Source organism: Manacus candei, unplaced genomic scaffold, assembly GCF_025592945.1.
Source record: "Manacus candei isolate 608988 ecotype Guabito, Panama unplaced genomic scaffold, ASM2559294v1 h1tg000103l, whole genome shotgun sequence".
NCBI classification, from domain to species: domain Eukaryota; kingdom Metazoa; phylum Chordata; class Aves; order Passeriformes; family Pipridae; genus Manacus; species Manacus candei.
This window is the reverse complement of record NW_026138151.1, coordinates 1,077,209-1,179,144: the sequence shown is the minus strand read 5'-3', so window position 1 is coordinate 1,179,144 and position 101,936 is coordinate 1,077,209. Positions and strand designations below refer to the sequence as shown.

General features: G+C 48.5%; 1 protein-coding gene across 1 annotated transcript; it reads right to left on the bottom strand.

Moving 5' to 3' along the window:
- Positions 1–2,208: 2,208 nt before the first annotated feature.
- On the bottom strand, positions 2,209–61,994 carry MMP17 (matrix metallopeptidase 17). The gene is made up of 10 exons (XM_051769196.1): positions 61,866–61,994; positions 24,635–24,767; positions 22,649–22,775; positions 15,721–16,004; positions 12,970–13,146; positions 12,735–12,834; positions 11,013–11,095; positions 7,089–7,241; positions 4,555–4,812; positions 2,209–3,210 (listed from the first exon to the last, which is right to left on the bottom strand). The coding sequence occupies exons 1-10, from the start codon at positions 61,992–61,994 to the stop codon at positions 2,882–2,884; spliced, it is 1,773 nt and encodes a 590-aa protein (XP_051625156.1). The 3' UTR covers positions 2,209–2,881.
- Positions 61,995–101,936: the final 39,942 nt, after the last annotated feature.

The following is a 101,936-nucleotide window of genomic DNA, read 5'->3' as shown; positions in this document are numbered from 1 at the left end:
GGCTTCAGGAAGCTGTGCCCACCTTCTGATATAGGTCATCATCCAGGGCAGCTCCACCTGAGCTGCTCCCCACCACCTGCTCTCCTGGCCCACAGCTGTGTGAGGGCATTTTTGGATTAAATTGGGGGTTGAGAAGAGGAATGTCACTCTTAATAAGGAAGAAAGTTCCATTTTACAAAAACCCTCTGGGGTAAGGGCTGAGATTCTTCCTCTCAGCTGTAAGGGTGCTATGGGAGGCAGGAACCTTTTTACAGCACACATGCCTGTCTTATGGTTTGAATCAGCTCTTCTCAATAGCTTTATTGTGTTTTTCAATTTTTTAAATCCCAGGTCATCTGAGATGACATGTCGTTAATTTTTTTAAAAATCCAGGCGTTACCATGGCTTTGTCATTTGAAAGCGGCTTCTTAGGTGCTGCCCACTTTATTCCTCCATCCTCCCTGAGGGCTGTCCAGCAGCAGCAGTGCCTCCCTCGATTCCTACTCCATTTCTGATTATCAAAATGCATGATTTGAAGGAGAGAAGGGTGCATTGAAAGCCTTTCCACAGGCTTTGTTTATAAATCACAATCCCCCACACTAAATAAACTTAATTTAACTTGAGGACCCATTAGTGACTGCATCACCTCAGCTGCAGAGCCACTGGTCCTTGTCACCACAGCAGGCTCCTTGGTTGGGCTGGAGAAGGCATGGGAGCAGTGTTAGCCACATCCCTGCCTCCTCTGATCCCTCATGTGCAGCTTCTGGATAGTTCTTTTGCAGAACAACAAACCCAGACAAACAAACAAAGCTAACAACCAAACAAAAACAACCAACCAAACAAACCCAAACAAAATCCCCCAAACAAATAAAAAACAAAGCCAACATCAACAACAACAAAAAACCACACACATACAAAGGAAAAAAAAGAGAGAATAAAAAAAGAGAGGGTGTGTTCCCTAGGATGCTGTGCCCCTACCTGGCTGCATCTCCAAGAGGAACCTGTAACATGCTGATATTTATGCAGTGTCACTCCACTTTAATCCTTAGGACTAAAGGACTAAAATCTGTGTCCTCATGACTTGAGAGGAAGAAAAGTGGTGTGAATTGAAGGAACTGCCCATCTCCCACAGCTCTAGCAGCCTGTGCTTGGCCCAGCAGGCAGAGGGTTGGGGGGGAGCTGCTCAGAGCAGAGCAGGACCAGTGCAGTGGGAACACCAGAGGCAGCTTTACTCAGCAGAGGGAGCTGCTATGCCTGAGGTTTTCTGGTTTGTATTTTTCTTAAAGGATATTTAATGGTTTAATGGGATGTTTCCACTGACTGATGACCCCTAAAATCACACTGTAGCACATCATCCTGAAAATAGCTGCACCTTGTGAATGCTTGGGACTATTTAAAAATGCAAATAGCAGAGAGGGAAACTCAAGGTGACCCCTTTTTTCTCTCAGGAGGCAACTGTGCACTTCTGCCTTTCCCACTGTGCCCCAGGGGGCTTTGTGTTACACCTGGCCCCATGGCAAAAGCCCTGGCTGGCACCAGGGGCTCTGGGCAGCCTTGGGTCCTACAGTGACACTGCCTGCTGCCAGATCTCCCCCAGGACCTGGCAGGACAGCCAGAGACATTTCTGCAGGAGCTTTCCAGAAGCAGGGCAGAGAAGAACAGTGTGTCCCAACACCTGCTGCCCATGACACTCCTTTAGCACTCCCTGACAAAAGCAGTCTGAAGGGCCCTGACCTCTCTGACATCTCTGTCACAGTTCTTAGCACAAGTTCTCGCTCACCATTTTCAAGGACTCTGATACTGAAATTATACAACAGAAAAATTGATTAGCAGTGAGGAAGAAACCCAAACAGGAACATCCCAATGCAGTGCTTGACCTTGCTTCTGCCGCTCCAAACTCCCGGCAGAGGCATCAAGAGGAGTTTGAGGCTGACTGTGCAGCATCCCTCCCCCCTCCAGCTCATCCTTTTCAGCACATCCAGGTATGGAAGAGTCACAAATGAATGCAACACATCTTGATCCCTCCCAAAACATAATCCAACCTGACAGAGGAATTCCAAGAGCAGGAGTTCGTGTGCACGAGTCAGCCTGGGGTGTAATTGCATCTCATTTAGCTGCACGCAGCAAGGTTGCTGCTCATCTAGAGGTGAGGCTGCTCAGAGCCTCAGCAGCCAGCACCTCACTGCAGGTGGCAGGCTTGGTCTGGCGCAGGACCGGGAGATCTCCGTGTAGGCAGCCAAGGTTTATTAGAGAAATTGTAAATTCCAACGAGTCGGATACAAAGAGAAGCGGCGCTGCCTTCTGGAAGGCAAAGGTGTTTCTGACCTGTAGACACTGATGGAGGTTACCCAGACACCAGTGACCACAGCAGGTTTGACAGTGAAACGATCACCTTGCCGTTAATCTTAGGGGAGCCACAGTTTTCCCTCTGCCCAGTACATCCAATGGGATGTGAACACCGTGTCAGCACACAACCACCACCTCCCGCCCGCAGCCTCGCCGCCCGTCCGCCGGGATGTCGCTGCTCAGCAGCACCTCTTCTGTCCCCACTCCATCCCAGCAGCTCTCCCCTCCCTCATCTGCTGTGTTTGAACATCCAGAGCAACACATATCTATGGAACATTTCTAAATTCAACGTTAGGCTGCTCTCATCTTTAACAGGATGGGGGAATAAGGAGGTGCAGAACTCAAAATCTGTTATTGAACCTTAAAACTAAAAAGGAAAAAAACCAGAACAAACAACCAACCAAAACCCACTGTTCATTTCTCATGGAGAATTCAAACCCTTCACTGGCATGTTCCTAGGAATGTGTTTGTTTTTTTTTTTTCTGCTTGCAACAGTGAGCATCATGGAATTGTATCCTGGAGCACCATGGTGTTGTCCCGCCGGTGGGGTGAGCTGTCATAGGGCTGCACAGAGCAGTGCTGCTGTCCACAGAGCTGTCAGCCCCAGGCTGGCTGTCAGTCTGAGCACGGGCAGGGCCCTCAGGGGCGGCGTGCCCGAGGTGCAGGAGCAGACCTCGTAGCCGTTCTCGGAGCGGCTCTCGTCGTGCTGCCCCGGCCTGGAGCGAGCCCCAGTCCTGCTGCTCCCGGCTGCCGGCGGGGCGTCGGCCTGCATGTCACTGCACACCAGCCAGTCCCTGGCGATGGACTGCGGGTAACCGGGCTGGGCCTCCAGCTCGCTGTCCAGCACCTTCCAGTACTCCTTGCCCCTGAAGAAGTAACTTGCCCCTGCAAAGAGACCAAAAGCCAAAGGCAAGGTGAGCGGCGATGGGCGCCCTCCCGCTGGAGCACTTGAGTCAGAATCACAGAATGTTCTGAGTTGGAGGGGACCCACAAGGGTCACTGAGTCCAGCTCTTAAGTAAATGGCCCATACAGGGATCAAACCCATGACTTTGGTGTTATTAGCACCGTGCTGAGCTAACTCAGGGTCACTTGGAGCAGCAGAGGAGCATTCCCACCCCAGCTGAGCCCCAGGGAGTGGAGGCACATGAGACACCACTGCTTGCTGCCAGTACTCCCTCTTGCTGCAGGAGGGATGCTCCAAAAGATGATGCTGTGCCTGGCTGGGATCTCTCACAGCAGACAGGAGCCACCAGACAGCTGGAGGTGGATGGTGAGATTTTGTCTCTTCTGTGGTGGGTCCTAGAGCAGATGCACCTCCTGGTGCTGTGGGTGTGTGGGGTCAAGGCCCTGTGAATCCCCAGCTGGACACACCATACACACCTCTCCATGGCCATCAGTGGACTGTCTCATAACAGGGCATGGTAAGGCTGGAGACCTCACCTACCTGTTAATGACCTGGGGTATGTGCTGCCATCCCTGGGCTCAGAAAAATAACCTGAGCCTGGCAGGTCCCTGGGAACCTTCAGCTCTCAAGTGCATTTTTTCTGTTCTGAACTGGGAGGCTGGGAACTCTCTAAGAAGGTCCCATGCTCAGGAGGACTCCTGCCTATGGGAATGGCTTATCACTCTCAATAGCTTTGAAAATTCAGCTTTTCCCCTCTGCCTGGTTTAATGACTGCTATTACACCGTTAGGTTGCCAGTAAATAAACCCTGGAAGTGCCACTTTGTGTTGAGTGAATGGCTGGTTGTAAACGTCTCCTGTGACAAAATTTTTGTGGTCTTTTCAGCGGGAAGAAACCACTGAGAAATCTCATCCCCAGAAAATAAGTTGTAACTCTAGGGAAAACATCCCTTTGAAAGTATTTTCTGTCTGCATCCTCATATAACCAGCTAAAAATCCAACAACAACAAAACCACTGAGGAGCAAATCAGCCCATACCAGGATAAAAATCACTGCAAAGCAGCGTCAACTGTGTTCTTTTAATAAAATGAAATTATTAGCCCCCCAGGATATTTTTGTTGCCTGTTTGAATTACAAAGTCTTTTAGTGAGCAGTGTGGGGAGCTCTGGCTGGAAGCACACCTCCCTCTTCATCTGCCAGACACTGGGAACTGCCATCCCATCAGGGGCTCAGCAATTATGTCGGCAGGAGGGTAGAAAGGGCTACAGCTCGATACAGCACTATTTTCTTTCTTGTGTTTTTTTTTGAACTGGCATGTGGACTCACCATCTGACCACCTCATGGCATCATCCAAAGGGCTTGGTATTCCCTTCCACAGGATGGTCTCTGAAGGGTACCCGGGATCCATCCTCCGCTCGTGGTCGTCGTAGCGCCAGTAGAGATTGTCCTTAAAGAAATAAGTCTTGTCATTGTGGGCCCAGGAGAAAGCGGCGTCGATTCCTCCCAGTGGCAGACCGAAGTCTGAAATGGGCCGTGGGTATCCCTCCTCCACGTTATTGTCCTTGAAGACCCAGTATCTGTCTCCTGTGGAAAGGAAAGAAGCACAGAGCAAAATCACATTTGTTTCATGGCCAAAACCAGCACTGCCTCACAGACGAGCTGATGTTTCATTATCTGTTGTGGTGACAAGCCTCAGGACTGAGCTCTTGGCATTTAAGGATGGCTATGGGAAGGCTTCAGCCCACTGGGGAACCTCTAGCTTTGAATAGTTGCTTTTTAGTGTCAGGCTTTCCATGGACATAGCCCTGCTCTGCTTCTGAAAGCATGATGGTCCCCGGACATGAACATGTCCAGAGAGTTACTACATTGTCACTTTTATGCATTTGGTGGAGGCATTTGGTTTTCTGCCCCCTGGATTTCTGCCTGATATCCAACTGCAAGAAACAAAGTTCCATGCACTTTTAGTGGGCAAAACAGGCACCTTCTGCCTGGTATTGAGCTCCTGAGAAGCCAAATGTAGTTCCCCTCTGGAAGAGAGCCAGACAGGCTGAAGGACCTGTGGGTTTTAAGGGATGTAATGAGGAGGTAAGAAGGCTGGACAAATCCCAGCTGAGCAGCTCACTGCTCTTCAAGTGTCTACACAGCCACCTCCTCAGCCCTACCCTGGGCAGTAAAGAACCATCACTATGATTTTTTTTTTCCCCAGTAAAAATGAAGCATGACGTGAGTGGGCCCGGGTCTGTGTCAGAACAAGGAAATGAACCCAGATGTCCTTCATAATCCTCTAACCACTGGGGAAGTCTTTTTTACAACATCTCTTTGGGAACCTGCTATGTCCTTTTAGGTATTACACAACCTATTTTAAGGATCAGACTTTTTCCTCCCTCGGTTTTCTAGAATATCTGAAGAGGCCCTTAAATGCATGCCCGTGTGTCAGCAGCAGGACCTTAGAGGCCAAGGTAATTTGTGTGCTTTGGTTTCTGTCCAGGGATCAATGAAACAGCGCCGGAGGGAGAGAATGAGACAGTGTTTTATAGCTGGATGGAAAATCCTGAGTTCATGGTAGGAGGTGGGCAGGACTAACACACGCAGAGAGTTCAGTGACCACGAACTGCTCTGCCTTGCAGGGGCAAGACACCAACTGTGGCACATCTGGAATTCCAGCCAGGAGGAGCCCCTGGACCTGAGCTGCTGTCTGTCTGTCCATCCCCAGCAGGCAGGGCAGGGAGGAAGGGAAGGAAGTGAGTGCTGCTGTGGTCTGCAGACCAGACTGGGAGTGTCTGGTGCCGGGCATAAGGGCTGCCATGCTCCAGTTGGCCCCATTCCCTCTGGGAAAGCAGAGTGGGGGAGGCTGCCTGAGGCAGCTGGACACACACACAGAGCCTTCCATGTGCTGCTCCGTGGGGAGATGCAGGGCTTGGCACATCTCTGCAGAGCTCAGCACGCCAGCAGTCCAAGAGGGCTTTGCCTGTGCTTGGAAAGACTTCTGCAAGCATAGGGGCTTGCACAGGGCATAAGCCATCCCTCCAGCCTGGCTGGAGGAACTGAAACAGAATTATTGCTTCCGGAAGGGCTTGGCTCAGCACTTCTGAAACTGAGAATTGCACCACATTGGGAGTAGAACAGTCCAGAGGCAAAAAGCAATTTCCAGCCAGGAAGCACAGAGGGCTGGGGTGTATTTAGCACTTCAAGTGCACAACCTTTCCGAAACAAGAGTCAGTGCCTGCAAAGAGCCTGGAGGACACTGAGGGCATGGGTGGCATCTAACCAGCATGAGTGGATGGTTGGGGGATTTAGATGTTTGTATAGGAACCAAGAGCTAGTCTGTTCCTCCAGCTCTTCTGAAAGAAACAAGTGAGATTTTTTGAACAAAAAGAGAGGATGACACCACTTATTTTAAGAACAAATGTAGTAACAGAAATATAATCAGCAAAACCAAGCTCTTCAGTTTCATTTTTGTCCCCTCTATGACTTCTCTTCTCAGCAACAAATACTAAAAAGAGAAAAGCCCGAAGGAGGGACACAGCATCTGTGGAGTGTGCGGGGGGGTGGTTTCTGCTTGTGTTTCATTCTTGAAAAGCTCAGATTTCAGTTACATTTGGCAGAACTTGATCTTCAATGACATTTCCCTCCTTTTCTGGGGAACGTGACTGCTACCTTTTGCCTGCCCTCCTTGCCAGCTGCTTTCTCCTGCCTTGCTCATGGACAGCAGATCTCAGACCTGCCCTGGGAGATGCTCAGTGGCTGGCACTGGTATCTCCTGCCTGCAGGAGAGGTCAAAACGCTGCCAAGGTACCCTGGCACCAGGCTCTACACCGAGGGGACACACATGCTCCCTCCTGCACTGTGTTTGCTCTCACCTTTGAAGAAGACGATCTTGTGGTCGCTGGTTCTCTCGTAGACCGCGTCCAGGCTGTCCAGGTTGAGCGGCAAACCCCGCCAGAAACGGTGGATCTGAGCCGGCTGGAGGGAGACCAAGTGCTTATTGCGAGTCAGTCTCCAGAAGTACTTGCCTGGAGGGACAGACTGGACATTACTGAACCACACCCAACCCACCGTCGCCGGGGGATGAGCGGCGGGCGGGCGGCAGCGGCAGGAAGCAAAGCGTGTGAGATGGGAGCTGGGAATTAGAGCTGTCCTGCTCTGCAGCAGCAGCTGTGACTGCTTTCTATTTCTGGCAGCCATTAGAAGAAACCCCCTTCTTTTTTGGATTAAAATAATCCTCTGGACATTGCACTGGAGTTGTTACACTCCTGGCCACGGTGTGAAGCTGTGCCACTGAGCCAGGGCAGGCAAGAGGAGACTTTCATCTCCTCCTCCTCATCTCCTCTCTGCACGGGACCTCCTGGGAGCAGGTGGGAGCAGGCAGCAGCTGAGGCTGCACCAGGTACCAACAACCTGTCTCCAAAAAAACATCCCTGTTCCTCCTGTCCCAGAGCAGCCTCAGCTTCCTGCACACAAATGCCCAGCTGCTTTTGTATTTGGAAATGTCTAGGATGTCATGATGAAAAATATAAGAGGGGTTTTTTAAATGAAGAAAGGCAGTAAGAAAATAGAGGGGGAGGAAACCATATGAATAAATCTGGAAGGGTTGAGGTTGGGAAGGAGGCACAATTAAGGACTTTGGTACCATATAGAGGTGCAGGATAAGCAGGGACTGCAGTCCTGCGGAGCTCCCGGGATGAATGTGCTGGTGGTGCCAACAAACACACTTCAGCACCTGCAGCAGCACTGACCCAGCTTGGAAAGAGTATTTCTGGAATATCTGGGGTATTTCTGGAATATTTTAGGTAATTTGGGTTCCTCTGTGGGAAGGATGACAAACCTTTTCCTGCTAGCAGAACCTTATGTGGGATTTCCTGAGGAGTCTTAATGCTTTTTAGGGGTAACTCAAAGAGCAACTCTGCACTGGCTTTGGGATTCTCAGCCTGAGTTTTTGCAGCACTCTCCATTCTGTGTTTTCCTTGGAGAGCTCCACGAAGTGATGTGAGCCAGAATAAGATGTCTAAGAGGCAACTCTCGACTTTGTCTCATATTTGTTATTGCCTGTTAGAAATTATTGCATGTTATTTACATCTGCTCTTGCGTGGATTCCCAAGGGGAGATAAGCAACAGAAACCAAAGAGGCATTTTCAGATTTGTATTCATGACACTCAGCCCTTTCTCCAGAGCTGGCAAATTGTGACACTGGCTTTTAAAATTTTATGGAAATTGGATCTTAGCCTAATAATGCAGGAGGCAAAACCCTAACACTTAAACATCTGCAGAGAGGGAGTTTTATTCTAATTATATAGATTTATATCATATTCTTGTTCTTCTACTCCAGTTTGCCTATTTGCTCTATCTGACTGAAACACACAAATGAATAATACATCCCAGTGTGGTAGGAATTGCCATAATTACAGATTCTTTTTAAGAACGTAAAAAAACCCAAGGATTCAAATTTGGTGGCCATTTTACATTGATTGAAACACATGGAATTAAATAAAGATGATCTCTGCATCTCTAATTAGCAAGGCACTAGATTTTCAGCCAGATTTTCACTTTTTTTTTTAGCAAGGAATAGAACTCAACACAATTCCTTCCTTAGCAGACCAGTATCTGAACGTTGAAGTGCCCTGGGCTCAGCAGGTGAGCAGCTGCAGCAAGCAAACCTTAAATCTACCCCCAAAGTCAGGCATAGCCTGAGCCGTTTGTTGCTTTGGTTGGGTTTTTGATAAGCTATCAGGAAAAAGGAAGGAAATAAAGCAGTTAAGTAGCAAGGAATTCTGAATGTGACGGCCTGGCCTGCTCCCCGAAGTGCTGCTGTTGCATGGATGATCATCAGCCAAAGCGAGTTCCACAGGGGAATTGCTGCCATTAGCATGCAGAAACAATTCAAAAAACAACCCCCCAACCTCGTGTTTGTTTAAAAAGCTCCATTTAAACCCCTCTCTGAGCTGGCAAACTAAGCACGATAAAAGCCAAGTGCTGTCCCAGTATGTGGATGGTGGGTTCAGGCAATTGCTTTCTTTAATCCCAGGTAATTCTGATCCCAGCTGTGCACCACGCTGTCCAGATTTTGGATGCCTCTGGCAAGACTGCTGCACAAACTGTGCAGACACACATGCAGGTCAACGGTGTTTAAAACTTCAGGAGTCTGTAGTGAGGCCCCTACATCAAAGCCAGCAGCGATTCTGAAGTGTGGAGGACCCACCATTGCCTTCAATATGACAATCCTGGGAGCTCTGAGGAGCTCCAGTCCTGCTGCTCTCCAGCCAGGGAACCAGCTGGACCAGCTCAGAACAAAATGTCCATCGATGGAGGGAGCTCAGCACTAGAGGTCATTAAAATCCTGCCCCAGAGGTGACATCCCCACTCCCTGGTGCCCAGGGTGGTCGGGGGCAGCGATGGGGGCTCTGAAGGAGGTGCTGGGCTCTGCAGGCAGATGTGCAGCTGGCATCCACCGACCCTGTGCTCTTTACATTTGCATTTCGGCCCAGAATAAATACATCCAAAATAGACACCGAGATGGATTTATCTCTGCTTCATCATTTTTTCCGCTCTGAAAGACAGACAGCCATTTATCCCGACACCAGTCCATGTCTCTGATTTTCCCTTCTTCACTGTGGCCTTTTGGAGCTGGCATCTGAACAAAGAACATTGTGGAACAGCCTCTGTACTGTGCTCCCCGCAGAGCACAGGCAGCACTGAGTTCTCTGGAGCCCCGTTACCGTGTGTGACCCAAGGCTCACACTGTGATACCCACATGGGTTACACAAGCCTGGACGCTGCTGCTCATCCCTGGGGCTTCTGCTTCCCTGCTGGATGGCTTTGGGGTGGCCAGGGATGGAAAGAAGTGCCCAGTGGGCATTTTTACATCTCGGAAAGATGAGAAAGAAACCCCACAGAGTCCAGCCTACACAGGCTCTGTACAGCTGAGGAGGCACCAATGGGATCCTTGTCAACAGCCGGGCACCCTGGGGACACCCTGACAGCAAGTGTTTGCTGGCACGGAACCAGATGGTTTGCAACTGCACACATGCTGTCTTTGAGTGATTCACAGCAAGCAGCATTAGGGAAGGAAGGAAGGTTGGAAGTATCCCAGAAAAACAGTGGAGTGTTGTTGCTGTTCCGCTCATCCCTGGTTCAGCCTCGATTTTGACTTTGATAGTGCAGATGTCAGATTTTAGTTCTTCACCTGGGCAGTCCAGTGGGATGGATGAGAGTACAATTCCTGGATTGTCACCAGTCCGGCTGCTTCAGAGGGAAGTGTTAAATCCCAGGATTGGCACATGGACACGCATCTGCTCTGTCTGGAGTTAGGACACACATCCCTCATGAGGACCACACCAGCTGCACACCGTGGGGACTTGGGCAGGTGGGTTTGCCTCCAGTGGTCTCTCCTCCCTAACCACCCACCAGAAGCCCCCTGCTTGTGCCACGGAACTGCTCTTGGCCAGAGATCCCACAGGTTCATTACGCTCTGGGTTAAACAACATCAATTTTAATAATTTTAAAATAAATTGTGTTTTAGTTTCACTGGCTTTTCCCTTCTTTTTCTTCTTTTTGGATAAAAGAAATGCTTGATTTTCTGCTCCATCTTTTGCTCCCCCATCCCTTCTCCTCCTCCTCCCTCTCAGTCCCCGGGTGTGAGAGGTGCCTCCCTGGGTCTGCAGCCCCAGGGACTGCAAACCCCAAGGCAGCTCATCCTCACTGCCCATCCCACACTGGCTGCACTTTGGTGCTGTCACAGCACTGCCACCACAGGGTGACACAGGCACAGAGCCCTGGTGAGTGCTCACCTTTGAAGAAGAAAGCCTCTCCCCGGATCTGGGCCACGGCATCGAAGTGTGTGTTGCATCTGTTGGGCACATCCCGCCGGAGCCTGTGGAAAGGTGCCCAGGTGAGCACAGCCTGGGTGGACAGTGAGGGGCTGTGTCCCCCCCATGCCTCCCATCCCACAGACTGTGTCACCCCTGCTCTGGAGCCCCTGGCAGAAGACTACAGGCTGTGCCTGCCTGACATTCCTGATGCTCAAACCCAGCCACGTGCCCGGGGATTTCCGAGGCGAGTTCAGGCAACCCTCAGCCTGAAGACAGCTCGTGGCACACACCCCTGGGCACCAGAGGCTGGGAGTCGAGCGAGGACACGCTCTGCATCTACCAGGCAGTGTAGCTGGTGAGGGCTGAGCTGGCCTCCCAGTCCCCCGTGGCACAGCGTGGCTGCCCCAGGGCAGCAGGACACGTGGATAGCAGCCAAGCAGCATCTCGCTCCAGCAGCTCAGGACGTGGCTGCTCCAAGGCTGAGCTCCAAAACGCCAGTGAGAGGTGACAGAGCTGCAAAGCAGAAAGCAGCTGAGCCAAAACAGAGGGACCTGGAGGAGCAATGGTGCCACGAGATACCTAGGGAAAGATACCTCTGAAAAACATTTGGTGAAAGGCACCCAGCAAGTGGCAGCTGAGATACTGAGCTGCTTTAACAAGGTGGGTGGGGAAGGCAGAGAATATGAAGGACAGAGAGCCACAAAGCCCATGTAGCAAATGATGATTGATGGAGGAACAAGGAGAGAATGCTGGGAACACACATGGAAAAGCTGCTGTGGGTGACAGGGAAGCATAAATCTAATCTGCTGATAGAAAAGTTGTGCAGGCTGCCAGCACCAGCTTCACTGCCCTCTTTGGCCACAAAATAACGGATGTGGAGGTGAACCCCACCCACCCTCCCAGCACATGGGGCAGGACCAAGGGGGTTGGCACAACAAGTTTTCTGCTCCTCCTGCAGCTGGTGTGAGACGATGGTCAGGAGTCAGCAGCAGGGAGAAAGGCTCTCACCTTTCTAGGTCAAAACACAGCCACAGAGAGCCCTGTGGACAAGCGCTGTTAGAAGCTACACAGGGAGAAAGATAATTAATGGCATTCAGCACATCCCAAAAAAAAAAAAAAAGAACCAGGAGTTGAAGGTGACCTGCTCCATCTCTGCCACTCTCACTTGGGGCACTCCTGGTATCTGGCAAAAATGTGTGTGACCATCACCTCCCATCTTCTTGTTCTGCGTTCCTTCTTCTCTTAACTGTCCTGCTGTCCTGGCAGTAAAGCAATTTGGTAACTCCAACGTTTATTAATGAGCTAGATCCAGAACTTAATGAGGATATGCTGGTTGCTTGATGACATCAGTGTAAGCAGTCCTTTACCAAGGCAAACCTGTGTTGGAGTCAGGCTATCGCTCCACTTGTTCCAATATTCACCCCCACAGGTACATCGGGGAGTTGCTCACCATGGAAAGATTTAGGTCAGTTATGCTTGGGCAATTCAGGATCCTGCTGAGGAAGTTTGATTAAAATTTCAGCAAGGATGAATTTACCTGAGGGTGATGGGGACAAATTTCCCTTAGTATGAGTAAAATTTTGAGACTCAGGGAATCATCCAGAGGTCCAGAGAGAAATACCAAAGCCAGAGTGATCAGGCTGACGAAGCAGAGCTTTGCTACCACACATCGTGTGCAGGAAAGGAACAAATCTGACTCACGGGACAGTGGAGCGGTTCTCTGGCAGCTCTGGCAGGATGGGATGGTCATCTGTTTTGCTCACTTCAGGCTTGGCTGTGGGGGACACGGATTCCCTGACTCCTGTGCGGAAAGACAAGAAGCGGTCGTGAGGAACACCATCCTCCCCACCAGCTCCACTCGCTCCAGAAACAGCTACTCCAGCGTGTCCTCCCACAGCAGACACGGGCTGTAGCTGGGTGAGGGACACAAACTTACCATAGAGTTGCCAGATTCTGACTTTGTCCTCGTAAGGCAGGTCATACTTCAGAGGGTCCCCCACTGGACCTTGGTAGTAGGGTCTCATGATAGACTCTATGGCAGAGATGTGGGTCAAGCCAATGGCATGGCCAAACTCATGGACAGCTACAGCAAACAGGTCCATCCCGTGGGCATCTGGAGATAAAGACCCAATTGAAATAGAAGTCACTGCATGACAATTGTATTTGGGGGATTTGAGTGCGCTGTGGGAAAAAGTGCAGGTATATGTTGGATGAATGGGAAAGAAAAGCTTTGGAGCAGGTGAAGTTTTTTTCCTCCAGCTGGAGACTGGAGTGTATCATACAAAAATAGAAAACAAGCCAGACATCAGCCCACACCAGCCTCTTATACCCAGATCACTGTTGGCACCTGAGGAAGAGCCGGACAAACGGCTGAGAGAGCACCCAGGTCACAACCATCTGCCCTCCCGGCTGACCAGCCACCAACCTGCTCGTGTGACTGCTGCCCTGACAGGGACAGGTGACCATGTCCAGCTCGTTTTTAGAGGATTTACCCATCTTCTCCTGTTCCACACTTTGTGCTGGCAGGGCTGCAACTCTGGCATCTGTTCCCTTGGGCAGACACTTTGATCCTCACACACCATACTGGGCATCAGAGAGACTTTGCTGGACATCGATACCTCCTCCTTGGATGACTTTTTCCCCTCTGTCTGGGCTATGTCCACTATATTCTTTTCCCCAAGATTCCTTATTTGCAATCCAAGCCCTAGTGCCTCACACCACACCCACAGACACACCCATCCCATCCTCTCCAGTGCCTCACACACTCAGGTCAGGGGTTAATGCCTGCTTCCAAACATACACCACTGCTGCCAAAGCAAAGGAGGAGATGCTCCCAGGAGCTGTATGGGACTGATCCTGCTCGGTGCCCTCCCACTGCCCTGCCCCAGACCAAGTCCCCAGACCACTGCTGGGCCAAGTGCCTGTGCAATTTCTGCCCTTCACTGCACAGCAATGCCCTGCAGAGCAGTACCAGAGGGCAGCAATGATTTGAAGAGTGGTTCTTACAAAGATCATGATTTCAAGTACTGTAATAAACAGGCAGTGGAGCTCAGGGGAGTGTCACGTTCCCTGAGTGTGGTTGGAGCTAAAGGAGATGTTGCTCAGAAGCAGCCATGGCTAATCCAGCACAGTCATTAGTGCTCCCCATCAGTCCTGGGGTCTTGGAGGGGGGATATTTTTTGCTGAATTTTGCCTTTTCCTTCATGACTATTATTTAGTGTCTGTGAAGAGCTGGGATTTTTATAACCTGTGCTGTTTTCCCCAGCACTAGGGGAGAAAAAGACATATGCTCTCTGACATTTTAATGCCAAACCGACAACCTTGGGGATATTTTCATATCACCTACCAAGTTGTTGCTTTTGAATCACTAGGGAGAACAAAATAAATAAAAGATGAAGCTCAGATAGCTCCAAGACTTTCAAAATAGAGGGCAGCTTTCTCGCCGTCGGGCTCATCCCCTCATCCCCCAGCGGTGCTTGGAGGGACACTCCCTGCAGGAATGCTGGCTCTGAGCTCACTCCTTCGCATGGATTTGTTTCACAATGAGTGTCCCAACCACCAGCTACACAAGGGGCACCATCCTGACCCCATCACTAACACATCTGCTGTGGCAAGCTGCTGACTGCAGCGCTTCCCCCTGCCCTGTGTGTCCACAGAGCACAGCTGCTGCTTTTTTCCCTTCCCCATAAGGGCCAATAAACCAAAGGCACAGCAGCGTGAACCAAGGAGCAGGTGTAATCCTGAAGGATCAGCCTGTCCAGACCTTTAGCCTTCACCTCAAGACCTCCTCCAGCACGTCTGGTGAACACTCCTGCCCGTGAACTCTCAGGGGGATGGATGGAGGTCAACTGGGGGGCAGGAGGAGAGAGGGGGGGAGGAAGAAGGTATTAGCTGCTTTCAGAGAAGACAATTAGGTCTAAACAAAGCCATTAAGCTGAGGCAGCAAGATCCCCCCGGGGAGGCTGGCAAAGGAGGTGGTGTGACAAGTAAATTAGCAGCTAGTGACTCTGTCAAAACGCGCCACAAAGGTTGGGGATCTGATCCCCACAGATGGCTTTGCAGCTTAGGAACACTTGCTTCTGAAAGTCCCTCTGCTTATTAAAACTCTGCTCTAACCAGAGGAGATGAAATAAAAAATAAAAAGGAATAAAACTGTAACTGGTAACCATCCTCATGTAAGGTAATGTACATGAGATGGCAGGAAAAACCCAGTGCTCACATCACAGGGGGCTTTTTACCTGCAGAACACAGAACCCTTTCCAAGCAGGTCACCTTACAACAATATACTTTAAAAAACAGAAAACTGGGATGTGTGGCAGCGAAGCCACCCAAAAGATATCAAAGTCAGAGAATTCAGTCACCATTCAAGAGCACCAAGCAGCCACACACCCAACCTGCAGCCTTCCAGGCCCAGGAGAGATGGGAACTGGGGGTGGGCAATGGGGAGCTCTGCAACTGCTGGCATGATGGGGAGAACCACGGAGATGCCATTGAGGCTTGCAGGAACATAAAATACCCTCAACTCTGCCTGGGGCGATTTTGCTAGCAGGGCTGAGAGGGGGATCAGAAGAAGGTGGTGGGATCCTGAAGCCTGGGGTCAAGGTGTAGCGGAGGCTAACCCACTCTAACCACCAGAGCAGAAGATGGAAACTGGGAGCCTGGCTGCAGCTCTCCCACCCTGACCTACCTGATGATCGGAAGGTCCAATACTCGTCGTCGTCGAAGTGAGTGTCTCCTGCAGTGTGGTGGTCTCCAGGGAAGAAAGCGTGTGCCACCGTCCCACCAGGCCCGTCGAAGGGATAGCCGTCGTTGTGGTCTGCCTTGGAGAAGTCTATCTGGATGTCAGCATTGTTTCCTGCCACCTCGTGGAAGTTCAGCGGGGTGATGTCGCTCCAGACCTTCAGGGCATAGTACATCAGGGCTCGGACCGTGTCGTGGCCCAGGTGGGATTCTTTGGGGAAGGTGCGAACTCTGAAATAACGAGGGCAAAGAAGAGGACAGGTCAGTAGCACCAAAGAGCTCCACGGGCCACAGGAATTGGCTGTGCAGCTGGCTGGTGCATCACAGAGCCTCAGCGAGGCCTTTGGAGCTCCTGGTGCTCCCCTGAAGTGCCCTAACACCCTTCATGGGTGTGTCCTTAAACCTCGGAATCACATCGGTTCCAGGGCTGTGAGGATTTCAGAGACTGAGTTTGGGTCTTCCAGAAATACCAAGCCAGTCTTGCCCACCAGAGTGTGAAATACAGCCAACATCTGAATCCTGATACCTCCCAACCCTGCTGTGCCAGGGGGCAGTCAGCCCCAGAGCCACACTTCGTGCACAAACTCTTGTTAATGCCCAGGACCCCAGGACTACAACCCTTGTCCAGCCTTGGAAATGCCAACATCATGACTCCCTTTCCAGAGCTTGCCCATTTTTTTTCCCCAAGCTCCCTTTCAGATCTATTGATAATTATTTTCTCACCACTTATTCGTCCACGTGCAACCCAAATATACAAATGCTGTTGACGTCTGAAGCCTTTGCTTCACACACAGGCCCATCAGTTTTCTTGCAAAAAAAACCCAGCAGGTCATTGCTCATTCTTATTGCACACACACAGAAATCCAGGACGGATTTGCTGCCTCCATATATTTCCCAGCATGTCTGCTGGAGTTATAAAATATACTTTGAAACCAGTGCACTGCCAGCAATCTCACAGACTGCAATCCATAACAAGGAGGAGGAGGAGGAAAGGATGCATTTTATGTAAATTCAGGATGCCTCAGGCCTATTGCCTGAAGGAGACGGGCGACCTGATGGAGCACTGCAGTTGAGAAGCTCTTGACTTGCTTCTTGGTAGAAAAAAGCATTGATGAGCAGGAGCTTGCAACACTTCTGCATTCATCCTGTCTCTCTGTATCAGCACTGCCTCCCGTGGTCCCCAGCTCAGCCTGGGAGAGAAGCCAGGTGGGACAACCTGTGTGCTGGAATCCGTCCTTCAGCTGCACAGTTCCACCCTCCCTCTTGGGCTGGAATGGAAAAAAGTCAATGTTTCCTGTGTAAGCCAACTTTGAAAAAGAATTCCTAATATTGTTGATTTAATAGAGGAGATGAAAAGACAAAGATGAAACAAGGCACGCTGGCTTCTAAAGGAATATGTTTAGATAATCTTTCATTGACAATTTTGACAAAAATATACACACTTTCCAAGCAAATGTACTGTTGACTGAGTAATTATTGACAGAAACCAATTCTGCTGGAAAATTTCTGGCCAGCTCTGCCCCAGTAATAACAGATACTTTATTTCTTGTGCACCAGCACACCAACCAAAGTGTTCATGAAATATTCATGGCTTGAGAGATTTTTAAAGGCTGAAGCAACAATTATGATCACCTTGCTTGCCCTCCCACATAATACAGCTGGGAGAGCATCTCTCAGCTCCACACCACTCCCCAGCACCAGTGTGCACTAATGACCTGACTACACTTCAAGAGGTAATTACAAGTGTCAGAATGGGATGTCACATTGCTCAAGCTCTTCCTACAGGTAGTGATTTGGGTGCCAGGAGACACCATGGATCAGAGATGGGGAGTAGGAATGACTTGCTGGCTGAGGTTGGGAGCTCTTCCTTTCACAAATATTTGCATATATCCCGTGCCCTCAGAGACAGGCAGCCCAAGCCTGGGCAAAACTAGTCAGGGTTAAATCTAGGACAGAACAAAAAGAGACTCATGGGAACAAGCAGAAATCTCGCTAACAGTTTCTCTGAAGAGCTTGGGAAGCTCGTCCTAGACATGGTGGGAATGGGATGGGTGAATCAGGCAAAACACATCACAGCCAAAGTCATTTATATGTTTGCCTTTGCTATCTCTAAACTCTTTGGGCAAAGAAAGACCTTATCAACTACTCTAAATGAGTTAACATACATGTAACATCAGATATCTAGGACTTTAAAGAAAACACATTTGTAAAGAAGACAGCACAGAGGTACAAACAGTATGAACATGGGATTAGAAAATAAAATTTTCAGGCAATTTATAATTTATAGAAGAGACTGGCTGGATGTAATCCTCTACAGTAGAGAAAGGTCACCTGGTTTCCAGATATTCTTTAACTGGGTGTCTTTGTCTTCGACAACACTCCTCTGGATTTAGGTAAAGCCTTCACTGCTTTAATTTCTGCTGAATAAGTCATTATATGTGTAAAACACACCATGTTTAGCCCAGGAATTATGACCTTTCTCCAAGATCACGGTGCCTAGGGCACAGACTCACATTCAGAGACACTATCTGCTCTTTCCTTCACAAGCCATGTGAGCTTTTCTTTCCTTCTTATTCCAGCTGTAGAATGAGGATAATAAATCAGACCTCTCTTGTAAAAGGATGGGGGATAAAAAGCCCTGTCTAAAGAGACAAACATTATTGATATTCATCCCAAGCCCTGACTCCAGAAACATTAGATTAAGGCAGAAACAGTATCAATACCTATTTTGCTTCTTATAAAAGGTCCTGCACCTCTGAGCTGACCCACATTTTATTAACATGCTGCAGGTGTAAGTGAAAAGTCCCCCATCCTTTATTCATTATCACCATCATTTTTCAGGAGAATCCCATCAGGGTTTTTCAATTCAGCATCTGATTTGATTGCTGGAGCTCTGCTAATTGTTTTCAATGAGATTAGAAAAAGACTATTATGCTGATAGGACTTTTGTCAGCGTTGCATTACCCAGTTCCACTGAAAAGGAGGCACATTTTTAACATCGTGCAGATTAATAACCTTCCTCCTACCTTGATTATTATTATTATTATTTGTAGTAAACGGTGCTTAGGTCCCCAGTGGAGAGCACCACTCCTTGGCTGCTAATACCTCCTGAGACTCCCCTTACAGAGCTCCAATTTTGGGCAAAACCCTGATGTGATTGGAGAGAAATCTCTCTGCTCCAGACAGCCCCTGCCAAGCAGCAGGAAGGTGACAAACAATGGGCTGCTCAGTCCCCCCCAACACTGCCTCGAGCCTCAGGGTCGGTCACATCCCTCTGCAAATCCCTCCTTTGCTTGTCCCACCCCAAAGGGACTCTGTGTCCAGAACTGTTCATAAGTAGAGACCAGAAAGGACTGATCTGCCTCCTCTTGCTATTTTGAGGGGCACCCACACCAATGTTTAATTCGATTTCTGGGGTCCTTTTTGGGTTTTGTCCTCCAAAAGTGGAAGAGTGATGGATGAGAAATCAATAGCTGGTTAATGAAAACACTCCTGCACCTTCCCAGCCCTGAAACCACAGACAAATACAATAAATGCTGAGAACTACCAAACACAGCAGGCTAAGGACTGCCTGATAAACCCACTCCGATTTTTTTTGGAGAGGGAGAGAAGAGGGGACAGTTGAAGGGGTGGGCACTTGCTGCCATGGCAAAGGTGCTTTTCCAGCTTCCCAGAGCCACCCATGGCACAGCAGCCCAAATCTGGTGCTACCCTGGCACTGCTGTAACACCCCATTGCCAGGGGAAAGCAGTGGGTGTGTTTGCACCCTCCCTCAGGCCTCTCCCAGCACTTTGCAAAAGCTGAACGTTTTTGAGTGATAGCCTTTCTCCTGGCCTGTAACATGCACAGAATGCCAGTCACCCCCCAGCCATCATGGCCCTGCACTGGCAAGGGATGCCAGCCTGGCAGCTGCCTCCTCTCTGCTCCAGCTGCTCAGGGCTTTTCCTATGAGGGCCCCAGTTGCCTGTGATGGAATGAGGATGCTATAACAACCCCAGAGCAGCTCCACACTGAGAGGTGACACTGTCCCCCTCAAGCATCTGTCATGCCCAGACACGGGGGACAAGGCAGTCTGTGACCAGCTGGGCTTGGGCTGGGAGGTCCCCGTGGTGGGATGCCACGGATTAAAGGATGAAAGCAGGAGGATCAGGTCCTCCCCTCAGCACTGGGGGTTGCACACCCTTACCCAGGCATCCCTGCCTGGCTGCCACCCCTCTGTGCCTCAGTAAATCCATCTCTGGGCTCAGGCAGTGACACATCTCCCCTTGGGTGGGCTCAGGAGCCTCACAGTGATGGTGGGCAGTGACTGACAGGCATCACTGCTCCTCTGCCAGCAGTGTCTGCTGCAGCTCTGGCACCCCATGGCCTGAGCATCACAGTTTCAAAGGCTGCAGCTCTGATGGAAGCGGCACAAGGGACTCATCCTTAACTAAAGGCGGATGAAAGTCACCTCAATTCGGCACTGGGCTGATACTTCAGCAAGAAAAAAACCCCAGGAAATTTAGAAGGCTTGGCTTCAACAGCTTCCCCTGCCCCAGGGAGCTCAAAGCATGCGGAGAGAAGGGGCACGGCCCTGCTGCTGCACTTCCCAGCGCCGCGGGGAGAGACGGAGGTGCCGGCTGCGAACTCCCCTTCTGCAGGGCACAGCCAGAAGCGATAGAGCAAAATCAGCAAAAGGAAAAGCCAGGCTGCAAACGCCGGGGGGTGGGTTGGAAGAGGCTGCGGGCGGCTCCGGCGCAGATGCCGGCAGAGGGCATCCACAGCACACCGGCTGCTGAGCGCCTCGGCAACCCGGGGAGGGACAGCGCCGGGAAAATAGAGGAAAAAAACAAAAACAACCCCGTGAAAAGAAGATTTACGCGCTGTAACATCCTGGAGACTTTCCGCGGGGATGAGGCGCAGAAAACAGGCTGTGTCTGACGCTCTGCTGGGATGCTCTGAGGCTGTACCCTGAGCAGCCTGAGCTCCCCGAGCCCTCCCAGTCCCACGGGCTGGCTGCACTCAAGGGTAAAAAGAAGAAACCTGAGCAATCTGCACGCCTATAACGTTTTTTTTTTGCCAAATGCTGCCTTCTCTGTCAGTGCAGGTGCCTGTCCTGTGACCCTCCTTTCATGTAGATTTGCTCACCCATTTATTCCAGCCTTGCAAATGTTCGGGTTTTTCTTCAACTTTTAAATCCGTGGCAGGGTAGAATTTAGTTTTGTTTTCCTCTTTCAAAATCTTCAATCAATGTGTAAAAGATAAGAGTGTAAAATTTTATGTCTCAGTTGGCTGATTTTCATGGCAGTTTCCAAAGAGCCAGTTTAATCTAAAGTGCTGGATGTAAATACTACATTGGAGTTTCTGTAATGCTTTAGTCTTCTGCTGGCTTATACAACCTACAGTTATAAAATACAGCCCTTTCTTGGACAAAAGCCAGGATTTTGGAAAGGACCAAAGAATAAAAAGCAGAAATTACTTTGTCAGGAGATGGATTTTTTTTTTTTTATGTCTTACATATAATATTGTCTCAGAACTAACCCCCTTTTTATGGCAATCTTTGCTGCAGCATCACAATTTCCAAGGGCATGGGAGGTGGGGGGTATCCCAGGGCTGCATCCACCACAACAGCCTGACCCCATTTCACCTCCATGCTTTGCTGCAGCCTGACACTGTGCATACTGTGCCAGCATGGCTGGAGTCCTGGTGGTACCTGCAGAACCCCTGCCCTGACCCTGCCTTGACCCTGCTGCCCAGCCACCACACCTGCCCTGCCATGGGATGACACTCAGGTTTGTCAGGAGCTGCTGGAATCAGGCTGTGCACAGGCCATGCTCCTGACCTGGCTCTGGCAGCTCACAGAACATCAGGGCAGGTTTTCTTGTTCCACCCAAAGGATTTTCCCCTCTCTGAAACGTGAAGTTCATTCCTCTTACCCAGACAGGGCTGGGTTTTTATAATGGGTCACTTCACTACATGAATCCATCCATGAGCCAAAACTCTTTCTTACTGAAGCTGAATTATGTTTATCTTTTCTCAAAATAAGGTCTCAAAGGGATCTGCTGGAACAAGGACCAAATCCCTGGTAATGCCACACTTTCAACACGTGTCAACAGCGACAGCCAAGATGAGATTTGTTACTGCAGTGGGAAGAGAACTCACTCTAGGGCTATGTCAGGATCAAAGAGAAGCTTATAATTAAAAGGGAGAACTCTCCATAGCATCCACATGTGTTTTCAGGACACTATGAGCATCCTATGGTGCTGACCTTTCTCAGAGGAAAAATCACTGCAGCACGTGGTCTTTGAGGGAGGAAAAATGAGTCCCAAGAAGGATAAATCCTGGTGGGACAGGGATCAGTTTGCTTGCCAACCCTGACCTGCAGCATTTCTGAAAGTTGGACCTGAGCTTCCATGTGTCACAGGCTCAGTGACCCACACGTGTCACTCCCTGACATGGAGGGAGAAATACTCCCTTGTGGCAAAGACTGGGAGAAAAAAAGCAAATCCATTACCCAGAAAATGCTCCCAACCCTTGTGCTCAGGTGAGGCAAGAGAAGAAGCTCCAGCCATGGCAGCTGCTTGAGAAAGCACAAAGTCCTGATGAACTCAAGAAAAGAGTTGCTCTAACAATCATTGCAACCCAGCAAAAAGCTTCCAGCTAATCCACCAGCCAAAACTGCACAATTCACAGTCACTGCCACGTGGGTCCAAGAAGTCAAGGCTGGGACTGTCAGGAGAAGAGTTCAGATAAATAGTCTGTGGGGTCCTGGCAGCACGCAGGGACACGTTTTAACCATCACCCTGAAACTCATCTTAAAGCCATATTTAGCACAGGTCTATGTGTGGAATTGGTCCTTTCCTGCAAGCTTCCAGCAGGGGTAGATGAATTCCTACCTCCAGGACAGGTTCCTTTTGCCCCACTTGGTGACAGCCTGGATGAATCGCTTCCTCCTGGTCTCTGCAGTGGCGAGGTCGGGCAGAGAGCAGCGAGGGGTCTTCATCAGCTCCAGTGTGGCTTCATCTAGGGTTGGGGAAAAAACGAGAAATCATGGGAAGAGGGGGCTAAGAAATCCCAGGGGAGGCAAAGAGATGGACAGTGAAGTGGTAAGAATGAAGCAGAGGAGCAGAATCCATGCCCAGCAGCTCGCTGGGGCACAGCACCAGCCCCAGCATCACTCGTGGTGACACCCCCAGGTCACTGAGCCCACTATGCCCCACCACTGGCAACAATTCCTGCTGGGAACCCATCTCTTCAAAGCACCCCTGAGCTGGTGCTGCCAGAGGGAAGGGGAGATGCCAGCCCCTGGCTGGGGGTCAGGCACCAGCTCTGCTGTTGGGGTCAGGGGGCAGTTTCACTGATTTCAGGAGAAAATGCAGCAGGTCACCTCTTGCCCTACACTTTAACAGCTCTCGAAAACTTAAGTAAAAAACCATCTGTGGCCAGTTTTGAAGATATTTTAAAATGTATATTTTAAATTATTCTCTTTTGTTCTCTCTTGCTGAATTTCCCATTATTCCTCTGACAAGGAGAAACATTCATATCTAAATAAACTTCTTCTCTGTTCAACTAGGAGCTCATTTGGAGAATGTTCTTATTCCTTCTTATTTATTTTTAAAAATGAATGAAAGCTTGAAGTGTCTATTCTCAAAAGCCAAAACACAGACATATTGTTTCATTCACCCCTTTTCCTGCTGACTTTACCTCTTAAACCCTGTGTTCATGAACAAACCCACATCTATGACCTGCCCAGGGCAGGCGCCCCCCAGCCTGTTTCCAACACCCCCTCCCAAAAATGCAAATGTAAGTCCATTCAAAAGGCCATCCTTGTTCCTGGGTCTCCTGCAGCTTGTGGTGAGGTGGAACAGAAACAATTGCACGTGCTCAATTAAGAGTGGAGAGAGCAAGTCCCAGTGATGGGATGCATCCGCTGCTCCGGGATGTTGGGATGGATGGAGACCTGCCTGCTAATTAGCAGCTTCTCCTTAATCCTGTCCTGAGCAGAGGAAGCAAGCTGCCCCCACGGCAGGAGGTCACAGCCGTGTGTCAGGGAGGGGAGGAGAGCAGAGAGGCTCCCTTCCCTGGGCTGGGATAATGCTGGCTTTCTCCTTCCCTCAATGAAGACATTGAAAGGAATGACCCCGGCCATTCGAGCTGCTCCAGCCTGGCCTTGGACTGCTCCCTCCCAGCCAGATGTGCCTGCCACAGGGAAGCCACTCATTGCCCTGCTCCTGCTGGGCACTGGAGCTGCTGGGGCAGGAGGTGGGCTCTTGGCTGGCTGGGGGTGACTGCGGAGCACCCACAGCCTCTGTGGCTGAATGAGATCCAAGGAGAGCCCCAGGGAGCCCTGGCAGTTCCACAGGCTCCCCCTGACTCCTGAGCAAGAACAAGCAGCACTGGGATGATGCAACACCATCTTCTTCCTCCTTTCCCTGCCTGTGCCTCAGCAGCAAAGAACCCAAAATATCTACATACACAAATTGGGAAGCTTAAATCAGGATTTTTGTTCAATTCAATTTGATGCTGCAAGTAAGGCTTTGAACAGGACACCTTTCTTTTTTTTTTTCTTTCTTTCTTTTTTTTTTTTTTTTTTGGAACACACCAAGAGCTATTTTAAGCACACTGGGAACCCCAAGGGTCTGTGGGTCTGTTGAAATAATTGCTTGCCTCAGGTTCTTGAAAGCACGAGGCAACAGAGCACCTGAGCCATGTAATTACTCTTAGAGCTGCAAACTGGGCCGTGTGTTACACCCGCGTGAGCTTTTCCTGGGGATGCTGCTGCTCCACGACACGGTGCCAAACCCCTTCTCCTCCACGGACCTGCAAGGAGCCATCCCTGCCTCCCTTTGCACTGAAGAGAGGAGGGATCATGAGCCACTGACCTAGGATCCCCGTTGCCTGGAGCCCCCCAAACCTCTGCATGGCAGTGATGGCCTTGGTGAGCATCTCCTGCGTCTGCAGCTTCCCCGTGACAGGGTCTGGAGGAGGCAGATACCCAAATTTTGTCAGCCAGTCCTGTGAAACAAGGAGAAGGGGGGGATGAGAAAAGGAAAAGAAGGAAATACAGACACAAGAAAAGATGCTCTGAAGGTCCTCTCTGTTCTGCTTGGAAATACTTTCACGTTTACATGTTTGTTCCCAGTTTCCCAGAACCGTGTGGTCTCTGCTAATAAACGGCTCTTAAGAGTCTTTTTCAACTTAAATGATTCTATGGAGATGGCTTGTTTTACTCCAACCTTCACAACACCAGGATTTTGTTTGGAAATAAACCCAACCATGAAGTCTCCAAGCCCTTCTGAGCCACACAGTTGTCCAAGACCCGAGCACTGACACAAAACTGAGCCTTCTTCTCCATCATTTCCACATTCTCTGCTTTAATCATCTCCCTGCCAGTTGCCCTAAAGTATTCAGAGCCAGGTATGGGTCTCATTACCACCAGAAAGCAGCGAGGACCAGTGGAACCCCTGCACATCCCTCTTTCCCAAAGCTTTGGCAAGCACAGCCATGTCCCAGTGATCCCCTGCCATGGGTGCCTCATTAAACCCAAACCCACTCTTTGATAGGAATTTGTCTCTCAAAGGACGATATACTTTTATGAAGATTCTTCTCTTCCTCTTTTCAGCCTAAAACTGATGCAAAAAAAAAAAAAAGCCATAAATCTCCTCCTTCCAACTGCTTTTTAAATGTCTCAAGAATTATCTTTCTAAATCCTTTCTTACCTTCCATCTCACTCCCTCCCCTCCCTCAGCAGAAGGATGAGCAAGGAATAATCATACTGCACACAGGGAATGCCATAAACACCTGCCCTCTATTTTCTTTATCTGTATCAAACATTGATCTGTCGAGACTCTTGAAGACTGCTATTGATCCAGACTTCCACCGCAGTCAATACGCCACAAATGCATTGTGGTCAGATTAGTGCCAGAAGTCAGTGCCTGCTTATTGCTACACTCTGCATGTCTCATAGCTTGGTGTCACCTGCAGTGGCCACCCTGAATGCCAAAGCATCCCCAGCCCCTCTCTGGCAAGCCCAGATGAACAGATTCGCACTTTGCAGAGCTTTAGGACAGATCTCCCCACGCTTGGTCTGACTCCCTGTCGGGGGAGCACAGTCTGCTGTGCCAGGTTTCTCACCAGAAATTCCCTTCCCTCCTCACCCTCCTTCACAGTTGCATTATTCTAAGGGGGATGGTGTGCCCAGGAAACAACCACTTATCTGGCCACTTCTTGTTGTTTGATGCAACTCCATCAGCCACCCCCTCCCTGGGAACATCTCAGCATCATCACAGTCTCCTCTTGCCATCGGGCTGAAGGCCAGCCCAGCGCCCTCTCCTCTTCTCCCTGCTGCTGTTTGTCCCTTTGCATAGCAAAAACCATTTGTGACAGAAATTAGAGATGCAATTCACCCTTGATTCTTCGTGAGAAATTGGCTGTGACACGGAGGTCGGCAGCCGGCCCATCAATCGCTGAGGATGGTGGAGTTTAATTTGGTTTCTTCCCTGGCCATGGAGACAGTGTCATTTATCCTCTAATGACAGTGGAGACACTGCCACACCAGAGATATGCACAACTGGGCTGTCCTCAGCCCCTCCTGGAGATGGAGGCGGCAGCAAAAGGCTGGGGAAAGCAACGGCACAGGGAACACCCAGCAAAGGCCCCGTGGGCCTTCTCTCCTTCTTAACCCAAAGGGACAGAGAAAGCACAAACACAGGTGGACCCCCCAGAGCAAATCAGGAGCTCTCTACAGAAAAGATGGAACGAACAGGCAGATATCACAGGTCCTTTGCCTGATCTACCTTGCAAGCACCGATTTCCCTGCATGTGATTTTTCATCTAGACCGTCATGTTTATCCTGCCTTGCTCAGGCTCTCCATAATTTTTATAAACCTCTGTGAAATTGCTCTCATTCATCTCTTGTCCAGTGTAGGGGTTCTGGCTGGTTTCCTCTCTCCCTGTAAGCAAAGCTGATCCATAACATTGAACTTTCGTGTTCCACCTTTGCTGTGGCAGAAAATCTCACGAGGGAAAATGCAGCTGACTTGGAGACGAGAAACACCAGCAGGAATTGTCAGACTAATTATCTGTGTGCCTTGTGCAAGCTTCTCAGATATTTTCTTGTTCTTAAAAATGCAAAAGCTAAACTTATAAACCTCCGTAAATGAAAAAATATGAAAACTTCTTCCACTGAGATAACTTCAACACGTTCCCGTCTTATTTCCACCTTTTCTCAACAAAACAAGCTTTTTTTTGCCAATTCTCATTAGCTTAAAATGTTTAAATGAAACAGTGATTTCAGCTGAATACTAAAATTCTGTGAACATATTTCTTGCCAGAGCTGGCACGATAAAAACTTTTCCTTAAAAGTGTGCTGCACTAAATGAATTGACCTAATCCCATGAGAAGATTCAGCTTCAACAACTCCCTATTTCAAAAAGCAAAAAAAATGCTTCGTCAGAGAATTCAGATTAAGCCAATGTCTGACCATCTTCCAGCTCCAAGAGGAGCTGGGAATGAGCATGGCTGCACTACATGAGTCATGCCATTGGTCTGGGGCTCACAGGATCCCAGCTCAGTTTTTGGGGGAATCACCTCTTTGTGGCTCCTCATCTCTAAAATGGATGTAATGGTATTTCCTGGGCTCCCACCTACTGGTTCTGTCTCCTTCCACTGGGAACTCTGTCGAGCAGTTCACACCCACCTCTGCTTTACTCTGATCGTGGGGGGCTGCTGGGCTGGATCCAGCCAACTCTTTTCACAGACACTGCCAAGAGTGGGCACACATGGTGGACTTCTGCAGGGCTGGAGTCAGCAAAGATGGGGCTGGGAGCTGGACAGACCAAGCCAAGTCCACACAATGAATCTTCTGATCCAGCTCCATTGTTCTGTATTCTGAACAATGCAGAATTAAAGGTTTCCCATTGGCTCGGGTCCAGGGAGGAAAAAAAAAAAAAAAGAAGAAATAAAAAAAGCAAAAAGGAAGAACTGCATGCCTGGCAGAGACATCCAAACCCACCCACTCCTCTGCCCCTCCTCTCCATCATGCTGGATAAACACAGCTGCCAGCCAGAGCTCTGAGCTGCAGCACATGCCCCTACAAACCACAGCTGGGATGTTTATGGACAAAACACTGTCCCTGCGTGGGGCTGGAGGTCTCCCCTGCCCCACTGTGGATGGTGGGACTTGTGCTGTGTCCTTGGGAGTGGGGACAAGCCATCACAACATGTTCAACTCGTGTGGCACCAGGAATGGGGACACCCTGGGTGCTGCCCCATGCCCCATCCCCTGCAGCCTCAGGGGACCAGCCATCCACAGACATCACAACTCAAGAGATGAAGAAAACCGGAACAGGAAAAAAAAATAAATCTCTACAATCTCCAAATGGTTTGATTTTGCCCTTCCCATCCCACCATGGGCAGTACTCAATAAAAGACTAAGAAAGTCTTAAAGCAACTGCTCCAAAGCACAATTTCCCTTTAAAAAAGGGACTGTGTTAGTGGAGACACAGTGTTGTTCCTCCACAGAGCTGCTCCGTGTGTGTGGTTGGAGACAGACTGCCCACTTGGCTGGCTAAAAATAGACTGTATTGTTCTTTTCCTCATCTGGGTTCCCATACATAATGGGGAAATGCCTGCTTCTTGCCTTCAAAAATGTTTAATGGAGTCCAAACCTGCAGATTTTTTTGCAGTTTTATTTTTTTCCTTTGGAGAAGCACAAAGTTAAGAAAGATGGTAATGCAGTCCTCTCTTCAACAAACAAGACCTGCTTCAGTTTTAGACTTTTTTTTTTACTCCTTAACCCACCTGAATGGAATACCAGGGAATAGCCAGAGACTGGGGCTTTCCATGGCCAAATGATGACCCAGAGAAAAACACTGGCTCCAGCAGCAGTGAGGCCTCTGGTATTACTTATTCAGAGACAATTTTCAGATTAAAATGGCAATTTCATTTCTTTCATCTCTCCACTTCCTTTGTATCAATACCCTTTTGTCCCAGAACCTACTTACCTGCTTCATTTTAAAATAGACATAGATACTGTCCCTCTTTTATGGAAGATTTATGAGCTCTGTAGGTTTGCTTTTACAAATATTAATATTATATAAGCTGATGGGCTTATTCGACTGCCACAGGCAGAGAAAAGACTCAGTCAGCAAGTTTTCTTCCTGATGATTTCTTTCTAAGGGTCGTAGGTTGGCGTTTACAAGAACACAAACTAGTTCAGGATAACAAGGAGAGGATAAACAGGATAAACAATAAAACAGAAATCAGGATAAGCAGAAAAATTCCACCCAAGCCAGCTCCACACTCCTGCCTGCTCTTGTAGCGCTAAAATGACCATGTTTCTAAAGCTTAAATCGAGTTGTTTTTCTTTTTCTCTTGATGTTGCATAAACACACGGGGGAAGAACAGCCTTAATGCTGCAGAGGCTGTAACGTTCCCTTTGCTCAGGGGTGGAGATCTTTACCCTCAGTGTACCCGAGACAGGACACTGAGCTTTGCACCAGCCTGCCAGACTCCCAGGCTGGCTCCACCCCATCCCGTCCTTGCCAAAGGAAGAAATTGGGTTTAAATTCCAGCTGCTGTTGGCAGGGGTGCAAGGGACACCCACAGTGCTCTCCCTGGGGATCTCAGTGGTGACACCCATGGGCAGCTCTCCCTGGTCTGTGCCACGGCCACCGGTGCTGCTCCAGACACCTCTTTGCAGCCAGTGACTAACACACCTCCAGAGACTCTTTGGATGTGCAACATGCACTGAGAGCATGTTGGTATGTCCTAATTCCCAAATTTTTAGGGCAGTCCAAGGCTTTGGCAGAAGCAGGTTTTCTTCCACTCAAAGGATCCCTTTCATTAATACTCCTTGAAAAGCTTTACCAAAGTGCACCTTTTCCTCATTAGTCAAGCAACAAGTAGGTTTCATTCATTTAAAAAGGGTCTTGTCACGGTTGAGAGGTTGAACCCTCACCCTGACCTGAACCTGGCCCTAGGTTTTCCAGCAGGAACACCCTGGTCCCTCCTCTCCCCACATCCCTGGCTGCAGGAGCACAAACCACCCCAGCACTCATCTCCACGGCTCATCTCCTTGCCTTCCATGCCAGATGACCATGGAAAAACAGGCTTTGTTTTGGTGGGGTCACCGAGGGGCAAGACAACTTTGAAAGCTCCCTTTCCTGCTGGAAGTCCCGTTACACCCCGGGCTCAGCCGCGCTTCACACACGCAGGGGAAGAAAATCCAAACACGCTATTCAACAAAATTAATGACCCAGATTACTAAAATAAAGCTACAACTCAAACATCCGGAACTAATTTCTAAATTACACTTCGCTTTATCTCTACAGCTACCATTAAATAGGGTGGAAGCTTTTAAAATAATAATAAAAAAAAAAAGGAAATCTAAAAAAAAAAAAAAATAAAAAAAAAAAATCACCAACACCACATGCCAGATTAAAGGAAATTGCTTTGGGCTGTTTGAGGGTTTTTCTTCCAAGTTATCGAAGGTTTACAGTATTACAATTTTTACAGTCATTTTCCTGAGATCAAAAGACCCCAGGAACTACACCCGTTAATTAGAGCAACCCATATGGTGCCGCAATCCTCGGAGGAGCACACTCTGCCACGGATCAGCCCCCAGGCCCCACAGAGCCAGCACCTCCCTTCCAAAGCTTGCCACGCACCCCTCTAACGAGCTATCGCACGCACGCAATCAGTTGATTAATTCATTAAGAGAAAAAACACCTGCAGTCTGGATTACAACCAGGATTTTGGGTGATGCCGCCGCTGAACCGGTTTCGTTGGCTCAGGCCAGAGGAGTTGCTTGAATGCAAACAGCTCTTTAATTGGAGCGAGCGCTGTGCACGGAACCCAGGGTGGAAGTTAATGCAGCTAATGATTTCCTCCCCCTACTCCTTGCTAAGTGTTCCATTAGGTTAACAGCAGTGGCTTTGGAAAAGGCTGCCACCTACAAGTTCTGAAGACAGCGGGTCACCTGGCAAGGGACAGATCAGACCATGGGATGACGCTGGATCTGGGATATCCAGGTCATTAAAGATCCAGTGGAGAGAGCACCTCTGCTCCAGCACAGCTCTTCCCAGCCAGCAACTGGATGCCAACTTGGCACATCCTGTCAGACATGGTCAGGTCTTGCATGTTGCCTCAAATGCTTGTTTGCACGACTCTGCTCACGTTACCACTCTCCTGGGTGCTGGGGGAGGATGTCCTCACGGGCAAGGTGGGTGCAAAGAGGCTGTGGTGATCTAAAGGCAAACTTCATCCACTCTGCAGTGGATGTTACACAAGGTGTAAGCATCTCTTTGGTTGGATGGATACCCAGAGCCTTCCCAGAAACACAGAGTTAATCAAGTGATGCTGCAGAAGCAGAAGGGAATTCTCTGCAGACCACAGAAACAGCCTTTTCAACCCCTTTGAACTGAAGATCAAAGAACCAATTCCCACCCATAGAAGGCAGCAGAGCAGCGCAGTGCAGCACAATGTTTACTACAGCTGCTTTAGGTTTCTTTTCAGAGGACGAAAAAGAGACAAAACATATAAACAAGATACAGTTTATTCTGCATTTTCAACATAAATGTGTATTTTTCTTGGTGGAGATTTAATACACCAGGGCTTTAGGGAGTCCTTCAATCGCTGGATGTTTTCCAGCATGTTCTGAAAACTTCCACTCTAAGGCAATGAACGATGCAAAAAAAAAAAAAAAAAAAAAAAGTGTGTAATTGAAGTTCCACATAACCATCAAAAAGCAGTCTCAACAGGAACAGTTTTTTGTTTTTAAATCAGTCCTAGTTTTGCACTATGCTGCCTATTGTGGTGAAGAATCCTTTGTCATCAACGAGTTATCTAGGAGGGAAAAGAAGAAATTCCTGGTGTCTGTTGAACTGTGATGGGAAGTTAGGTAAATGATTGAATCAGCATCCTTTTGCTACAGAAATAGCTCTAAACCATGTAACTCATCACTTAGCATGGTTTCTTAAAACAACTCTGCTCCTTCCACACAGGTGTAGTTGGAGGCTGCTGGTGGTGGGTGCAGGAGTCTCTCACCTGACAGCACCATGTCCTGGTGACAGGTTAAATTAAGTGTCACCAGATACAATTCTTACAGCATTTGTAAGCCCAGAACTCCTCTCCCCACGTACCCAGCTGCCATCCACACTGAGCCAGGGAAGAGGTTTCCCTGCTCAGCACAGCACAGTAAATCACAGTGAGATGTTGCCTCATCCCTGAAGTCACATCCTCTCTGCATGAAAGAAAACCAAAGCCAAGGCTTTGTGAATTCAGGGTTTTCTGGGCACAGGACACGGGACTACCTGTGTTTTCCTGGAGGATTCTGTGCAAGGCTCGTTGGAGTCCAAAGCTGCTGGGGGGTGCTGTGAGCAGAGCCAGCTGGACAGTGCTCCTCAGGAAACATCTGCTGGATGGACAGAGGGAACTGAACGTGCCTTGACCCTCCTCTCCCCACATTCCTCCACCATGTCCCATCCATACAGCAGGGAGGGCAGCTGCTGTGGCCCACGTCCAAGGGGATTCCAGCATCAGGAGGCTCCCTGAGCCCTCTCAAACACTGGGACAAGGACGCCTGCCCTGCACGCAGCAGGGAGGCTCTGTCAGCACACAGATGTTTGGACTTCTAATTAAAATCTCCAAGCCTCTCAAGCATCTGACACAGGGCTATTGACATCACCCAAGCAGACTGCACAGAGAACTTCCAAACACTCCTATCTTCCAGCTGGATTGGGACCAAGATGAGCAAGAAAATGATGAATTCTTTTCAAAAAAGTACAAAATGCTCTTTACCAAAGTGAGAATATACAGTGAGGTTCTCCAAGGGGGGGGGGGGACATGAGAGGTCCTGGTTTTGTTTAATGAGCCTGTCCAGCTCATCAGACCTGAACAGCACGTTGCTCACGGTACATGGGGAGTGTCAGTGACACACTGAGAGCACAGTGGTGCTAATCTGTAAGATATATTCTCTCCTGGTCCTACTCCTTCACTTTCAATCATCAAACAAACCACATCTGGCAGTGAACTGAACAGACTGCCATACATCAAAACAAATCCTTGCTAACTCCATTTACCAACTCCTTTGTTAGGACATGTCTTCTCCAGGATGGACCCCAGACTCGACTGGCCCATTCAGGTCTTTGTTCTCTCAGCCTCCATCTCAGGCTTCAGAGCTGAACCTCCAGCATGGCTTGACTGATTCCTCAATTACAGCAGCCAACAACATTTCACCCTGATGAACCAGCTCAGCTGCACATCTCTCTTCCACTCATGAGCTCTCAGATGAGTAGCTTCCTTCCTCCCCCTCAGAGCATCATGCTCCAACTAACCAGGCTTGGTTTCCAAGATAACCTCAGGACACAGGCTGCCTGTTTAAATATGCTTGCAGCGTGGCCCCATATCCCTTTCAAGAGACAGCAGAAATTCTCCAGTCCTCTGCAAAGTGGGAATTCAAATGCTGTTGTCACCATGCTCTGTGCCAGGACTGGTCCAAGGGCCACTAACAGCAGCTGCAGTCCCTGAAAATGTGCCTCAGCAGCTTTTAGATCAGGACTTAGCTGCATCTTCCCACTTAGTTCCTAGCAATGAAAATATTGTGATGTTAAGAAATCCATAAATCAGAAGCTGTGCTGGGGTGTGAAACAGAACATCCATTTGGGAGAGAATTAAGCCCTACTTATGTCTCCTGTCCCTAGATCTATGTGACTACAGGAACAACACATTTAATACCTGGTTGGCTTTGCTGCTTCTCCCAGTCTCTTTAAAGCAGTGGTATTACAATGAGCTTTTCTTGTTGACAGGCTCTTTCTATTAGCTCTACAAGTGTCTTGAACAGTTATTGATGCTCTGGGCAACTGGTGAACAGAAAAAAAAGGAGCCTTCTGTTCATGAGCAGGGCTATTAAACCAAAGGAAGCAATAATATCACAGTTTTCAGGCGACCAGCCTTCAGGTACAAACCCCAGGAAGTACTTCAGGAGCACCCCACAGGCTGGATGGGCTGGAAGAAATCACCCATGGAACAGTGGCAGATGGAAAAAAGAGCCCTGCATCACCACAGGGTGTTGGACAATTTGCAAAACATGACAAAAAGTATCTTTAATTATTAAAACAAACTAACCAAAATGAATAATTTAACCTGCTATGACTAGTCCAGGGCATTTTCCTGTGGCTACCAGATGACTCTGCTCTCAGTGAGAACCGGTGTTAATCATGACCCAGGACCAAAGCAGCTTTGCAGAAAACAACCAGAACAGAAACAGAGAGCAAACAAACCCACAGATTACACTCCTCCCCAGAGAGACTCGAATATACAGTGCCTGACTTTGGCAAACAAGCTGAACCACACAACACAGAGCTGGCTTTTACCAGCACTTCCCTCACCCCAAATGCTAATTTAAGGAGTAATAAATCTGCCTGTCTTTACACACTGTTATTTAGGTATTACAAGCCATGCTGAATTACACAGCACCACCCATGTATGTACCAGACCCCCATGGCTGGGCAAACAGCAAAAACCAGCTGTGCTCAGGGCAGCTTGGCACCATTTACTGGAGGAAGAGGGAAGCCATGGGCTACACAGTGACCCAGCAGCCTGCAGTTAGGGCACTTCTTTAAGCACAGGCATTTTAGGTGCTCAGGATCATCTCCAGGGTCATGTAAGGGGGGGGTTGAAGCCTGGGGCTTCAGGGAAGCCCTCATCCTGCACAGTGTCCCCCCAAACTGAGGCTTGGTGGGGGGGAACAGGCTGAGTTGAGCATCATCTGTGAGCAACAACATTCCTAATTAGGAGTCCTCCTTCCCAGCTCTGACTGCTAGCAGCAAGAAGCCTCAGAGATGCCTGTTGTGACTGATGGCACTGGCCACAGCAACCACTCGGTCAGAGGTGACACATTATGCACAGGCTGCAGACAATAAATAATATTTCCATGGCTTTGAATGTTCCCTTGAAGAACACTGGTACAGAGTGTTGTTGTGACTCATGTCTATCTGAAAGGACAGGGGGCTGGGTAGGCAGGCACTGAAGGACAGACTGTCCTGATGTGCCCCCACAGAGCTTCAAACAACCCCTTTGGGAGGCTGGTCCCCCACGGGCACCAGCATCCCTGGGGCACCAACCCTGCAGTTCCTGCCAGCTGCCTCAGTGCCACATGCCCATGGCCACAGGGTCACCCTGCTGCCACTGGCTTCTCCTCACCAGCCTGCAGACCTCCAAACTCTGTTATTTTTCACATGGCCTTGGATGGGTGGGGGGCAGCAGTGCCCCAAATCCGTTGTGCAGGGAGGAGTCTTTCCCAGCATGATGGGCACCTGCCTGACCCCAACCATGTGCAGCACCTTGGATCCAACCCTGACCTTAATTACAGCAGTGTCTCTTCAGTCTCTGCAGTCCTGATCACACAAACATGGGATGTGGAAACTAAAGGCAGTGCCTGTGATTTTACACATCAAAAGCCACTGCAGGGTGGTGATAAAGGCACAGGCTGTCCCCACCAAACCCCAGCCTGTGTCTCTGCACGTCCCCTCCCAGCACAGCTGCAACAGGCACAGTTATGCACAAGGATCATCTCTCCCCCACTGGGTAGAAAATGACGAAGTAAAAAGATTATAAAACTTATATATTTGAAAAAGCTCTAATGGGAAAATATCCCAAATCTTCTGTGGCCTCTCCATGGTGCTGATACAGCCTGACACAGTTGGAGGCATCCCTCACCTTTTAAAGTGTAAACAGCCAGACTTTACATACCTGTTAGAGCTATTTGCAGTGCAGACAGATATTAAGGGGTTTCAGCTTCCAGCAGTGCAGCCCATGCTGCCAGCCAGGTGAAAGGATCCCATCCGGCTGCCCCAGCACCCCTGGTTCGTTTGCCTTTTGCATCATAACCCATAGAGCATAAGCAATAAAGGAAGATGGATGTTTCTATCTTGCTGACTCTTTGCTAAAAGTACACCTCCCCTCTGTGAGGGTTGTCAAGGCAGGACAAGGCAGATGGCTCCAGTTATGGGCAGCCACTGCTCCGTGCTCACGAGATTTATGCAGAAATTCATCCCCTGGTCCCTTCCAGAGATCTATTCCAGCAGGAACGATGCAGACTATCTTTTGATACAAATCAAACTCATTAAATGGAGAGGTCTCGCATTCCTACATAAGCAGAATATGAAATGCAGAGAAACTCCTGGAACAGAGCATCCTGCACAGCAGAGCAGAAATCCATCTGGTAAATTGGATACATTTAATCACGCCATGTTTGTTTTGCCCTTTTTTTTTTTTTAAAGCCCCATATATTTTTACTTTTTCAGCATCACGACACGAGGTCTGTCAACACGTTTGATCGAAAATGTCAAAGTGACCATTTGTATCACGTCAGGAGCAGACTTGCTCTCCCTGTGACACCAGGACAGCTCTTCATCAGGAGCAGAGACATGCCCTGGCATGTTGAACGGGCCACCGCTCTCTCTGGCCATATACATCAAGTCCCATTTGTTAACTATATGGAAGCCAACCATCCAGACCTGCTGTCTCCTGCCCTAAATACCACAAGAACGATTTCATCTCCTGCTGAACCTTGTTCAGAAATGTAATCAGCACCATCCTGCAACTGCAGAGTCTGTGGGTGCTGCCAGTTTGCTGACACATCTATTTCCAAAGCTCACAAAGCTGGGCAATACACAGGGATTAGAACCCGCACGTGGTCGTGGTTGCAGCACCCTGGGGCTCAAGGGCTTGGAGCAGTGATGCTACAAAGACACTGCTATGGAGAGAGGCCAAGAAAACTCACCAGGTTGAAGAAGACAGAATGAGCATATCCTTGGAGGGACCAAGGCAAAGCACCAGGTTCTGCTGACTGCCTGGCAGAGGGTTTTGCCTCGACCACCAATGAGCTTGTTCATGCAGGTGATTATTTTCCTCTTCCTAAAGAGCAGGGTGAATCCTGTTCCTCCTTACCAATGTGCCAGTTGCTTTGCTTGTGAAAGGAAAGGTGTTGCTGTGCTCAAATGGCAGCTGGCACAGGAGAGCCATAAAGATATCAGGAAGTAAGTGTTACTCCCTCTTTACCACAGGAGCGAGACAATTTGACCTTTCCAGACACCTGCCTCTTTCTGCAGCTCCAGCCCTGCCTTTCAGAAGATGTTTTGGGGTACATCCAGCAAGGGTAGCACAGAGAGCTTTCAAGCAGCATTAAGCAGGTTTGATGATGGGACCCGTCTAGCTGTGATAATAAATTAGCTTTGGTTTTTTTCAGTTTTTGTTTTCTTTTTTTCCCTATATGCCACAGCTGCTGGTGTAGATTTTATCCTTTATTTTCTTCCACAGCAAGGACACAGGCACCTCAGTGTGAGCAGATCTGCTGCTGTGGTGCAATTAACCCACTTTGTCAGACAGCTGTCCCTGAGCAGGGCTACAGCAGCAGCCACTGAGGTAGGACACGGCTCCTTCCTCAGAGGGATGCAACTTCCAAAGCATAATTAGGGTAATTTCAACCATCAAGCCATTAAACTAAGTTAACCTTGTTCTTGGTAAAATAACCAATGAAATCAAAACACACACCTCTAAATTAATGCAAATTTAAGCATATTCATGCCATTGGTTAATCTAGCAGCACCAAAATGAACATTCTTCTAGCAATGGTAGAAATGATAATCCTCAGTGAGTGATAGCATCTCTGGCTCGAGGCTGCTGTGCCACAGGGATACACAGAGCCCATCCTTCCCCCAGAGGGATCTCTCTGTATGAGGAAGAGAAATGGCAAAAGGGAAGCAGGGAGGAGGAGGAGGGGTGGGCTGGAGTCACACTGCAGGGAGCATATGTCCCACACCTCCTGGGGAAGATGGCCTGGCCACCAAACCTCGGTGCCTCTCAGCAATCATCCACAGCAGTGCTCTATGGTCTGCATTATTGGCTGGCCTTTTTCCTGCTTAAAGCCTCAGGTTAAAAATAGACCAATGGGCTGGTTTGGGTTTTTTTCTTTTTTTTTTTAATTTGGCTTTTAAATTTTTTTTTTAGTTATTATTTTTTATTTTTTTGGGCAGTACCTGCAGCTGACAGGCTGGGGAGGTGGCAGTGATGCTGTCAGCTGGCTGCTCATCAGCACACATCAGGCCAGAATGGTTAGCAAACCCCTCATAACCTCTGTTTCACTTCCTTTTCTTCATTTAATGCCACTATTTTTAAGTTCCTTGGGAAAAGCTGGATTTGCATGTGAGTGTCTTGTGAATTTTCCACAGGTTTCTGTGAACAGGGATGCAGGCAAGTGCCTGCATTTAATGAGGTTATGTCAGCTGGCTGTGTGGGAAGAGAGAAGAGTTTGCAAGAGTCTTTCTTTCTATTTTCTCTCCTTTATTTCATTAAGTGAATGCCTTTGGCCATTCTTTGCCTCTCCTTTCTGCTTTGCAAACAAGCCATTAGTGTGGCTGCAGGCAGAGAAACTGAGGCATGCAGGGCTCCCCAAGGACCTCAAATAAAAGCACTTGTGGTCCCAATTAAACAAAACTCCCTGGGTGGGAAAGTCGATTGGATTTGGCTATTGGGGGCTGTGTTGCCCAATTCCCTGTAAATGTGGGGACATCCCAGCCAGCACAGGGGGACAAAGACCAGTCAAGTCCGACAAGGAGAGGGACAAAGCCAGCAGAAACCTTTGTCAGCTGTGTTACCACTAAGGCAGAGCCATGGCAGGGTGCTTAGATGCAGCAGGGGCTTGGCAGGGTGAATTTTACTTGATGTGGCAAAGAAATTGAGGTGGGCATGGTTCCCCTTCCCCTGCACATCCAATTAAAAATGAACAGGCATCTGCTGCATCTTTGCCTTCTCCTTGCTCCCCTGGATTAGCCCCACCACGAGCAGCACAAGACTTCTCCACAAACCAGGTACAGCAGGAGCAGAACAAGCACAGGAGAAGAAATAACTGAGCTGCTGCAAAGGTAAAGTTACTCCACAGCAGCCAAAATCAGATATCAGAGCCCCTTCCTCTGCCACTGCTCTTGGACTGACAACTCAGAGGGAAGTGGCTTCTCCCAGCCTGTGCTAATCTCAGTCATCCCAACACTTCATTTTGACCTGTCTGTCTCTTTCCTTGCTTTAATACAAAGCCTTCGCTTGACTTTGGCCAATCCATCCATCAGGCTGAGCTTTCAAAGCAATAAAAGAAGATGTCCAAAGTCCATCTAGCAGACAAGGGAAGAAATCTTGCAGGCAGGACTCGCCGCAAGGCAGGACAGCATTGTGATGTATACATTCTGTGAATTAATGCCTTTTAGCTCAGCTAGTAAGACTTGAATCTTTTCCAGCCCACAGGCTCGTGGCTTTACTGAGAAGCAAGTATTGACTTTGAAAAAGGCCAAGATAATTTTATGACCATCAGGAATATTTCAAGCTATACAAAGCCACATAATGGCAACGGGCGGGGGAGGGAGGGGGAAGAAAGAAATCAAATCAGTTCTTATATATCAGGTTTTAATTACTGACTGACACCAGCCAGGAAGGAATCTTCCCTTTCAGAAGCAGCATTTCATACACTGTTATGGACAGGGCTGGTAGGAGCCAAGAGCACATCTGCCCTTCATGGGACTGGCTCAGAGTTGGAGCAGTGAGAACTGTGCTCCCACCAGAGCTCCTGGAGCCAGTGTCCTTCACTGGCAACCCTCCTCTCCACCACCACACTGGACTCATGAGTCCAGCTGCATACCGGGGTGGAAAGACACATTTCTCCCCACAAACTGCCCAAATAAAGAGGGCAAGGCACCAGTATGGAGCTTACACCAGAGCTCCAGAGGAAAACTGGGAGAAAACACACAGGAGACAGTTTCTCTGCAACCAACTCAGGAGAAAAGGAAAGATAATTGGGTGGAGAAGATAAAGAATCAAACAGGAGCCCAAATATATCAGATTAATTGGAGGAGGAGCACTGCACTGGGCAGGGATGGAGCTGAGTGCTCCTCCCCACCCACCCCTGCAGAGGGACAGCTGAAGACCAAGTCCTTGTCATGGTGAGGAGTACAGAAGTTAGAAGATTGTATTTTTCTCTCAGTTCCATGGCTATAAAGTGCCTTTCTCTGGAGGGCCACCACTGAACAAAATCTGGCACTTCCACTGCCACAAAGTCTCTGCTTCATGGGCTAGCAGGTTTTGGGGCTGACAAAGAAAGGGTGAAATCTCAGCTCCTCCAAGACCAGTGCAAAACTCCCACAGCTCAAAAGGAGCCAGGATTTCTCCCCCACCCAGGTCTGAGGAGTCCCTTTCCTTCTCCATTACCCACCCCCTCAGTCAGACCCAGCCACAACCACAGCTCACACCACGTGGGAGTACAAACATGTCAGCAGAAGGCGTCCTTCGATGGATGGATGGAGAGGGAGGAACAGAAGGAAATCTATTTGGGTTGCTCTGACACAATTTAATCTGACTAAAAGCTGCCACCACAAAGGCAGCAGCAGGAGGGTGCCCACAGTAACCCCAGCAGGGCCCACTTTAATGGACTTTTTGTTTGCTCTGTGTATAAGTGAGCACATTGAATGCCATCATCTTGTACTGTAAGCAGCATTAAAGCAGCTTCCTGGCTCTCAGGGCACGAGGGGCTGATAACTCATCCTGGGGGCCCACACAGTGGGATGCCAGGGTGGGCAGGCACCACCAGGTCACACCCAAAGCCTGGCACGTGGAAAAGGGGGTTAGGAAGTGCAAGGAGAAGGCAAGAGGCAAGCACTGCACACTCTGATAAAGACATCACAGACTGCTTGGTAAGAGGAGGCAAGTGTCAGCCGAGAGCAGACAGACCCCGGTGAAGATCTGGCTAAACAGAAAACTGCAGCAGTGACCTGCATTCCAGGGATTACCAAAGCAAAGGCAGGTTCAAGAAGGAACTGGTGCTGGGATAAGCCTCACTCCCATGGATGCTGCCAAGTCTGCACAAGCCCACCACCTCCTGCTGCCCTCCAACCCCCAGGCTGGGGGGCAGGCACATTGCAAGAGGCAGGGGGCTTTCCAGAGCACGCTGTGCCAGCCAGGAGCATCACTCATGCAGTTATTCACCCCCCCCAGCATGCCCCCATGCAGCATCTGCATCCTGCCTGGCTTGCCAAGCACTCCAGGGCAATGCTGCCCACAGAACCATCACAATTCCCCCCAGGGGTTAGGTACTGACAAACAGGCAGGTGGCCCCTTGCTCCCTTGCCTTTGCACCCACTGCCTCATCCTCCTGCCTGTGCCCAACGCCTTGGAGATGATCCCTGACACCTTGAGCAGCCTGATGAGAACACTCCCAACAATAAATCCACCACCACAGCAAAACTATTAGAAGGCAAGCAAGCTCGTTGGACAAGAAAACTTCCATCAAACAACTACAAGCAGAGTAATTTCAAGACATATTTGACCTGAACAGCAAGAAAAATCACATGAGTGTGTGGCTCAGGCCCCCCCCTGTTGCTGGAGGCTCCACTGGTTCCGCACACGAGCAGGGTTGAGCACCCTCCTGGCCAGCACAGACAGGACCTGGGCACACACCAGGCAGATGCCAGCTGTCCAGTCACACAAGGACAGCAGAGGTAAAGCCAAAATTCCCTCCTACCTGTGCAGATGAGTGGGGAGTAGGAGACAGTGGGTAAGTGGGGAGCTGGCAGGAATGGGAGCCCTCCCCAGAGCCCCAACGTGTAAGTGCATTTTAATGTTACATAAGGGTGGACTTTACAGCAAGGCTCCCTTGGAACTGCATCTTGTAAGGAAAGGTTAAAGCTTAAATTATTCTCTCTGAATCTGGAGGCTCAGAAGTCTTTCATGTTGCTTGAGATCCTGGAAGCTGGAAGTGCAGCCCCACGTGGGGTCTGGCTGCAGCAGGACTTGGGGCTTCGAGGGAAAATAGAGAGTTTGCAGATGACATTTCTTTTCATTTGCACACTCACCACAGTGAGGGCTCCAGCTGGGACTAGCGAGAGAAGTGGTGAAACCACATTTTTTTAATTAAAGAGCTGGCTCAGTATGTTCTCATTCAAACTCATTTTGTGGCTTTTTTGACTGGGAGTCTCCAGGTTTACCCCAGGGTAAACCAAAGCAGCATTCTTAGACACTGCCCTTCCCCATCCCCTTGGTTAATTAGAGGGACAGAGCAGGTCCAGTGTGGCCAACACTCCCTGGGGCACCTGTGGGGCCGTGATCCCTCCCTCATCCAGCACCCCTCACAGCAGACCTGCCCCACAGGAGCAGGACACGGCATTTTCTGTCACAGATGCAGGATGCTCCAGAGCAGTGTTTAAGGAAGTTTTGGTCCAGCTTCTCTCAACAGCCACATGCCTGCAGGGAGAGCTTCCTATCCTGTGGAAATTATTCCCAGTCTGGCCTCTTGCAGTTCAGTGTCTGAGCTCTACACCGTGACAATAAATAGATTAGTTCATAGGGAGAAAATGTTTACTGCTTCTCATAAGGGTGTGTCTGAACCCCTCAGTGCACCCTCAAAAGGCTGTGAGCACCCTGAAACCTGGAAACAGGAAGACACTAATGAAGGGATACAATAAAAACAGACTTTGTTTTTCTACCTTGTCATATGATGTCCCACTCTCCATGCCCAGGAGTTGGGGTAGAAGGGGGAAGATGGGACCACTATCCCCAAGAGACCAGCCAGGGCCCTGCTCCAGGCAGCTCTGAAACATCTTTAGCAAGAGCAGGAGCCAAACCCAGCCAGGGAGAGGCTTCAGGGGCTGATTACTCAGCCTAATAAGTTAGTTGAGATGCTGAAGCAGCTACATAAAGAACATATAGTTATGTATCATTTTAATTATGCATATAATGGCTTTATCTTTTTGCTACCTTATTTCATTATTGAAAACCTTTTTTCACGTGTACGTTTTAATTCTCAAATCCAGCCACCAACCAAACTACTTATAAATAATTTAATGCACAACAAGGCACCAATTCCTCCAAAAGCAGCAATCCTGGAATGAGGCCACCAGAAACTCTCTCAGCATCTGACACTTTAATGTCCTACTGGCTGTACTGCACCCAGAAGGCAGCAATATACAGCTCCTCCAAGCTACACACACTCATTTAGGAGCTGTAGCTGAGAAACTTGTGCAAGAAAAGCATCTCTAGGTGATCATCAATATACAAGAGAGGTCTTTGGTTTGCACCAAGGCAGGAGAGACTGCCAGGGAGTTTGTGACACCAGCTTCAAAGCTGCACAGAGAGAAAGAAGAGAAACCTTCAGCTGTACCAACCTCTCTGCCCTGGAGACCCATAACCAGCTACACAGATTGGGCTGGGCGAGAACACTCCCCTGTCAAAGTCCTTTGGCACCACACCACCACACTTAGGGGGGAGAAGTTGTTCCAGCACATCAAAACATACAGAGCAATGAAGGTCTGATAGCAGCTGCTGAACACCAGCATCCCTGCAAAATAAACCCAGGAGAGCTGAAGAGAGACCCTCACCTCCCAGCTGTACTTGGAGGAAACACTGCTAGTTACCCTCATCTACAGTCAGTGTTTGCTTAGCAGACAAATTTTTCTAATTATGTTTGTCAGCTTCTCTAATTACACGAGATATGCAGCATAACACCTTAATTTTTCATATATCTGCCTCCCTTTCTCCTTCCAATAAAATGAAATTAAAAACAAATCCACTCATGCAGCCTCCTTCCCAGTGGAAGTAAGACTTTCACCACAGGTATCCACACAGCCAGGCTTTTGCCTTACATTTTTTCACTGCCATTTATTCCTCCAGTGAAGATGCATTAAAAATGTAGAGGTTAAAACAACAGATACCTGCAGATGGAAGTTGGGTTGGTTTTTTCCCCCTCTCTCTTGGTCCTGCTACAATGAGCATTTGTGCCTGAGACCCAGTGAGGTCAATGGGAATAAGCAGGTGCTTAACTTTTATGCCTGTGAATAAATTACTGAAGAGAGTACACATGTGCATATTTTACTGATTGCTGAATCAGTGCTTTTAAGCCATCAAATTGGATCAGCCTGATTGCCATCACAAAGAACCTTTTTGCTTCCCCACCACTGAGGCAAGACCTCCTTAAACTGATTATTTTTGCATTACTCAATGGAAGGGGAGAGATGTGGGGAGCTTCCCTGGGTCCCTGCTCCCACCAACCCTTCCCAAGGGTTTGCCAAGCATTTCCCAAACCACAGCCCCCATCTCTCCAGCCCCATTTACACGTGACCAGGAGGGGTTTGTGCAGGCTGGGTTAACTCCTATTATTGGCATCCTCAAGATGGTCAGACCACGGTCCCATGACTGTGGCCCCATCACCCTCTGCTCCTCTCTGTGCTTTGATCTGGTGTGGGAGCACCAGCACCCTCCCAGGAGCAAACAGCCTCTGCAAAGGGGCTTTATCTTTGCTGGCAGAGAACCTTGAAGGTTCAGAAGGCGGCGAGGGAAATTAGTGCTGTCAAAATCAAAGCTGCTGTAATTAAACAGGCGTTTCTGCTGTCCCAGGGAGGTGGTTGGCAGAGGAGCAGTTGTGAGCAGGGACATGAAGGAACTCACACACACAAGGCAAAATCTCATCCCACTCCACAGCAAGCTCTGCCAGCCCCAGGGCTGTGGCTGGTGCTGGCAGCAGTGTCACAAAGCTGCTGAGCTGTGTCTCACTTCCATGCACTGGTTCAGCCTGAGGACCCTCATCCCGCTGTTCCAAGCTCATCTTCACCCCACAACTCAAAACTTACCCTTTCTTTGTTCAAAGCTAAGAAAATCTTCCAGGAAGAAGGAAAGGGGGGGGAGAAAAGAGCAGCTTCTAGAGCACTTTCCAGCCTGATGTGCAGAAGCCAATTACCCAAAACAGAGGTGAATTGATGGAAAAGGCTCTTGGCTGTGGGGAAAGGCAGCAGCTGGCCTTTCCCAGGGCTGCTCACAGCCTGGATCGATGCTGCTCTGTGGCTGCCATCCACTCTCCAGATTTCTATTTGTTCCAGTGATGGGTTGCCAAGGTGTCAAAGTCAAATCATTTGAATTGCTCGCCAGGTGAAAGATACTCAAGGTTCAAAATTACACCTTGACCCAGTTGGGCCATTTTGCAGCAATTATCACCAATTTCCACGGTGGAAGATTGTAAGAGTTCAGAGGAGGAGGAAAAAATGGCTTGTCCTTTCTTCACCTTGCATACAAATGAAAAACAAATGTGATCTTCTTGCTCTTGACATAACCATGCTTTAAAGAGCTTCACAAACATCCATTTCCTCATTTGAGCTCACACAGAAGACATATTATCTCTTTTAAATATGACTTCTCCTTGGCAGTGTGCAGCCTATTCCCTATCTTTAACATTTTAAGAAGCCGCCAAGTGGTTATTTGCAAAACTGACGGCAGGAGATGGATATAATCTATTTTAAACCTCGGCAAAATTGGCCAATTTCATGAGGTTTGAACATACGGCTGAATTAATCAAGTCACACAGATTATGAAATGTGAAACACATCCCCCCCCCCCCCCCAGCTCTCCACCCGCATGGGAGTGATTTGGAAAAAGCCCAACCATCTCACGGCACAGCGAGGAGAGAGGGAAGCAACGAGAAAGGGAATGGTTTCCAACACACAATGGCTACCCAAGCAGTGATGCTCTCCCTTGCAGAGCTTCTCTGTCTTGTGAGACTCCCACCTCCTCTGGCCTTTTTGTCATCACCACGCTCTGCTCCTTCAGTGGTGAAGCCCAGGGAAAGTGGGAGCGGTGCTTTCGGGCTCTGCACCCACCCTGTGCTGCCTCTGCTGCAGCGGGGCTGGATCCAGCCCTTTCTTCCCTCTTCCCGGATGCTTTGGTTACCTCCTGCCTTTCCCTGCTGCCCTCTGCATAGGTACCAGCACCACAGGTTCCACTCCCCAGGAAAGCAGCCCCTGTGCTGGCTGGAAGCAAATTCACCCTTTCCAGGGGAAATAAATCCAGGAATAGGCATTTCCTCCAGCATTAAAATTCCAGGCTCCTCTGACTTACTTGATCTCGTTTGCAAGGTCTTGCTATTCAGTCCTTTGGAGACTTTGTTTATTGCCTTGTTTTTCTTTTGTTTTAAATGGTTGAAGTTATAGTTTTAACAGAGAATGAGGCAAAAAATATTGATTCACAGGCAAAACTGTCTGGGGCTGGCTGTGGCTTCCATCTTTTGCTAAAGATATGGCATCACACACTGAATGCTCCTTCCAGTGTGGGTCACTGGCTTGGAGCAGGGGGCACCAGCAGAGCAAGGCCATGTTGTGCTGGTGTTAGTGAGGAAGTTGCTCACTGGATCTGGATATTTGCTTCTGTGAAAATTTCTTCAGCTGCCACCCTCCCTCGGGCCCCGTGAATGGGCAGACGATGGTCACCAGAAGAGCTCCAAAAGCTAATTCTCCTTCTACATGCCACCATGAAGCAGCTCTGGATGCTTTACTCAAAGCCAAGATTTTTCTCAGGATGGGGCACCCACACCGGGCATCCAAGTCTTCAGCTCGTGCCTGTAAAACCCCAGCAATGCTGGATCCCGCCTGGGCGCTTCCACTGCTCCCGGGAACAGCAGCAGGTCCCAGACCTGGCTTCTTCCCCAGGCACAGGGTGACTTTGATTCCCCGGTGCTGACCTTCCCAGGCTGCTGGCTTGCTGCCTGTCCTCCTGCCCTACCATCAGCAGCAGGCAAAAGCTTCCTAGCACATGCCCTGCCCTGCAGGACCTGTGCCAGCCAGCCCTGCACGGGGCACTGGGCAGCAGCAGCTCCTCTAAGCCAGTCAGTTATTTGGTAAATTATTCAGAGTGGCAGCAGTTGCCAGGAGCAGAGGAAACACTGGCAGGAGCAGGAGCACGGCTCCACAACAGCAGGGAGAGCTCTTGAACAATGGCTGCATCACCTACAGAGCTGCCAGATCCATCACCCAGGATGCTGGACCCATGGAGCAACTTGGAAAATAAGGTAGAGGTTTCCAGCGATGGCAGCAAGAGGACCTGGATATGCACCAACAGGGATTTTCTCTCACATCCCACCATTCCCTAGGCTCTGCTCCAACACAGCCTGTTGTTTCTGAGGGTGCAGGCAGCAGCATCAGTCCTAGGGACACCTTCTCCTGCCAAACACAGCCCGCCCACAGCTGAACTGAGCCCTCCCTCGCTCCCGGCACCCTGGGACAGGCGGCATCTCCCAGGCACAGCCTGGGGCTGTGCAGAGCCAGGGAGGGCTGGATGTGGTTGGAATGCAAACAGGCTGGGGACAAGAAGACAAATGGCTCTGGGGGAAATAGGATGACCTCCCCGGCGGTGCCAGGAAACATTTGTCAAGTGGAAGAAGCCGTGAGCTGTTCCGCCGCTCACCTCCCGGGAACATCACACGGCTGGTGACGGCTGGTTACTGCAGACCTGACAGGGCTTCTGCTGCTGGGGCTGAGGTCAGCTCCCTCATCTGGATGGCAACAGCCGGGTTTGCCCAGCACAGCCTTAGCCACTGGTCCAGGCACCCCTGGCTCTGCCCCTGCCTTGCAGACGGGCACAGCAAATCGAGCCACGCCAACAAAACCCACCTGGCTTCTGACATCCCTTTTAAGTAACCCACAGCACTCATATTTTCTATAAAATCAGAAGATTTCAAAGCCTTTTGCTAAAGGTGGAAGGCTACTGCAAGCCTGTCACAACGGGTGGGAAGCCAAAGACCTGAGCAGGTAAAGGACTTTCTTAAAATCCACGAAAAGCCAATGCAAACCCCATCACTGTGCATCCTTTAGGGAGCACTGTGCTAAATGGAACTGAGCAGAAGCATCCCCCGGGGGAAGCCGCTTGCCTCCCACACACAGCAGAGCAGGAGGAAGCCACCAGTCTCCAGCCTTATGTTTGGAGGAAGGAAGGAAAGCAAGCAGGTTTAGTTCGTGCAGTGGTTGAATTTTGCCTGCCAGCTTCTGAGAGCCGGCAGTGTGACACTGCTGGGCCATCCCACGGGGTTTGGTTTTATGAAGGCGAAGGTGCTCCTCAGCAAAAATGGACACTGAGAAGGTGAAAACCACACTTCTCCCTTGGTGAGCACAGAGGTGGGATGGGGATGGATGAGAGCTAACACCAGGGCATGTGCATGGATTTACACGAATACTTATATAAGCATTTACTCAGGTACTTAACATAATTTAATACATTGCAAATAACATCCCACCATATTTCAGACACGGCAGCAATTACGTTCCAGTGCTGCCATGAGGCCATCAGCCCCCCAGGCTCCTGAATTAGCAGCTCCAGCAGCAGGGAGATGGCCCAGTGGCGTGTCAGAGCCCGCCCATGCTGCGGCCAAGCGCTCTCACGAGAGGCTTTTACTCTGCAATTGCCTTAGAATAAGGGCAAAGGAATTCAATTAAGCTCTCTCATCACCTGGCAATAAAATGTCACTGTCAAGGGTCCTTTTGGGGCAGTCAGAGAGACCTCCTCTCCTCTCTTAGGAAAAATGGCACAGATAGCTGAATCAGTCAAAAAGGATGGACTGAGAGATGAAGGAGGCTAATCCAAACTTGGCTGTGACCAGGGGATGCTGAGACATAAAATGGACTAATGAACTTGCACCTTGGGCCACCCTGCCAAGGTGAGCTTTAAATTTATCAGGATTGCATCAAGGCAAGATAATTTTCTGCATTATTTCTGAAATGAGAAGGAGAGGTGGTACCCTCAGGAAGGGCAGCCATGGCAGAGGTGAACTGGAGGGGTTCAGGAACATCAGATCCCTGCTGAACCTCATCCTCCAGTAAGAAATGGCATCCAGCACCTCAGTGGCATATTGGACCCCCATAGGCACAGCCCTCAACCAGCTCAGGCCCAAGCTCATCTTCCCACATAAATGCCACGGAATCTCTAAATGCACCTGGAATCTCTAAACCCATGGAACTGGGAGTCTGTGAAACGAGGCAGTGAAAACCAGCAACAGTTGATTTCAGAAAAGCCACCCCGAGCCCCTCAGCAGAGAGGCCACTGCCCCATGATGCTGCAGCAGAGGAACACACAACTGGGATGAAGCCAAGACGTGGTTTCTTTTAGCAGGTCCTAAGCTGCCTTCTGCCATTAAGACTAACCCTGGTAAGCGTTGGTTGTCACCAAACCCATTTTTCAGGCTGGCCTTCCTGGAGGGACCTCTCCTGTGACAGGGGCTTTACCAGGAGAGTAGAAAGGGCTACAGGACACACGAGTGAGCGAAGCCCCACGGCTGCCCCTGTGGCAGGGCACTGCTCTTGGCTGCCCTGATGGGGTGCTGCTCTTGCACAGCAGCCTCCTCCCAGACAACATTTCCTCTGGAATGGAGCTGCATGTTAAAAGTCAGTATATCAAACATATTTATGCCTTGCCTGGTTGTAACACGCCTTCCCTCGAGTGCCAAGGCAATTCTCAGCCAGCCTGGCTTTCCTGCTGATGAATCCACAGCAGAGCTGGGCACATTCCTGCAAAGCCTCTCCCATCACCCCAAACCCAGCCAGGGTCACAGCACTCTCCCCCCGCCTAAACCACCTGCGCTGCTTTCAAATGGTCTGGTTTTCTTGTCCTGAACTCCGATGGTGTGGGGGTTTTTGGGGTGCCCAGCCCTTTGCTGACACACATGGGTGGTGGTCAGGGATGCCTTGGGCAGCCAGTGCCTGCTGCAGGCACAGCTCACTGGCATCACCAGCACTGCACACTGAAATCAAGAGTTAACGTTAAGAGTTAAATTCAAATCACAAGGAAACAGCACTAGCAGGAGGCTGGAAATAGGACAAGGCTGTCAGAGATGTGAGTGCTGGGACTGAGCCCTTCCCTGGGTGCTGTTTTAGTAGGGCAGGGGGGAGAAACGGGATCACCAGGAGACCCTGAGCGGGTGGGAAGTGTCCTCCAGCCATCGCTCCACCAGACTGTGGCAGTTTTCGGTCCTGCCCGTCTGCTCAGAGCTGTCCCTGCGGGCAGGGACGGTGCCGGGGAAGCCCTGCAAGAGCCTCTCAGCCTCGCCGTGCTCACCCTCCTTCCCCCTCTCCTTCCCCCGCCCCGGAGCGGGGCTGGCAGGGCACCAGGGAAATTAAGCAGGCGATTTCTAAAGCCGAGAGAAAAGCAGCCATCTGGGCCCCTAAACAGACAGGTCGTTTAATGAACAAAGGGAATTTTCTAGAGGAGCCGGAGAAATGCAAGAGTGAATAAAAGAAGCGGTAACCGCTCCGATCCGTCCAGGGGCGGCCGTCGGGGAGAAGCTTTCAGGGAGCGCTGAATAGCGGGTAATGCCCCGTCCCCTCTCATTAAAGGATGAAGCAGGAGATGGGCTGGAGCAGTGGGAAGCAGGAAGGAGCAGAGTGGGCTGGGGGTAAAGTTCAAGGTTTTCTGTGCCACAAAGAGCCAGGTCAGCCGCTCATGATGGCAGGAGCAGCCCCTTCAACACCCCCTCTGCCAAGGCACCTGCTGCTGCACCTTTGGGGATGGCACTTACATCACCAAGCCCCCCAGGAGGCTTTATGTGCCCTCCTCTTAACTCACAGCATATTCCCCTGCAGAAAACATGATCACTGCTTGTGTGACTGAAAACACAGGCTGCAGCTCCAAAACTCAGGACACAAACCTGGCACCCTTTGCCCTTGCTTTGCATATCCACCACCAGCTACAGACAACTCTTCTCCTTTCTGCTCTTCCTCGCAGGAAAACCATCATCACTCATAATTCAAGTTGTGAGTACTTTCTCACTGTATCATTTTGTGCTCTGCCACATTTCATAACCTTGTTTTTACACTCACAGGCAGCGCTCCCCCCTTCTCCTCGGGCTGCCAAGCAGGTCTCTTCTGAAGCTCTTCCAGGTTATTGAACTACTTTGTTAATGCAGCTTGTTTCTCATCAGCTGAGGGCAGAGTGCTGGGGACATCATTTATTTTCCATGTTTATTTATGTCAGGAGAGTCCTTAAAGGATTTGTTTGCAGCTGCTTTGGTTGCTGCTCGTGCTGAGGTTACTGCCCACCCTGCCACATGCCAGCAAGTCAGGCCTGGGAGACCCGAGCTTCCCTCAGCTGTTTTGATGCCGTGGAAACAACTAATTTCCTTTATGCTTCTTGATTAGGAGCAGAATCATCCTTTTTCCTGCCCAACAGGCCCTCGTGCCCCACAAAAATAGGGTAAGCTGAGAACCAGCAGTGATTCCTCAGCTGAACACCTCTGTTTCTGCAGAGTGCCCACAGATGGGCCAGTTCTGCTCACCACCTTCTTGGATGGTTTGAGCATGTGCTTTCTGGAGTGTGATAATACAATCACAGTAGAAAGCACTGTTGCTCCCAGAATAGACCCCCCCCCTAGGGATGAGTTCCTTCTTCCAGGACAATGGGGATGGAGACCTGGAAGCCCTTGAAAAATGCAGGTATTTGGATTATCTTTAAAGAGCAATTCCCCCTGCCCTCTCATCCTTGTAGGGAACCAGCTGGGTGAAATTTTACTCCAGCTGCCACTGTCTTTATTACTATGATTTCTCCAGGCTCAGTCCTGGCTGCAGGAATCACTTTTTTTTTTTTTTTTTTTTTTTTTTTTTTTCTTTTACTATAAACAATCCATGGCCAATTTGCAAACTAAGATGCCCTCCTCTGCACCAGCCCCTGCTCAGGGCTCCCCACCAGCCCTACTTCATCACCCACAGTGCCCTTCAGCAGACCCTGTGCCCTTCCCCAGGTCGTCCAAGCCTGCACATCACCCCACTCCCAGCTGGTGATGTGCTGGGGGCCTGGCTGCCAATTAGTTTTCTCGTTAGGGTTCAAGGCTACCCTGGAGAAGGGGAGCATATCATATTGATTTTCTCTGTTGTCCTTGCAACTATCCAGGTAAAGAAACATTTGTTATTCTGTGACAGATCCCTGTGGAGGCCTCTCAGGCATCCTACCTGCTGCACAGTGGAGATGGCAATTTTGCCAGAAACTCTGCTTTGAAGGGGTTTGCAACATTAATTAAATTTCTGCAGTTGTATCTCTTGGCTCTGAATAAGATCCGAGCCTCTCTGAACATGTGAGCTCAGCTCCTTGTCCCTGCTCAATCCTGGCTCTGAACAAGTCTGGCTCCCAAGACTGAATTCCCTGTACAGAACATCAGAAATACAATATTGTTCCTCGACAAAAGGAAATGAATGCAGGAGTGGCAGGGTTCAGACACAGTACGGGTCTAGATAACCTAGAGGCTGAGAGATGATCCCAGAGCTACAAAACAAACAAAAAAAATAAAAGCACATGTCCTTGCTCAAAGAATCTATTCCTCTAAATAGACAAGCAAAAATGAGTATCTCTGATCACACAGACAGGCAGGATGCAGGAAGGACAGCGAGTCACCCCATGGACTCGGGATGAATTGGGCACAAACCTCCCACAACTGCAGCTCCCTTTCACCTCCAACGATGCACAGCCCCTGCCTGGGCTGGCCCTCGTGACCTCCCCGACACAGCTGGGCTTTTATAGACACTGCTTTCCAGGAAAGCATTAAAGGGAGAAGAGCTGCCAAGTCTGGGAAATGCAGGAGGAGACAAGTTGGTTTTAATAGTTAAAATTCTTTAGAAATTTAAAAGGGGCTGCTTTTTCAGGATATTAATAAATTAGATGGGAGGGAAACATGGAGAAGGCAAGAACTTGAACTCAGGGAAGCCGCAGGAATGGGGCTCCCGAGCAGCAGGGCGAGATCCACTGCCTGGGCTGCTCCCATGGTGGATGTGGGAGACGGACCCGCAGCTCACCAGGGTCCCACAGGGCTGGGAAACCAGAACAGAGGATGGAAAACAGACTGATGGTGCGAGGCTGGCATTTCCTACACAGCACAGTGCTATTTCTGCCAGCTATTACAGAGAGCAAGGCGGGTGGTGGGGTCAGAAGGTGCTGCTCCAGGGCAGCTATTCATCACCCTCTGCAGCCAGAGCTGCAGACAGAGCTGCAGAGTGTGACAGAGGGGTGGTGGGCTGCGAAGGGGAGAGCCAGCACGATGGCCCTGCAGTCCCCTGGGCATGCTGACCAGCTGACATTTTTGGGAGGTGACCAAAGCTGTGTGACGTCTTCCCAAGGAGGGTGGTCTGTGCCTGCTCTGTGGCTACAGGGAACACCCAGCACGCTCAGGGCCATGGCACGCTGGTTCAAGAAGAAATTCAGAGTCTGTGTGTGCCACTGTTGATAAAGGTTTGCTACAAGGGAAATGGGAGTTACTGCAGAACAAGAGCAAGGAGGTCCAGAGGTGCTTTGGGAGCATTATCACTTAAAGCATGAACATTTGTCACCACACAGGGATTCAGTGCCCAAAGGTGTGCACCAAGGGGCAGGATTTGAGAGCTGGGAGCCCCTGCCCCCAGGCTCGGTTAATACAATCTCCCTCAATGGCAATAATACCATTTCCAGCAATGGCAAAGGCTCTCGGGCTGGAGGGGGCACAGCACAGCCCCGGGGGGAACACCCGGCACCCCGCTCCACTCCACTCCCCCGGCTGGGTTTCCAACCTCCGCTCCCAGCCCAGCACCAACATATTTTTCTCGGATGTTTTCCCAGTTTCCACAAGAGGGCACCGGCACGACACCAACGGGACGCTCCGGGGTCCCCGAGCAGGAGCCGGGGCCGGGGCTCGCCCGGGGTTTTGTCCGCAGAAGGAAAGCGGTTGAAGTGCATCTCCCCGGAGACCCCGGCTCTGGAGCCCTGCCTCACCACCACGTTTGTTACTGCAGAAATAAACTCCTTTTGCTGAAAAAGGCGATTTTCTGGAATAGCTCTTGCCAACACCGGGGGGCTGCAGGGAGGGGAACGGAGGGGCTCCCAGTGTCACCCATTTCCTCCACATCCCAGGCAGGGAGCATGAACCCTCAGGAGCTGTTCCTCTGGGGAAAGGGCTTTGCCTGAAGGGCGCGTTGGGCTCCTGGTAAACCCTGATGCAGGGAAAGACCTTGCTGGGAAGAGATAAACCAGTGAAAGTAACTCCCTAGTAACAGAAACGTGAAGGAGAAGCAAAGAAAAGCCACCCACTCCAGCCTGGACTGGATGCCCTTCACAAAGGGAAGCCTTTGACTCTCAGATGTGGTGCTTGGAGCTCAGGCCACCTTTCAGTGAGGCTGCTTGGTCAACAAGCACATCTGTCTGGTGCCTCAGAGCCTGGCATGTGATCATGCACTTGATGCTGTGGGCTTTAGGCAGAGAAAGAAAATTTTCGTATCATCTTGGGTGAGTTTTTTAACCCAGGTGAGCAGGTAGAAGACTGCTCAAATCAGTGTTGCCCTGTTCACTGCCCATATTGGGACCCTGGACTGTGTCAGCTCATTTCCTCTAGATTATCTTGATCCCGCTGGACACTGAGTGAGTGTGTACCAAAGCACAAGGTGTATCAGAAATGCCAAAACAGCAACAGATTGTCTGTCAGGGCTGTCATTCTGTCATGAAATATGACATGCATCCCGCCTGGGAGGAAGGACTGGATTGCTGTACACTTCAGTGCCAGCTGAGGCCAGGCAAGATTATTCCTCATTTCGGAGTCTCGTTGATCAGACCTGGAGGATACATTTCTGCAACATAAAAAAAAATGTGGCAAAAGTCCCAAACCACCTACCTCTCTTTAGCTGTGCCTTTACATAAAACACGTTGCCATTTCACAGGCACGTCTGTGAGGAATTTCCCTTTTGTGAATCCAATTTCCTCTCACTTTTGAACAAAAATGCATCTCTGACGTGAAGGATGCAAAGGCAGAGACAGCACGGCTCGGTACAGAGCAACGGGGAATTTGCCAAGCAGCATCAAAATGGAGAACAAACAAGAAAAATAAAAGCCAATTTAATGCAGAGAATTTATCAAAGGAGAAAAACGCTTCTTGAGCAGCATCACTGATTGCCCTTCTGTGGTGGACGTGCCAGAGGGACACTATGAGCGTGAGAAAGGAACAGCAACCATGAAGTAAACACAAGCAACAGGGTGGGAACAAGACTGTGGGCTGGGGGGAGCTCCCCATGCTCCCCAAAACGAGCCTTGTCAAAGGTGCAGCCTCGACCAAGCACCAGCCAGGACATAACTAATGTGGAGTGGATGTAATATCTCCTGAGGAGATTGCACGTGGTGGGCTCAAGAAAAACAGGAGAGACTGCTTTGTTTTTCTCTTGCTCAGTGATAAATGAGACCTGACACCCTTTCCCAAAGGCTGAATTCATCAGCTCCAGAGCTTACAGGTAATTAGATCTGGAGTCCTGGTGGGACTGTCTCTAGCAGTCGTAGTATCATTTTGCGCCTTGTGCTTTCCTTCGGGTCCTGTAATCAAACTCCCCAGGAGCAATAGTAAAACAAAAGGAGCATTTTCTTGTGTTACACCCTTCAGCCCAACAGCCATCCAAGTTTTTGGTAATTATGGCCATGGAGGAGCCCAGCAGAGCCACCCAGCAGCTCAGGGCACCAGAAGTCACAGCTTCCACAGAGGGAAACAGGAAAATCATCTCCTGAGACATACTCCAGCCACAGTATCAGCAGCAGCACTTCTGCACGTGACAACACCTCACTGAGAAAAGCGAATCTTAATGAAGGGTTGACTGATATGTAGACAGTCAAAGCCTGAGAACAAGCACTACAGCCTAGAACTCGCAGTATTTTGGGAAGTCTACAGCTGCCAATCAAGTGGGTGCTTTCTCAGATGAGTGTTTCCAGGCTTGCTTCTCAAAAGAGATCCCATAGAAACCCCTTCCTGGTCTGTTCCATCTTTTTATCCCATTTGGGTGCCCTCCAGGGTTCAGCTGCTCCCTTGATCCCAGCACCGCCCTCAGATCTGCTTCCTCAGCCTCAGAAAAGCCTTGGACAGTGAAATCCCCAAAGTCTGGCAACAACCTGTGAAGTTTCCTTTTGATCTCTTCATAGCCTGCCATCTCCAGCAAGGGGCATTCGGTGGGAACTAGAAAAATCCAGAGCCAGGTGGTTTGGGATGTGAGCCCCGGGTTAAATGCCCCCACACGGTGCACGACAAATGAAGACAAACCTGTGGGTGAAGCAGTCCAGATCTCTTATCTCCCACTTGTATTTTGGATGAGGGAACTTTTTGTCCTGCATCCTTAAGGAAGGACATGTGCAGTGGGCTCTGTAGGACACACCTGAATTGCAGAGCAGAACCAGGACGTAGCGGCAGCACTGGGAGCTGAACCACAGCAGGTGCCTGTTGGAGTTTGTTAAATGACAAGACGATGTAATCCAAACGTGTCCATCACCTTCAAGCAAGGGCTCTGTGACACAGGTAAAATTGCTTTTGTTCACTCAAAAGATCAATATTGTCAGGATGAAATAATATGTCAGCCAGCATGAAGAACTCCGCCTGACCACTGACAGTCAATGGGCAGAAACTCCCTCTTGTAAAAATAATATGAAAAAAACCTCCTGAATATACTTCCACTTCCCAAGTCACCGTGTTTGGGCTGTTCTCGCCAGGAGCTGTAGATCATCTCCAGATTTCTTGGAAGAACAATTTTCCTGTGCACACGGTGTATTCTGACGCAGGAAATTCCTCAGATTTAATTGGGTTCCTTTCTATTAAATCATCGTGGCTAATCAAAGAGCCAGAGTCCCAGCTGAAGACCACACTCCTCGGTGAGCATCGGCATTTACTCCACGTCAGGACTTCCCTTGGAACAAACCCGTGGTCAAAGGCAGTTTCTCATTACGCTGATCTAAAACTCTCCGGTCCTTCAGCAGCTCCTTCCCCTCGCCCCCGCACGTCTGCTTTGTTTTGCACTGGATTTAACTTTGCATGTGTGGTTTGGTGTGGGTTTTTTTTTTTAATATAACATCAAATCTCTTAATTCTCTGACCCAGAAAACAGAGACAATCCTCATAAAAATCTGGGACAAAGAAGATGCAGCTTGCACGTGCGCAGCAGCAAGTGATTGCGAAACTCCCAAATCTACCCATTTAAAGTGATTTTGATTAAAGAAAGCATTTTGAGAACTGTTGCTGTCAGATCTCAGGTTATTTAGAAATCAAATCCTTAGCTTTCAAGTGCTGCTCTACTCTGAGCAAGATACTTTAAAGAGTGACAAAGTGGTGGCCCAGGTTCACCATCACCTGAGATGTGAGGGCTTTTCCCTCCCACGCTGTGACCTCCACGGGGCCAGCCAGGACCCCAGACCCACACAGGGGACACGCCTGCCCCCAGAGCATCCAGAAATAAAGGTTCCCTGAGCCGCAGCACGACCTTTCCCGGAGCCACACAGCCCATTCCTGCAGCACTTTTGCCAATGAGTAAATAATGAGAAATTAGTGTGCGGCCCTGGCGATGAGTCAGAGCGAGCCGCCGGCGGCACCACCGAACCTGCCAGGACAAACAGGGTGTCACACACACCCAAGCCCCCCAGTTTCATGATGACATCACCCATGTCACCCCGTGACCCACATGGTCTCACTGGTGAGCCACCCCCAGGCCCCGAACCAGGAGAGCCCCATCTGGAGCCAGGCAGGGATGGGCACACGTTGAGTTTTGTGTTGCCTCTTTGCACGTCTGACTTAATGAGGGAGAATAACGAAACATTGCAAGCTGAGTCACGCAGGCAGAGATCTCCCTTCTGAGGAGTTCTTAGGGGCAAAAGGAGGGTATGGACGTACAGCTCCACTGCATGCTGCCCTCAGGGATGGCAGGGTCCAGACAGGGGGTCCTGCCAGCCAGGAGCTGCTTCTATACCCAACACAGTGTCAAGGATGAAGAGCAGGGCCAAGGTGGGAGCTCAATACTCCATCCCCAGCACCAACTGTGGGGCAGTCCCTGGTGACAGCAGGGTTTCACCCACTGGCTCTGAACCCTTCTCGAAGGCAGAGCCTCATTAAAGTGGGTAATTTGGAGTGACTGGCCCGGGTAATTCCCACGGCTGGGCCCACAATAGCAGCCAAGTCCAGGAGTAAATTGCATTACTGTATGTGGAAGTCTCAAATCTGAAAGGGAAGGAGCAGTTCACACCAGCCAGGGCTTTAATACCAGATTAAATGCTTTCACAGCAGCCCGGCTGTTTGAAAGCTTCCAGCCAGCCTTTTGTCAATTTAGTTTGCATTGTACTTTGGCTTCAAGAGGTACCTCAAAATGTAACCAACAGCACTTCATTTTATCATTTTTTTTTAATATGGTAGCTTAGCTTTCTTGGAGGGAATTCATGGACCTGGGATGGTCCCTGCTCCATATGGGAAGGCACGAAGTGTTTTAGTGGCAGGGGGGCCAAGCAAAGCTCCTCTCCTCAGTGCTGTTGGCCTGAATGCATTATTGTTTAGGGAATCTATTGAGCATTTTGTCCTTAAAGACTCGCCATTTTAGGAGGATGAATGAAGCTCCAACTGGAATTATCAATTTTTAATTTCCCCATTAGCAGAAACAGAAGAAGCCTGGTACTTTCTCCTGATAGAAGGAACAGCCTATATTCTTACAAGGATTGTACTTTAAGAAGCTGATTATCCCAAGCCTTGAAACAGGAGCTAAGCCATGTCTCAGGGACATGCCCGACGCCGGGTGCTTAAATGCAGCACTTTAGGGGAGTTCCTGGCTGACTCCTGGCAGGTGAGAGCAGGATGTGCAGCTGCACTGGGCATCTGGCAGTGGCAGCAGCAGGATACTCCTACCCTTCCCGGGGCAGCACCCCAGAAACAGCAAGGATGAACCCATATCCCAGTCACGGGCTGGCCTCTAGTCTGAAATCTGGCACCTGTGAGACACGGGGCACAGACTCATAGGAAACTGCTGCTACTCCTGCCCCTCCTCTCCCTGACGTGGGCACACAGAGGAACCTCTGTCTATCCCCCAGCCCACCGCAGCCAGCCGGGGGGGGCACAGCCTGGTAGGGCTCTGTGCCACCCCGCTCTCCCCACAAGTGCATCCTTGTCATTCAAATGAGAAGCTGCCACAAAGGCGAGGGCCCTGCCCTGAACAAAGAGCCGCTTGGGACGGCGGCAGAGGGGGACGCGGGTCCCTGGTCTCCACCGATGAATGCAAATGCCTCCATCCCCTGGGAGCAACTTCTCTGGGAACAACACAGACAGGGCTTTGTGAGCAGGAGGCTGAGAGAGGCATTGGTCATACGCAAGCCCCCAGGAATGCCCAGCAATCCCCAGCTGGAGAAACGCCTTGGGGGCACGAACAGATCTCCCCTCTCACCCCTGGCCACAAAGTCAAGAAAAAGCCGCTCACAGTCTTTTTTTTTTTCCCCCACCCATGCTCTTGCAACCAAACTAAAACTTTCCAGGCACTCCTGCATCCCTGGGTGATGACACCAGAGCCCATGTCCACACGAGATGATCTCAGTGAGGCCACCACCACCACCTCCTGTCCTGCAACCCCAGCGCCAGGGCAAAGCAACGCCCCAGAGCAAAGTGCCTCCCTCAAGCCACGCTTCCTCAGCCCCGAGCATCAGTCCATCCCCAAGCCAGAGCTTTTGCCCTGCCACAGCTGTACAGCTGTGCACCTGCAGCAGGCAGGAATGGGCAGGAGCTGCCTGTTTAACAGCTGGCTCCGTTCCAAACCAGCCAGTCTCCGGGTCAACACCTTCGCTGTTCAAACTCCACACGCCGGCTCTTCTGAAAAGTACAACTTGAAGGGAGACCTCCCCCCAGACGTGGTTCAAAGCCCACTGAGGTGAGAGCTCTCATTACTCAGTTACTACCAAGGTATAGAGAGGTTTTGCTGCCTGCACCCCTGAGACGCCCAAGCTCAACAGCCATAAAAAGATGCAATTTGTGAATGCTGTGGAAGGAGAGGTTGGGGTTTACTGTAAAGGTAGCAGTGAGAAATGCAAAGTCGTAAATCTCAAAAGTGGCGTACTAAAAATTCAGTGGAATCACTCAAGTCAAGCTCTGTTCCATCTGCTATTTTATGCCCTCTTTGTTAGGGCAGCTAATGGAGAACAATAAAAACATTAATAATCAAGTTAGATTTATAAACTGGGCAGGATATTCCACTAGTAATGAAATCTGGAGAATCATTCCATGTTATATTGCTTTGGGCAGCACTCTAACAAGCACTGCCTTTGAGTTATAGCCCTCTTTCATTTCGCTGAACTTTAATTTGGCCCAGCACCACTGTTTCATTTAAAACAAACTTAGAGCAGGAGTGGAGCAGAGGACACAGCTCAGAGGCATGGTCCTGCTCAGCACTGACAGCCTCTCAGGTGCAAGGGGGGATGTAAAAGCTCTTGTTGATACTGTGCTCTGTTTACTGCAGAGAACTGCTGGATATAATTTTCCAAGGTTAGCAGAGCTTCCTATTGCCATGGTTTCATGCTTCCTAGTTTTCAAATATTTGATTTAAATGCCTCACAGATCTTTAATTTCTTAGTTGCTTCATAAAGCGGATGTCAAATAATTCTTCTCGAGGCTCTCACTTCCCACACACAGTGGTAGTTTCCTGACAAACACCTCTGAAAATACCTGGCATCTTATGCTCCCTGCTGCTCATTAGAGGGCATAAGCACAATCATGATTTACATTCAACCCCTTCGGAATCCCACCAGTGCTGTCTCAAGCTGGAGAGATTATTTGCCCCCAGCAAGCACTCCCACTGGAGGGGAGATAGCACAGAGACACTCATCTGACACCCTAAATTTAGGCTTCCCAGCCTAAATAAGACTTCTTTTGATGTAATTCCCTTCTCCTGCAGTTCACTCCTGCTGTGTAACCACCATCTCTGGTACCTTCTGCTTTGCGAGATGGCCCCAGCTCTTCAGCTGGGTTTGGAGCTACTGCTCAAATCCAGTCCAGGACAAAAAGGGTTCCTTAGTGCCTGAAAGTTGTCAGCAGTAACTAATCAGCCCCTTGAGTATTAACATTTACCCTGTAAAAGCTGAGTGCAGAGTGGATACGGCAGCAAGGATAAAAGCAGGTCAAAGACAAAGTTTGAGTCAAATTGATTGGGGCAGAAGACATCAATTCACGTGCTGTTTGCATGAAATATTAATTCCAGCTTTAACATTTGGTTACAGGGGGAAGTAATTGCACCATAATGATGCAGATGTACCTCATATTCACCACGTTTTTTCTTCTGCTAGGAACTGATGGGGAACGACACGCTCCGTCCTTCCCGGCAGGTGCCTGAGCCGGAGCCTGCGAGCCGGAGCACGCGTTGGTGGCCGAGCCTCGGCGGGGGAAGCAGCGTCCTGGCGCAGCGAGCCCTGCTCATTAGATAACCCTGCCGTGCTGCAAACCCTCCCTCCCTCCCTCCCTCCCTCCCAGCACTGCACAGGCAGCACTTTGAAATTCGCTGAATTTCAGGGAATTTCTCCAAATTGGCGGGTCCAGCCCCAGGACTGCCCGCCCACACCCAGCCACAGATGGCTTTCTGACACCCAGCTTTGACGTAGTTGCGGGGCTTCTCTGAGCTACGGCTGGTATGAGATATGAGAAACTTTTCCTCCTCCAGCAGAAAAGCCTCCATCTCTCTCCTCTCAGAGGAGATGGCGTGAAGCTGTACAGACCTGCTGGCACCGTGACCTGGCTGGGACATGACCTGAGCTCTCAACGGCTGCTAAAACCTGTCACCTCCCTGCAAACCGAGCAGGCACCTGTGAGCGGAGCAGCAGGACTACAAGGATGCCCGCAATGTGCAGACCACCGCAATGAAGCCAACCCTCCACCTGCTGCCGGCACAGAGCAGCCCCTAACGCATCCCCGAGCGCGTCCCAGTCCCCAGGGATCGCTCCGACTCCAAACGTGCCATTTCACCCGGCTTGCCGCTGGAGTTGGTGCGGCTCCATGGCAGGCAGGGAGCCCTCGAGACAGGCCGGCCCCTTCCCAGCGCCTGGGAAATCACCATCCATGTGCGAAAGCTGGTGGGGCCGTCACCCTGCGATGCTGGGCTGGGGGAAAGTTGGGTCACCGTGCTGGGGGTGCGGGGCGTGCAGGGGGACACAGTGAATTTAACGGAGGGGGACTCCGGCTTCCAAAGGGCTCGGTGCAGAGCACGGGGTGGGGGGCACTGGGTGCAGGGGGGATAAACGAACCCTTCCGTGAGCACGGCAGGGCACCAGGTGCAACGAGAGGCACGAGGTGGATACGGCTGGAGGGGGCACCGGTGTAAAGGGGCCCGATCAGCGGGAGCAGGGTGGAGGACACCGGCGGCAAAGGGGGGCACCGGGGCGCGCCGGGGAGCGCTTCCAGCCGCCGACGCTGGCCCAGCGCCGCGGGGGCCGGCGCTGCCCGGAGGTGAGGGAGTACCGGGGGAAGGGGCAGCGGAGAGGAGCGGGGGGTTCCGCGGGTTACTCACAACTCCCCGGGTGATGTCCTCCGCCGCGGGGGTCGGCGCCGCGGGCGCTTCTTGCCACGCCAGCCACAGGGCGAGCACGAGGAGCATCTCCCGGCGGCGGGCGCGGTGCCGGGCGGCGGGGCTCAGCATCCCCCCGCGCTCCGCGCCGCCCGGCCCCGGCCCCGGCCCCGCGCTGGGCTCCGCCGGGCTCCGCGCGGCATCCGCGCTCCCGCCCCGGGCTGCGGCCGCCGCCGGGGAGGGAGGGAGGGAGGGAAGGAGAAAAGGAGGGAGGCGGAGGGGCTCCGCTCCGCTCCGCCGAGGATGGAGGCGGGGGGGTAGGTGGGGGCTCCGCTCCGCCCCGCCGGGGAGGGAAGCAGGGGGGACTCCGCTCCTCGCTGCTCCGCTCCGCGCTGCCGGGGGTGCTCCGCTGCCGGGTGCGCGGTCACATCGCCCCGCTCCCGCACCCCGCGGAGCGGCAAAGTTGCTGCGGGCGCTGGCGCGGAGCGGAGCGCAGCTCGGCTGCTGCTGCTGCTGCTGCTGCCGGGGGCGGCCGCGGCTCCGTCGCTGCTGCCATGCACCCCTCTGCGGCCGGGCAGCGGAGGAGGAGGAGGAGGAGGAAGGGATGCTAATGAGGGAGGCGGTGTCAGGGCTCCGGCGGTGCGGGGGGGTTCGGCACAGCGCTGCGCTGAGCGCCCGCACCAAGAACCGGCCCCGGCCCCGGCCCCGCTCCCCGTGGGGAGGGCTCGGTGCCCGCCCGCTCTGGTATCTGCGTCTGGCTGAAATGCGTCGAGGTTCCGACACGGTTCTTTTTAAGCATCAGCATTTCTTTGCGTACCAGCCGCACCTCCGAGTTTTTTGAGGAGCTGTGGAAATGAACGTGTGGTTCACGTGTCAGCATCCTCGACTGACATCCCGTCTCAGCGAGACAAATGTCTGGCTTGTCCCCATAAACAGCATAATGGGATCCTATGGCCTCTGCAGCGCGTCCTCCCCGGAGAGCTGTGAATCTGCCACATGCTCCGACAGGCCAGATGGCAGGGGAGACCCTGACAGCTCCAGCTCCTGCCAGTTCAGGAGGAACATGTACTTCCTACTCAGCATCTGCCTTCTCCAGTTCCTATTGGCACGTTAATACACTCGACAGCTTTGCAAACGATCTTTAAAGAAGTGTGGGTTTGTTTTGATTTTTTGTTAGTTTGTTTGTTTTTCTGTTTTCATTTTGGTTTTTAAAGTACAGTTGCAGTTTCTGTTTTATGATAAATAAGTAGTGGAAATAACGAAGAATTGGCAGAGATGAAAAGTTGCTTCTAGGTGGTACTGGGGCAAAATTGTAATAGACATTGATATGACATCTTCTGCACAAATAGATGAATTTGGCAATGAACCATAGATACTTCTAGAGATATTTAATATCAGACAGGACTAGAGCAAAGCAGTGGAAGAAGAAAGAAGAAATCTTTGTCCAAAAGAAGTTGGTTAAAGGGAATTAACAGGGAGACCTCACTTCCCACAAGCAATTTTGCACTACCCTGTGTCCCTGTGAGCTGGACTGAATCTACTGCTCCAACACCAGAGAAATTAGAGGGAAAACCACTGGATTACAGGGCTCAGAGCCTCACCAACTAGAGGTACTTGTTGTAGCTCAAGAGCTGTTATACTGAGAGCTTTACTCCATACAAAAGTGAAGTTCAGCTTCTTAAACAGCCCAGCACAGCCCAGCCTCTGGTTCCACAGGTGCAGAGAGGGGGTTTCCAAAGGGCACACTCTTCCTCTGCCCAGGTGCAAGCCCCTCTCTCTGGGGAGTGGTTCCCCCTCTCTGTACACCCCTCTCCACTCTGCAGGACTCAACTCCACCTCTGTGCCTCTCCTGCTGCTCCTGCCCTGTCCCGTCCATCCCGCAGCTGCCACTGCCCTCGAGGGAGAGCTCCTTCTCACTTTCAATGAGTGTCACACCAGCCCCTATGAGACAAGGACTGTTATTTGCTGTATTCCAGACTCCACTGCTCTGAGCAGAAAGCAGCAGCCACCCACCACCCCACAACCTTTTCCGGGTTTTCCAACAGAGAAGCGTTATTCTGGGCAGTCAGGCCAGCCTGACATTGCTTAGCAACACCACACGTAGTAATTTCCTGCTAAGCAGTTCCAGAATCTCTTCTTATTAGGGATCATTTCTCCTGACAGTTGACATGACTGGGGGCAGATCAGAGCCACTCTCTGAGGAAGGCAGAGGGGACACAGGCACACAGGGGTGGAAGGAGTGTGCAGCAGCGTCTCAAAATCACAGAGTTTGGGACAAACCTGCAGCCCTCAGGGTGAGCAGCTTCTGTGGTGGCAGCACTGACAGGGTGAAAACTGCCAGCCCAAGTTCACTGACATGCCATAGGCTTGGGGTTATTAGTGGCAAACGCTTCAGCAGCACCTGGAAATGCTTTCTAGGGATTCTGGGCTCTCTGAGAACGGCTCAGCACACACAGTTTCCCCTCTGCATGGCACAGTTTGCATGCCAGCCTTGTCCCTGTGCTGGGCAGCCTGGAGCTCCAGGGCTTGGTCCTACCCCACATCCGCAGTGCCCCCTCTCCCATGCTGGCCACATCATCCTGTAGCAACAAGGTTACCTCAGCTGCCTTCCTTGCATTTCTGGAAGATGCTGCACGCTCCACACTGACCTTTAATCCCATTTTTCAGAAGTGGTCAATGAAGGATAAAGGTTCATCGTGGGCAGCCTGTGAGCTGTTGGAGCAAAGATAAAGATTTGAGCCCACTCCAGCTGAAAGAGTTTTGCTCTTAACTTCAAGGGGTCAAGATTTTAGGGCACATGCTACCATTTTATGTTCCCCTCATAGGTCATCTTCTCACAGCAGCACATCGGGGACAAAAATCTGCACAGTTTCTGTCAGAGCAGGTGTTTTAAGCAGATTGACAGCAGGGCAAATGGAAGATGCTACTCCATGTCAAATGTGCTTTTATCCTTTCAGATTCCTTCCTGTGGCATTAAATACCCATTTTCACCAAATGTGGGATATACTAAATTTGCATATTGCAAGAGAATACTTTCCCCACAGCTGTTTCTCACATGCATGTATTACACACAGGTACAGGTTGTAATTGCAGAGTTTGGGGTATTTGTAAAACATTTCACTGCAGCAGACTCGGCCCAAGCTGCCACCCCCACCCTCCCACTGAGGGGCTTCCCATCAGCTGTCCCTTACACAGCCTCCTGCCTCCAGCAGAGCAGGAAGGGCTTTCACCCTGAGGGGGTAGACTGGCTTTTGGTGGAACAGATGGAGAGATGGCCCCAAGCTATGGCCAGTACCCTCTCTCCTGGTAACATCCCTGGTTGGATGGGCAGCCTCCCTGGTTCTGCTCAGTGAAGCACCTCAGCTGAGCATCCCTGCTCACATCCCAACTGCTTTGGTGTGGGCTCACTTCCAGGGCTGTGATCCTTCCTCTGACTGGGACTGGAGCAGAGCCACATGCACAGTAGGAACTGAACAGTTTTGCAAACCAGGCTGAGATTTTCAAAGAAAACAAACAACTCATCCCACAGAAACCTCAGTTTTAAGTGGCCAAATCCCACTGGATTTCCCATCCTCTGACCTCTGCAGTTGTAAATACCTGCCCTGTTTCACCATCTGCCCAGACATCAGTTATTAGCACCTGTGCTGTGCTGGCACCTCAGAGCCAGTCTTGCCCCACAGGGACCTACAATGTGAATGGTTATTTACACTGGATGAGTAGATGCTTTGTTTGTACCCTTACGACGTTCAAAGTAATTTCCAACGTATTTATAAGCACTTACAAGAGACAAGATAGATTTCTATACATTAATCAAAACCAGTCACAAATTACAAAACCAAAAGAATCTACAACCATGCCATGTACAAACAGCTGGGAGAGATTCTTTCATAGTTTAATTTTATAGCATGAGACTTCCTCCTCCAACAAAACACTACTTGATCATTAAGACCCAAAGGAATATCAGAGAAACTCTAAACTCTATGTTTATGTGTGTGTATATATATATAGGATATATATTCAAATTTAAGCATATGAGTAATCACACTGACTTCACTCTAACCAAATGAATGTAATAAAAGAGCAGCTCTCCCTGGGAAGGTGGAAGCTGTGCCCAAAATAACAAGGCAGATTGTATGGATGCCATCAGCTCCTTACAGCTACAGAGAGCAGAACTGGGCAGTAAGAAGAACCTGGTTAGAACAAACTGAACTATGAATATTTTTTCTCTCTTTTCAGTCAATAAAAAATCCACTTCAATGGCACAGGTTTAACTCTGTGCTCATGTCACGAGAATCAAGTGAGGATAGATGGAGTTTTCTTGCCATTCATTACCCAGGCAAGTTGCTGAACAGAATTTATGTAAGGAAGGAGCAGAGTGATAATTTTAATTCTGTTAAGTGTAGCTTCCAAAATGCATTCTTTATGCTTCATTTATTGCAAATGAATGACTCAGTTAAAACAGCATTTCAACACGTTTTAGCCAAAAATATTTGCTTTGCACAACAACAGAACGGAGATAACTGTGAGCAGCTGTAAGTAAGAGCAAGCAAATCGGAAGGAGCAGATAGCTGTTTATGGTGATACCTATGGTCTGTTTTAGCACAAAACTTCCATGCTAAACAAGAAATGCTGGTGAAGCTGATTTGCAAGTTCACATATCCCTGCTCTGCCCGTAATTGTCAGTGTTTGGGGAAAAAAAACCCCTGTAAACAAACACACAATTTATTTTCGTTCCGCATACATTCCAGCCAAATGCAGGACCTGAGATGATTTTCACCTTTGTGCACCAGGATGGCGAGCATGAATTTAAAATGTCATTATCTTCTAACTATACATGCTAAGTGCAAGATGAAGATTTTTTTTTCCCCCCTCGGTGTCTTTAGCACAATTAGCATGTGTGACAACATCCAGAAGATTTAATTTCCCAATTACACAGCTCTGCTGAGACTACCCCTTGCATTAAACATGCAGCACTTCTTATCAGTAGACGCTCCACAACTTCTCCTGCCCTGTTGTATCGCTGCGGATGCTCGTGTTTTGGCGAGTTTAGAAATGAAATTTTTCTGCCCTATCAGGCAGGGAGACAGAAATTGCAGTGCTGCAGGGGAGGGGGGCTCGGGCTGCCGTGGCCCCTGGCCAGGAGCAGCCACTCCGACAGCACACACGACATTCCCAGGGGGATCCGTGCTCCACACACGACATTCCCAGGGGGATCCGTGCTCCACGGACTTCTCGCTGAGCCCAAGTGGTGAATCAGTTTATGCTGCAAAGTCTGAGATTGAGAACACTTGTGATATTATCCTCCTGTTTTCTAGAAGCTTTGGTAGCCACGGGGAAACAAAAAAAAAAAAACAAACCCTCCACAAAATTGGTCGCTGGAATATAATTTGCTCACTTGTAATTAAGATCATCCAGAAACTATTTATTTGCTTGCCTGCTCTTAGGACTGATGAGTGAGCAATAATAATGAAAAAAGGCAATTATTTTTCCAAGATCAGTAGTAGACACCTAGTTACACATATGTTAAGTATTACTCATGGAAAGTTTAGAAATTTTTCTTTTCCAGGATTAAACCCAAAGTGGATCAGGGCATTTGCAGATGGCCTGGGAGGATACCACTTTTTTGCTTCCTTGTTTTCTAATTGGGAAAAAAAAAATAAAAATCAACCTATGGACATTTTTTCATAGCTTAAAAATAAAGGATGGAAACCAAAGCTGGAAGGAGCAGGGGAATCAGTATTTTCCTGCAGGCCAGGGCTCTGGAGCAGAGAGATGCTGCAGAGATGCTCACAGTGCTCTTGGCCACAGGGCTCTTCTTCTCTGTTTAATCACACACTGGCACAAAGGACCTCCAGCATCTCATGGATGTCCACCTGCCAGCTCCACAGGCTGAGACAGCACTAACTGTCACCCCACTGGAGTTCACTAACAACAAAGCTTAGTCCTCTCTAACTCACTCTCAGGTCTAAACCTTGCAGATTTCTCTCAGGTAACACCTGAAAAACACAGCCCTCCTGGCTTCCCCACAGCTGCAGCTCTCCCCAGCCCTCTTCTCTGCTGGAAACACCTTTTATCCCCCTGCCAACCACATTCCTGCAGGTATCTGAGGCAAATTCTGTTTCAGAGATCTTTTTCCAAGCCTAACGTGCTGACCATCTCTCAGCACTCCTCTTGAGCAGTTCTCTCTGTGGAATTCTATCAGATCAAACATAAAGTGCTCCTTTTATTTCAAAGATTTTCACAGGCAGCCCAGCTTTGTCTTTTATTGGTCATTTAGCACCAAGAAATCAGCTCCTTCCTCCACCTGGCTGTGAAATCCACCTCTCCCTTCCTTTGCTGGGCTCTTAAAAAATGATTTCACACTTCCTTCTATGCTGCCCCTTCTGCCTGGGAATTTTTCCTTCTAAGAAAAGCCAAGGCAGCCATGCCATCCCTCCTTTGGCTCTTATATACACCCTATAAGATCAGGACACCACCCCTCCATCCCAGTATAATTTTTTCCAATACAACTGCACTCCAAGAAGTTGGGTGATATTATTTTGTAATTTCCTTCCTCTCCTTTGCTTGCAGACACGCCTCGTTTTCCATCTTCTCCCGGGTAAGCTCTTTGTTCCAAGAGGAAGGCACCTAACACAAGGTCATCCCAGGCTGCTGCTGGACTGCCCTGGCACTGCAGTGACTCCAGTGATGGCTACAACACCCAAAAACTCAGCTCAAGGCCACATTGCCAGTGAGCAGACACAAGCACACACCATCTAGCACAACTCTGGCCACTTCTGCCTCCCTGCTGCATCATGTGCTTCTCACAGAGCAGTGTTTGAGGCTTTAATACCTATGAATTATAAAACAATACAAAAGGAGCTCGTGTTCTCCAGGCTTAGCTTTTCTGCAGTGGCCCCAATATACCAGAGCCTCCATCAAGATCTTGTAATAACAAGCCAGGCAGAAAGATGGGCCAGACTGCCACGTTAAAGCAAACCAAAGTGTAATTTTCTCTTCACTAGCAGCATTCCCATCCTTGTTCCCATTGCTTTTTAACAACAGGACATGAAAAGATGTTGATGTCTTGTTTAAGCAATGACAAGAAGTTCAGAGGTTAATTCATGAGAAGTAGAACACAGTCACTTTACTAAAAAAAAAAAAAAAAAAGTCCAGCAAAATCAACCAACCAACCAAATTTAAAAACTACAAAGTAGCACTTGATGGAATTTTCCAGTGGAAAACAGTAGTAATTTTAACACTGCTTAGACGCAACAGGCTGTCCTTTGGCCAGGGAAAACCACAAGCCCTCTGACCTGCTTTTATAAGGCTTTAATACATGTTTGTGCTTTCTGTCAGCCAGGAAGGCAGCAAATTCTGTGGCCTACATCAAAAGCCAGCAATCTGTTATATGCACACGTTCACTGTACCCTGCAGAGACAGATACACACTGTAGTAATGGCAGAGCATCTCTTCAATTAAATGTAGCCATATATCTTCTTTCAGCATTGACATGTTGATTGACAACCTTTCCAGACACCTGGCTCAGACAACTGGGGGATTTTGCTGGCAAGGTCAGTAAAGCTCCTACTGCAATGCTTTCCATCACAGAGCCAGGGGTGATGGGATAACAGCCCTCACCTGCAAACAGCACCCCCCAAACTTTGGTCCTTGCTCTGCTCTTCCTGCTTTACCCCTAAATTCTTCCTCTGCCCAACCCTTCTTATATACATCCTTCCAGTTCTGTGAAATCCCTGAAAAATGGGTTTTGACTCTACCCTGCTCCCCACTGAGTTCAGTTTTCCCCTCTCATCCCTGACTGCTACTCTTGGAGGGCAATGGCTATTTAAGGTGCTAAGAGCCCTGGGTTTGAACTCTGGATAAATCCTGGTGTCCTTCACTGTCCAGTTCTACGAATCTCTCTTCTAGAGAAGTGTTCCACTTGGAACTTGGTGTTCCACAACCCAGCAACAGAAAGCATCCAGATGTTTTATGGGAAAGGACTTCAGATTGACCCTACTCAGCTTTTTGGGAAAACATCATCAGAAAAGGGGCAGGAAAGAAATCTCTCATGAAGATGGGACAAGCAGAAAGGAGATTAAAATAGAAAATGTGAGAAATGTATGGAAAACTGTAAAAATAGTGAAGTATTTAACCCCATTGCCTGGAAGGGCTGTGGGGTCCCCACCACCAGACTAAAGAGGCTCTCAGGACCAGCTGGTGGCATGGCTGGTACAGGAGGATGGAGAACAGTCTCCTCATGGTCTTCCTAATCTTGTTTTACATTTTATTTCTTGTGCTCCTCATCTGACCTTGATCTTCTTGCCTTAAGATCTTCATGAACAAGTTCAAAAGGTGAGGAAAATCAGCCATTAGCCTGAAGCCATTGCTGCACTCACAGAGATCAGCCCAAGCTGCTTCCCCTACATAATGGGATTTAAGAACCCAAATTTTCAAATTCAACTTTTTCTTCAGTAAGCAAACAACCTTTAAGACATGTTTGAGCCACAGCTTTGGATTCAGAGCTGAACACTTAACAAATTACATGTCCAGGAGTTTTCCCCAGCCCAGCTGGTTACAAAGCCCAGCTGGCAACCACAGAACCTGTTTTAAAAACATCAGCAAAACCCAGGGACATTTTGGAGCCAGCACTGCAAATTCAGGGCTTTCTCTTGCTATAAACAATTCATCTATTTGAAATACACCACCTACAAAACTAAAGTGGCCCTTAGCAGAGCTAAGCACAACCTAAGGACAGCTGTCAGTGCTGCTCAGCCTCCCTGCTAATGCCCCAACAGGAAAACCCTGCACCTCTCAAGCACAGCTATTTCAGTGCATTCAATCCAGAGGAACCATTACCTGCAAGGCTTTGTGCTCCACAGCTTCCTCTGGACCTTCTCAGCAAAGCAATGACCAAAGGAAAGTTTCCTCTGCCTGATGGGTCCTCCCTGCTTGAATCCTGAAGGAAGAACATCAGTTAAATAGGGCAGATCCTTACTAGGAAACCTGCTCTTGGTGGCAAAACTCATTTTGCCTTTGCAGCTGTTCTCATCCACGACAGTTTACATCAAGGTGGAAAGTAAGGAGCTTCTGTTGGAGGAGGAAGCTGGAAGGGGAAGGCTTCACTACTGGAAAGTCAAGGCCTGGTCCCAGGAGGAACATCCTTCTCTTACTTTGCCCTCCTCTGGATTGATGAATGCAAGGGATGAAAGCCCCATTTGGACTGGGAGGATTATGCTTCTGTATGTCAGAGTCATGTGAAATCAACAGTAGCATAATTTGTGGAGTAACACTGGGAACTTAATTATTTCTCAGGATTCAACTTTAATGACTCCTCTCTACTCCGTGGATCCTAAGCAGCCAGTGATGTCATGTTGCATTAGAAGCTGAAGCTGCAGCAGGCAGAACAGCATCAGACCTGGACAAGAGTAAAAAAAAAACCCAACAAACCAAAACCCTGAATGGTTTCCCAAAGAACAAACATATGCGTTAGCACAGTCCTTCAGAAATAAATTGCTCATGAACCTTCTGGCTTGAAGCTACCAGTAAATCTCCCTGTTTGCAGTGATGCCCAGGTATATACGGCACAAAATCTCACTGCTCTATTAAAGGTCTTACTGAAAAGTCATCCTGTTTTACAGAAAAGCTCTTATTTACCCCCTCAGAATAACAGATTACCACAGCTCCTGGCAATCACAGCACAGCTCATCTCTGTGTCCACAGTGCAGACTAAAGTGCATCATATACATTACAAGCTGTTACATAAACCAAACTTTCATTATGTTGCTGATAGCAGTGAGGTGTCCAAAGGGATGGTTTATACACAGCCTCTCTCTGTGATTAATCAAAGCACAATCAAAAGCCTTTTTTTTTAAAGCTTCACCAGAGAAACGTTTTATTATTTTTAAATCATCCAATACTTTATCACTAATTCCCAATGTTATTAAAGCTTGAACGAGGAGACTAAGGTCTAGTGCCTGCAAATCCTCAGTCAATTGAATTTGGGGGTTCTAAAGCCTCTCTGCTGAGTGATTCAGACCTGAACTCATCTCATCTGAGCAGTCAGAAGAGAATCCAGTGGGCAGGAGGCTCAAAACTGTCCCTGCTTTGTCCTGAGAAGGGGCAGCTATGTGGAGGTGGGTGAGCAGGTGGCACCTTGGCCCAGAGATGCCATGTGAGATTGGGCACAACCAGCAGCCCCCAGGACACCCCAATCTGGCAGCAGAACTGTGTGTCTCAGAGGCTCCCTGAGGAAGACACAGGACAGAGCATGAAATGTTCAGTTATTGTGGTGGTGTGTCTGCAGGAAGGAGGGAGGCTGCTACAGCAAAGGTCCAGGATCCCAGATCCAGTGGCTTCCAAGAAATCCCCTGCTCCTGCCTCACACCAGGGGATGCTCACGCTCTGCTCAGCTGTGCCTGTGTGTAGGAGCAGTCAGTGTGTGCATGGACAGGGCTGTGGGGGCTCTGTGAGGGGTGTGCTGCTGCAGAGCACCTCAATACCCACCTCCTGCCCCACAGCAAAGCACATTGTCCCAGATGCAGCCCCTCAGCCCACCAGAGCCACCCCTCAGGAGCTCTCAGTGAACACAAGTCTTCTCCCAGGGGACAGGAGCAACTTTCCCTGCCCAGGACAAGCTGTCTCCAGACGATGAAGCCATACTAATTGCTGTCTGGTACAATTAGGCTTAGTCCTACATGTAATTTAATTTGTGCAAGTATGCTGGCTCAGCACAGGAGCTCACCTGTGTTTGTAGCTCCTTCTATTAGTGGCACTTTGCAGTCACCAGACAATAGCAGTGACAGGGCTCTGTCCTGTCCCTCCTGGAACGATGCTCAAGGGCAGTGGGCACAGGGCTGGTGGGACTGGGGCAGGGACATGCCCCTGGGGGGATCTGCTCAGGATGTTGGGGCAAGGCAGGACATTTGGGATGAGCCTGTTCTGCCCTGACCCTGCGTGGCATCAGAGGTCACCAGCCAGGAGCCCTCTGGTTGCTCCTGCATCAGGGGCAGCTACAGTTAAGGGACAGGGAGAGATGGGCAACAACAGAGGTGGGAGAAAAGTAGAGGGAATAAATAATAATAATAAAAAAAGCAACCAAGAAGATTTGCCAAAGGAAGCCTGACATATACAGCCAGCCCAGGGCCCCCTTCCCATGAGACTTGGGTGACTCCAAAAGGAGCACAGGGCTGGAGCTTCACTTGAGAACACTGAGGGAAAGGGGAGGGGGAAACACCCAAGAAGTAGAAATCAGAATACAATTAGTGCAAATCGGTATTTGCTGGTGCCCATGATGTTTCACTGATCTTTATATGTTTCCTACAGGATCAGGAGCATCTTAGGTACCAGTTTTTGACTAAATAAAGTCTCCTAACATATACCTCTCACATCCTTTGCTCTGCACACAGATGCTAAATGTGCAAAAGCTATTGTATCCCTCTGACAAGCTTTTCCCATGGAAAAAAAAATAATTAGACTATTTCCTCAGGCTTCAAAAAATAAAACCTATTTGAAAAATAGGAGACCTACGGAGGGCTGATTTGAAATTCATCACAGCATCACATCTCCTGCTCCAGAGACATGCCTAAGGACAGATACTTCAAGAACATATAAAAATATTCTCAAACTTTGCCATGTCCTGCCTGTTTTGCTCTGATATTTGCTTCAAGAGCTGAGGATCACAGGGGCTGCTGCAGAGACTCTAAAGGTAGAAAAGACCCCTTTGGTGTCAAGAGAGGCAAGTGGTCCCTTAGAGGGAGAAAAGCACAGCAGTATATCTACAGGGAATAAGATAGTGTTTTATTTGCAGAAACTAGCAGGAAAACCCCCAAACAACCCACCATCTACAATAAGTAGAAAAATTAAGATAATAAATTACGTTTCCACCTCCTTTTAAATTGTCTTGCCAAAACAAAACACTTTTCCTTCACTCTGATTTTTAAAGGACAGCCATGAAGATTTAACAGTTACAATAGAGCCATTTATTTCGAAAGGTTGTAGTAACAGATATATAATTTCATCAGTAATTGCCGATGGGCAGTGGGAAGAGCTGCTGAATGTGCCATCAGCAGAGAGATTGAAGAGAGGTTAAGGAGGAGAGCTGGGAGAAGGCACTCACCTTCCCAAATGGGCCATAAACACAAGCGACTGACTGCAGCCAACTAAAAAGCAAGGATATTTCCATCGTGTAGCAAATAAGAAGCAGGAGACTCACTGGAGCCCTGGGGAGGCTTTAGAGGAGCAGCTGAAGTGCTGTTTTATACATCAGCAGCAGTTACCACATCCCCCAGTCACTGTGATTAGCCCATACTGGGAACTCACCCCAGCACGAGTGCTGGGCTCCTTAGGCAGTGCTGGGCTGGTAAACTGAGCTCTCCAGCACCAAAAACCCCAGGCTACCCAAATACTAACCACAGACCATCATATTCCCCTTGTCCCTCTTAAATCACTCCCCAGCAAAGATGGGTTGTCTGGATACACCAGACCAGCTGATCTGCAGGTTTCCTGGTGCCCACCTGAGCCAAGGAGCTCCCAGGGGCTTGGCTTAGTCTCATCAGCCTGTTCCAGCTGCACAGCAAGTGAAACACTTGGAAAAAGCTCACACAAGTAACTAGGATCAGGAGCATTGTTGCACCCCAGCATTAGTGTGGTGCCTTTAGCCAGCCCATGACCAGAAGGCAGGATGGGCAGTGTTGTGGAGGAAAGGGAAGGGACAGCCTGTCCCAGTGATAGGAGAGGGGATGGCTTATAGCCAGTCACTCACAGGCACTTGGAGCAGAGGTTTTGTGCCTTCCCAAATGCCAGCAGTATGAATTTCATCAGATGATACCCCCCCCAGCCATCCCCCAGCTCCTGTGGCTTGGGGACAGGGAATGATGCCCTGCACACCTCTGATCTGCTCAGGTGCATCCTGGTTACCTGGTGTTAGTCCTGGCACTGAGCTCGTGGCTGTGGACACGCCCAAGGTTGGGGCTGTTCTTGGTGGGGAGATGGAGCCAAAGGAAAGCCAGAGCCTCTCCTCAGACAGTGACCAGAAGGAGAGGGAGATGCAGCTCCAATGCTTGTGGAAGCCATAAAAAGGAGAGACTCTCCAAACCAGCTCACTGCAGTGCCTCTTGAGAGCCTGGCAGTGTTTAAACTCCACAAGTGAGGCCCCAAGGCAGCTGTGTGCACTTTATGAGAGTCAGGAGCCAAAGAACAGCTCCTTGCTCGCAGATTTACAATGCCACAGATTTACAGCACCTTCCATTGCTCACCCAGAAAGCCACCTTGGGATGGCAGGGCACTGCACCCCATCAGCCTCCACATCCCCACGGCCAGAGCTACTCAGCCAGGGGCACAGGAACATCCCCTCTCCCAGGGCAGCTTGTCCCTGCCAAGGTCCTGCTCTCCACCCATAACTGCAGTGCTTTTTCACTGCTGCTCTTGTTGGGTGTTTTCCTGCTTCCTCTCCCCCTCCCATAAAACTTTTCCTTTTCCTCAGAGCCCTCAGGACCTTTACAGCCACAATCAAGGGGACAGAAAAGTTTTGCTGTCATATAAGCACTGGAATTTCTTCCAAAGGTAGCAGAGAGAAATCTCATTTTATTGGCACCGGTAACCAAGAGAAGGGAAGCAATCCCACTGCTTTATAGAACATTTATGTACATAAATTGCACAGAAACACAGCAAAAGCATCACTCAGCCCTTGTTCAGCTCTGCACAGGGAATAGCCTGAAGAGGCTTCCCGCTGTTCTGCAGCTCCCAGCAGGGCTCTCCCGGAGCCTGCAGCACAAAGACCAGCACCAGGCTTCCCCCCTCAGCATCTCCCAGCAGCCTGCAACCCTAAAGCAGCCAAATACACCCCAGCAAATACCAGGCTGGGGATGGGACACGGCTCTGGCTGCTCCAGAGCAGTGTCAGGGAGGCAGCGTGTTACACACCCAGGCAGAGCCCACAGCAGCAGTGCCCTGGGTACCCAGCCACAGAAAAGCTACCCTGGTAGGATTTTATTATTGTTTATCAGAAACTGAACGAGGAGGTTGTGGTGAAATATTGAGGTTTCTGCAACTTCTCAGCACCTGGGCGTCCCTTTGCTTGAGCAGAGCTGTGGCACTGTCACCCCAGCCCAGGCACAATTCTGCTCAGTTCCCAAGCAAGATACACCTCCCTTCAAGCACCACAAACCTCTGCAGGGGAAGAGGTTTCACTGCTCTGGAGTGCTCCAGTGAAGGAGCAGCAGTCAGGTGTGACACCCCCACAGCAGCCAGTGACCAACCCCAGAAAGAACCCAGTGACAACAAAAAACAACAGCACTGAAACCCAGCAAGCTGCCTGAACTAAGCTAGTTCAAAGGTTTTCTCTTATCTGAGAGAATCAGATACTTGAGGAACTTCTTTTGCAAAAAAGATCTTTTTTTTTTAAACATCAGCCGTTGTCTTAAGAGTTTTCTATAAAGAATGACTCTACATAACTAGAAAAGAAAAAGTCCACACTGAGAAAGCAGAGCCTCTTCATTTTTTGGTCCCTGACTAACTGCACTCCCAGATCATTTTTTCTCTTTGCTATCTCACCTTCACACTCAATACAACTGTAGAAATTACAAAACACACAAGTTTAGTCTTACCTGAACCATTTTCCTCATACATGCTCTCCCACATCCCCAAGAGAGAGGCAAGAGCATCAGGCACACAGCCTGCTTTCAGCCATTTCTTGGGAATTCTCAGGGGCTTTTCCGACTGCCCCCAACCAGCTGGGCTCCACTGCCCTTCTCAAGCTGCCTCCCAGCCCCAGCTTCTACCTATTAAGCAATCAGACATGGCAGACCTTACAAATCCATATCCCCCACCTATTTAGACGAGCAGCTGTGGCTTGAGAAGAGTCTTACACCTGCAGAGCGTTAGGAGACCCACATTGCACTCAAACAAAACTGCTGACACCTTTATATAGATGTTAAGGGGCACTATTTTTTTTCCCTTCTGATTTTTAACATGCTTTGATCTGTTAATTAAAAATAATAATAAAAAAAAAAGTTTGTGAACTACTTGGAGTTTTCTACCACAAATGTACAGTTTCATTATTCAAAAATATGAAGCTCCTGCTCATATGAGTGGTTGAGCAGCTCACAGGGCCAAAACCTGATCCTCTCTGGGACATATTCTCCCTGCATTGGAGAATTCAACCACCACATCATGCCCAGCACTGCTGGAAGAGAGGAAATGCCTCCAGCATATCTCAGTCCTGGTTTTCCAGTTGGTGCAGGGCTGGGCCAGCTCCTTCCTGGGGGAATAGCCCTCAGTGATAGTCCCCAGGTGGGGTGAACCTGCTGGGTCTGATCCTGGCACTGACAGGTTGAGTTAAATCTTATGTTTTGAGCTGAAATGCATAAGAGGAGCTGAGGAAAATGAACCATGGGAGTAAGTGATAAGGTGAGAAATCTGCTCAGCAAAACCAACTGCCTCGGGGCCTTCTGCACATGAAAGGACTTGAGATGGTGCCATAGCAATGGAGATACAGTGGAGTTCCAGAAGAAATCCCAGAGAAACTTTGTATAAACTTGTAGAAAAGCAATAGGAAAAGTGGCACAGAGAGCTTCGTGCCCTGGGCCTGCTGCCACTCTCGAGTGTCCCTGTCCCCTCCTGGGGTCCTGCTGCTCCCACGGGGGTTATGAGTGTGCAGACATGTGCACAGTCTGCACCAGGACTGGGGATCTCCTCTAAAAATGCTCAGAAACTGCTTGAAAGCTCCTGGAAAGCTCCTGCCTCCTGCCTGTGGTTGTGTGGTCCATGCCTGTCACTGCTGTGACACAAAAAGTTAAATGCACCCCTAGAAATTGCTGTTGATGGGGTGTGCCAGTGCTGGTGCAGTTCTGTTTGAGGAGATATCTATGCCTGTTCTTCCCACTGCTGTTCTCAGTATCCCCAGGCTGGTGGCAGGGCTGGGACCTGGCTGCTGGCACTGGCTGGCCTGTGGACACTAATGCAAAGTTTGGGTTTCCCACAGGATGCCCACTGTGAGTGCTTGGCACAGAGTTCACAGCCAGGGACAGCACAATAATCTGAGCAAAGGGTGTTCAGGGCTCTTGGAAATGTCAGCCTTGTACGGCTTTGGTGTGCTGGGGCTGCATTTCCCTGTCTGCAGAGCAGGCAGGGAGTTAAATGTCAGTATTTGTGAGTCTCCCTTGGCAAGCATCCAAGGCTTCCACTGGTGGATTCCCACCTGCCCATCTCCAGAGCCGGACACTGCAGCCAGTCCCCATGCTTGGGGAAGGGGTGGCTGGACATGACCTGAAGGTTTCCAGGGTCCTGGAGGTGCCTGGACAGTAAATCAAGGCTTCTTGCCTCTGTAAGGTGCCCCAATCCAGCTGGGGCATGTCTGAGTGCCTAGTGAAGGTTTCTCCTGCAAGGACTGTGCCTTGGGCATTGCAGAGCAAAATCCTGCCATGGGGCAGTGCCAGGGAAGTGAGGGGTGGCAGGCACATCCCACTGGTACTGGGCTCCTCCCCTCCCACGCAGCATCCCACCACCCCTCTGAAATGAGCCCCGGCTGCCTCAGCATCACTGTGGGTCAGGCTTTGCTGTCAGAGGAGGTTCCTGAGGATGGGAACAGCCCTTCCCTGAGCACGGGATGCCAGACCCGGTGGGTCCCGCCGCAAAGGACACCAGCAAATGTCCCAATCCCCAGCCGATGGCAGCACTGCCTCCCCCAGGCGGGGCTGTGCAGAGCTCAGCCTGTTCCGAGAAGCCTCAGGTTGGGGTCAAATACTGGGCTGGAGGTCTGAGGATTCACATCTTCCGACAGCTCATCCTCCTGCAGGCTGGAGAGTGGTGCGAACACAAGGAGAGGCGCCTGATCCCCATTATAATGCTAATCTCCTCCGACTCCCAGTAGGAGCTGAGTAGCATCCTGTTAATGAAATTATAACCATGGCTCACACGGTGCATTTCTGCTGAACACATCTGAAATCTCTTTCCCTCAGAGGCTACATAACCAATGCCTGGGAGTTATCTCGCTGCTGTTATAAAAGCAACACGATTAGAGTGCTGGAGCTAATTTAAATCCTGTTGAATGCTATTGTAATGCAGTAGGTAAAGCTGGTATGTGACATGTTGTTGAGACATCCTCAGAGTGGGCGCATCAGGCCGATACCCAAAAGTTTAAGGGCTAAATTCAGGGACTTTAACATAAATTGCAAATCCTTCATGAGCAGGTTCTGTTTGATAAGACTTTCAGGTCCTTAAGGTACAAGTCTCATTTAATTGTGTGACCACTCCAGGACCCTTAGCTGATCCCAGGCTGAAGTATCTTCTTGTATCCTCAGTTTTCCTGAGCATTCTCCAGGTACTGTGACATCTCTGCTCCCAGTGAGAGCAACAGGTGTGGAGCTGTGGGAAATTACTGTGATAAACTGGAGCACTGGTGGTGAGGTCAAAGTGGAGCTTAATCGTCAGTTGTGTAGGAGGTTCTTCTAGTCCATTGCCCTATGGGCTTTGTAGGGATTTTGGGTGCCTGTGTGGGCTTTAAGAGCTGGGTTTTGTAGCTCTTAACGAAGGGTTTTGGTCTCTGCCCTCTGTTGAAAGCAAAGCTGATCCCACACACAGCCAGGGCATCACCCTGGGAGGGACACAGTGACCCCTGTGCTGCAGGGCAGCCCTGTCAGCCCAGGTATTGACAAGCAAGCCAGACACAGAGCTGAGAGCTTTCCTCTTGACCTTTACAAGCTGCCGCAAAACCCCTGAGCTCCAGCAGCCGCCACCTTGCAGAGCCTGAGCAAACCAAGCTCGGTGCAGGGGGAGCAGTGAGCCGGTCAGTCCCCCGGCCAGTCCCCCGGCACGACAGCAGACTGCAGCATCCCGCTGCTCTCCCGAGCCCGGCGCCGCCGGGAAGCGCTCCTGGCGTGCATTTTATCATTGTTCCTGCGATACGGAGGAGGGTGGAATCATGCCTCCCTTCCCCAGCACATCTGAGGGCAGATGACAGGGATGCAGCACAGCAGAGGGATCCTGATTTTACCCCCCCCCCAGGCAGTCACAAAGCATTTTGTCCCAGTTCAAGCCAACCCCATCCCTGGCCCTTGGTCTTCCCTGACATGGATTTCATGCCCCACTCCATTCTCTCCCCTCACCTGATGCTGTCAGGATCGATGCCGTTCTCATCAGACCAGCAGATAGCACTTCCACTACTTCCAGCCCTTCATGGGTCCTGGAATTGTTGCCCCAGGTCTATCCACCTCATGATTTCCTACTCCATAATTTAACATCCTGTGCCATAGAAATGTAACGGTGGGGAGGGGAAGAGAAAGGAGAAATGTCTACAATGGGCATCAAGGAGGAGATCCCAAAGTCTGGGAGGAGATCCCAAAGTCTGCGAGGAGATCATTTGTCATCTGTCTTTATGACAACAGAAGAACAAGCAGGGCAAAGCAGCTCAGCTTATCCTTACCAGGGCAAAGCAGCTCAGCTCTGTGCCCCATCACAGGTGTCCTTTGCAGCCCCAGATGTGTCCTGGCTGCCCACACAGCAGGATCAGCTGTGGGAGCCTCATGTTCCCCCGAGCCAGGGACTCCCTGCCTGGGGCCATTGCCTGCAAACCACAAGAAAGACTCCCCCAAACTGAGGTATCAGCCAGGGTTTGGTGGCAGAGCTGGAAACTGGGTTCTCCTGAGCTTTAGAGCCTGATCAGCCATCAGCCTCTCCATGGCTCCTCATCTGGGCCACCAACACCATCCTGTTCTTTGAGAGTGGCTGGGGCCAAACACATACCTGCTGTGACTAGAAACGGGCAGTGAAGTATTTCAGGAGGGGAGGTAACATTCCCCAAATGAACTCATCCTTTCAGTTCATGTGCTATCAGCACAGGCTGTCACAGCTTTATTTTTAAATGGCCTTTCCCTTTATCACCAGAGAAATTTCTTCCCATTGACCTGAACAGCACTAGCAAAGTCAAGTGGAATATATATATTCTTTCCTACCCACTGAACATGGTCATTGTTAATCTGAGCATGTTAAAACCAAAAGGGACAAGACGTGGAAGGTGTTTAACACTAACTTGATGGGAGCAAAGGGGAAAGGGTGAAGACCAACCTTGTTGAAGGTAGAATTAGATGTTTAAAATGGAAGTGAAGTGACTACCTGTCTTGAACATGCGGGGCCTGCCTCCATCACCAGGGACACAAACACAGCACAAAGACTCTTGACTAAGAGAGAGGCAACCCCTGGTGTGGTGCAGTTAGCAGCAGTGTGAGAAACATGGATACATGTTCACATGGTTAAAACTGGGAGATCCAGAGTAAAAAACCAGCCAAAGCAGCTTGCACTGTACTGGGAAAACTGTAGCCAAGACAACAGTCACTCAAGGACTCTTTCAATGTAATGTCCTTTTCTTTTAAGTTAGACTTCAAGAATAAGTCCAAGGTCAGGAAAAGACAATGGGGTTTTAATAAGCAATGATTTATTTGGGTGAGATTAGCATCAATAAACAGCCATTAGTTATGCAAAGGACGATTTGCATGAGCAGCATTTGAGGGTCAGGTTGCAGCAGGACTGTCTCAAGTGAGGATGAGGGAGGACCAGCCCTGCACACAGATCCCAGCCTGGTGCTGATGCCAAACAAACTCACCTGAAGGCCCTGCTCTGAAGCAGCCTGGAAATGATCCTACAATGTCCTGCATCCTGGAAACAATCCTATAAGCTTTAGTAGCTCTCCCCTTTCAAGAAGACAGGGAAGAAAACCCTGAGGAAGAGTTTCAGCCTGCAGCAAGCAGAGACAGGAGAGTTTGAGCAGCCGAATGAGGAAGGCACACTGCTCTTTGCATCCTCAGAGTTTTATAGGGATAAAATTTTTCTGTATAGTCCACACAAGGCCTGACAGCACTTAAATCAGCCTGAAGGCATCTGTGGTCACTGCTGGAGGGGAGGAATAGGAACCTACAGAACAGAAGGGATTGACCCCTTCTGCAGGACCCAGAATGCAGGCAAGTCCTCCCCAAAATCAGTCACCACGAGCCTCCTGCTCTTGCTGTTCATGTGAGAAATTCAAAAGCAGGGGCTAAGGTGGTGCACTGGAATGATTTCTAACACAGCAAATTCCAATTTTAACAGCGAATTTTCATCTGCAGGGAAGAAAAAAAAAAAACCACAACGGAAAGAGGTGCCAAATCACACCAATCCATCAGGAACTGTCAAAATTGTCTTTGCTGGTACAAACGTGCCTCCCTCATTCACACAGCTCTAGAGGTTTAGAGCAGAGCAGAAAATCTCTTGCAAGAGTTTTTTTTCTTTATGGTATTTTAACTATGCCACAAAATGTGGGGCTAATTAATCCCTGAAATTGGTGACATTACACTTGAGATGAGCCTGCCCGTTAAGCCTGAGGAGGTGGGAAAGCAAAGAATAAAAACATCCATATGCTTCAATTTGATTTCCACGCAGCCAAAGACCCAGCAAACACAGTTGCTTATTAGAGATAAGTCTTCATTTAAAAGTTAATTATAACTGTACTGAAACACGTAGGAGCTGAAGATGGTAAAGGTGAACTTTAATGAAGGTTTAATCACCAGAATGACCGTGAAGTCCTTTGGTCTGCGTGCCCTCTGCAGCAGCAGGAGCTGCAGGGACACCTCTGCTCTGGGTACCACAGCCCAGACACTGGGAAGAAAGAACTGAACACCACAAGGAACATCCAAGTTCAGAAGTCCCCAGCAGACAGGTTTTTGTACAAGGCCACCCACAACACAGAATCAGCTCTGCTTCACACAGGATGATCATTATTCCACTGCTAATGTTTGTTTTTTAACATGGAAAGCCAAAGTGTCTCTATTTCTGGAAGCCATGGGTCGAGCTCCATTCGGCCTGTAATGGCAGTTCAGTGCATCACAACCTGCATCTCATCTTTAAAAATGGCCTACAACAAATTTCCATTAACCAAATATTCAGTATTTCATCATTAAAAACCAGATTTTATTTTTCCTAGGCCCATCACTGTAGCAGTCTCAGAGACTTTGCAATAAGCAACACTTTCTAACTGGAAGCAATGGAAGCAACAGAAGCAATGCCCAGCACAACTGAAAATATTTATCTTCAAGGATTGCTAATCACAGCACTGAAGACCAGAGTCACAATGGATAAAACACATTCCATCAAGATATAGCTTTAATTAACTGAATTAGTGTGAACTTGGAGTTCAAGTTAACATGCAAATGACAGGTCTGACAATATTTTTTTTTAATAGATTTTTTGAAAATAAAAAAAAAATTGTATTAGTTATATGCACCCAACCCAACACAGTGCATCTTCTGCTCTCCAAGATGTCTGTTCAGCTCTCCTCCTGAGACAGACCCATCCCACCCAAGCCCCCATGCACAGGCACTTGGGGCTCAGAGGAACCCCATCATCTCCAGGCAGAGCTGCAGCACCCAGCTAAGACCAGGACATACCTCCTACTTATCTGCTCTGCCAGCTGAGCTGCCTTTGACAGTCACTACCTCTAATCAGGTATCCCTAAAGATTTTAATAACATGATTATATGATGGCAAGAAAAACCAATAACCCAAACCCTGATGTAAGCTGTTTTTGTCACAATCTTGAGACTCCTGCTTGGAGCAGATGCCTTATTAGCCATTTAATTCTCAGCTTCATGGCGAGGCGCTGCAATGAGAGGAAATATAAAGTCAACAAGGCAGCTGCAAACTATCTTCATGTTCTCTCTCAAATTTAATAGAGATTCATGAGGCTTTACACTAATGTGCTGAGAGAAAAGGATTACCAGGCTCTTGCACCTCGCTTGGGTCTAAGGGAGGTGAATATCAGCAATCAGCAGCGGATGATAAAGGCCTGGCAGAAGTTATTCCAAAAACCAACCGTGCTAATGTCAAATGAGGCACTTCAGCTCACGTGGCGTGTCCAGTCCAGGCCAAGCTGTCTCAGATCCATGAGCCCAGTGGTAAAGGAGCAGATCCATAACAGAGGACACTGTTGTCTCAACAAGACCGTGCAGGATCCAGGTTGGTTCACTCACCATGAGGCTTCCAGCCCCTGGGCAGGAGTGTCCCCACGCTCTAAAGGTGCTGTGCTGGCAGGCTGTGCCAGTCCCCCTGGCTCCCTCTCCCCCTGCACATCAGTGCAGGGCTCAGGGCAGCATCTCTAGGGGCAGAACCAGACCCACATTCCTTCCCTGGCTGGTGGCTCCAGTCGTGCTCAAAAACCACTGACACGACTGACTTCACTACCCCAGTACCAGGCACTCACTCAGTCACCACTCGGCTCCCTTCACTCCCCATCTCTTGGGTATTTCATGCAAGACAAAAAGCAGCTGAGCATTAATCCTGTCGCTGCTGGACTGTGACACTGAGCTCTCCCCCCTCACGTGTCCTGCTCCTCTTTTCCCTCTCACTCTAAATGCACCAGAGGGGTGCCAGGCTCCCACCCAGGACCTGCCAGCAGCACTGCTGCTGTCGGGGGGGAGCAGAAGCACCTCGGGGTGTGCTGGGAGCATTAGCAGGGTCTGGCTGCTGAACTGGTGTCTGAGCCAGTGAGCTGTGAGCCCAGGCAGTGACACTCACAGCAGCATGCAAGAAAGAGTCCCTTGTGCTAGACAACACACCCTCTCTGGAAGGTGAAGCCTCTGGAACAGGCTCCCCAGGGAAGTGGTCACAGCACCAGGCTTGTCTGATTTCAAGAAGTATTTGGACAACATCCTTAGGCACATGGTGGGATTCTTGGGGTGTCCTGAGCAGGTCCAGGAGCTGGACTCAATGATCCTGGTGGTTCCTTTCCAAATCAGCATATACTATGATTCTATGATTCTCTGTGCTTTCCAGCACATATGGAAAATGGATAACCTTTTTATTTTAAAATGCAGTGCATTCTGATGAAAATGAATGTGCCTTAAGAAAGACTTTCCACCTTGCATTCTGTCTGTACTGTCAGTAAAGCCATAAAACTTGCTGCTATATATTTTCTTTACCAGGCAGAGAACCTTGGCTGCCATTCAGGTATGTGACTGGGATATAACGGTAGCATCCAGCCCCAAAACCACCTGGATATGATTGTATTCACCGGTACAAAAACAGCTGTGAAAGGGCTTGACTGAGACCGGACCATCCCGTAGGGGATACAGAACACAGCTACTAAGAGAGAATCCTGAGCCCCAAAACCTTAATCAGGCAGGAGACAGGAGTTATTTTTGCTTATTGGTGTGGAAGCTGCTTGACAAAAGGATGACATCAATTGCACCAAGCCTTGTGCTGAGAGCCAAGAGAGGAGCCCGAGGAACGATGCTCATTTAGGGCCGTACCCACAGTGGGAGCGGGTCGGGACACTTGTTAAACGTGGGGAGAGCTGTTACAGGGGCACACACCCAGAGCTGCTGGAGATAAAGCAGGGCATTACACAGCAGTTAATCCAGCACCGTTTTGCTGCTCGGGCTGGAGATCCCGACCTGTTTATGCTCTGCACACCTCTTACTGAAAATAATGGAGCGGGTCTCACCTTGGCGGCGCTCCCGCGCGGAGCAGCCTCTGTGCCCCCGGTGAGTGATAACAGCTGCCGTGACACTGTAATTCCCGTGCAGCAAAGCGTGTTGAAACCTGTTCCCTCCTGTTTGTTCTCAGCATGGATCATTGCTTCTTCCACCACTGCGAGAGCCGGACCAGAAGAAAAGCCAGTGGTCTCCCAGCAGAGGTGTTCCATAAATTCACCGCTCTGCTGTGAGGAGATGCAGACACAAACAGGCACGGGAGGCTCTGAAAGGCCCCAGGGATTCCCTCTGCTGGTGCAGAACAGATCCCCAGCACCAGGAAAGGCCACCCCAATTAGCCAAAGGGAAGCACAAAACATCGGGCACGTTCAGAGGGCACAACAAAAGCTTCACTTACTGCTCCAATTTGCTTTATTGAGGAAGAAGGGCTGTGTCTTTGTGCATCTGAGGTACTGTCAGCCTTAAGCCAACGAGGTATAATGCAAGAATTATTTTGAGCAATTCTAGGTTGGGTTTTGTTTGCTTTTTTTTTGCAATCCATTTTCATTCTGCACATGGACAGATTTAATATCGCAGGCACTGAGTGCTCTTAGGCAAAGCACAGGCAAGAATTCACATAAAGCAAAAAAATAATCTGGGTTTTTGTCCAGTCTTCCAATTAACTTTGTTGGCAATCTCTATCAAGGAATTCATAAAAATCCTGAGGCACTTTTTACAGACAAGATGGAAAGCGGTTTATTTTTTTTTTTCCCTCTTGCGGGAAATTTCCTTTTCTTTCTCTGAAGCAAAAGAAAACACATCAATAAATAAAGAATAAATCTCCAAAAACTTTCTTTTGGCTCAAAGGCAACCTGAAATTATACAGCCTAATTCACTCCAAGCACTCCGGGCTCAGCCGGGTGAGTGCATCATTCCCAGAGGCAAACACTGCATTTCTGAAGGACACTCCATTAGGCACGACCAAAGTCCTCCTCCCTGCCCTCACAGACTGGGCTAGATTGCACAGTGACTCTGTGTCCTCATCCTCTTGCCACATCAAGTCCCTTAACTCAGCTCTGAGTGCTGGCACAAGCAGCAGAATCCCCTACAAGCATCACCATCCCTCGCCCAAGTTCCTCCTAGACATCAGGAATCTCAATCCAAAAAGAAACCCAACTGTTCCTGCTGCAAAATACCTGCAGAAAAGGGGCTGGGAGCTTTGCTCCCTCCCTGCCCTCGCTCAGGGTCTCCCTCTGGGCCTCCACACGTGTGTTGTGATGGATGTCAGGGGGAAGCACCAGCTCTGAGCCGGGCAGGCACCGCAGCCACGCCACTCCCTGGCTGCTCCTCTCCGAGCATTTCCGTGCTCAGGAAAGCCTGTTGGCAATTGCAGTGAATCCCTCGAGTTCTGTAGGGTGTTTTTTTCCTGAGAAAGAGTCAAATGTCATTTCCTTCACAAGAAAAGGAAGTGTCATGAACAGGCCCTGGAGCTGCTCAGGTTGCCTCCAGCAGCCAGGAATGTGCCAGGTCACTGCAAGCACTGAGAGGGGTACTGGTTTTGTCTTTCCACCTGCTCAGCCAGAACCTGGGAGGTGTTTGGAGGAAATAATACTAAATTTCTAGAGTTCTTAGCTCTTGGTTTCAGACAGAATTCAGAGTTTCAGGGCATTTTGTGGAAGGGACCACTAGAAAGTGGGCACGCAGAGCAGCTGAGGGAAAGCCCAGGCTTCGGTTCAGAGCCCAGTACACAGTGTGGAGGCATCAAAGACACTTCTGCTGCAGCACTGCAAGGGCTGCCTGGGGCATTTTTGACAAAACCAAACCATTTGTGCCTTGGCAGACTATCCATGGGGGCTGCTGTGGGTAGGGATGGCAGCAAGGGGGACATGGAGGTTTAGGAGCCCCAGCTCTGCTCAGGGTAGGTTTATTGCCTGTCAGAAGAAAACTTTTACCACCCTGCCAGCCCTTCCCTGATCAAATGTATATTAATTACACCAAGCAGCTCAAGCTTCACCATGGGACCCAGCCCTGGCAGACACAGCACAGTGCTCTGTCCCAGGATGGAGCCCAGCCCAGCCCTGGTGCAGCCAGGGCAGCACAGCACAGGGACCACAAGAAAGGTTTTGGTTTTGCTCTAGAAAAGAACAAAAACACATTTGGAAAACTGATTTTTCTCCATAAAGCACCCTGTTCCCTGCTCTCCCTTCGCAAGAGAAGGCAAACCCACTCTCACAGCCAGCAGTGCCAGCTCTCCTGCCCGAGTGCTGGTGGCCTTGGACCACTCCTCCAAACAGCTCCACTCAAGCAGTTTCCCACTTTTTTTCTTCCATCAACAGCTACTTCACAGACTGTGCTCTTCCCACATCCCTGTGTTTTTATCTCCCACCTACTAACACCTCTTTTATTATCCCGTGCACCTCTCCAGTCAATGACTGCCATCCACATTCCCTTCTGCCCTACATCTGCCGACGTTTGCAGTTTGGACATATTCTCAGATGCCTGTTTGAAGGCTGCCTTAAACCTTAATCATAACTGTTCCTGCCAGTCTGAGATAATTGGGTGTTAGAGGCTGCTGCTGTATTTATTTTTAGCAGAAGGTAAGGCACTTTTACAGGTGTTTCAGTGCACGGGGGGGAGGGGAGGAGAAATAAGTCAATTATGTGATCAAAAACTTCTCATATTCCATCCCCAGCTCCCTTCTCTCCTGAGCAGATACTGCCAGTGTGTTGAGGCAAGAGGACATGCCCCAGGAGCATAAAGGTCATGTTTTACCTGTCTCAGAGGTCCTTGTCTTCAGCAAAACAGATCTCCACCACTTCCAGAGGGTATTGGCAAAGGCTGAACAGAAAATGCTCCAATCTAGCTAATTTTGAGAGAATGTACCAATTATTCAGTGAGCTTGTAGGAATTAGGGTTTCCTTGGGTATATTTAACTAATTATCTGGGATTTTAAAGTGGAAACATGACACACAGCTCAACAGCCAGCAACAGAAAGAATTCACTCTGCTGTTGGCCAAGGTCAACCCACCACAGTCCTTTAAGCTGAGTCCATGGGACAGGAGTCCCAACTCACCTTTTTGCAAACAGGGACAGGTCAAAGAGGTCACTTTGCCCAAGGTACTTAGGAAATACATTGAAGTGGAACCTCAGGACTGAATCCAGATTTCCTGAATCCTCCCTCAGTTCTGTAGGAACAAGGCCATCACCAACAGCACATGGGTTTAACTGGCTGCTGAAGAGTTGCTGAAATGCTAATGAAAGCAACAGAATGGCACCTGCAGATTGAACTCAGTAAGACTGGCTTCTGAACTAACACAGTCATTTTTTAACTATATTGACAGTAAGAGTAGCATGACTATCAGTAGCATGACTTTTAACAATAACCATCAGAAAAAGCTAATCCACGTTTAGCAGAAGAAATAATAAAATTATGTAAAGGAACATCTTTGTTTTTCCATTTTTCACACCAAATAATGTGGGTATGTGAAGGGGGCACAGGGAAAATAAATGTAATAAAATTTTCTGTGCGTAGCAGGCTCCTTCTGCAGCAATGGAGGGCACAACACGGAGCATGGATCAGGGCTGTGTGGAGCACTGTGCTTGAGGTGCCCTATTGGCTTTTTGTGTAAGGCAAGGATCCCTGAGGTGCCTGCAGTGAACTGAGGCAAGGATTTCCCTCCAGTTTGACCACACTCCAGACTGCTTCCCTGGGGAGTGCATGGTGCTGTGGGCAAGTGAGGATGGGGCAGAGGAGGGTGGAAGGATGACACGGAGGCAGCAGTGTGGCTGTGCACAGACAGGGGCATCTCTGCTGTCCCCACTGCCCACCCAGACAACCCTAACCCTCAGTGCTCACCCAGACAACCCCAACCCCGAGGGAAGCCCTGCTTTGCTGAAGATCTTGGGATCAGCTCCTGTCCCAGCACGCTGCTCTCAGTTCAGCAGCTCTCAGTTCAGCAGCAGCCACAGCAACATTAGCACAGGGCAGTCAAAGGAGTGGGTGGATTTCTCCATTCAGTCACCCATCTGTTATCTCTCTCCCGGAAAAAAACTGTGTGTATTGCCTCAGTTCTACAGAGACACATTGAAAGGAGACCTGGGGGTCACCAAATCAGCTGCTGATCTCGCACACGTGCAGAGATGAAGGCGGCAGCCGTTTGTCACTCACGTGGCACTGTGGGGTCCTGAGCACGTCAGGTTCTGAGCAGCAGCACCCACTGAGAGCTTTTTGCCAAGGAGGAGAGGGGAAAAACAAAGCTTTGCTTTGGACCTGATAAACGGATCTCCCTGGAGTACTCCAGGAAGATTTGCAAGAGTAAAATAAGCACAGAATCCTGTTCTTACATGAATTATGTATAAGGAGCTTTTGCCAGAAAATGGTAATTTTTAGAAGAACAGGTAGGCAGTATGCTTTTGGAGGTTGTAACAATGGTATAAAGTGTTATGGAGATGGTCATAAATGCCTGTATTTCCCTGTTTGTACCTATCCACACTTGCATCTATGCAAGTTTATATAGGTTTTTCCCTGGCACGTGCTTTTCTCTCTTTGGACTTCGCAGGTTTCCCTATCACTGATCATTCCCACTGCCCCTGTAACTTTTCCTCATCCCTACACCCCTGTCCCTGTTCCCTGTTACAAATTCTTCCCTCCTCTCAATCTCTTTCCCAGTCTGCTCTGATGCCATCTTGGCAAGTGTGGGGTTTTCCCTTCAAGATGATTTTAGAACTGGCTCCCTCTTAGTGCTGTTTGATCAACAAAATTCAAGCCAAGTAGCCAAGAACTGAGCTGGGCCACTCAAATTCATTGCTCAACAAGTCTCAAGCGCAGCACCATCTCCTTCTATCACTGCTGGGCCAGTCCCTCCCAGCATCAGCTCTCTGAATGTTAACAGGCTCCACTACCAGCACTAAGCAGTTTCCTACCAAGGAGATGGAGATTCCATCACAGCATCCATATGCTGCTGTGTCTCTCCAGAGAAAGCCCTGGAAAAAGCTGCTGTGTTGCACGTTAATACTCAGTGAGTAGCTCAGAGTAGAAAGAAAACCGTATGTTTAAAACCCAGCACGCTGATTATCAAATTCATTGCTGGTTTGAGAGAACACAGATTGAACAGAATTAATGAATTGTACCAGCTGCAAAACTTCTGGCAGATGGAGCAGAAAAACAGCAGCCCGGGATGCTGGGAATGATCTTCACCTCTTTTGAGGGAGATGTTTCTACAGTGAATATATTTAGGTGATGAAAAAAGCTCTTGTGCAAAGATGATCTTGCTTTTTCTTCCATCTTTCTTTGAAATAATTATTTCAAACACAACAGCTCTTCAGAAGATCAATAGGTAGGATTATAAAAATATCCCGGCACAGACCGATCGCTGCTGAAGAAAGAATGATTACTAAGTTTCAGCTTCACTTTTTTTTTTTTGGTATTAAACAGACACTATTTACAGCCCCAGAAAGCATCATGTTTCAAGATCTGAGATGTCATTTTTAGCCATGCATTCATCTTTTTGGTTCACATCAACCACCATCATCTGTTAAGTCAATAGTTATCTTCCCTACCTACCTCCAAGACGTCCTGAATGAACCCATCAGTCAGGAAAGCCTTCAGCGCTCCTGCTGCTGGGAAGAAGAAAAGGCAAACACATCAGAAGGAACCAGGCAGGAAAAGTTTCTTCATACATCATCACTGAGCTTGTTTTCTTAAACAAAAGTACAAACTATTTCCTTATCTGTGCGAAGGTGTTTAAGATGCAGAGCCAAAGAAAACTGCTATACTAGATTATGTGCATTTACCATTCGGATTTCAACAGTCAAGAATTTAATCTATTTAAAATTAACTCCAAAGCCAGTTTTAATGGTAGGATACAGCTGAAAATTGCATAAGCTCTAATACCTAGAGAAGGGGGGAAAAATACTGTTTAAAAACTTAGAGAAGTCTCGTACAGCATCTCTGGCACGAGGAAAGCTCAGTCCATCTGAGCACTATGGGAAGTGCATTTATCAAACACTGTGCACGCAGAACATTGTGCTTACAGAGCAGGGGTACAGACCCCTCAGTGCAGGATTGCTACCTGCATTGCAGTGTGGCCTCCAGAATATTTTAGCCTCATTGCACAGTAAAACAAACCTATGGGCTCAGAGTCAAGAGCAGCAATCTGCAACCATCCATTACACCTGAGCATCACGCTCTGCTCTCCCCCTTGGGCTCAGTTTAAGCTTTTCTTTCTTGTCACCTTTGAGCTATGCTCAAAGGTCTGAGAAACAACACACTGCCCTTAAGCCCATGGTTCCACACCACTGAACAAAGCAAAGAACTAAAATTACCTCGATTTTTCTTGCACAGAACCGAAGCGATCTGCACATCACGTAAGGAGACTGCTGGAGAGCTGAGATCTGAACGTGCTCCCACCCAGTGCCAGCCCAGTGCTCTGACAAAACCAAGGTTCTGCCTTACTTCTAGAGCACCAAAATCTTCACCTTCATTCTTCTTTCTTTCAGTTGTCCTGCTTGGCATGTTAATATGCTGTTTTAGGGAATAAAACTTCAGCCTCCAGGTCCGGAAACATGCAATCTGAGAGGGTAGTGACAAGCACTTTTCGTGAATAGTTGTTAATTATCAAAGCCTTTTGATAATATTTAGCCAAATAAACTAACAGGTAGAAAGCTCAGTGCAATTAGCAGAAGAGCCCAAGGCCTGATGCTGTGCACTTGGAGAGACTTTAATTAGCAAAATAGCAACATCTTTGTACAATTCCTGACAATTAAAGCCAGCAGCTAATAAGATTTACAATGCTAGGCTAAATTGTGCCCAAATAAAAACTGTAATGAATAAACATTAAAACTTAAGCTATAACAGACTTTTAAAGGCACTTGCAGATCTCTGACCAGCAGCATTTGGGGACAGCAGAGCTGTGTGCTGCCAGGGGTTCGGGTTCTATTTTGGTTGTGGAAGGATTGCTTTGTTATTTTTCTTTTTGCTTGAACTCAAAATCGGAAATAATTCTAAATTTTGTAGCAGCCAACACAGGAGCAACAGAACACCTTTAAACAATCCTTCTTTGTGCCTTTACTGGTAATTTACTGCAAGCCAACAAGGCAGGACAGCCTGCAGGAGGGGGAAGCACTCACAGACCTCTCCAGTCCTCGGGTAGCTGGTGTGAGCCTGGGTCCCTCTTCAATACAGCTCCTGCATTTTTGCTATGAATATGGGTGGATAAAGACAACAGAAGATTCTGGAATTTGGAGCTCCTCTTTCTCACCAAGTTTTCTTACTAAAATTCTATGCAATGTGATTTAAAATATTAAATAGAAAAGGAAAATCCCTTTGCTTTTCCTGTGGCAGCAAAGAGCTTTTCCCCTCTGAGCATTTCTGCAGAACAACTTTTGGTGCTGCTCCAAGGGAATGAGATGATTATTTTCTCTGATAGCACCAGCCCCTCTCCCTGTTTCCCACTCCGTGCAGGGGGCCAATATCTTCACGAGTCAAAATAACAAAGCACGTTTTACAGCAAGGAATTAGCTTGTTATGATTCCTGTTGACAGGGAGAATGGAAAGGGCAGACTGGCACCATGCTACAAATTAGCTGCTTTAATATATTCCTTTTCTCCCTGTTGAGTTTTCATAGGCACTTCTAGACACTGCAGAGGCTCATCCTCCAGACAGTCCAATTAAAAGGAGAGTTAGATTTGGTGATTCAGTGATTCAATCCAGCACTGTTTACAGCATTTTTTCTTATTATTTCAGGACATCAACAGTTGGCAGAATAAAACCCACTCAATTTGATTTGCTGTTCATGGGGCTCACTTCCTCTGCATTTACAGGCTGCTGACTTTTTTGAAAGGAACATTTTTACATTGCAATGTCAGTGTTTCATTCTCTTCATAAAACCAGGGTTCCAGGTAGCTGTGGTTACAGTCACAGGTTCAAACCAGGCCTAAGTACTTGAAGATTTAACCCACACCTCTCCCTCCTCTCTTAAAAGAATTAAAGTCCTCTGAATCTTTTGGTTGTCAGCACTGCTTTCTCAAAGCAGTCCTGAAGTTATTTGTCCCATCAGTCATGTAGGAGCTCAGTGCCAGTGTGCAGCAGCACAAGTGCTCGAGCAGTGCAGCAAACAGAGATAAGACCTTGCACAGGGCATCTTTTCACACCCTGAAATAACCCTCTAAGAAGGTGGAGAAAAGGAAGTGTGATTGACATGTCATTTTTTTTTTTTTTTTAATTGCCAGATCATTCTCAGTCCTGGCCTCTGTGGTATAAACAACAGGAGGATTTGGAAGGCTTTTTAGAAACAGCCCATTCTGCAATGATCAGGCATTTTCAGGGAGGTTCTGCAAAACCTCCCCACTGCTAATTTCTGTGGAGGCAATAGACAGCTTTTTATAACAGAGTGAACAAAGCTGAACTCAAACTATGTGATAGGGCTAGAAAAGTAACTATACAAGAACAAGTAATGGGAAGCTGTTTCTTAAGGCAACAGTTAATTTATAGAAGACTGTTGAGAAGCTGCTTTTGTACTGCTGACAATGCCTGAATGAAATCAGAGACTCTTCAGTGACTTAACAGAAATTGCAGATAGATCCTACTTTGCTGAAGCTCTTATTAAGGTGTAAAACTCATTACTAGCAAAGGGCTAAAAGCTGTAAAACTTTGGTCTTGAAAGTTGCAGTGTTCAGATGATGAGAGACCTTGAAAAAACGCATTTTGAATGGGCTGTCAGGTTCAGAGTTGGGACTGAGCTTTGAGGTATTCAGCATTTAGAAACACAAGAATTCAGCACGGGGTACAACTTCAAATGCAACAAGCTGGACCAGTCATCAGTGAGTCAGTCACTAGTCCAGCAGAAGGCACATACCACAAGGGAAAAAGCACTTAGAAGGCTGTGGGAACTATCTGCTTTCATCCAGCAGAGATTCACTCAAACAGAACAGCAGATTAGAGACTACGGAGATACTTGGCCACCAGCCTTTTAAAGGGCCAGGAACGTATTTCCCTGAGAGGATCAAATCAATTGATGGCTGCCCAAACTTGTTGCTTTTTTCAGACTTCACAAGATGTTCTTGAGCTCTCCAGCCAGGTGAAATGGGCAGAGGTAACTTCAAAGCATGAAGAACAGCAGCCAAGTGCAGCACCTTCAGGCACAGCTACAGACCACTGGCAAAGGAGGGAAAGCGCCGAGTTGGTAATTTCTTACAGCTTGGTTCTCAAACCTGTGAACACTCTGAATTGTAATCCTGGTCCCCCTTCTTCATTCCCAAAGGAGAAAGCACATCAGTAAGTTTGAGCTGAACACCAGGAAATACAGAATTTTGTCTTCTATTCTAGATACCGACCTCGCTTTTAGAATTTAAAAAAAAAAAGAGTGCCCATTAGTGGAATAATGTTGAACTGAGTTGAAACTGGAAATCAGCCTACTTGGTTGAATTTTACCTATGGTTTGACTTCCCAAATGATGGCAGCTGTGTTTGCCTGAACCTGAAAAAGTCTCCACATGCAATATGTAACACCCATTTGAATCTATTCTTGCCATGTTTAACTGTATACTACTTCAATTGATATTTAGAATATATTCTATTCTCTCTTCTCATGTAGACAGGCCACTTATGGAAGGAGATTTTCCACAACATAACTGTTCTTTAAAGATAAATAATAATATTTACTGTGTGCATATTCTTAAAGCATAAGGGCAAAGAATAGTCTTTCTTTATTGAATAGTTGACATCTTGTGTTTGCTTGTGGCTTGAATAAGACCACCACAATAGTGCTCTTCTGCATTGTCCCAGGAAAATATTGAGAGATTAGCAAGACATAAAACCTAACTTTCAGGGACATTTCAGCACACTGAAGCAGCAAGAGAGCAAATTGGAACTGGGCATCTGGGGAATCTAAGTGCTCCCCTGCCTCATGGCAAGCAGCCAGTGCAGAGAGCAGAGGTCTCTCACCCATGCACGCCCTCAATAGCTGCTTCTATTTCTGTCTCTCTGTGAGGTGTCACCCACTTATCCGTAGCAAGAGTGAACTGCTCCTTGCTTCAAATAGAGACACAGGCAATTAAACCAAACCCCTGCTTACAAAACGGCATCCAACCGATTTGCCCTCCACAGAAAAGGACCTACCTGCTTAGATGTTACAGAAAGCATACCCCCAGCTTTCCTAAATCATAACCTCTGCCTCGGGCTGGGAAGGTTTTCAAAAGTGGCAGCAAGTTCAATGACTCTGAAGGCCAGCAGTTCAACCACTTCTGTAAAGCAAGTCTGATTGCACGCTGCCTGTTATCCACAGCTCCATGTAAAGTAGTCATTATCCTGGGAAGGAAACACAGAATTGCTTCTGCCTCTGAAGATGTAAGGCTTCATTTTGTTGGCAAAGTTGCACTGGCCTTAAAAATCCAGCAAATTCTCCCTGTCACAGTATGTGAACAACAGCTTTTCAACACCACTTATTGCACCCAAGCTCGAAAAACTATCACGGTGTCATCAAAATCATTAGGTTGTCAGAAGTGAGTGAAAGTCTCTTTGCCAGGGAAGAAACTCCGGGCAAACGCCATCAGATCTGCCAGCACGGCTCACTCATTTCTGCAGCATTCTCTGAAATTCAACAGATAGTATCACTCTTTGTCCACTTTGCCTGCTTACCTACAGTGCTTTAAAACAGGAATAGCGTTAGGAGAGGATGAAAGATGTGTTTAATTTTTGCCAAGTGCGATACCATTAAAGTCATTAGCCAGTATTGGTTCCAAGGGGAGATTACGAACAGCGGGAATTTAACGCGCTCCTTCGGCAGAATTAATAGATCCACGTCTCACTGTTTCTGTGTGCAATGACAGCTTGAGGCTGTCAATTTATACCATTTCCTGATTAAAAAACATCAGGCAAGCTTATACCCATTCAAGAAGTACAAACAGAGGATGCAACTGAAGACAAATTGTTACGTGATGCACAAAGGTTTAAAGCATTAGAGGTTTTTGGCAATGGGATGTGTTCAGGGAGTGTTTTAATTGGATCACAGAACTGCCAGTGTTCAGCTAAGAGATTTCCCAGATTACATAGGATATTATCATATTTTAAATGTATATTTTATGAAGGGGAAGGAGTTCAATAAAAGCTACTTTAGTTTACTGTCTTTTTTCCAGGCAATTTCTATTGCCTGTTGTGGTAAGACAGAGAGCATTCTCCTTTGCACTTAGGATACCTCTGCAAAGTTAGTCCAGAGACACAGGGGACAGCTTCCCCTGCAATGTGCAAGCAGAGGCAAACCCATCATTTCCACCCTGATTAGGATGGGCAGTTCTTGGGGTGTTTGCAAACAGAAGTAGCTACTCCCAGGCCCAGGAACAGCAGCTGGGGTCAGTGGGTGAGGGTCCCACAGGAGGTTGCTCAGGACCATTAAGGTCCATTACTGCATTGAGGGCCCTGACAGAGAGAACACAGATGAGCTGGAAAAATCTCCCCACTGATAAACTGCAGCACAACTCACAGGGACAGTGTGAGCCCAAACAGATAAGGGACACAAAAGGATAATGATCATCTGTTCTCTGCAATGGCAATTTTGAGAAAACTATTAACTTACAAACTCAAAGGCTTTCACAATTCCTGATTCAACTGAGTAAACTGGTGCCTTCTTATTATGGAAATGCTTTAAGTGTTTTGTTCTGGGAATATAAAACAATAGATTGGGGCATCTAAAAAAACCTTTATTCCTCTGTCTGTCATTATTACAGCATTACACTTAAATCCCACATAGTTTACCATAAGAATCCAAGGCAATAAGAGGTTTCCAGCAACAAATATACCTCTGGAAGAGCTGTCTTTTCACTGTGTTGAGTATCCACTGGGAGCAGGTTTCTAGGTAAGGTCAAGGTCACAATTTCTTTTGCAGCATAGACAGCTTACTGAGAAAGGACTGCAGTAATGCCATTGTAACACAGGCTCCACCCATCCCACCACTTTTTTAAAGCAATTTATGATTTTGATAAAAATCTTTTAATCATTTCACTTGGTGATTTACAACCTTCATTGTGCATAAACTAGGACACTCAAAGTCCTGTGGAAGTGTACTTTTGAATGTCTCAATAGTTTAAGGCTGAAATATCATCTCTTGGTTACTCTACTCAAGGTGGAAAAACACTCATCTTTTCATCAGTCCTTATAAGATGAATTTTTCTCTGGAATGAATTAGACTATGAGAGTTTCAGAAAGGAAGAGCTAAGATTACGGATTTTGTTTCCTTCCTTGTTATACCAAACCCTCTGACCTGTTTCTTGATTAGTTAAGGGTATTTTTTTTTCAAGCTTTAGCATTTCTGGAGAAATAAAGCTGTTATAACAAGCCAGAGCAGTGATTTAACAGAGTGCCACAATCACCACAGCTATCTTAATAAAGAATGTTGCAGATTCACATCTTTGGATTGCATTTTAATGAGAAACCCCAAATCCTCCTACTTTTTAACAGAGGAAATATGAGCATGTATGGGAATTCTCCCTGGAAGAATACATCCTTAGAATTTACTTTACAGCAAACAGAACAAGAAAAATCTGAGATGCTCAAATAATGCCAGTTTCAGTGCAGTAAGGTACCACATCTACCACTCTGTGCTGTCTGGGGAAGTCAGAACCTGCCCTCCTCCAGTCTTGCACACTGGGATTTCTCTTCCCCGAGCAGTCAGCTATACTAACACTGCCAAATATCAACAAGAAGTAAGCACACTCCCTATGTTGAGATCATCAGTTTAATACTCAGCCTAAAGAGAAAAATGAGTTTGTCAGCTCGTATCCATTGCATGTGGAGCCATTTTGTCCTTATCAGAAAAAACAAGTCCTAGCACGTCTCCCGAGGAGAGCGTGGCAGCCGTCCAGAGATGGCAGATTATCACCAGCACTTTGAAAATGGTCTGGCAGAGCTTTTTATAAGGTTTGTCATGCTACATGCTCAGGATTAATTGTTGCCAAGAGATTATCATCTTCATTCAAATTAAAGATATTAAATTAATACCGTGGAAGTTTCAAGTTCACTGGAAGGTAAAAGTGGATTTGTTATAAACAGTCACGACTTGCTTTAAGATTACACTTAGGGGTATATTCACCTCCTGTGTAATCCAGAGCAGGGAAAATTAAGGCAAAAAGCAAAGACATGCTCTGCATCAAGATTTATCAAGAATCCTTCCATGGTTCAAACAGAGTAACAACAGCAATACCACACCAGCTGCCACCAGAAAGACTGAAACCTCATTAAGCGTGCAGGCAGGTTTTAGTTTCCAACCAAATGCTCCAATAAAGCCTTTGCTTTTTTATGTAACACTTCAGAGAACTACATTTTTGGTGCTGGAAGGATCTGCCTGAAAGCAAAACCAGATATTCAGAACATGTTTGTATTTAATCACAACCGGGAAAAAAAATAAAACACTGAGCTTTCAACTTTTAAGAGCTGCATTTATCAGAATTTCAAACAAATTTTCATAATGTTATTGTCATCTTAAAATTAACAATGTTAGATCAGTTCAATGCTGTATTTCATGCTTTCAGATCATGAAGCAAAAGGAAAATCAGTAAAGAAGATGCTTTAGCAGTTTACTAACCTCAATCCACAGGTCTTTTACTGCTTTGCTTCATATAATTACTTGCTGGGTAGGGATGAGAGAAGAGGAATAGATGATAAATGCAATTGAATTAAGTAGAAATTTAATTAAATAGGATCTCCCAATCAAATGTCTTCACAAAAGATAACAGTCATTGCCTTAAATCTAAAAAAACATTAATTCCAAATGCTTTTTTTGTCCTATTGAAAAACGAAGAATATAACTTTGTCTCTAATGCATGAAGCTCACAAGAGAGAACGTGTATGTTCCAAAAATACTGATCAAAAAAAATGTTGTGATACAAAGAGTTACAAGTGACAATAGATGTGAAATCATGATCAATGCCAAGAGACCATAGATCCATCTCAACAGAGCCAAACTGTTGAAAGCCAAACCATTAATAGGAAACCAAGTCTCTTCAGCTGAAGAAAACCAAGAAGGATATACTGAGATGGCCAAATGATTTTAACTTTTTTATTCCCAAGGGGTTACCCACCAGCTGACTGAAGAGACAAGTAGGAAGCTGTCAAACACATCTAATTAATTCAAATTAGAGCATCTTTATAAAAGTTGTTATGAATTCACCTCTTGAACTATGAAGATTGTACCTGGATGGGCACATTGAGCAAAGCTGAGGAATTGGAATTCTGCACTGAGAAACACTCTGAAGGAAACTGGTACCAGGGATTGGAGCACAGATGTATATGAGCACCTAACACTCACCTATTTCACTTCCATTTGACAAAGAAAAATGCAGAACCTAAGGCTACACACGACCTTTGCTGCAGCAATGCCTTTGTGCTGTTAGTTTTGCTTCATAAAGCCATCCATCCCTGAGAAGGTCTGTCTGTACCACCTACAAACACTCATGTCTGCAAATGATTTAGTCATTCAAAACTTGAAGTTGGAAGTACTTTTTGAATGTCAGTTGAACCTGAACCTCCAGAGGAAAAAACTGATACCTCTTGGGCAGCCCCTACTGTCTTTCTGTTGTTGGCTTTTTTTTTTTTGAGAGGCTGCTCTGCATTAATACAGAGGGAATAAAGTTCTGCTGTATAACCTGACAATTTGTAATTTTTTTTTTTAATCTTCGAAACTATAATCTGGAACTCCCAAAACAAAGAGGAAAAACTGGCTAGCACATTACAAAGTGTATTCCAAAGTGCTTTGGAAATCCAGCATTAACATCCCAAGTCTTCTGGGTTTGTTACACATATGTGGAGGAAATAAGTCCAAGTACCTACAGATAGAGACATGCCTGAATTTCTCTATTTGACGGAATTTAAAACAGAGCAATCTCACTTTATATTGTTTTCACACAACTGAGAAATTTGAAAAAATAAAACCAGTTGCTGAAAACTCAGAGCTGCCACAGTGCCTTCCTTCCTCAGGGCTACTCGAGCCTGCTTTCTTCCAGCTGAAGTGCTCCCAGTTTTTAACTCCCTGTTGTGGCAATCTCATGTATTTCCCACCAAAACCAAAATTCTGGCAATACAGCCCAGTGATACAAGGCCTTTTTAGGCCCCTTGGTACAGGAAACATTGCAAGGAATTGAGCACATACGGTTTCCATGGATGGAGGTGGCTGCAAATCCCAGAGCTGTGGTCCCAGATGCTTGGCAGGGTCCTATAAACAGGTACACAGAGATGTCTCTTCTGGGGGTTGTGCTGCAAATCCATACCTGGAAAATAGAAATTTGAAAATTTCCCAGTTTGAAGTTTTTAAGACACTTTTCTGATACTGGTCACACATCCTCCTGGTATCCCAGGAATTGTACTCACTGTATCACAAGCTGTGTGCTGGATTTCCAAGCAGTTACAACGCAGCCAGTGCCTGTGAAGACTGACCAAAAAAAGCTGCATTGTTTTTTAAATGTGAAATCACACAAAGGAATTATTCTGGTAAGGCAGTTCATGCCCCCTTAGTATGGTAAAAAATGTCCATTCTGGTTGGCAATAAGAAATAATAACATAATAAAAACACTGCTACTTTTTAAATTCCAGAGAATACAACTCCCCATGAGAGAGTGCTGAATGCAAACAAACCTTGGTAAACAATGAAGACTGTATAAAAATGCAGTTTAATCTAAATTTTCCTGTAGCTAAATGCTCCATCTCACTACATACCACAAAAGGGAGTAAGGAAAAGAGAGAAAAAGACTTGCTCAAAGGGAGAGAAAATATTTTAAGAAGTCATTAAAGCAACAACCTTCCCAAAGAGAATAAATCTGCAAAGCAGCAGCAAAACAAGCTGCCCAGTCTATTTTATCAAAGAGCTGGGCTGTTTTCCTATTGCTTGACAAACAACTGGCATCCAAGCTGCCAATTATTTAACCATGGTGAGACTTTTAACTCCATTTAAGAGGGAAAAATATAGCTGCTGTAAATTCAACGCTGCACAACAATCTACAACAGCTGCCCACGAAATTTACTTTATGTCCTTTTTTATCTGTCTCTACTAGTACTGTTTCATCAATATGTGCAGAGGAAATGGTGCCTGTTTAGTACTGGTAGGAAGTTATTTTTGTCCTAGTCAAAGCATTACAAATAACTTGGAAATAATTAGGTAAATGGTGGATAACATGATTCTGCACTGCCATTTAGGTGGCTCTGCTTCATCACCACTTATGCTCACAATGAAATTTCTCTGCAGCAGACACAGCACTTTGAATTGCTTGTACTGTAAATTCTAATTACTGACCAAAAATTGAAAAGAAATCTGATTGATTAACGTCTCCCATGGCTTAAATACTGTGCTTGCATTCCAAGTGAGCCAGTAGCATGCCAATGACCATTTTAACCATCATGTTACTAACAGTTTAAATTACATCAACACTTTCTCTTCACCTTCCTTTGAACAAGATTTTTGCATTGGGGTTATTAATCTGTGTCGTTCTATGTAGGTAAGTTACGAACTCCTGTATGAGTATGTGTGAACTTTTTAATAATTTCTCTAATCTGTCTCCAACCTCCACCTACTCTTTATGAAATTTGAGAAAATTAGGACCATGAGTCACTAAAACCACAGGCTTTCTGATTGTAGATCTCAGACTTTTTCAGGGATAAGTAAAAGCCTTGATCCCACTCTTT

Bases quoted from the DNA above. Each gene is read 5' to 3' on its own strand.
- MMP17 (XM_051769196.1), bottom strand. From the start codon at position 61,994: ATGCTGAGCCCCGCCGCCCGGCACCGCGCCCGCCGCCGGGAGATGCTC. The intron at 12,835-12,969 runs GTAAGTTTGTGT...CTTTCCGCACAG, and splicing joins CAGAATCTGGCAACTCTATG to GAGTCAGGGAATCCGTGTCC. The intron at 11,096-12,734 runs GTGAGTCAGATT...ACCTTTCCACAG, and splicing joins GAGAACCGCTCCACTGTCCC to GCTCCGGCGGGATGTGCCCA.